Source organism: Hemibagrus wyckioides, linkage group LG13 (genome assembly GCF_019097595.1).
Source record: "Hemibagrus wyckioides isolate EC202008001 linkage group LG13, SWU_Hwy_1.0, whole genome shotgun sequence".
Lineage (NCBI taxonomy): Eukaryota > Metazoa > Chordata > Actinopteri > Siluriformes > Bagridae > Hemibagrus > Hemibagrus wyckioides.
The window spans coordinates 13,571,586-13,695,919 of NC_080722.1; the positions used below are offsets into that span (position 1 = coordinate 13,571,586).

Here is a 124,334-nt window from a genome sequence, read left to right on the forward strand (position 1 = left end):
GGATCTAAGAATACAATTAAGCTAATCTCCTGTTCGAGAGAAGCTAGTATGGGAGTTAGTACAGCTTTTTTTTTTAATGAAGAGGTAGATCTTTAGTCTTCTTTTGAAGGCAGCTAGTGACTCAGCTGTTCATTACACCACCTGAGTGCCAGTACATGAAAAAGGCTTGATACATGTCTAACTTGGGTCTTGTGTGGGACGGCTTGTGGCCTGAGTGGAACATCCTTCAGGGAGAATTTGACAGGTGTTTTGTACAGTAAAGTGTGATTTTGTATTTCTTTAACACACTTGAGCATGTGCACTAGGAGGCAGTGTTGCACATGCCAAACCAGAATGTACAGAAAACCAACAAACAAACAAAAAAATTCAGAAGGAGGCCTGACATTGCACTGTAGCAGAAAAGCTCAGTTCTGTGTAAAATAAAAAATGTTTAGATTTTGAGAATGATTGGCATGGCATAGTCAACATTTCAGAGATGCATACCAGTTCCTCTACAAGCTTCAACACCTACCCATAAGCCACTTCCCTGCATCTTGATAGGTAATACACAATCATTTTTAAGCAGTTGTTGCCATTCATATTCCATCTATCGAACAATTCATTTCCTTTGCATGTATAGCCTAATCTGCTCCTGCAAGATCATAACATTTAACCTTAACATTTAACAGTTAAAATAGCTGTGAAAATAGTGGATATCAGAACTCACTAGACATTTTGTAGCATCAATTTTTAGTGATATGTTAAGGTATAAAGAGAATTTAGCCAAGCTGATTTAAAAATCACTTACTGCAGCTTTAATGTGTTGAATACATATTCCCAGAGTACTGTTTATGCAGCATTTGTAGGGTAATATATGAGACCTTCATGGCAGCCCCTCTAACTCCTCATTAGCATTCAAAATCATTCTCTCATGGCTGTAACAGGGCATTAGCACAATCTGCTGTGAAACAGTTCAGCACTCTGTGTATGCCCCCTAGCATCATGATAATGCCCCCTCACTCAACTCTGCCTCTGACCCACAATGCTCAGCTCTGTGGGGACTGTTCACACATGGGTTGAGCAGGGTAAAGCATGCCTCTGGTTCGTAGGTCATGTTCAGGAGGAGAGTGAGGATCTCATCACATTGATGAATAAAGGAAAAAAAAAAGAGATGAATATGGAAACCAAATGTCATGTGTTTTACTGAGGATCAAATTAGAGTATTTAAACAGCTGCATCAGCATATAAATACAGAAGTGCTTTCATTATTTCATTCTAATTTTACTTTTCATAGAGCCATGCAGACATCACTATTTCTAAGATAGTCCTAAGATACTTGATGAACTGAGACACATTTCAGCTCAATCATTAGCTTTCATTTGCATTTGTGGTTCTTGTTGTGTCTTTGAATGTATGGCATCTCCCAGTCTTCATAGACACCTACTCCTTAGAGTCCCCACTGTCAAATTCTCCCCAGACCAGGCCATATTGATCGGCTTGTTATTGACATGACACCAACCAAGCAGGGCTTTAGCTATTGATAACCAATGCTATTTCTGCCCCAGATCAAACCTCAACTGCCAGCTTTTATGTTTGTAAACACTATTGATTTGCATAATGACCTCAGAAATGAGTAACTGGGATTAGGCAAGGACAACTGTGTTCCAGCATTAATTATAACGCATATAGCACTGGGGTGGGGGTGGGGGTGGGGTCAAATGAAGAGGGAACAGACCTGATGATCGGTCTGACATCCCTTAGCATCTCTGTCAACACCTATTGGAAAATTAGTGATAATGGAAGCCGTTGCATTAAATAATAAACTCACCCCATCCTGATCTCAGTAGACAAAGTGCTGATGCATCATCTTTTTACAAAGATGCAAATTTTGAAGTGTCACAATCATTTATTCATGAGCAGGTTTGTGTGCCTGCTTGTTCACCTGTTCTTGGCACTCACTTCTCCTCATCAGGCAGAGCAGCACACTGAAAGAGACGTCAGGATAAGGAAGTGAAGAGGAGACTGTAACTTTTTCGCTGCCATACAGGCACAAGCAGTACTGCAGGGTTTCTTAAACCTCTTCTGCTGAATTGAAATTAATTCCATGGACCCCCTCAGTACAAACTTATTTCATTAACATTATTTTAAATGCAGACTTTTCATCATGTTCTCTTGATGAAATTATTTTTTGACATTATTTACAGTCTACTTTCATTTGCATTAATGAGGCTTGGACTAAACCCATTCAAATCAAAGATCCTGTAAAATAGTGTAATAACTATAAGAACTCAATAATAAAAATAATAGCTTGGATAACAGATGTTTGTGTTTTCCACAACTGTAACTTATTCTGTTATTCATTTCATATACACCCCAGCAGCAAACTGCACAATTTCTTCATTGTTGTAACTGCCTCAAGTTTAATTTAGTTTCAAATGCATTTAATGACAAAGAATAAAAGCAATGAAATTATCGAGGCAGCCATTTTCTGAATTAGCTTACTAGCTTCATCTGTTTTTAAGTAGTAGGATGTCCTGTCTAAGCTTGCTTTCAGTCAACAACAGCTAGTTAACTTATCTTGCTACTAGCTAGCTGTAGCTTCTCTTGTGCCTGTGTTTTACATTACTGTTACTATAACTAAAAATGACCTCAGGTAAACTTTTTTTGGAGTAAAACTAAAGGCTAAAACATGCACGAGGGTCACTGGATTATTTACTGGATTTGCTGAATTTTTCAAACAGATTTCTGATGAGAGCAGGCTCTTTTGGTTTTTGATTGATGACACTATATATAGATTATATATAGACTATATAAGATTTGACTGTCTCATTACAAATATGACTGGCAGATACTGCCTGCTGTACTTCTTATTATTTTATCTTAAATATGAATCCCTCAACTGGAAGCAGAATTGAACAGGATGTTATTCAGCATTAAGTACAACTGCTATGTAAAGATCTTGAGCCTTGGGTCTGTTGTGCTGTGGTTGAACATATTTGGATTTTATTATTTGAATTACTGACATCAAGTTAAAAAAAATTGAAACAGACTAAGCTTTTTATTCTGAATGTGTGCCATGAAAATAACTAGCAGAGAACAAATGCAGAGAATATGTTCTATATTAGGTGACGGGTAATATTTCAATTATATTTTGCAAATTGAATTTTCTCTTTGGAACAATAAATCTCTAAACAGAAAGTGACTGTCTATAAAGCTTCGTCTGTGCCACCTGACACCAGTGACATCTAGCCTTCAGAATTCTGTGTGTTTATTTCCTGATGCAAGCTTGACAGCCGTCACCCAGACGGCTCAGAGGCAAGTTTGGCTTCTTCACACGAGGTGAAATAGTGTCTGGCAACAGACCCGTGACACAAGATGTTGAAACGGAGGTATGCTGTGACTGTCTGATATGCGGCTAAAACCAGAAAGAAGCAGACTGGAGCGAGTGGGTGAAAGGAGAAGCAGAGGAATGGCATGAGCGGTTGTGTTGTGTTGCTTTTTAAAGCAGTGCAGATAAGAGCAGCAGGAGTGAGATGGCTCTCACAGACTTGGCTTGAAAAATAAAATAATTCCACATGTGCATGGCTGAAAACCACTCCCCATACACTCGCCGTTATTTACGAAGTGCTGACACCAAGGTCTGAAAGAATTAGTATTCTGTTAGGTAAATGTTTTCCTCTGAGGTCCTCCTCAGCAACAGCTTGCAGATGTTTGCACGAAGCAGCCAAAGAGCACACATTCTCACTGCAGACTGAATGAAAAAGTATGTTAAAAAAGTTCACCTTGGACAAGCTCTCACAATGATCTATGATCTTCTCAGTGCTTTCTCACTTACTGCACCATCCCAAAATTCATTACCACATTTGGGCTGCAAGATATTTATCAGCGACTTGGTAAACCTGAACTAGCTCCGTCAGCACAGGCATTTTTCAGGTAGTATGCCGATCTGGCTGAAGTCCAGTAGCAGATGTTGTGGTGGAGCTTTAGCTTCATCACATCACACTGAGGTCTGAAGCACAATAACTAATGTCTGGCCCACACTCAATGATAATCAGACCAATTTTGAGGCTGCATTGCCTCTTTCCATTACCATAAATGGTGTCTAGATTTTTGGCTGGTCTAACCATATTATACTATGGTATGTGGTGTTTAAAATGTCAACTTTTCCTATGCTTTGATTGACTCACAGTGCCATTGTGGCCTTCCATATGAAAAATTTTTTAAACATGTTCAGTAATCAGGACTCAACATTCTATAGTGTGAGTCTTGACTATTTTATGTGCAAATGCAATCTAGACATCATGCCTGCAAGGCCAATAATCTAAACTGCCAGCTGCCATGTTTGTTTTTATCTAATCAGATTTGTTCAGACAACAATTCTGTGACGTTGCAGTTTTTACAAGTCAGAATCATAGCTTTGGACACTAATCTGAAAGTGTGTCATGCATTATTCTGCTAAATCGTGTAGAAAGAAAAATTACCCAGAACAAAAAATGTCAAAAATGTTCTCTAATGTTTTCAATACTGGCTAGAAATGTACATATAAATGTTGTAGTGTGGCAGCTTCTAGGCAAAGACAGAAAGCTATGTTTCAACCCGCATCAGACTATATAATCCTATAAAATTTCCCACTTGAGAATATAGAAGAGGAATATCTAATAGATTTATGACTTTAAAATGGGTTAACATCTAACATACTGCTGTTTACAGGGCACTTGCTATCTTATTGCCTCTATTGGTAGAAACTGCCGCCAATCCAGGTCTAATCCATTTAAACTTGATTAAATGTTGTGCGTGCGCACACACACACACACACACATCAGTGTAGAGATGCAGGTGGCAAATGTCATTCCCATATAGGTAGCATGTGGCACAGAAAACATTGTTATCAGCAGACTGGACAAAGCACTGCCTGCCTCTGGGCAAATAGAGATCTTATCCAAGTCAGAGAGAGCAGGTGTCTAGAGGGACCACAATCTTGAAAGCTTTGCTATGGTGGGCCTAGTTAAGGCTGCAGATGACACCACTGGTTCAAAGTTTGACCTCTGAGCACCAACATTATCGCTGTAGCTGCAAAGTGAAATGTTTTAAGAAGATGTTTGGATGATGTGATGTGGCCAAGGAATGCACGTTGTTTCATAGAATAAGTCTGTTCGACTTTGTCCTTGCATTTAAACCAGAAAATTCAGATCAATATCACAAGACGGATCTGAATAAAGTTCTATAGGCTGAGTATTCAGAGAGTTGCTGTTAGTTTTCAGTTGTGTGGCTTATTAGGTTTTCTATTAATACTTTATGGGAGCACAGTTAGGAACAATAGTTTTTTCAGACATGAGGGTTTTTTTTTCATATTAACGACATAAATTTTCAACTTATTATTTATCTATGGATGCTTGAAATGAATCATAAGGATATAGTAAGGGCTTTACTTAGAGCTGTCTTTGATGGAGAAACACTTTGCTTATGTTAGACAAATGTAATATTCTTTATAAATTCTGTGTGTAGGTTGTGTGAAGAGAGTGAGTCATGTAAGTCTGGTCTGCCAGTCCAGATAGTTTTAGGTGTTCAATTTATTCTTTATACAATTAAAAATGATTGTAGTTAGCTGAATTTATGTGCCCTGTCATAAATGCGTTGTTTAATCTTCTATTACATGTAAAAGCACTTTGAGATTTTGGACATAAGTTGAAAAGTGCCATTTAAAAATATTGAAATAAAATTCAATAATTCAAATAGATTCAGGGAAAAATAAACCCATCACCACCATCACCTCTACTACTACTACTACTACAACTTTAGCACAGTTCATAGTCTCTCTTTAATACTTTATTTGGTTTATGTTCGTTGTATATTTTTGTTGTGTTTTGTTTAGGATTTATTGGGATTTATTTTTTAGTGCACAGTAGCTGTGGCTGAAAGACAGATGGGTTGCCTGTAATTGGTTTCAACTTATTCATCTATGCCATGTCTGAGAGTCAGAATTGGAAGTAGCAAGCTTAGTGTATTCGGTCTCGGAAGTTCAGTGCATCACGAGAGGATTCACTTCAACACATTTTTGTCTCTTCTACACTTCTTTCTATTCCTGATTCTTTTTCTCTGTCTCTCTGCTCGTATTTTCATCTACTGTTCCCAGAGTTGCTGTAAGTGTGCGAGTGCCAGAGGCACGGAAAGACGAGGCTTTTTTAATCCTATCCTCAGTGTGTGTGTGTGTGTGTGTGAGAGAGAGAGAGAGAGAGAGAGAGAGACAGAGAGAGAGAGAGAGAGAAAGGGACAATCACAGCAGTAGTTCAGTGAGGGACAGTCCATCTCTGCTTGTCCTGAGTCAGGGCAGAAAGCTGAGTGCGCTCTTATCTCAGGGATTCATTATTTTAGCGCGAGGCGGCTGCAGTCCTGCCAGACAGCGCGTGGCTGCACATCACTACTACAGGCGAGAGGGGATGGTGCACCTGTCAGGAGTAATCAACACACGCCATAATAATGCACTGCAAATGAGATGTGTGCACACAAAGATGGGAAACAAACACAAACTGGAGAGCTGAGCACTGGCAGTGACAGATGTTGGCAAAGGAATGGGCAGGAAAAGAACGCTTTCATTTTATCTTTGCTTCATTTGGCTTTCATGGCGAAAAAAAAAACAGAGCAAGCTGTGGTCTGTCTATCTCACTACATTGTGGTCCAGTCTCAGACTCTGGTTGCTGCTTGTAGCTTTTTTCCCCCTCAGATTTAAATGCCCAGCAATAATAGAGCTGGAAAAACACAGGAACATCGTTGTGATGTCTCAGTAATCAGCTGTGGACATGTGTGTTTGTTTGTGCTTTTCTTTGCATGGATGTGTGCATTTCTTTCTGTGTAAAGAAATATTGGACTAGACTGGTATGTCCAGTACATATATATAAACATATATATATATATATATATATATATATATATATATATATATAAAACTTTGAACAAAAGAGAAACTCACACTTCTGTATCAGCTGCATTATTGCATATGGTTCATAATTACTTTGATTGACGTGACTTTTATAATCACAGCACATACAATTCCTAATAGGTCTTGGAATAATGAATGTTCATGATTTGTATGATCACGGTTTCTCCTCAAGAAGTAGTTCTGGATATTGGCCACCAGGTGGCGGTAGAGACACAGTTAAAACACGCCAGGCGCTTTCATCGAACAGATCGATAAGGACGATGAAACATATGGAAGACAAGGAGGCCTTTTAAGCGATCAAGGCCTAAAAATCTAAACAATATATCTACAGCAAATGCTCTCAAAATATATCTCCAACTCTTACTATGCCGCCAGATGTGTTTGTGTACGTCTCTGGCCTTTATGGAGCATATTGGATAAATCGGTAAGCAAGAATCTCAGAGGAGTATTTTTATATGAGGTTATAGGCTATAGCAATGATCCCCAACCCGGTTTAATATTTTCAGGAAGAAGGGAAAAATAAAATATGTAATATGTGATACACCACGATTACTGGTCTGGAGAATGAAACGTTATTTCTAAAATTACCTCAAATGAATCCGCGTTGAAATCTCCAGAAAACAGCGAATCAAAACAGATTTAATACAGAAAATAAAACGAGCAATTGCTCACCTTTATAACACAATTAATTCATCGCTTTCTTACTATTCAGTTTTATTTAGATTTTTACAAATAAACAGCACTAATGTGACCCTAATATTTTATATTAAGAGAATATTTGTAATGATTTCATTTATTATAAGAATTTAGTACATTTTATAAATAATACATAAGACGATATTATTATTATTATTATTATTATTATTATTATTATTATTATTATTATTATTTAGCGATTTAGACTAGATTTCTCAGTTTACTGTTGGTTTACGTTTTATAACCTGGCTGCGCAATTTCATAATAATAATAATAATAACAATAATAATAATAATAATAATAATAATAGCGCAGTAATTTTATTGTCTATTCAACTACTAATATATCCGCGTGTAAACTACTAATTTATCCGCGTTTATTTTGTTTATTAATGTACACGTCGTTTGAGTCGTTTTCTTAGAAATATAGATGTTGAACTGGTTTTTATGGAAAACACTGGTCCTTTTATTTCATCATCTTGTTTTATTTAGATTTTTCTTTTATGTGCTGAACACATGGTATTTTATTTCGAAGTGCAGATTCTACAACAAATTTTCATTATGTTGGCATTTCACATATTAAAGCAATTTTTCGTTTATATTTTATAAATCCGACAGATTTTTATAGTTACAGTTATCCATTGTCACGTGCCCGTTTATATACATTACGTTACGCTACCAGTACACACCTTTACAATGGCATCCTTCTGTGTAGCTGAAAAAGCGCATCATTACGCAGAGACAGTAGTGTGGAGACAGAATACAGAAGATGATGGTCTCTCAGATGATGCCGTCTACACTTAGCACTGATGTGATCCAATTTAAGACGTGCATTTGCTGCCTCAGTTAAAACGAAAGCTCCAGTTTATTGTGGATCTAAATGCATTGTGTGTTTAAATTCATTCACATAAACATTTCAGTCTAATTTGGAAATATTAGACCAGACTGAAAGACTACTGTGACCAAGGTACATTTGCTTTCAGCCAAATGAGGTTAAATGTCCTTTCTTGTAAATGAATGTCCTGTTTAACTGCATTTTCATTTAAATGATATAATTATGTCCAAAGAGCTCCCCCCCCCCTTTTTTTACAGATGGAATTAATGCTCACTAGTCTCAATGAGATAACATGCTTTTGCTTTCCACACTTTTAATTAGTTTATCCATCAGTTTGGTGTTGAATGAAATGAGCTAGCAGTTTTCCCCGTATATAGTTAGTGTTAAATGGGATTATGGGATATAGTTAATCATTTCATCAGTCGATCATCTCATCTCTTCACACACTAAACATCTCCAGAGTGCCTAGCAGACCTCTGTCACCATGGAGACATGGCTGTTCTTGAGCTCATATGAGGAGATTAAAAGTGGTCTGCTCATTACTGATACAAACCCAGATTCGAATGCACAGCTGTTGAAAAAGCAGTGATTGGCTTCTTTACTTTCCTGGTGCGGTAATACACTCTGTGTCCGTGTGCGTGGACAGGAGTTCTCATAAACGCGTGTGATGTGACAGGGGCGAGCTCATCTCCATTCAGCCTGACGCGGTGCACTCAGCAGGGGATGGAGCTCTCACACTCCGCATCTCTACTCCTGTCTCTACAGAGCTGTCGTGCTAATCATTTAAACAGTGCAATCAAAGCAAATAATATGTTCCACCGGCAGAGAAGAAAGCAGGCAGGGTGATTATTAGTGTTTGTGAGGAACAGGCAGTGTGATGGAGCTGAAGGGGACTTTGATTTTTGTATTTTCTCCTGTATGCTGTTACTCCAGGTTCGGCATGTATTTCTTCTGAAATTGTGCATGTCATCACGTAAATTTAAAGTTTTTTTATCCAGTCTAGACAGAGAGAGAAGAAAAACAGGGAAAAATCAGCAGAGATCCAAAGGAGACATCTAGTGCTTTGATATTTTATTATTTCATGTTAAAAAGAAATGCATTGTCTTAATCCTGTGTATTTTCTGTAAGAGTCGAAAGGGGGAAGAGGGGCCATATTTAAACACAGATTCGTCTAAAAGTGGGGGAAAAGTCCCTCTGATAAGAGTAGCATTTAAAGAGCAGAGGGTTGCGCTATAAATAGCAGTCATCATTTTCTTGCACATCTGGCTTCAGCCTGTGTTTATTAATTCTGTTGGGTAAATGTGAGATATATAAGAAGATAGAGTGAAGATGAATCAGCTGTGTGTATCCCTCTCTGTGCTTGTGTAAGTTAATAGACACATTTGATGTCATGCTGCATCAAATATCTTAAAAGGGACTTGTGTTCCTTACTTAAAATAACAAACAGCCAATCCACCCTAGAACAGCAACAGCTAAGCTACTGCTTTTATATCAAACACCCATAATAGTTTTATTTAACGCACCAACTTTTTAATATGTACTCTAATGGCATTAAAAGCACAAGTCAATAGAGAACTCAGTGGAAAACACTTCTTATCTTTTCTAAGGGAATGATATTACGAACATATGGGTCAGTGAAACACTGAAATGGCAGAAAGAGCTATTACTGAAAAGCAGCAGCTTTGTTCCTTAAATCAATGCATTTGCTCTCACAATACTGCCTGTGCGTTTATTTCTGCCAGGCACCCACTGCAATAAAAGATAAAATGTCCTTGATGTAACTAACTTGTCCTGCATGTGATTTGCTAAAGAGGATGTGTTCGGTTTCTTCAGTAGCGTAGTTGTGCAGGGCCGCAGATGTGTTGGAGTTCAGGTCACACAACTCCTACATTAGATTTCACCCTTCTCCTCCTCTCTCTGTTCTAAATCGAGCATGCAGAAAACTGAAATGCTCCCAGTTTAGTGCCAAGCTGTATCTTCAGGAAGGCTACTGGCTCTCCCACTTGATGTTCTATAGTGCTGGAGAGAAAAAAAAAACATGGGAAATTGATGGTTTGTTTGACGGATATAGTCACTCCAAATATTCAACATTATACGTAAAATCTATTTGGTTAAATGTTAAATGTTGCTGGAGTCCTGTGTGTGTATATATATATATATATTTGTACATCATCTATATAAGGATCTGGCTTACTGTGTATGACTATAGATGACAGTTCAAGTACAGTATGTCTAGGTTAGTTATTGTTATGTCTATACAAAAGTACAGCCCTGCTTGTGTATTTGTGTATGTTTTTTTTCCCTTGTATCGTCTGTGGTATGTTCTTCAAATGGTAGGAATCACAAGAATCTAAAATAGTTATTTCCAGCCCTGTTTATTTATCTAACTCTAATGGGTCATTACGGCACTGACAGATTGTAGTCTTTTAACCTATTTTTGGCATCAGTGCTCACACAGACATTTTTAAACACTAGTTATGATGAGATGGAACCATGATTACTCCATCGTTCATCACTGTAATATACATGTGGTAGCATGGCACAACGGAGCAGCTGGCAGAACAGATGTTCATCAATGTGGCCATCAGCAGGCTGATTTTCAATGTGGGTTTTCAGTGTGCATACCTTTACCCTAACAACTCAATATGTTGTGTTTATGACTAGATTCGATTGAGAGGCAGTAGAAAGGAACATGGAGGTTTGAATAATAATTTGCATGCTTAGCTTCACTTGACTGAACTTGACGGAAAGCAGAGATGTGCATTCTTTTGGATGTCTGTGCATTAATTAGGATTTTTGATTTAGGATTCAGAAGTCTTTAGCAGAATCTAACTCCAGAGAAGTGCAGTCTTCTATCTCCTAGACTTCTGATGACCTCATCAGAAAGGAAGCCATCCTTGGTGTGGTTTGTCTTCAAACGCTGTCTGAGTCACTGAGGCAGAGAAAAGCACAGCCACAGATCTCCAAAACGAACGCAACTCCTAGTGAGAACCCAGCACATTCCCATACTTTCTTCCTCCTGCCTCCCCACCACCCGCTCACACTCACACTCTTTCTCTTTCTGGCTCCTCTTTCTGGCTGGTTGAAAGTTGTCCTGCCTTTTATTTTCAGCAGTATTAATTTGGTGAAGTTTGCCAGCTCGGCAGTGGTGCACTCCTTTCTCTTGACGTTTTGCTGAAGTTTGTATGCCACTCGAGCCTGCCGTCTCCCTCACTAATGATAGCGGTGTTGAGTCTCTGGGGAGCGAGGGGCCGCCTCGCTGCTGCCACGCTCCCGCGCCTCCCGCGCTCGATATTTTGGGAGGCAGGAGGGGCCCTGTGAGGCACATCAGTCCCCGCTCATATCCCATCCCTTCCTCTCGCTCTCTCTGTCTCTCTCTCTCTCTCTCTCTCTCTCTTTCCTTCTCTCTGTTTTTCCTTCCTTCTTTTTTGTTGTTGTTATACTTCTGATCACACATATATTCTGAGACTTGATTTTTCTCAGTCTCCTTTTCTTCCCATTTTTTCTGCTTCTGATTTTAGAGTGAAGGATGAGAGTTGAAAAATATGTGCATGGGGGGGATCCTTTTTATTAACTTATTCATTGTATATTAAATCAAGAGGTTTTTTTCCTTCTTCTCTTGGTTAAGCCAAATGAATGTTTAAAGAGGTAATTTACTGGGTCCTAGCAGGATTCATATTGTGTATTGCACAAACACAGCAACAAAAGGAAATTCAAATCCAGACAGTAACATGGCTGCATTGAGGAATCTCAGCAGGGGGTCCAGATGAATTATACAACAATCTGTGTTCTTCCTCGTTTAATTTAAAGCTTACTTTTGAGAGCTATTGCTGGGTTCAACATCACAGGAAAGGGTCTGCCCGTAGAGGTCAAGCTCATATTGACAAATATCAAGAGGGGAAAAAGAAGTGCTTCTAAAATGAAGAAATGAATACGTAAATGAATGACTAAGCAAATACAGAGCAACAATACAATTGAGGAAACAATACATGTTGCACTGTGTTGCACTTAGGTATGGAAGCACCGAAAACACTGGATTTTATTTTCTATAGCACACCTAGTGACTTCTCTCCATCTGCTTCTAATTTCCGAGCCACAGCACTGAGATGAAAGGTGGTATATTAATCAGCTTCTCAGTACACATTCTTTATTGCATTCTATATTTCACCAAACCTAAGCATATGGCATTCTGATGCTACCAAAAAAAAGTTCAGATAGATATTTTGGTGAAATGATGTAAAAGACTTTATATTGGGCTCTGTAACTTCAGTCTGCATTACATCCAGGCTGCTCCTGATTCCACGCTGTGACATTTCTTCTCTCTCTCTCTCTTTCTGTCACTTTTAAGGCTTCACTCTGTCACACGCATGTCAGTATGGCAGCTGATGACAGACTGAATCTTCCACATTGAATCTGCTCACCCTGAACACCTCACCTCTGATTTCTTTCACCTCGTATAGTTCTTCATCCCACACTCCCACAGCTTCTTCATGCTCCTAACCTACATCTCCTACCAATCACCCGAGCTCATCATGCCACACCCAGCTGGCAGGTTGCGATCTCTAACCTCACCCTCTGCTTTGCGTCGCTTGTCTTGGTAAAGACATGTTGACCTTCTGATCTCCTGAAGAAGGAAAGATAATAGCTCTGGTGTGGTAGTGGGAGAAGAGTGATAGTGGCTCAGAGACACTGACTAAGGAAATAGGATGTCCTCCCAGTTACTGTGTCAATCATTGTGTCACAGGATCAGGGTTGTTTTATTCTAAATGTATTCCTTTTGGTCCATGTTGATGAATCTATAATGTGTTTTGCCACAATGCAGTCAGCTGTTTGGGTTAAAAGAAGAACATGCAGCACAGCAGGATTACAGCACAGTAATCCTGCTGTATCTCCACAGCAATTTGGTTTCATTTGTGTGCACGTAAATCAATACAGGAAACAAGCAAAACGTTTTCGTGACACAGTTGTGCTGGTGATTTAGTCCACAGATGCTGCCAAAATTCACTTGGAATCATATGCCTATACTGGATATTGGAGTTTCTTAATTAATACAGAAAAAAGACATGCTTTCCCTTATGTAACTTTTGACAAAAATTCTATAGCTATAAATTCCGTCTGGATATATTGATCTTAATAAAAAAAAATTGACCAATATGAGCACATAACAAAAATTGTACAAATTTAAAAGAGCTGGCATTTGTTTTCATATGAATTAGCCCTAATCCTAAGCCTTATACCCTTTTTATATAACTTGAGACTTGAGATATGTGAGAAAAGAGGAAAAAAATCTTTGTTAGAAATTTAAGAAATTGGATATTTCTTCCTCATTTCAAAGACTTTACATGAACTCAGTCCTGTCATCAACCAAAACTACAGAGAAAAGTTTGTGTGTGTGTGTGTGTGTGGTGTGTGCCTTGGAGCAGAATTATTAGTGAGGAGATGGATTGGAAACGTTGGGGAAAACCCTTCTGATCATAACGCTGTACTGAGACATCGTGACCTCTGTGTGGGAGTACACACACCTGTTCCTTTAGGCAGCTGAAGAAACTGTGTGTTGGGGGGGGGCGGTTGGGGGGGGGCGGTTCTCTGATTCTACCAATCTATTTCTTCCTCTTTTCCATCTTTGGCTCATACATGAATAAAAAGCATTTGCTGATATTGACTGATCACGTGTAGTCTTTCTGTTTTTTTGTACCATCTCTACTGCACACCTTTTATATTCAGAATGAGCCACTGAAAAGGCCTGAGTTGCATGTTCTAGTGTTGTGCTGATTGCATTGGTATACATATACATGGTTATAGCAGCCCGAGCAGTGCTCACATTAAGATTAATGTAGTTGTGACAATGGATTCGTCTCTGCTCAGGCATGGCTTATGCAGTCATTACAGCATGATTGACAGGTCATTGTCTTGTGTGCGTATGCTCAGCAGGGCATCCATAGGGAAGATAAGTAAGCTGTTTGTTCAAGCATACAACCCTGAAATCTTCGGCAAATCCAAGGGCTGTACGTTGTGACACATGCTAATTATCACTCAATCATCTGAGCGAGGATATATGCAGGCGATAGCATGTAGCTCACAGAAATCACAGGTCAGAAAATACATGCACAAGTTATGGTAGAACTGTCAATAAATATTTTCAAACATATTTTTTATAATATATGAAGCCCTAAAATATTGTTGGACTGTTCTACCTTATTTAGTGTCTTAGTAATATATAGACTGGTCCACTGGTAAATTAAATACAGATTATTTAATTAATTTATAACAAGAATCATATAAGTACACTGTCTAATATTTTCTTAAACCTTTCTGTTTTTCTACAGATATCTTTGCATGAAAATTAAATAGAAATTATCACAAGATAAAAAGTGCTTAATCGTTAGAGAAAAGATCATAATAGTTACATAAATGATGCACTAAAACTGTGTGCATGTGATGTGTGATTATAATGAGGGGCTGGATCTTATTCATCTCTTGCCTGATTGATTTAAATACATCTTGAGAGCTGTGATTAATAAAGCTTTGCAAAGTGATTATGTAATATGGAAACATGAAATGAAATAATTTGATCTGCATTTCTAACCGATACTAAACTTTGTGTGCATGTACTACACTGCCATATCTTTCAATCTCTCCTGTAAAACATCCAGCAAGCACAAATGCACCCACAGAGACACTGATTCACACATATCCAGTTTGATTGATGAGGAAATGGAGGGCAAATTGCATTGTCCGTTCTGATGGATGGCGTCATTTGGCTGTTGTGCTGATCATGTGTACCTAAGAGTTGACCCTACTTGCTTTCCTTACCATTGATTTGCTTGAGCCTGTTCTGTTGTCATTCTTTGAATCTAAAGCTTGTCAGGGCTTGTATCTCTACCCATCAGCTTCTGCTCCTACAATTCATCTCTATCTGAGGGGCACTGGGCGTGACTATACACTGGGATCTGCACTCATTCCCCCAGACACACTGCTCATTTCTGTTAAATACGCTTCATTTCTCACCTATGATCCCCACTGTACCGTGTGTGTGTGTGTTTATGTGTGTGTGTTGCAGACAGTGATATGAATATTCATTGTTCCAAGGGATAAAGTGTGTTCAGTGTATGATCCCAATACCAAAGTGTTTTGATTAGGTGATTTGATATATTTTAGGATTTCTGAATAATTCATCGCAGTACGATTGAAACAGAAATAATACTTATTTATTTATCGCTGCTGCTGGTGTGTAGTGACAGATGATGCTGAGCTGAGCTGATAGATAGAGCGCAGCGTGCAGGGACGTCCTGCTTTATGAGCCACACCGCATCTGAATATTGAGAGCAGCTGTAGTGTCATACCTGCATATTTTGACAATACATTATAGCCAAAATCGGCTTGTGTAAAATTATGAAGTTCTATTTCCACTCTATTCCAGGGCTTTTGAATGCCTTATTTAGAAAAAAAAAAAAATCTATAAATTGTTCTTGACAAATGGAGACAATTATTAAATTATTAAATACATGTTTAATTTTAGAATTTTTTAAACAATACAGCCTGTTTAAAGTGTATTTAAAGTGTTTTGTATGCCTACATGTAGGAATTAGATTGAGAAATAATAGAAATTTAATTACTTAATGAATCTTCAAATATTTGCTTCTAAAAGATTATCAGTTATAATGAACTGTATGTGGTAAGTATTTAGTTAATCCAAAAAATATTATAAAGCATGTACTGTGTTTAAGGGGTTGGGGGAAAGTTTTAGAGCTGAGCTATGGGGATTGGTGGCTCAGTGGTAGGTTTCTCACCTACCATGCGGAAGGCCCGGGTCCGATTCCCAGCCAGTGCCCAAACCCCAGCCACTGGATGCAGTGCCGGTCCCAAGCCCGGATAAAATGGGAGGGTTGCGTCAGGAAGGGCATCCGGCATAAAACCGTTGTTGTGCCGGACCACTTGGTCTGCTGTGGTGACCCCTTATGCACAAGGGAGCAGCCGAAAGATCAACAACAACTTACAATGTTATTTGTAAATGTAATAAAATTTCTCTGCAATTGATATTCTTTGGCTAAAATGTACCTCAATCCAGCAGATGTCAAATATGTCTTTATGCAACAAGCAACAAATAATCAATCCACATAAATCAGTTTGCTACTAATCAGTTCAAGATAGAATAATCCTATACTTTATCCTTTTAAATGGTTGACACATCAACAATCAACATTAATCTGGAGGAGGTCTGATTATGATATATAATAATGCTGGGTGAATAAGTTAGGGTATTTAATAATTGCTTTTTTATTCATTTTTTTTTTTTTACAAGCAGTGAAATACATTATGTCTCTGCAATAGGTCATTGGAATGACTTTATAAATACTTCATAAACAAACTGATATTACATATAAATTTCTATTTAAATAATATACAAATATTAAAGCTCTAATGTGTACTCAATTCAAGAAAGTCTTTTCTGTCATTTAACTCTCTCTCTCTCTCTCTCTGTCTCTCTCTCTCTCTCTCTCTCATTATTAGACACATCCTTGGCATGAGCATGAGTATGAGAGATAGAGGGAGAGGAAAATGGGTTTGGCCTGGGGGGCCCATTAAGCCCTATAAGTGGTCAATAATGCCCGCCCACTTCAGCCTCTTCACATGACTGACAGATGTAAAATAAAGCTACATGACTCCAGGGAATAAGTTATTGACTCATGCTCAAGGGAAAGAAGCTGTTGAACAGCCAAATTAATTTTCCACAAGCCCTTCAGTTCAATGGTGAATCTACATTATCATCACAGAGGATATGTTCTGCTTAACCTTGGCCTCTCAATGTGTACTCCTGAAGAGCTACTCCTCAAACTCTCATTCTTGTCAATATACTGATAAAGAAATTTGATGTGTTGCTGTTGATAGCATGAGGCTAAAACTATCTGAAATGTGCAAATTGCACAACAGATCTTGTATTGCGCAGTTTGATGCAGTTATTTAATCATTGAGGTAGTCAATATAATGTTTAAAGAAACACTGCTCAAAAGATGCAAATAAACCCATATTTAGCAATGCTTAATATAAAGTTAACATGATTCCTTTTAATATTTTGTGTAGTGCAAGAGAAAAATCTTCACCTTGAACTAACTTCCTGACATTCTTTAGCTCAGCCTCAAATATATAAAAGGCATATTTTGAAAAGGCAATTTTAGATGAAGGTTTCACCTTAAAGCACTGAATTTTATGTTAAACTGTTGAAAAGTGAACAGTGTAGCTAGAAAAAAACCCCAAACATTTTAAATACTGTTTATACCAAAAAGACTCCTCTACTAATCACAAAATAAAAGTAGATCATGTACATTTCCAGTATAAAGAAACACAGTTAATTATGTGTTATCTGAAATGAAAGGATCCTGTGAGATTAATTGGTTTAACCTCTTAATATTCACCACCAGCTTTTTATATAACTGTGTATCTGGAGAAATACAGCTCACATGTAGACACCTGAGGCTTAGAATATGTCATTTTTTTTATTATTATATCATGGCTTTTATTTTTAACATTATATCTTTAGTATATTGTACACATTTCATTACATTTATTTGAAATAACTCTTAATATTGATTTGATTGAACAAACAATTGACTTCAAATATTCAAGATGTTCATGTTCTAAACTACAATTATGTTCAACCAAAATAAATTACAGTGTGAAATTACAACATATTTAAATTAAATGAAAAACATTTTGGGGAAATTAGGAAATATAAAAGTTACATGGTAAATCAATAAAATAAACTGGTTGCATATGTGTGCAAACCTGATTATAATTGGAAATGTCTCCCATTATGCATCCTACCAATACATGATGAGATCATCCTCAGTAATGTCCTGTGGATGTTTCTGGTCTTTCAACATCAGACATCTTGCTTGACCTGACTGGGTGTCAGGCCGCAGCCTCGTTTCAGCAGCAGTAAACCACAGGCCTGCTTCCTTAATCCAGTGCTACTTCTCTCTGCGGCATCAGTAATGGATTTCATGGCCCTCTGTTTTTCCAACCCCATTATGCCTAGCTGGGTCAGGACTTTATAGACTGAGTGGCTTGTGAAGCCCTGGCAGCTGACCTCTGTTGGTTCACAGCAATTTTTCCAACCTTGGTTCTTGTGAGGAAGACTTTTCTCCTGCTTTGACAAAAGCGATGTTGCTTACTGACCAGTGTTGTTCATAGCTAGTGTTGATGGCTGAGGCTACTATCTTAGCAACTGCTTTGAGCACCTGGTCGTGCCGCCAGCAATAGCGGCCTTTGCCAAGGGCCTTTGGGCAGCTGCTTAGGATGTGCTCTAGTTATCCCCTTCCAGAACAAAGAGGGCAGGCTGGTGTTTCGCTCTTTCCCCAGATGTGGAGGTCAGCAGGACTTGGCAAGCCATCATAAACAGCCTGTATAAGGAACCAGACACAGTACTAGTCTGCCTGCAGGTTGTTGGCCCAGGTAACTCGATGCTATGCTGCAGATTCCCACCTCGTCCATGCTTCTTGCCGCCTAAGCTCTTGCTTCCACCGCACCTGCTCGAACCTCACTTTGGATCAGGTGGTGTTTCTCCTTGCCACAGGCCTTTTCTATCGGAGTCCTTGGGAAGTAGCCTAGCCCAGCCCGGCCCGTAGCTACAATCCCCACTAGAGCTTTGAGTTTTAGGCTGAACTCTGCAACCTCCAGTGACTTCAGTGTTCTCCACTTTCTGCTGGTTCTGCCCTCAATGCCAACTGATGACACTTTGGGGATTGCACACAATGGACCAATCACCTTCAATCTCATGCTCAAAAGTCATCAGTTAGATGATTCTGATTAAACCCAAATAAAGATCCACTGTTTTCGCAGTGAAGACAGTCCACCTTACAAAGCAGCACTAACAAAAGAGAAAGGAGCACAACAGTGACATCACCAAGAACAGGACATCTCTCAAAAATGTATAAAATGACAAGACAAAAACTTACCAGAGAGGCTGCCAGGAGATCTATGGCTCAGGAACATCTGACAAGTACTGATTACTCTCTGCATGTGGCATCACTTTATTACATTCTTCACATGTCTGGGCTATTGGTTAGGCTGACTGCACAGAAGCCCTTTCAAACGCACACACAAAAAAAAAAACACATCCATGATCACCCCAAAACTATGTGATATGGTCTTAGCAAAGCAATTCCAAAAGATATAATATTTCCATGTTTGCAAAACGTATGTTTAGCATATCACCACAAATGAACATCATACCCCCAGTGCAGCATGGTGGTGGCAGCATCATGCTTTAGGGTTGCTTGTCTTCAGTCAGAACTGGGGCTTTTATCAAGGTGGAAGGCACCATGAATAACTACAAATACCAATCAATTTTTGTGCAAAAAGTGTTTTTGTCCGTATTCTGATGATAAAAAGGAATTCCAGAATGGCAAGGAACCAAAGCATATATCCAAATAAACAAAGAAATTGCTACACCAAAAGAAGATAAGTGCTTTTGAATGAGCTAGCTATAGCTAAGACCTGAATCTAACAAAAAATCTGTGGGGTGACCTGAAGCAGGCTGTGCACAGGGGAGCCCTTCCAATCTGATGGCTCTAGATTGTTTTTGCAAGAAAGAGAGGGAAAATATTGCGAAGTCAATTCTGAGTGGTATAATAAAATCAAAACCCTTATGCAACTAGGATATTGTTAGTTTTTTTCCTTTTTTACCCAAAATGTTAGCAATGTGACAGGCCTCTTGCTACATTTTTTTTTTCTAGAAGTGTTCTCACTTCTTACTGAAACATGATCCTTCGGTCTGAATTTATCATTACTTATCCATGATTGGTGAACACTGTGATACCTAGTGAGTAAATAGTCCTTGTGTGCTGTCCTGCCACCTGTTGGCAACACAATTTGAATCGAAGTAATTGCTTTTTGCAGGCATTTATATATTTTGTTATCAAGCTGAAAAACTTGCACCTTACATTTGCTCATTAGTTGCAGTTTGATGTAGTTGGAGTGACTCTTCGTCTAGCCATCCTCTCCCATGTTCCATTCCCTCCTTTTGATTTATCCTGGTGACAAAAGTCCTCCTACACATGCTGTATAACAAGCTGTGATCACTTTCACAAAGCTACGCAGGAGCCGTCAGCACTAATCTCTTTACACTGCTGTTCTAACATTCTAATTGTTGGGATACTGTAGTTGTGCCTGTTTCCAGCTTGTTATTGTACTTTTGGCCATTGAACTTGCACAGCAGAAACTGTTAAACGAGCTAATGATATAAAACTTAGGATAGCAAGATGAATATCTGGAGGAAAAGGATTTTTTCATTGTCTTCAGGCTGAGAGCTGTAAACTTACCTTTGGGGCCAAGATTTTGAAAGGCATTTTCCAACAGCAGAAATCTGGTCTATCCTCGAAATTATAAAGATTTATTGATCTTACTAGCTGCCTGAAAAAAAACCCACACCTCTTCGTTTCACTCAGATGAGAATGACTACCATATAAAATTGCAGACATATCTTCAGCTTGACAACAGGCTACTAGGTGCAGCTTTACCAGCCATATCACTTTCAAACCCCTGAGACCTTTGGCTGGTCCCCAAACTGGTGTCTCATAGATCTAGTCAAATGTATAAGGGAGGGAAGTCTGTATCTTCAGCTAACTAAGCTATAGTTTCAGATAAAGGCCTGCCAGGGACTGGGCAGTCTGTATCACCCTCCAAAGTCATATATACTCAATTACACACAACTGACTTTTTTTTTTAGCTGCTCTGTCTCTGAGGGAACAAGCAAAAGGGACATTGTTAAAAGCTAAAATGTATCCCACATCATTTTTTCTTCTCCAATACCAGGATCATTTGAAGAAACTTGGATCATGGCATATTTAACAAAGTGATTGCAACCACAGCAGTTAGAGAAGCAAACACAAATGAAACTACAATCTGAACAACTCTAATGATATCCACAAAAGCTATCACTTTTTTAAAAAACTGTCTTCTATTTTTCTCTCTATGCTCTCAGAAAGTCAGACTAGCTCATCTTGCCCGCAGGACAGAAAGCACCAAGCCCTGTGCCTGGTGGGGTTGCTGTGAGTTGAGAAGGTTTGAAGTATGTGATTGGCACTCTCCTAACTGTTACCAGTCCGCTGTTTCACTCTTTGTTGACACTCACATGAATAAGCAACACATCAGAGACGTCCTCCGTGCAGACCTGGAACGGCGCTCTCGTTCACTTCAAACTTTCTTTAATTTTACAGATAAAATCAAAGAGGTTCATTTTCGCCTTTCTATCTGAAGCAGGGAGCTGGAGCGGGTGGTAAAAGGAAAATCAATCTGGTCTAAGTGAGAGATCAAACTCAGTATGTCTGATCAAATTACAGTCACAGCATCTTCATTAAGGCAAACGAATCCCTTCCCCCACCTGGCAAGATGGGTCATACAATCTTTGTATTAGCTATTAGCTTCCTGTTTGTGTGAACTAAAGCACTAATCAAAAAATTTTAGTACTATAGAATAATTATATTTAAGCTAAATTTAGCTTCTTAAACACACTAGGACTATTAGCCGGGATTCAGATTTCTCACTACAATAACTATAATAACTCATTCCTTTAATGATAGTTTCACTAGTACTGAATAATATGTATTAAAATCAATAACTGATCAATAAAATGACATTGTAAAGGAACTAATAATAAAAATCAGATGACTGATGGATTTGGGGTAGGGTTAAATCAAATAAGGCTCAAATATAACAAATGTAACTTCTAGTTGTTTTCAGTGGTCAAAAGTGACATAAGTCATTTTTTTCATTAGTGATGCTATAGTTATATTGTGACAAAATCTACCACACTGAGTCACAAATGTATGTGATGTCATAAATATTCTCTCATACAGGAACTTTGATTTTATGAGGCATCGCTTCTCACATCCATAATTCCACTTTACTTAAATCTAAATCTGTTGACTGAATCAGAATTACCACAGGACAATATCAGTGGTCACAACAGAATGCGTTAAATGTGGACCGAGGTCTTATTTCACCAACAACAGTCATATCAAATATTCATTACTGCATAGAAGATAAAGGTGTTCTTTATTTTCTGTCAGCCCCTTTAAAGCCTGATGAAGTAGTTTCAAAAATGTCGCTGAGCTCCAGTACCTGTCTAAGGAGGCTTCATTGCAAGCTACAAGCTCAATACAATATGAATTATTACTCTTTTTGGTGTGTGTGTGTGTGTCTTTGGAAAGGTTGAGTAAATTGGGATGAAGGAAGGCCTTGACGGAGAGATGTGGCATTAGCCTGAGGGCTCACAGCACAGTGAGGATAGTTAGCTCACAACATACCAGCATCATTAGCGCCGTGGCTGGGCCACTGCAGTCACACACACTCACAGCAAACTCAAAAACCTGCACTAACCCAAGCACTCCTTCCCCCATTCTGTTCACCCTTTCATTCATCGCTGTATTCCTTTTACCATCTCTATTTCTTTCTATTCTTCAGTCTGTACATAAATATACTGGATTAATAAAACTGGGTTGCCATTCATTGCTGATTCTAAACATTTAAGTCAATAAAATGTAGTTTATTGTTAAATATTTGCTTTACTCCTACAAATCCACAGGTATTGTGCTCACCGATAGAAAGGGGAATTATTTGAAAACGTTTCCCATATGTAAGCAAACAATGCTATTATACACATCACTGTGGTTTTCAAGGTTACATGACACATGGTGGACCCACTGTTGGAGACTGAATAGCTTTTGTTGTATATTTTTTAACCACGTGAGAAATGAACGAAGCAATGAGCTTCTTTTATTTATTTATTTTAAATGCATGATTATTTTTTATATTTTTATGACACATGAGTGTGTCATAATGAAAATATACAGATGTGTGTGTATATTGTTCACTTATTAATCTAATAATATTATTATAATAGAGTAAGCGCTTGTATCTGTAGTATAAATTTATTATAAGTCATCAGCTTGGAATTACAATTCTGCTGTCAAACTGTTTCTCTTTTTTTTTTTCCTCCACTCAAAGTCGTCCTGTCATCCACAAGGTTTGGGCCAGCGGTGACAATATCACTCATCTCATTACCAAAGTACACAGAGTCTCGGTGGGATTCCTGCCCTGTCTCTGCCTCGGCTTTCAAATACACATGTAGACTCTCTAAACTTTTTTGAGCTTAAAAAGTGTTGAGTCTCCCAGGAAGTACTGACAGCTTGAGGCGATAACTGGATGAAGTGACAGTAGGAAGCCACTCATTATGATCACCTCCGCTTCGTTCTCTCCTTCTCTTTTTTTCCCCCCATTTTTTCTCTTCTTTCTCACTCCCTCTTCTGCTTGATCTACTTCCCCCTTGACCAGGTCATGATTTATTAACCACCACACTAGTGTCATACCTGCCACAGTTGATAGCCACAGACCACAGCACATTTTCAGTCCTGTTTTTTGATGCCACAGTAAAATCGCTCTGCTCAGACTGAAAGTTATGTAAATTGCAGACATAGTCTAGTTCAGTTTCGAAAATTGAGACAGAAAAAGGTTGGAGTGGTATAACTGCATTTACTTTTTCAAACGTCAACATTTGCTTTGAAAGCCACATATAATTATTTCCCTTGTACAACTAGTGTACACTAGATGCAATAGAGATGAGAATTTTTTTTTACAACATTTGAGCAATACTCTGTTGATCACTCCATTTTTTGAATCTATTATTATTAACTGCATTAATGTTCATATAGAGTCAGATTTGCTCAAAGCTGCTTAGAAGTAGGATCAGGCTCATTGGGGGAGGACACCAGCCCAATCCCGGATAGGAAAACAACCAGAGGAGTCCCATACCAAGGTTTGTTCAGGGCCCAGAAGAGTCTAGTGGTTCACTGACATGTGGAACAAAGCAAATGGATTCACAATACCTTGATGTTGAGTATTTATTAAGGGAAGGTCTGAATGTCACACAATTTCATTTGGATTAACATAAGGATATCTTTTTTTTTTTAAGGGGAGAAATAAACCAAATGTCTTCTCCAGTCTTCGACAGATATCAGCATGTTTTTGTTTAGGATTTGTCTCTAATATGCTCCAGGTTTTTGCAGTGATATATCAGTCACGGCTTGTTCTTTGCAGCCTGGGATTACTTTCTTCATTAAATTCAGGCATTAACATTAACTGATATCACATTTGTCTTTAGAGGTCTGTCTCTGAAGTTGTCTAATATGGTTCAAAACCTTAACAATGATCTTGTAGCCTATAATACCTTTCTATAATGATATAATCAAATAAATATTTGAATTCAAATAAAACAAAAACAAATAATGTGTTATAGGTAGTTACAAAAACAGATTTTTTATTTTACATTTAAATAATTTATTTTATAATAAAGCTTGGCATAATGGTTCACAGTGCATCTGGTTCATGATCCTGCAGAATGTAACAGATCAAGCTAGAGGTTTTACTGCCATGTGGGCAATTCATTACATTTATTATAAAGCTGAAATAAAGACCACATTCATTAATATAAACATATGCAGGTCTTAGAAACTGTCTGGTTAAGAGTTCTGATGTTCTAAATTAGACTACTATTTTATATATATATATATATATATATCTTGGGAAAAAAAGAAGTTACTAAATTTGTTGGAAAATATCACTGGAAGGTACAAACATGAGTGGGATATAGAAACAAACAACAACAAAAAAAACCATGCATAGCTCTAGCTGAGGCTGGAAAACTGTCAGAGCTAGAATCCACAGCCCATGCTACATGCTGACAGTGCTGACATCCATGCCTGCAAGTGAGTTTAGGCCATACCCATTTTACATTTAAATCTGGATTCAGATATGAATATTTGGAGCACTACACAGATACAGATTGCTGTATACACATATCTGTGTACAGTGCATGTCATTGCAATACAACCCTGCATATAATATTATTTATTTTATTTTTTTTTTTTGTTAAAAAGAAAGGCAAAATATTTTTTGCACTATTTTTTCTCTACACACACACACACACACACACACACACACTGTGTGGCCAGTTTGAGCTTTAAAGTACAAAGGCGTAGGAGAACTGTTTAAATGTGCGCCCTCATGTGTATTTTTAACCTTGATTCTGTGTGCAATAAAATGTTCCTTGTGTTCACGGTTTCCTTTTTTTTTACTGATCCACCCTTCCTCTTTATTCCTTTATCATGCCACATCACATCTACTTGTCAGAAACAGCCTAAGACTGATATGTGGACCTCTAGGATTTTGTGATGCCTGTGTTTGTGAGCGAAAGCTTTGCAGAGGCAATAAACAGTGCTGTTCTGAATCAATTTCTACTTCTTGATGTTTGTTTACTTCTGTGTCTCCTCTTTTCAGAAGAAAGACAGGCACAGAGCTTGCAGACATCTTTGTCCTTATTGATTTGTTCCTGTGAGGCCGACATTCAGCATTCAGGAGAAAATCTGAACGAGCTTATACACAGGTCAGTTTGTAGCTGTACATCAACAATGAAACAGTTCTGTTTGGATAAACAAGGTATTAAATCAGGTGATGATTAAAACCTAAACTATTAGTAATGTTTAATAAAGACAGAATTTGAACCAAATGGCATTGAGGAGGAACAGTTGCAAAGGCAAAGTAAAAGGTTGAGCCTTTTTTTTTTTGGTCTGACTTCAGGGGACACAAGATGGATAAATAAAATGGATGGATTTTGAGAATCTCATGTATTTGCATATCTGATGAGAACATCAAAAATATTTTTTTAAATGAAAATATAAAAAAACTATACTACATTTAAGGCTGTGTTGGACAATTAAGGGTTCTTTGTTTCCTTAAAGAGTTCTACTTGGAATTTTCCTGAAGGGAAAACTTGGTACTTGGGTTCTACATATAAACTTTAAGGGTTCAAAAATGTGTGTGGAAAATTACATTTTAAAATAATATGTTTAAAATGTATTTAAATTATTAATACATTTTTTAATAATATAAAAATGCTCATTTACAAAAGTGTGCATTTCTACAAATGTTTTAATACTTAACTAATGCTTTCCTCATGATACACTAATACTGACACTGTGACACATGAATAGCATTTAATAATTTAATAATAATAGACTGTATTATTTAATATTAATATTAAATTGTTAACTTGTTCTGTTAACCTTGTGAACTGCAGTATTTAAAAATTATATAGATGTAGAATGTACTGAAGATTATTTGTCTGAAGAATGTGTTTGGAAATAATGTGTAATTTAAGCAAATTAAAGCCTTTAGTGTTTGATGAAATATACATATTACTAAAATGTTCACCACTGATATCATACATACACTCACTGAGCACTTTATTAGGAACACCTGCACTCCTAAACATTCATGCAATTATCTAATCAGCCGATTGTCTGTAAGCAGTGCAATGCATAAAATCACACAGATACGTGTCAGCAGCTTCAGGTAATGTTCATATCAACAATCAGAATGAGGGAAAAAATGTGATCTTAGTGATTCTGATCAGGACATGAATGTTGGTGCCAGATGGACAGGTTTGATGAGAGATGGCCAAACTGGTTTGAGCTGACAGAAAGGCTACAGTCACCAGGATCAGAAAGCTGAAGCTGCAGTGGGAACAGAGTCACCAAAACTGGACACTGGAAATATTTAGCTGGTGAAGGTGGTATAATAATGTGGGGAAAGTTTTCTTGGCTCACTTAATGGCCTGTTAATACCAGCCAATCATTGCATAAGTACCACAATCTATTTGAGTTCTGTTACTTAGCATGTGCATCCCTTCTTCCCTTCATGGGCAACTTGTAATGGCTGAGAATACACCATGTCACAAAGCAAAAATGGTCTCCAACTGGTTTTATGATCATGACAATGAGTTCAGCGTTCTTCCCAGTCTTCCCAGTCACCAGATGTAAATCCAGTAGAACAGCTTTCAGCCTCAATGCTTTTTATTTAATATTAAAACAATTTTCTTGCATTTGCTATTTGCTGAATAATTAAAATCCTACATAATGGCAGAAATAATCCTAATATACCGTAAATGAGTAACGGACTGTGTGCTTAACACACTGTAAGTAAATAAGAAGTTGAACACTAAGTTTAAGCTTGAAAGTCAGTGTGGTATTGTGTGCCTGTATATTTTAAGCAGATTTTTTTTAACACATGAAGGCTGCTGGCAGCAGACAGAAAAAAAATTGGCACAAGGAATCTAAAATGGGTTATTATTTCTCCTGTGGTATGATGGAGAGTTTTTTCAGTTTCCCTAAACAGGATCTTGGGGATTTCAGAAGGCATGAGTGTGTTGTGGTAAAATATTGGATTATTTTTTTTATTTTTTTAATGTTTGATTAAAATGCCAAGATTCATCCTGTACACTGCAACAGTTTATTTGGTATGGTATGTAATGATATGTTCGTACATTATATTATATTTTAGTATGTTTTAATATTAGTATTTTAACGTGGATTATATCACAAATTGCATACTATTATAATATGTACCAGTATATGATTTGGGATTAAGTGATCTAGCTTATCAATGGAAAAATGCTACATTGATCTATTATTTTGAATTATTTATGCTTTTATTTAGGTTTTTAAAAAAAGATAAGCTGAGTATCGAGTAATACGTTGTATAGAATGTAATATAGCTGATGCGTGCAACAGACTTCAGACGTGAAGGTTTAGAAGCACTGCTCTGCCTTATGTCTGATATACACATCCAGCACAAACACTTGTCCTCTGCTTCAATATCCTCTTACAGCTCATAGATCCACAAGCCTGCTTTTAATCCAGAATAAAAGACACCGTAAATAGACACTATAAATAAGATTGTGAGGTATTAAATGTACAGAATAGATAGATGTGCAGTAAAAGGGGACTTCTTTGTTGAGGAGACGGGGAAGTTGACAGCCTTTACTCACTGTACCACGCTCAGCTGAATGAATCTAATCTCACTTATTTATCTGCACCTGAATTTATCCGAAGAAAAATCAGCATGAAGCCTGTACAGTCAAAGTGTGTGTGTGTTTGTGTGTGTGTGCGCACAATGATTTATAATTGAAATTTAAGGGCACTTGTTCTGATCATTTATGTAAAATACGGTATAATTTTTTGTAAAATACATTCATTAATTCATCAATCAAACATTTGTCTTGTTTAATGTGTCATTTGTACAGTGGCTGCTTTTTCACAGGGACAGGGAGGAATTTGATTTTGTGTTACTCACATGTTAGTCTAATCACGTTTTACAGTACTAGTGTTTAGATAAAATTTGTTTGATAAAACAAGATAAGAACTGCTTTGCCTCATCCTATATCCTATTTCTGTATATTCTAAAAAATCCATTAACAGAATTTAGTAACAACCTTTAAGTTTTCATTATGGGCGTTTTGAGTTTACACGCCGTTCAGTACAAAATGATTATTACACCTATGGATTAGATATAGATTAGCTGTTCCTGATATACCAATCAGGCATAACATTATGAGCAGTGACAGGTAAAGTGAATAACACTGATTATCTCCTCATCATGGCACCATGGGTGGGATATATTAGGCAGCAAGTGAACATATTAGCCTCAAAGTTGATGTTAGAATCAGGACAAATGGGCAAGCGTAAGGATTTGAGCGAGTTTCACAAGGGCCAAATTGCGATGGCTAAACGACTGGATCAGAGCATCTCCAAAACTGCAGCTCTTGTGGGGTGTTCCCGGTCTGCAGTGGTCAGTATCTATCAAAAGTGGTCCAAGGAAGGAACAGTGGTGAACCGGTGACAGGGTCATGGGCGGCCAAGGCTCATTGATGCACGTGGGGCGCGAAGGCTGATCCGTGTGATCCGATCCAACAGACAAGCTACTGTTGCTGAAATTGCTGAAGAAGTTAATGCTGGTTCTGATAGAAAGGTGTCAGAATACATAGTGCATGATGGGTCAGGGCTGTTTAGGCAGCAACACAATATTAGGCAGGTGGTCATAATGTTATGCCTGATTTGTGTATATTGTAATATACTGTATGTTTTGATCGCTGATATTACAGTGATTCTTTAAAATGGAAAAAAAAGAGAAAATTCTAGTATCTGGAATCTGTTTGTACACATTTTGCTGTACAATGTTTGTACACTTCATGTTCCTACACATGTGATGGACGATGTAGGAGTTAATCTTCGGCTCTGTTTTCCATTTGTGTCAAGACTGATTACACACGTTAGACTTACAAATGTGCACTGACCACAGATTACATCTGATCCCTGCACAATTCCCACGAGAACAAAAACTAACTTGAATGAAGTTGTTAGCAGGATGCAATCAGTTTGGGTCAATAAAGAAATAATGAAATGACGTACGGATTGTGTGTATGATTTTTGTAACTAAAAAACGCTAGACTTTGAGTTGTTTAACAAGACCTCAGAATCATGAGGTTCTATATGACAATACTGAGATATTGAGCCATAAAATATTGATCCTCAAATCAAAGTATATACAACGTTTCAACGTAGATTTTTAACAAACATTTTTGCGCAAATCCTATATTCATATATTCATTCATCTTCAGCCTTATCCTAGAGTTGTGGTGGATCTTTAAAATAGCTTGGGCGTGCTTTTAGAAATTTGGAGGAAACCAGAGGAGCTAAAAAAGCCCCATGCAGACACTGGAAGAACATAAAGTAACCCCATGTGCTTGGGTTCAAACCCTGGATCACATATTTAGTGGAATGTGAATAGAGCTTTAACTCAAATCAGATATAACTTTAGAATTGTCATGTATTCGAGCATCTGTGAAGAACTGAAAAAGAAAAAAAAACATTTCTTGTGTTGTTTTTGTCAGGGATGTTGTGTGTGGAGGATGACGTCTCTTGGTAAACGACTCTTGTTCCATATCTACTGCTTTTACTCTTTCATTTTATCCATGAGTGATCAGGATGCTGCAGATGTAATGGTCTTAAAAACGAAAGACGTTTTTTTGGCGTCACTGCCACTGGCACACTGTTATTCCCAGTCCACCAGAGGTCCGGGTTGAAAGAACCTGGATGTAACACTGTCATGTTAACTAATCGGCTTCATCTGTAGCTCATCTGCTCTTTGTCTGTTGAAAGCTCTTTCTGAAGTCTTGCCTATCACTTAGTAAATCTGGACTGTGTTTCAAAGTAGTTTATATGTATCTGCTGTGTTTAGAATCTGGGTTGTTTTTCTGTGATTTGTCTTTAAATTACTCCTGATCTTTGTTTGCCTGAAGTATTTGGGATTGACTGCAGAACATTTAATTGGACATTTAATTGTTTTGTATGTTGATTGTTAGCATCTGTCTTTGTTTTCTTCCTGAACACAATAAAACCGCATGAATCCTCACAAACCTGATTAACCTTTTTATATATTTACATGTATTTGTCTTGTATGTTCTCTCTTAGAAAATGTCTTAAATTTCTTAAGTTTCTTTTCTCCAGTATAAAGGTCTTTTATAGACTCTTACAACAGCTTTCCTGTTCAAAAACAAGTTTGAGGTGAAGATCCATTAGAAAGCTGGAACTGCTAATATCTGATTGAAAATAAATATATTTTTAAAGAATGTAAATATATTTTTGGCAGTTTGGAGGAAACCTGGGAGAACAGAATAAGCTCTGTATATACAGTAACAGTTAAGATTAAGCAATAAAGCTGCAATAATTAGTGTACAGGCAGTTACTAACTACTTCAGTTGCAGATGTATTTATCATTATTTACTGGCTTCTAGCTTAAATTATTTTTAAGATTTACTATTCACCAGTACAGATCATTACATATTGTAGATCTTCTTTAACCCTGTCCTGTTGGGGTGAATTTTACAGCTAAGGAAATAGTTCCGTTTTTTAATCACAATTCTGAGGCATCAGTTTTGAGGACTTCACGTTGTTGGTAGCCTTCATTTAGGTTTTCTTTTTAAAAAAACTATAGTTTCATTCTCAGTTTCTAGATACAGAGTGATTTCACAGAAGCCCAAACACTCAGTCATGTCTTCTGTCAGTCAGTGGCTGGGTTTGTTGGACATGGAATCTTGGATCTTCAGAACCCAGTGCAGATCTTCTTAAATATCTTAATTTCACCTAAGTTCAGGTTTGCCTTTAGCAGCTACTCGGTCAGCATGATGGCAGATGATGTATAAAACTTCTTCATATATAAGGGGGTGTTTTAGCAGACAAATGATGTAGGCAGTGATATAATCAGAAGAAAAACAGTAAGATGCCCAACATATAAATGGTTAAAAATGTTTGGATATGCCCATAAAATGTTTTATGGAAAATAAAATCAAATGAGAAAACGATAGTCCTCTCAAGGTCAAGTGAGAATCTCAATAAGCTGTGCAGTTCAGTGAAAAGCCGGCCATTCTCAAAGAGAAAAAATGGACAAAATCTACAAACTTGAGCCCCAGCATCACACATTCCTGAACCCTTCTTTATCAGCCTTGAAGAGTGCTTATTCACATAGAGATGTATGAAGTGTGAATGATGGGTCTTTCATATCCCAAAAAATGGAGCACACTTCACACAGCGTGAATAATAGCAGGAGAGGGAAAATGTAAAGATGAACAATAAGAGCAGTGAGGTTTGGGGGGATGAAGAATGCTGAATCGATCACTGGAACCTTGAATGTTTTTGACTAATTTCTACCAGTGAAATGACCAAATGAAACCTCCTTTCGTGAACATTCTCTTTCTAATGGTCTGAAGAGAACGCACAGAACAAATCCTTTCTCCTACAGTCTCCACTTTAATTTATTTAATGTATTGCAAGCCTTTGAGGGTTTAAGCTGCAGACAAAAAGCTTTGTTGCCGTTCTGAAAGAGACTAAGTGGAACACTTTATGTAGGACTGAGTAAAGCCCTTGACCTTCCACAGAAAGGGAGATGTGATATTGACAGTTTGGCTGTTGTGAATGCAGCGAGTCTTCCTTATTTGTGTCTACAGTTGACATCTTTGAATACAACAAAATGTTTTAGCTTTGCATTACTCATAAGCACACCATCTTTTTTTTTTTTTCGTCAGTGTGACATGTTGCATCTGCCTGCCTGATTGATATGTGGACCTCTAACATTTTTCTGATGCCTGTGTTTGTGAGCGAAAGCTTTGCAGAGGCAATAAACAGTGCTGTTCTGAATCAATTGCTACTTCATGATGTTTGTTTACTTCTGTGTCTCCTCTTTTCAGAAGAAAGACAGGCTTGCAGACATCTTTGTCCTTATTGATTTGTTCCTGTGAGACTGACATTCAGCATTCTGGAGAAAATCTGAACGAGCTTATACACAGGTCAGTTTGTAGCTGTACATCAACAATGAAACAGTTCTGTTTGGATAAATGGGAAATTAAACTAAATGCGATTTTTGAGAACGGTTTGCTGTTAAACTATCTTTCCTGACCATCTTACAAAAGGAAGTTATTTTTGTTTGACTTTTTTTTCCCCCCCACAAAGTGCATTAAAGAAAAGAGGTGAGACGAGCAAAGATAAGATAAAAGAAGACATGATTTAACAGACAAAGAAATAAATAAAACCCCAAACACACCGACCATGATCAGATGAGATTCAGCATGTTATAACAACGTAACCTAAGCAACTGCAGGGCACAAATTAAAAGCATTGTTTTTACATGAATGAAAATTATTTACCCTAAGCAGGATAGGAAATATCAGAAGAAGAAGAAAGTTAAACAGCTCTTTAGAGAGAAATTAAGATAGAACACAAAATAAACTGGCTGAGGCGTACAATAAATTCAGAACAACTGAATAACTGATTTCTTCCCCATAGCTTCTGCCAGAAAAATGAAATATCTACGGAATCCCACTCAAAATGAAACCAGATGCAGACAGTAGTGTGTCATGACAAAAGATTTATGTGACCCCCCCCACCCCCGAGAGGCCTAACTGTTTTCAGGTGGATTTGACTCAGCTTGGATATCATTCATCATTCTTTACCTGGCAACATTTATCATACGTGGCCTGCTTATAATTTAGCAGCTTATTTGCCACAAACTTAGGTTTGGGATGCCGCATTTGTCCGAGCCTATACGGGGAAAATGAAGACCATGAAGTGGCAGAGGGATGAGAGAAAGCAAGGCAACAAGCTAATCTGCACATACTAAGTCGCTTTTATTAATACAGAACTGCATGCTACAGAGACTGTACAGCATAAACATTTATTCATTACAAAAACATGGTCTGGGAACCATTTCAAAGAACTAAAAAAAAAAAAGAAAAAGAAAAAGAAAAAAGAAAAAAAAAGAAAATAAAGCAAACAAAAATAAAAGCTAAGAGCATAAAATAGAACAGGAACATCACAGCCGTTAAGGAAACATTCAAACTATTCATCATTAGCATCGTAATAAACCAGAGAAGAGATTGACGGCTTACAGTCGCATCATGTCAACTACAATGGCACCGAATGGATGATTCTCTTGTAGCTTTTTTACAGCTTCTTGCAACATCAACATGCCTATTTTTTCTATCTACCTATATGTAGTAGTGTACTTAAAAGTGGCAGTTTGTGTATTTTTTGTGTTATTTAATAGTTTTTTTATGAACCTCCTAATATACATCATTTGGCCCTTGAGGGTTTATACAGTATGATGATGTCCGTCTTTTATTAAGTTTAAATTTTAATATTTGACAATCTGCTACCAAACACATTTGTTATAGCAACATTTATACTACATACATAGCAATCTATGTAACGTCACAGCAAAGTATGGTTGAGGAAAAAAAAAAGAAAAGAAAAACAAAACCAAACAAAAAAACAAAACAAAACCGAACAAAAAAAAAAAAAAAACCTGACAAACCTACAGCATTGTAAGAGGGGGAGTGAAAATTAGCACAATTTTGGCACAGAAAATCTGTACACAATTCTACAGTCCAGTGGAGATGAACTTGCAATTAAAAAAAGGATGGGCATTAGATGATGAAAACCAATTACTAAAGACACAGTATTCACTATCCCCGTTTCAAGTTTTTCTTTTCTCCTATTGAAAAATGGCTTATAGATATGGTTTGTTTTTTTTTTGTGGTTTTTTTTTTTAGAAATTAAGTTGTGCATACATCTGTTTTGGAGAATCTACATTGTGTTGGTGAAACTCTGGTCTTCAGCAAAAGAAACAAATGTTAAAACAAAACAATTTAACTTCAAAACCTCCTTGTAAAAATGGATCATTTATATATATATATAAGTTGCTTACATTTAAAAAAAAAAGAATATTTGTACAATGTATTAAGAAAAAGAAAATATTCTGAAAAGGGACAACATACAGGATACAACAAGCAATCTCTAAAGCAATAAATACTACTGGTCCTAGCGTTGTGACATTTTGTATTGTATACCACAATCCCCCACCCACCCACCCTCCCTCCCTCCCTCCCTCCCTCCCTCCCACCCACCCATAAAACAGTCCCCTAAACATTCCTCCAACTGAGTCTACCCACCCCAACCCACCTCCACCGCCCTCCCACGGTAAACAATGACAAAAAAAAATAAAATAGACAACGCAATGGAACAATGCATATTAACACAGTAACCCCCCAAATATTTCTGTACATTTAAACAAGAACAAGTAACATCACAATTAAAGTTGTTCCTCAGCTGGAGAAGTGTGTCTCCACGGTCCTCGTGCCCTCCATGTTCTGAACAGGTGTAAAATGATTGGTTCGCAAGCTCGTATTTAATACAAATAATGAAGAAGAACCAACTTTTAAAAAGGGCTCACTGAATCCTCACCTAGACTACTTTAATATCTGTCATTTAACATGTCTAGGTCAATTTACATAACAGGTATTCTTTTTTCTGTTGTACAGTAAAAAAAAAAAAAGGAAAAAAGGAAAAAAGTCTTACATTTTGGCAGACTCGTATAGCTATACTCTACAACTCATTTTACTTTATCATCAATATCATTATTAATATTATAATAGTTTCATTTATTTTCGATAATGACAGGTCAAATATTGACCAATGAACTTTGATAAAAGAATTAACTAATTTCCAAAGCCATATGTGACAGAAAAAAAAAAAAAAAAAGAGGAAAAAACATAAGTGTCAGCAGACAGAAGGGAGGAGTTGAAAGCTGGTAAATCGGAGCCAGTTTAGCCTAGTCTATTGACTTGGTTACGAGCGAAAGCGGTTGCGTTGGGGCGGAGCTGGGCAACAGAGAATGGGAATGACACGCCAATGCAGGCTGGGAGGAGGCGGAGCCTGAAGGGCGAGACGTTGACACTTCTGAAGGGTCCAAGGAGCCATTGTGGGCGGGGCCGGGGGTTTTGCCTGCCCCTGAGTTGTCCAGCAGAGCTAAGGGCGGAGGCGGGGCCATGGACAGGTGGTGGTGTTGGTGATGTGAGGATGAGACCAGGGGGCCCGGTTTCATAGTCAGTGAAAGAGGTTGCATTTGTTCAGTCTGTGGTTTGGACTCTTTCGAGGGCGGAGAATTGGGGACCATGGAGGGGGAGGATGGGGGCGACTCTAGTAAGCTTCCATCCGAAGAGGGAGGACTGACACAGCTGCCTTCACCTTGAATGTAGCGAATGCACTTCTTTTTTCTCCTGCAAACAGAGAGCAGGCTTGTTTAACTCCTACGTAATCGCAGCAGTGCTTTCCAACTTGTCAGTAGGCTTGTAAGAAAGACTTAGCATCCACTTAAATGCACATCCTACATCACACAGTTCTGCTCACATATATGAAGACTGGTGATATTCAGTCAGTCTGCCCGTTTCAGCACGACTGAACTGAGCTCAATCGGTTTCAGATATAGATTGGACATCTAATTGGATGCTATTGCTTTCTGAGAATGCCAATACAAACAGATGAGCAGCTGAGCACTGGCTCTCTGCCATTGACTTCCTCTCACCTTCCATCCAATATCACACATGCAAAGAAGACAGACATGGTGGAGAAGAGGCTACAGAAATACAGATGCCAGATGAGCAGACAGTGAGACAGATGGGAAAATGAGGACAAGAAGCACTAGGATGAGGAATTTGGAAGAATAACTATCTCCGATGTTCAGAGGGACACAGCCAAAGAGGTGAACACTACATCTCTCTTTGTTTTCTCTTACTAGGATAACAGAACGAGCTTGAAACAAAGAACTCCACCCCAGTGCGGCAAACCGCACGGGACTCCATCCGGTTTACACATCAGCTTGAATTATTACACTCCTCTTTTTCCCTTCCTTTTTTCATGTCTCTTTACTGCTTTTTTCTGCATGTTCCTTGGGGGGAGTTCAGATGGAGAGGTAAGAGGTTAGAGGAGATGCGCTACTCTCAGCCTGCCCCTAAGACATGTGTGTGAGTGTTGTGCACAGAGGTCGCGCCGCCATGTTTGCATTTCTGCTCGGGTCAGGACCCTCCCTCGTCTGCTACGCCTACGGCCAGCCATTCCAGCCAGCCACACGGGCAAACACAGCAGCACCAAGCCAGTACGCCGAGAGGGGTGCGAGAGGAAAAGAGAGCAAGAGATATTGAGTGAGAGTGTGAGCGACTGATAAACAGAGAGAAAAGGATAGAGAGAGAGAGAGAGAGAGAGAGATTTCCAAAGTCTCCTAGGTGCTTGGATGCATACCCTGTTTTGAATCAGGAGGAAAGAAAGAGACAGGAACCAGAGAGAGATGGAAAGAGAGCTAAAACCCTCAGTGTACCTTGCCCTAGCGTGACCTGACCCCATACCCCTGCCAAAAAGGGAAAAAAAGCAAAAAAAAAAAAATCTAAAATCTAATGCCTCAAGGCCACTTTAAGCTATTCAGCTTCCTACAGGTTTGTAAGACAGGGACAGAAAAACAAACAGTGAACATGAGAACAAAAAGATAGGGGGAGCTATGGAGTAAGGAAAAGATGTGAATTTAGTTGTAACTTTTTCCTTTTTTTATATCGTCAGTGTAAGTCCTGTTGAAATCCAGGTGAGGATTGTTTCTTAAGTTATACCCCTGCCCGGTCTTATGCAGGTATAGGTTTGAGACAAAAGTAAGAGAAAGAGAGCCAGAGGGACAAGGACAAGGATACAGACTGTCTGGGAGACGCATTTAAGATGAGAAGAAGGGGATGAGACAAGATAGAAATGGATAGAGTTGAAGGAAAAGGCAGACGTTTGATCCAGACGCATACCCTGTATGGCTAAAGGACATGCACAACATGCATTTGTTTGTAGAGAGCTGTGAGGAAACACATTCAAAAGTGTGTCACTATTAAGAGAGAAATGATGAACAATGAAGCACAGTAAAGAGTACTTAAGAGCGTGTGTCTTCAGGGGCAGAGATGGGTGAATGAACGAATGAAATGAAAGGATAGACTCAATTAAGGTTTATATCATTTTGTGAAATTTTGATGGTAGCAGTAGAGTTTCCTGTGAACAGAAACACTTTGCTGTTCTCTGGACACACTCCAGAGTGCAGCGCTGTGCTAACTGCCTGTCAAACGGCTGCAAATAAGCTAATATCCATTTTTAAGAGCCCTATTGATTCTAAGTATCTCCCCTTGTTCCTTATTGATTTCTGCATCTCAGGGGGAATTAGTGCAGATGCATCTTTCAGGAAACCGAGCCTAGTGGGGTCTTTTAACCTCCCAGCTCCCTGAATAAAGGGCACAATTACCAGCGCTTCTCCCAAAGCAGCCAAACACCCAGGCACCTAGGACGGTTTTTGTAAGGACACTAGTCCTTTCTCTCTATCAAGGCTGCTTAACCCGAGTGTGAATGAGTTCATCGAATGAATGAGTTATAAGTAAGGATTAAATGTGAACTGAGTTTAACAGGATGAATCTTTGCTACAATCAGCACAGGGAAGTGTAACACGACAGAACAGGACAAATATCTGGCATTCGCAGTGAAGGCAAGAGATGGAGGAAACACAAGTGAGACACAGAGAAGGGTATTACTTAGCAGAAACAAATACCTACCATCAACATATTTCCAATTCAAAGACTGCTTGTGTTAGAACAGAAAGACAAGAGGTTGGGACTGAGTAAAGGGTTATCAGAGAGGTGGGGGAGGGGGAGGAGGAGGGGGGAAGGAAGGTAGGGGTGGGGTTGAGTAGGGAAGACAAGAGCCTACATCACAACAAAGTTTATACAGAAGGTTGATAAAGACTGTTCTGATGGCAGAGATATACCATAGGGCAGAAAATGGACAAAATGGTAAATAGTGGGTTTACAATGATCTGTTACAAGGACGTGATGTCAAATATAGACTATAGATGATGCGTGATTATAATCACAGACAGACATATAGCTCTAGAAACTTCCACTTTCTGCCCCAGGAGTTCAGCTGCTCTGTTACAGCACAGTAACAGAGTGACAGACACCCAAACCAATTTGCCAAACATATAAAAGACTGAAGAGACTAGAAGAAGGAAAACAAACAGTAAAAGTGGTGAGAAGAAGAAATCAATCTTCATCTTTTCACAGTCATCATTATGATCTACATCCTTCCCAAAAGTGCCTTTCGGAGTATACCTGCAGGGTTTGCACCATAAACTGAGTTGGTCAAGCCCGAACAAGGCACGGCACTTCTTAGGGGTATTTGCATCTGTTAGCCAAAAAGGTAGACACAAAAACACACAAGGAAAACAAAAAAATGGACATGTCATTTGGACAAACAAGACATGTAGCTAGAGCATAGGTTTCAGCAGGGGACACTGGCACTGCACTTCCCCAACACTTACCAGCCGTTTCCAATCCTAACCCTTCTCAGCCACGTCCCCTTTTCAGTCATATCGTTCAATATATTTCACAATTTATCTACTCGGATCATACGGTTTAGCTTTCATAAGTATCCACATTCACTCTGGCAATCTGTGACAAAAAAAAAAAAGTGCTGCTTGCATTTTAAAAGCACTCACTCATTCAAGTGCACCCCCACACAAAAAAGCAGTCATACACCATTACGTCTACTGGCATGACCCAGCTTAACGGTGGCAAAAGCAGCTGATTGGTAGCGTAAGGGGTGGCGTGGAGAGAGAGAGAAAAAGAAAGAGAGAGAGATAGAGAGAGAGAGGTAGAGGGTTGCGAGAGGCAGACACGGAGGAGTTGCCAGTGTAAGAGTTTCCCAGCTGTCACCTGCTCTAGCGTACCTGCCAGCACACCAGATACACACCTGCACGGGCCACACCAGTTATTCTGCTGATCGAGACCAAAGCGTGCGCGACACTTCTTAGGGGCACTCAGGTCTGAGCCGATGAAGGGAGGAGAAGCCAGCAGAGGGAAGGGGAAATGACCACAAAGTGAAAAGAGGGAGGGAAATAAAAGGGAAACTGATGAATCTAAATCACTCCAAGTCACAGCATTATATTACTGTTTATTCCCAAAAGATATTCCCAGATTCAACTTATTGCTTTAAACTGTGCAGTATTGTTTTTTTTTTGCATATTCATGTTAGTTTTCAGACATTAGTTAAAAAAAAAATCAAAGCTAGAAATCAATGTAAAGGTAAAAAAGTAAGAAATGAGAGCCAAAGAATATGTAGACAGAAATAAGAATAAAAGCAAAGCAACAGAAAGTTGTAAGTAAGAAATGCTCGTGTGTTAATAGCGTGTGATGCAGCAAATATGATTACATGTCTGCTGCAGGTCTGCTCTCTGTTTTACAGTGAAGGACATGAGGGCACAGAGTGGCAAAATGTTGATTAGTTGCAGCCAGTGAAACATTACACAGCCAGAGAGCGCAGGTTGCTGGAAGCCTGGGCCTGTGTTCATCAGCCTCTCACAGCCAGTGTGTGGAGATGTGAAGATGAAGATGAAGGCAGGCCCAAGACATCATGCTGAGGAGCAGGCAGCCGCACGGGCAAACTACTGAAGCCAGCAGATTAAGGAGGTTTACCCTGATAACGTCTCTGGTTATTCTCCGTATTTGAGTTTCTTTGCAAAAAAAAAAATCTCTCATATATATTTATATATAAATATATACTGCAACTTGTGTTTGTCAAATGAAAACGTTTTAACATTACTGGATTCTTAACACTGAAGCATCTTCACAAGATTTTCTTTTATTACAAGCAAAGGGAAGTATGAAAAATTGAATAAACATAAGAGCAAAATTAAAGTGAGCGAAAGAGCAAAACAAAAGCGATTCGTTCTTGAAAGAGGATTGGAGGATAAATGAATACACAGCAGTAAGAATATGGAAAGATGTAGCTAGCAATATTCATGAATAAATACAATATACTGCACACAGATAGATAACTAAATATAAAATAATCTAGAAGAGGGGGAAGAAAAGAAAGTTAGTAATTTAAGACTCAAAATGACATTAGCACCTGTAATCGGAGGGAGTGAAAGGCAAGGATTTGGAAAATATTCTCTGTGTTCTGGAAGAAAAAGAACAGATAGAGAGGTCTTCAAAAAGGGCTCCATGTTGGAAAAAAGACCGCAAATATATATCATTACTCGCATTTCTCCGTCACATCTCACAATATAGATCAAGAGTCAGAATCATAAGAGCATTGTAAAGAAGAATGTCAAATGAAGAAAATCAAAGAACTAGCAAACCTCCTTAATTTAAAGAGATGGGTGATTTTTCATTCATCCTTATTTATTTAATGATGTTATATCAGTTTCATGCAGCAGGCACAGCTCAAAGTTAAACACACACAAGACAAACATAAAGCACAGGCCAGTGGCATCTCACACACACACACACACACACACACACACACACGCAGCAGCATCAGCAGCATGGTCAGGTTGGCACAGGTGCAACACTCATTGAGCAGCATGATTAACACACACACACACACACACACACACAGCTCACACTATGCTAAATGCTGGAGAGGGGGCTGTGCTAGGAGGAACAACGTGCTGGGGTGTAGGATTCATGCATATTCAATGTTATTAGTGCTCGACATGGGGCTGGGGTGGGGGATAACAAGCAGTCTAACATGTAAATATTGCATTGGGTAGCATAACTATATACAAGATGAGGCAGGCAAAAAAAAGGGATGAAGAGAAAAAAAGCTGGACTTTTATCTTTGAGATGTCACCCTTGTGACAGATGATGGATCTGCTCTAATATGAGACATAATTGCATCTCACTTACCATTGCCATCTGCCTGCTGCTTTTCCCTTTTTCTCTTCTTCTTTTTCCCCTGTTGGTTAGCAGCCAAAAAAAAGAAATAGACAGGAACCTTAGTTATTATATTGCAAGAAAAGGCCAAGACACAAACTGAACAAGAGAGCCGTGCTTTTACTCATTCATTTATTCATGCACGAGCCTGAAGGAGTGGAATGCCACTGTGGGCCGTAGCACAACTTTCCCTTTCTCTCTCTCGTACTTCTCACTTTTCTGTGTTTATTCCTTTGTTTTTGAGCTTTGTTTTCGTTTTCCATGTGCTGTAAAATCATTTGGGGCTCTTGAGATTTCTTTGAAAGAGTCAGATTACTTGGGGGAGAAAGAGGATGAGAGCGCTCGTCTAACTCCTGCTCATGTGTTGATTCAACCCTATGGCTGATCATGCAGCTGTCCACTCACTAGGTCATGGTTGAACTGTTGGGCCTGAGCATGTATTTAATAATTATCCTGTTCAGAGGCTGAAGTTTATTAAACTAAAGCGACTCTTGTTTAGTTCTTTTCCTTCGCTCTGGCTGTGAGGTGTCAGACAGCAGTGGGAGTGACAGATTGGGCGGAGGGCGATTTGTCGGGCATGTGGGAGCAGCGCTGCACTCTGCCTGGGCTTTAAAACAGTGTGGTCATCCCCCATTGCTGCTGTCTCAGCTGTGGAGAGACATTCCCTTTCATCAGATCTGTGAGGCATTTAGACCCTGCGGTTATTTAATTACTCTGATCTGAGCTCGTCTTTCTTTTTTTAGGTGAACCACTGGAATACTAATGAGAGCAGCTGAGAGTGAGAACGAGGCTGAGTACATGTGCAGCATAGGAGAAGCTTTGCTGTGGAGTGGACACTCAGGGATGCATCATAGGCCTGACCTCAATCCACTCAGAGCCAACTGAACTGACATGGCCTGAGCTACTAATGCTACATAGAAGTAATCTACTAGCTCCCTTTGTTTTGGATGTATACAAATAAATGCGCTCCGACCTAAATGTGTGAGAAGAAGCCTGAAAACCTAAAAACATACATAGTTGTCTCGTGCTGACCAGCCGGGGTAGAGCTGCATGTGAAGCTGTCGTTCTTTCCTGGCCAGCTCGTAGTATTTGGCCTGCTCCTCTCGAGAAAGGGCATGCCACTGAGAAAATACAGAAGAAAGAGATGAATGTTAAAACATTAGAGTTCATTTTTTCATTCTTAAAGTGAAGACTCATTTTCATTCTTAAAGTGAAGACTCACACTGAACATTCATTCAGTGAAGACTCATGGGTGTGTGTGTGTGTGTATGTGTGTGTGTGTGTATGTGTGTGTGTGTGTGTGTGTAGGGGTGTCCTGGTGCCCTCACCCTTCGGCCTAGGATTTGATTGATAGCTGCGCTCTCTTTCAGCGTGCATTCTGCCACTACTTTGGCCCTCATCTCCTTCATGTACAACATGAATGCATTCAGAGGCTTCTTTATGTGCGGCTTCTTCTTTTCATCCTCCTTTTTCTGGTCCTGATGTTTCCTGTTGGATTGAAACAGATGTTTTTGAGAAAGGGGACATGTGTTGGCATTGATGGCAGTTTGAATTGAAAATGGGTCTGATATTAAAAAAGCTGTGTGTATGTTTGTGTGTGTTGCTTTTGAACTCACGAGCTGTTGAGCGTGCTGATGTCACTGTGAGAGGACTCCTGTTTGACGTTGGGCGTGACTATGGCAGGGTGTGGGATGCCCGTGGTGTGCAAACTGTGGTGAGGGGGCACCATGTGGGGAGGGAATCTGGAGGAGAGAAGACTGTGTAAATCGTCAGAATGGACACGGGTGAAATGGGGGCAGATACACACACATGTACAGTACATTTATGCTCAAATATTATTTAGTAGACTATGAATTCAGGGACAACTGCAGATGACAAATGATCTCACTGGTTATTTTAAGGTTTTATGCCTTATTTAGCTTTTCTGTGCATTAACACACTGAACACTTGATTGGCTGATTCAGAATTTTTTTTGGTTGATTTTTTGGTTAAAGCCACTGTGGTCTCCTTCTCTTTCCTCCTTCCAGTTCTCCATAAGATTAATAAAACTGGTTTCCCATGACTGTAGGGATTGAAGAGATTATCTTTAATAGGTTCATAAAGATACATCACATCATCCTCTCTAAACACAAAGTAATTAGCCTGGAGAAAGCCTAAATTAAACCGCTGTGTAGAAAGCAAGTGAATATTTGTGTATGTATGTGTGTGAGCTGTGCAAATCCTTACACATATCTAAGAATAAGAGTGGAAGATGATGAAAAAAAGGAGCAGGAATATTTAAAAAAAAAAAAAAAAAAAAAAAAAAAACAGCTCATTATCCGGCTGAGTCTGGCTTCATAGCTTGGAGCCAGAATATAATGATGAGCATAAACTCACAAGGAACAACTAGTTTCTGTTAGAGGCGCTCTCTGGGGACGGTGTTTACCCAAGTCTCTCCTCCTCTCCTCCCGTCATTGCTGACACGTCTGCGTTTGCGCCGTGTCACATGCCTGCCTCTGCTGAAGGCGACCTGTACTATAGCGATGGCTCCGCCATCATTAGAACCCCCTACTTCACCCATTCTCCTGCATACTTGTTAAAATTTCCTCTGTTCCACCACCCAATCCCCCCTTTCTCTGCTTCGTAGTGTCCCATCAGTCCCTGAATGCCCCCTCCCACCAGTGCCGTTTCTGCTGCGAGGCCCAGGTTATGGTTTAAACATGACGGCCATGTCTTTGATGCGGAGGGCATCATCCAGCTCATCAACACAGAGCTGAGACTGCCACCAATTTAACCCTACTACTGAGAATGAGAGTGAGAGAGAGAGAGAGAAACAGAAAGAGGGAGAGAAAGAGAAAAGAAAAAGGGAGAGAAAGAGAGAGAGAAAGGAAGAGAAAGAACGAAAGGGAGAGAGAGAAAGAAAGAGAGAGAGGGCCCCTGCAGGCTCCAACGTCTCAATCTTCTCCCTCACCAGCCGCATGTCAGCGAGAGCCATTTAATTGCTGATCGGAGCTGCGGCCCCCGTGTCTGTTTAATGTATAATGACCCCGCCGGTGTACTCTTTCTCTCCCTCTAGAAAAAGAACGGATGGGAGCGTAGGTGCAGATGGAGGAACATATCAAAGGGCAGGCACAGACAGGGGGCCTTACACTTCCTCCTCCTGCCACTCGGGATGGGTGATGGACCCGCACAGCCTTCACCCCATTATCAAAATAATGTAGCTCATTTGCCAGATCCAAGTCCACTCTGCTCAAATGTATTTTTCAGGAGGTCGCTGTGGTACCTGGCTGCAGCGAGGACTGTACTGTGAGTGCTGTATGCTAAAATACAGACTAAACGGTGCTAATGCCATGTCCTGTAGGGGGAAATCCTCACAAAGCCTTGCAACATCTCTCTGTCCCTCTCTCTCTCCATCTCTCTCTCTCTCTATTTTTGAGACAGGTTAAATGATTATTCCTGGCTCTCATTATTTTTTTTTCTAGGAGGTGGGGAGAACATGGTGTAGAGTTTGGCTGTGCTGCTGCAGTTTTTGACACAAACATGCTAAAGCACTTTTGCTGCACACAGACACGAGACTACCACCTATTAATCTATGCTAATTCAATTATAGATTATCAAAACACATTAGCTCTTCCCAAGCCCAGCTCCAATCCCCCTAGCCCCCATTCACCAGATTCAATTAGGCAGCACTGGAAATAGGATGATCACGATATAAAGGGCTCATTAGAGGGGAATTAGCTGTCACTTAAGACCAGGTCCACTAGAGGCTGGGGAGCGTGCGTGGTGCGTACACACACACACACACACACACACCTGAGTATAGAGCTTTAGCAGAGCTCAGCCAGCCATAGCAGTGTTCAAACTGCAGCCCTCCAGAGCCAAAACTGCTACACACACACACACACACACAGAGCCATATGGGACTTCACTAATAACTGGACCTACAGCAGGGTTCTTGCCCTTTCTTGTGAAAACATTCCATACGTTCTCAAACATAATCTTTTTTTAAACCTTGTTAAACTGGATCATGAAAATAGAAAACTTTGATATGCATTAAAAGCTTAAGACAATCAACTGATGGCTTAAAACTTAATAAATCCCAACAAAACCAGAATATCCAAATATCCTATTGTCAAATAGTTTTCTGAATTTCGATATAAAGTGTCATTAAACTCCATCCAGACCTTCGCAGGAAGATCATGAGACACACTGAGAACCTCGGGATGGGCATGACAGCAAAAAAATATTTATTACATATTTAAATATTTATTAAATATTTATTGCAAAGCAAATCAACTTTAAATTTACTCAATAATTACTGAGTAAGAATCGATCTGAATATGCAGTTAGCAGCTGCTGAGAGTAACAGTGAATGTTGTGGAAGTGACTGAAAATCACATCATAACAATTTATTATGGTATTAATGTCAAAATATCGAGTCATCCAACATAACTTCCATTTGAGGACATTTTAAAATAAGGGTAGTGTTGGAATGTTGATAATCTGTATATAATACTGAATATAATTCTAAATTACACCTATGATTAAAAAAATAATTGAATTGAATGCAGGTAAATGTTCTGAAAAATGTTATAATAGTGATATTAATGAGCTCTCCATCACTGTTAGGCACACAGCTGTTTAGTGTGAATGTTGGGTTTTTCTACACACACTAACCTCAGGTCAGGCTTCACAGGAGTTTCACTCACACCAGTTCTCTCTCTCTCTCTCCCTCTCTCTCTCTTATCCATCAATGTCCTATGGCTCAGCAGGACCAGCCCTGTCAAGCTGTTTTTCCAATCGCACTGCAATTAAATGGGAGTTTGTCGTTGTCTGGAGACAGACTGGGTTTCTCAAAACTATAAACCAGACCTGCCTCAGTACCTTTCAGAGCTCTTTTATCATCATCACCACCATCATCATCACCATCATCGGTGAGCTGTGGGTGACGTGCAGCAGGACGAGGGAGGAGAGATTTGGGAGGAGTGGGAAGAGGGAGCCATCATAGGCAAGAGATTTTCTTTTGCACCTTTTTCAGTTTTGAACACAAGACATAAGAGCAGCAACACAATAAGGTGATTTGTCATCTGCAGTTAACTCCTCCTTCTGCTAAGCACATGAGAATCCCTGTGGAATGATTGCAGTGACATGCACACAGCACTAGAAATTCTCCCCTGGGTGTGTTTATGTACTCTTAATGATGGCCACAAATCTCCAAAGCAAAAACAGTGTGAAAGGCAGCAATCCCCAGCCTCTACTTCTCCGCACTGGCTTATTTATTTTTCTATGCTGCAGCACTGAAACAGCACAGAAGACATTCACAGTCTATCGCATTCTGTAATGTGCATCAGAGATAAACGCTCGTCAGGGATCTCATTATAAAATAATAACAATAATTAATATTTGAATAGAGAGCAGTGTGCTGGGGACTGCCTTTCTGAGTGCTGAGGCGTGAGCAGCCTCTTCTTAAGGGAAAGCATACAGCATGTTTGACGTGTGATATATCTAAGTCTAGCTAGTATTCACTCCATGTGCACTGTCCCAGGGTGCAACTCACCTTGACATGGATGCGTTGACAGTGAGGGCAGTTGGGTAGGGGTGTCTAAAACCTCCCGTTGTGATTGGGTAAACCGGTTGACCTTGCCTGGGAAAAGAAGAAAGGGATGAAGGTAAAGCAGGGGATAAAAAAAGGGGTGAAAAAAGCTTCCCTCTCCATGCAGACTGCTTTATTCTCATTTGATCGTGACAAAAATCTAGGGGATTGCAGAGCGCCGATCAAAGGAAAGCAAACTCTGAACAATTTGAATTCCACAAATCTGATAGGAATAGCTAATTAAATTTCATAACCCTGTGCTTGGTGTCGACGGAGGCCCCTCTTCCCTGAGCTGGAACTAGGTGTTTTGTTGTGATAATTAAAGACGAAGCACCAGGCCCTTTAATGGAGCCATCACGCTAATTGAGGTCTACACATCCAAAGACAAACAATAATGAATGTAAATTTATACCAAAATAAAGTGCAGCAAATCAAAGGACCGTGGCTGTGCTTGGGGCCTCTCTCGGTATTTAGATTGCGGTGAGAAAACATTAAATTAACAGAGCTTAATTTGTAGCCTTTTGTCATATTAACAAGTGTTGACAAGAGTTACCAGGGGAGAGCCCCCATGTGGAATTGTGGGTAAAATACGGGCAATCACAGTTCATTACTCTAATCGGACAATACAGAGACATGCAAAATAGCGTTTGCCACAAAGAAACAACTTAAGGATCATGGGAGAAAGAAAGCCACAGTGCATTGATGTGGATCTCAGAGGTGTTTTACTTTAATGTATAAACTGTACAAAAGAAGAGAGCTTTAATCTGACCATGCACAAGTTAAACTGCTTTATCATCAGGGTGCAAGTTACAACAGTGGCATTATTATCCACGTCAGAGGAAGACACAGAGATGATGAAAATGACTTTTTAAGCTGTCGATTTCGACTTCATTACTGAGACTGAATAAAGCTGATATGAAAATTCAGAACACACAAAGAAAATGAGGACACACAGACATAAAGAAGAGGAATAAAATGGTGCACTTACTGTGGTACTAACCATCCTAATGGATGGGGGATCTGGCCTACAGTGCCAGGAGACAGAGGGTAGTACGGAGATATATCCGGAGGATGTGGAGGCCTCGGGATTCCTACAAGAACATTACAAAGAAACAAATAATGCACACTGTCAAGATATTCATCTGCTTCGTCTGTACTTAAATGAGAGGAAGTAAAACCATTGTTTGAGCATAGTGATAAATAAAGAGAGAGCTAAAAGGTGAGCAGAGAGAGAGAGAGAGAGAGAGAGAGAGAGAGAGAAAGGGAGGAGAAGAATAAATGATTGTGCACACACACCGCCTGCAATAGCACAGGTTTTGATCAAAGCTTGTGCAGGCAGTTGCAAAGTGCTGTGCCGAGAAATACAAGAATAAAAAACAGCAGTAACCTGTCACGTGTGTCTGTTGAGTCAGAGGGTTAATAAAGGGTGATAATTATGTTTTGGGAAATGCTCTGTGTGCTCGCAAATTAGCATGAGAATTCAGGTCAAACCTCAGCTTTTCAGCCACTAGGTGGACCCTGAATATCTGCTTCAGCGCGATCTCGCTGTAAAGGAATTGATCCTCAAATACTTCAACATCAAGAACCTCTTAACACTCTGATTCCAACTCAGAGGACTGAAGGATTTCAGCTTTAGGGCCTAGATGAGCACATGATCTTGCAAAAAGAAGTGATCTTGTTTACTTAATTACGTGAACAACTGTGTCCAAGGATTACATCCAAACACTGGGCAAGTGTTAGAATGTCACTCATCACAGTAACTAATGGCTTACTAATGAGGAGCTTCATGGCTCCTAAATCTTTAGAGCATCTAGCAGTGAATGATGCTGATTTGTCAGAAACCATTAAATATGTAAATAACGGTCATTTCAAAATGTGTTTGAGATGGAGAAGGTTAAGAAGCAGGAGAGCTGGTAGATGTAGTATTCTTGCACACGTGCAAATTCAGGCAAGGGTCTTAATACAGCTTGTTAATTAATAACAACCTAAACTCAATTAAGCAGCTCTATTAACTGTTACACGGTAAATTAAACAGCCTCTCAATCCTTATTGGCTCTGTGATGAGGATCATCATGAGAGTGAACGGTTTCCCGAAACACAGAGTAACATTGCATGCATGTGTGCACTTTTAAAAAGGCGGTGCTGCTATTGAAGAGAACATTCATTTTTGTGAATATTCATATATGGCAGAAAATATTTTAATATTTTAGAATCAAATTGTGGACAACTGTTTGTTCAAAAAAAAAGAGAAGAAAAGAAAAAAGAACGAACTGTGCCTTCAAAGTTTAAGAATATGCGAGTGTAGGAGCAGTAATATAAGCCTAGCCCTCTCTCTGTCCCCTGATGTTGGAGAAGTAGCTCAGATCTTTCTGTACGCTTATATATTCTTCTCAATATGTTCAGTAAACAGGTCTTTGATTACTAGGCCTGTTGCTTTGAGGCTGATGTTAACATGCATTTGAGATGTTTGTGATGTATTTGTGTGTTTTCCTACCTGTTTTGGGGTCCACGTCTGTCTGTAGGTGTGGAGGAGGGTTCCCTGGCGTGAAGTGTTCATTGCTGTAGGTGATCAGAGGCGTAAGCGGGTGCACATGGTGAGGGTGCTGTACCACCGGGACCTTATTAGACTACAGAGACAGAAAGAAGAAAGAGAAGAGAACAAGGTGTTAAAGGTGTTTTTTAATGTTTTTATTAATTATAATTGCGCTACTATTCTGTCAAGAAGCAACTAAACCCTAGGCTTTCAAATCAAGCATGCTGACTCCACTCCAGCCACAGGCCTGTGTTCGGCATAGTGTGGACTGAAATGAAAAACACTTGTGCAGAGGTGCCGGACCACAGGATATTGAAACAGACATTTGACACCGAAAAAGTCCCCATGGCTGTGGGTTACACTATATACCCCTCTCACCCACGGCTTTGCCCAAAGCTATCATTACAACATTACAAGCACAATCAGGGAAACCACCTAATAAACAAAATGGCAGGCAATCCAAACACACTCCAGCAGCAACCCACAAGTCTCTCGCTCTCAGCTCCCCTTTTCCTGTGGCTCCAACTCAGAACATCCCTGTCCCCCTCCTCCTCCCCTCCTGTTCCTCCAGGCTCTGGTTTTTGGGGAGGGCTTGCTTTATAAAATACTGGGAGGGGAGGTCGAGAAAATCCATTTCTGCGTTGTGGCCAAATTGGTTTTAGCTATGTAATCTGCTCTTTGTGCTCCTAAGTGGCACAGGCCCCATTTTCAATTACCCAAGATTACAGTTGAGCAGAGGGGTGCTGAAGCATAGCCTGGCATTAGCGGATTCCCAGCACACTCTACCTAACCAGATTATGGCTCCGCTGTAGATTAGACAGGCCCCACCGCAGCCTGCACGCGAATTACAGTCTGCCTGCAATTCACCAACAATCCTTTTATTCATCTTCAGGACCCAGCGTGGTGAATCTAAGCTCTGATGAGGAGCAAGAGGTGATCCAGTAACTATGAAGTCTGTTCTTTTTGCCCTAGTTAGGCACGGAAGGGCATGTAATAACTTGTCATTTTCTCCTCTTATGACACGACAAGTCAAATCTGGCCCCCAGTGAGATGCTTTGAGGGATGGCTGATGTGGCTTTTCACAAAGTAGTTAAAACGCACATGAAACAATGACTGTGACCATTTGTACAGGCTTTTTGAAAGCAGACACAAGCCATCCTTTTGTTCGGACTAATCTCTTGGAGTCACTCCCCCCGCATTTAGCCAAGGAGAGACCTTGCATGTCGAAGGTTGACTACAGCTTGGGTCTGAGTGGTTAAAGTATTCAGCTAGGGCCCCCTCAGCTAGGGAAAGAGCGCGCAAGCGAGCGAGAAAGAGAGAGGGGCCACATTGAGAACTGGGGGGTGTTCCACTCCACCATATTCCCAATGAAAGATTAATGAACTGAGCAGAGCTGCTGGGAGAAAGAAAAGGGCTCTGGGGACTCATTCAGGGTCCTGAGCACAGCCACGGCTGGGGAGAGAGTTAGCGAAGGAAAGTCCAGAGAAAGAAGAAAAGAAAAAGAAAAAACACATGAGTAGTAGGAATGGAGAGGCAACTTGTTAAATCTGGGAACAGAAGGTCTGGGAGTGTTTTATTTATTATGATTAAATCCCATAATCAGAAAAAGAGATGTGGTGATGACAGCTGCCAAACACAGCTGATGAGTTTGCCATTGAGGCAGCAATGCCCTGGTCCACCCATCTCCCCCATAACCTCCCCCTCCATAATGATGTGAAAGAATGTTGTCAATTCTCCCTGTGCTGAAAGGCTTTAGTAGCCATTTAAATGAGTTCTTTTGTCCAAGGCTCTCCATTGAGAGACAGTTCCAAATGGCTATCCACTGTGGCCACATTCACCCAGAGACAAGCCAAATGATTTACATCACAGTCAGTGCGGGCCTAACAGGCGCCCTTTCAAACGCCCCACGTTTAATAGGGAGACATTCCGTTTATCTGGAGCGCTGGCTACAGTTATACTCTCGCCACACAATAACGTGGCCATGAAAACACTACCGGGACTGAGGAGAGCTGAGAACTGGAAGTACACCTCTAAAAAATACAAATAGAAAAGCCCAAATAGCTCCTGCGTGACTTTAAGTAGGGCAAGATTTAAGATTCGTGGACTTGTGTCAGGATACAGCTCCAATATCCTAACTGAACTTTCGTGCAATTTATGCATAACTAAGACATGCGTATTAATTCATTCTGAAAAGATTTCTTTAATGAAATATAACACTTTATATTTTTACTCAATAACATCTGTTACTAATATCACTGCTTTTGATATCTCTCTCTCTCTCTCTCTCTCTCTCACACACACACACACACAAATAACAAGGCAGGTGGATAAATCAATTGTCTCATATTATACAATCAGATCCTGCAAACATTCTCTTCTCAGAGGACTATTCAACTCCATTAAATCCTCAGTCTTTAGAAAAGCCCTACTTTAAACTTGGCATATTGACCCCTTCTGCTATTATACGACGGCTTCACACTGTTCCTCCAGACATGGCTAATTGTCTCTAGCAGTTGTAGAGAGTGAAGAAGACCACCTACACACACAGCACACAAACACCACAACAGCTTTCTCACAACCTACTTCAGGATCGAGACGCATACTAATGTTTGTGTGTGAAAGCAAAGAAATATGGAGGCGTCTTATTCATATCATCTGTAAAGTAAAGTGTTGTGTTCAAGCGTTTGTCAGCACCCCCCCCCCCATCTAGCATCAGTGACAGGGAAAAGAACGATCATTGAAAGGTTAACTGGAAATGAAATCAAATGAAATAAATTGCTTTTAGTACAGATATTTGTCACACATTGTTTTTGACACCTGTCTAAGAAAGTGTGAGAGTGTTTGGAGTCGTGCTGCTCATTCTTGCCAAAGTAATGTGAATGACAGTTCATGCTTGGGGTCGTGACCCCTAGCGGTGGTCCTACAAAGGCCTGGTTGTTTGAATAGAAAGTGTGGAGAGGCCTGTTTGTCACACTCGTTTCACTGGTGCGTCTGTCAAGTCCCGTCGTTAAGACGCACATAAAATTCTGACCCAACAAGCTCAAGGATGCATAACATCTCTGATATTAGATACTATTCTACTCAGATAACACTGTTGAAATTTGTTAAATATCAGCAAGATATTTTGCAGAGCAGTGGATCAGACATGGTGCAGATGTCAAAAGCAGAGGGATGAGGGACAGAGATGTGGACAAAGCAAGACAAGCAGTTTGCGCTGCATTTCCACTCAGTGGCACCTTACACAGCAATTTAAAGACTAAATGTGAAGGTGGTGACCCTGTGGTCCCCCGGGGGCCCAGGAGCTTCTCCCTGTTTTATGTCATGATCTGATGAGATGTCAGTAGGGCCTGCGGGCCCTAATGAGCTGTGGTGAGGTTGTGGTTTGGGAGGCAGTTGGGGTAGGGGTGGGGGGGATGACAGCACTGTGATGGATAGGGAACTCTCAGGCCTGCAAATTCCAGAGCTAGCAGGAAACGCTGCCAGAGACTTGAACTGAAGGAGTGAATGTGCCAGTGGCTCGAATCCAAGCACACAGAGGGACACGATGCAGAAAACACACTCACATACATGCCGAGTATGCACATGAGAGTCACATGTACTCTCAACTACAACTGAGTGGGAGTACAGAAATGTGTTAAGAACAGGATATGAAATCAGTTTGCAAGCAAGTCACATGGCTGTGTTTTTGGGATCAAATAGAATACAAAAGATTTCTATAATTTCTATGTGTGTGCAAAAAAAGAAATAAATAGTTATTAAAGTGTGCGCTTTACTAATATGTCTGTTAAGATGACTTAGGATTAGTTTCTTCCCATTTCTCATTTAATCAAGAAAAAAAAAATTATAACTAATATCATGGTACATGCACACAAATTTTATTTTCTTTGAAATATGGGGAAAAAAACTGCACTCTCAGATAAATTCAAATTATGATCAAATGACGATATTGAGGATTATGCAATGGACATTTGACAGCTGCACAGAAACTGATAATAATCAATGCATTTAATGTATTTGTCTCATGAGCGCCACATTTTGCACATTTACATCACACGACTCCAACAAGCCCAATGGTACATTTACCCTAGGATTAAAAACAAAACATTCAGTTCGTCCCCTGTCTCTCTCTCTCTCTCTCTCTCTCTCTCTCACACACACACACACACACACACACACACGCGCGCGCACACACACACACACACACAGAGGCATCCCTCAAAGAAATGGTGTAAATGACTGTAAAGTAAGTACTAAAGCTCCAGAATGATGAGTACTCACCCAGGCAGTGAGCGTGAGCGGCCAGCAGCGGGCCTGTTGGAGCAGAGAGAGGCTGGAGGGCAGCGCTGCTCTCTTCCCAGCCCCTTCATCCAGCCCCAACGCCAGGCCTTCCCTCAGGTTCATAACCACGGCCCCCTCCCCTCTACAACTCCGCTCCGTTGCTACAGCCAGCAACAAACTGCACGCCTCCTTTTCTTCCTCCCTTTTCTTCCCCTTTTTTCTTTTTCAGCCCTGTTTTCTGCCCCAGAACTCCTTTTGTGTTTAAGCGGACGCATGTGTGTCCCTCACCAAAAAGGCAACTTCACCAACGCTCTATATTTGTCAGGAACGATATTCAGTGTTGAGTAAGGCAGGAAGCGGGTCTCAGGATGCCCGGTCAGGCCCGTACTCCTCAGCCTCATCACACATCTCGATCCAACTCAGCCCATTCCTCTTTAACGGCCAGCCCGCTCGTTCCTCAAGCAAACTTTCAAATGGTTAGCCAAAAAAAAAAAAAAAAAAACCCAAAACAAAACAAAACTAAAAAGAAAAAATATATGAAAGCATGTGAGTAAAAAAAAAGAAAAAGGCTGTGTGAGTTTAAGCCACTGCAGAGAAATCTTCCCACAAGCAAAAAACTTCTAAAAAAAAAAACCCTAAAAATTGTAAAAAAGAAAAAAAAAAAGGAAGAAAGAAAAGAAAAAAAGAAAGAAAGAAGAAAAATAAATAAAAATTTAACTTCTTACTTTGTGTAAACGGTGTGTTTGTGTGTGGGCTCTAAACTGCCTCCAGGATGCCCAAAAACCAGCAGCTTGAAAAGCCTCGGCTACAACAAGGCAAAGTGAGCAAGGCAAGCGAAGGAGACAAAGAAAGAGTGAGAGAGAGGAGAAAAAAAAGCAGGAGAAAAGAAGACAACAACATCCACAAGGAGAGGGCAAGATCAGCAAAGTGTGGCATCTAGTCACTTAATGCTGTAATTCTGACACTTGTGTGTGTGTGTGTGCAGATAGAGGGAAGGGGGGCAGAGCAAAGAAAGGTATTTGTCTCCACTTTGACACAGACGTGGGTTTTTGCTTCTCCTTCCTTTATATATGGGAAGAAGAGAATAAAGAAGATCCTGTGCTTAATTCCTGCTGACCTCTCCAGGCCTAAAAGCTGAATACACAAGGCCGTGGCCTCAAGTGCACAGACCACATTTCCTCCTTTATCCTCCACACACACACACACACACACACTCGTTTCAAACTTCATTGTGCTGTTATAATTCCTGTAAATCTGCAGCGTCTGCAGCATGCACTTTCCTCCACGCAGGACCGGGACAGTGTCTTCACACTGCAGCACACACATCCTCACACCACATCACACATTACTCCCTTTATACACCGCTTTGTAATCAAAAATAAAATATCTGCAGGCACAATTATTCAAGAAATAAATGTGAACAAAATGATTAAACTAGTAAATTATTTATATATAAAATACTTAAAAACGTCTAAGTCAAATCGATCATTTTAATATTTGTTCATAAGTCTCTGAACAAAAAATATTGGATTAAGATATAAAAAGGAGAGCATGTACGTCAAATTAAAGACGGAACTAATATATTAAAAGCGCTACTAAACTTTGCTCTTTTGTCTCACTTGCTGTCCAGCTCTTGGCTGGCGTTTGGCGGCCGTCCTGAGGCCTTTAATGCCCGAGCTGAGTCCTGCGAAAGTCTCAGAGGCGCTGCACACAAAAGCAGCAGGCTGCAGTGTGACAAGTGAAAGAACGGCAGCAGCGTGGCAGCTAATTGCCTTCAATCCTTTTCTCCATTCAACTGCCTGACACTCGCACACACACCTTCATCATCCTCGCCGTCTCTACAGCAAACTGGCAGTCTGACCGCGTCGGACCATCAGCCCATAGACCAGCACTTCTACACACTCTTCATGATTACCAAAAATATAATTTATATAAATAATATAACTGTTATAATAATTTAAAAATAATAAAACGAATTGTAATGAATTAAATACATAAAATCTCAGGATTTACAGCATGCCATTTAGGTCAGAATGCAGAAATGTACAATTTATAACATCAACAACAACAATAATAATAATTCTTATTATAATAATAATAAGAATAACAATAATAACATTTATTATTATTATTATTATTATTATTACAAATGAGGAATCGTACTGTACTATTATTACTATTACTATTATTATTCTATACTAATAAAAGTAATAATTCTACACTACTGTTCATAATAATAATAATATATTTTTTAACATTTATTTTCATAAACCCTATTTTCCAAACATCAGTATAGAATTTAAATACATTTAATGTAACATCAACATATTTTCACATTATTAAATATTTTTAGAAATATAATAATTGAATGTTCTGTAACATTTATAATCATTCCTGGTAATCCGATAAGAAATGTTATTATGTAATTAAACACAACATAAAACTGAGCATTGTCTCATAAGTAATATATCATATAGTATTTCATTTATAATAACATTTTATTATTTCCACTACAGCTCTTAAAAAATATTACATCTATTACAATATGAATGGAATAAAGCTGTCAACAATATAATCTGTGAATAATAACTGAAATATAAGAGATAATAAATGTAATAAATCATATTTGGAAAAAAAAGTTGTTTTTTGTTCTCTCTTTCTGAAAATATTTTATATTGTCTAATATTTTCGCAGCGTTGTGGTCTTTATAAAAAGCTGGATGAATGTGCGGCTGACAGGACAATCAAACAGCGCAGCCGTTCATTATAGAATATTGTCAAGCTGTCACTATCAACTTAAGTGATATAAATGGCTAAATACCAATGACAACGAAAACGAGAAAAATAACTGCCAGGCAAAAAAATGGGAAAATTCATCAAATAAAAGGTATCATTTAGAATCAGGAGAAAAAGATAAATTAAAATAAAGTCTTACCATTTAAAAAAGCTCTATATGGGATGGGGTCCTGATGCTGCTTGGTTCCTGGTTGAAACAAGCATGCTGACACTCGCCCGAGCGCTTTGACTACAACATGCACCTCACCATGTCATCTGCTAATCCACTGGAGGGCAGCACCTCATCTGCAGCAGCCCGGCAGCCCTGATCCCCTCCGTCCGATAACACAACACACTCCGATATACAGCATTCCCACTCGGCCGGCCGCGTCCCGAAGCCGTTACAGCGCGGGAACCTGCACCTTCAGCCCCGGAGCTCCACTCAGCTGCCGGCACACGCTACTTAACCTGTTCCCTCGCTCTCTCTCTCGCTCTCTGGGACAGGAGAAGATCCCTCTCTCTCTCTTCCCCTCGCTCATCTTCATATCTCCTTTAATAAGCCCTTTTGTGTCCATCTCTCTTTTTTTGCTATGTTGAAAGAACAACAACAACAACAAAAAAAAAAAAGACAAAAAGACAGAGGAGAAGAGAGAGGGGCTCTCCTGGTTTCCGCAGCTCGCCGAGTAGAACGCTACTCGAGCCTCTTCTATAGGAGTTGCCCTAACTTGGCTAAACTCAAGCAGCAGGGTGTCCCTCGTCATGTCATTAATCCCTAACGCCACGCTCCATTCTCAGCGGCAAGAAAAATAAAACACAAAAGCAGGGGGAAAAAAGGAGTGCAGGAAAAGTCAGAGCGAGTAATCCGATGTGACTCGGAGCAGCTGGATGCGGACACTTCGCCACATCGCCCCGCGCTCCCGCTCGCCTCGCCACGCACAAAGTTTGATGTGGGGACACAAGCCATCAGAAACGGATAAAAAAGACAAACTGACATTTATCAACAAAAGAGTTCTGCACATGGAAGCTAAGCTTTTCAACTTGCAAGCGAGTCCCAGTAATCTTTAAAGACAACACGGCAAAAAAAAAAGCAGCAAACCATAAAGCCAAAGCGCCAAAACAGCCCAAAATCAACAGCAATAAATGTTAAAAACTGACAACTAAAACCCGCCGCGCTGATTTCTGGAAGATGAGCAATAGGAAAATTAAGCGCGGCCAACTGATGGCTGGAAGTGAGGAAGCCCACTCTTAAAGCCGTGATCCGACCAAACGCCGTGCCACCGCTGTGAGCCTTTTAACCATAGCAGAAAAAAATCACCATTGATCTTCAAATGGCGATAATTGAAAAGATCAAAAAGATTAAACAAAAACTGAGAATGTGCTGACTTACCATCTTACGTTCCTTTTTTTGTTGAAACTTTTCGTTTAAAAAAAGAAAAATATTTGCTCAAAGATGCAGCATCGGAGGTGTCAAATTTTTCGCAGTGGTCTCTTGATCGTATTACTTCCGCAGCCCTGCCTTCCAATGCGTCTGAACTTTTTCCCTTTCTCTTTTATTTCGTTTGTGCTACCTAGCCTTTTTTTGTTTAAGACTTTAAAAGCTTTCAGCTCAGTAAACCAGCACAAATTATCTTGCCGCCTTGCACAGCTCTGATGCTTTGGCCGCTAACTTTGGAAGGCCCTTTACTACTGCATCAAAATTAGCATTGTCAAAGCAGTTAATGAATATTAATATTGTATTTGTCATTGGAGCTGGCCCGTTGCTGAACTCCAAGTCATCCATCAGGGACAAGATTAAGCACACAATTATTTCTGACTGACAGGGACTAAATCTGCCTGATTTTTTTCTTCTTTCAACAATTTCAAGTAAAAGACTCTATCATTTTTAGGCACCACTCAGAAGATAATAAAACTGTTTAATGGACTTCTATCGAGTCAACATTTTATTTAGTGTGTGAAGGAGAATATAGGCAGGAAAAGAAGAAAAAAAAAATACAAAATACTGTTCTATCGTTCTGGGTATTTTTTGATAAGCACATAACGTTAAAAAAAATCCCAGTTTGAACACATTCCTAACACATCTAAAATTAGATTCTGTGTCACCCTAAAGGGCTGCAAATTAATTTCCCAGACAATATTTTTGAAACATTTCATGAATGACTCCATTCAGGAGAAATCAGCGAGCGAATCACACTATGAACATGAAAGAATCGGATGAATCGCTTGATAAACGCTTATGAAATAATTATGAAAAAAAGATGGAGATTAATCTCAAACGGCAGGCCTGATTTTACTCTTCTGGAGGGTTTCATTGTGAATCGCCGTGGACCACACAGACTACGCTAAACCAAACCCCACAGACACACACACACACACACTCCTCACCTTGACCAAATTCACACACTCTACACACACTCTTGCACATGCAACTGCTGACACAAATTTTTTCCATTCATAAATAAATAAAAAAATCCACAAAGCTTAATTTTTTTATTTAAAAAAAAAAAAGGAAAGAAAAATTTTAAAGGCAAATTTTGCAAACATTCTCCAATAAATGACTTCATCCAGAGCATCTTACCTTGGACAGCGCCTTAGATAAATTAGCCAAGTAATGTGCCATTTAATCCAGCTCAATTTCTGCTGTACGCTCCATCAGTAAGAGCAAATGCACGCAGCCGAAACACACGCAGCATCACACAAATATTACAGCTGTGCTTTTGACATTACAACAAGACCAAGATTAAGCAAGTTTAAGATCAGCGAATGAAATCTAGGCTCCCGTCCTTTTTAGACTTCGGCACGAGAAATCTGGCGGCTTTCGCCCACATCATCAGAAGCTCCATCAAAAACAATCCTCTTTCTAAAAATCGGAATATTCTTTTTTTTCCCTCTTTACTCTGAAAAACAGGCGAATAAACAGTGGAATGAAAAGGCGCAGACGGGGGGCTGAGAAATGACAGATGCGACGGCCCTAATGCTATCGGAGCGGTGAATCGGTATGGGCGCGGGTCAAGCTGTGGCTTCACCTTAGAGCTCGGTGCTCCTGCTGACCACCCCGTCGCTCCCCTAATACCATTAGCACCCTCAGATGAACACACTAAATTGGGCTTTTGTTCTGGTGGAGCTGCTATGAGGCCGTCGGCTCAGGTTTACCAATACAACCGGCGAAAAAACGAGAAAAGCCGCTTAGGAGCTGCATTCAGGTCTTCTGTGGTGTTTTCTTTAACATTCGAGCAGTGTCGATCGCCAGAGCTGCGCATTCGGGATCTTTCTTTCTTTTCTTTCTTTTTTTTTGTCCGGTTTTAAATTGAAATAATCTAAACACAATTTGTAATTTTAAATGTGATAAAAGCGCAATATGTGGCTTATTTAATATTAAAAATAACAAATGTTAAACATAATATTTAAGGAATTTTGCAGAAATTCTTTTAAATTGTGTCAGATTCTGCAGATACACAGAAATGCAGATTGCTGAGAAGAGCAAATATTATTAATAAATTATAGTAACTAATACCAATAATAATTTTTCATAATTATCTATCTATCTATCTATCTATCTATCTATCTATCTATCTATCTATCTATCTATCTAGGGTTTGTTTTTTTATTTGTATAAATAAAATGTTTTTCATCTCAAAATCTATACTATAATTTTAATTAAAATTTTTATTTTTAATTAATTTTATTTATAAATTATAAAATTTTAAATTATATATAAATTATAAAATCATTAAAGTTAATGTTTATAAAATATAAAACAGTGATATATTTGTGTGTTTGTGCAAGCAGCAATTGGTTATAATTTTCACATACAATGATTTACTCTAACACAATTAATTTGATCTTAATTGCATATTATTACTTTGCATAGCAACTGCTGAAAAATATACATCTTACAAATTAATACAAGCAGGAAGCCCAGAGAAACCAAAAATAGAGAAAATTCAGAAATACAAGGCAGCACTCTATTTAAAAAAAAAAACTGTGTTGAATCAGTGTCAAGTAAAGTAAAGTGCGAGCTGAGATGAAAAGACGCCGCCTGTTAATGTGCACTGAGCGCGGCAGAAATAGATGCGATGTGTATGTGTGTGTGTGTGTGTGTGTGTGTGTGTGTATGTGCGTGTGTGTGTGAAGAGGATGGAGGAGAGGCAGAGAGGTGCGAGTGAGTGGCTGCCGGCGCAGCATGATCACATCAGCACTAGTATCAAATTAACTCTCCAACTTTGAAACTTATTGATCTGCTATTAAGACACTAGTGAACTTGATGAAGTGAGTGCTGTAGGTGACTCGGGGACTTCAAAGTCTTGCACAAGCCACATAAAACAAGCTGCTTTGATTCCTTTCTCACTTCAGAGCTGGAGAGGGAGCATTAAAAGAAGCCCCGATTCCTCTCCTCGGCCTTCCATTCAACCGGTCCCTGAGCCGAGCCCCGGCTTCAGCCTCGCCGCCTTTTCTCCTCAGACTCCCAATTTACACCTACTGTGCATTAAGCCAAGCTCAGAAACAGCAAGCACAACTCAAACATCCCTCCAACGCACAGCTCTACACCAGCAGAAATAAAACACACACACACACACACACACACGGCTAGGAGCAACGGCGCCGGGATAAAAATGTCAGCATTCAAATATAAGAAGAGTAAAAATTCAGTTCTCTCTGTGGGTGGGTGTGTGTGTGTGTGTGTGTGTGTTGCTCTAAAGCAAGGAGAAGAGGAAGAGTGAATCAGAAGGACACACTTTTGATGATAAATATCGTCATTATGGCTTCTCCTGTGCCACAGGGTGGAGACACAAGAAAAGAAAACGAAATCATTTCACCCCATCATCACCATCCCATAACTACAAAATGATATTCATTATACAAAATAATAATAATAATAATAATAATAATGATAATACACAGCAACGTTCTATGTGCATTTTTAATCTCTATATAAAAGATCATTTTGCTTCAAACTGCAACCTGCCTTTCACGTCCCTCCTCTAAGAAACGGCTGCTAAATGGATTTCAACAAGCGCTTTTGTAAACAGCGGAGGTAAAAGAGCTCAAGTTTACACACAAGGCCTCATCTAGCCTACAGGGGTTTGCTAAAATAAATATTAAATATTAACAACGAAATTAATCATTGAGAGGACACTGCCTGTGCTCGGGCTTCAAATCTCAAGAGGAGTGTGCCATGGCGCCGAGTGTTAGTGCTGTGTGTGTGTGTGTGTGTGTGTGTAATTAAGAACCCTAAACAGATGACAAATAGGAGACAGTTAAACATTTACTGTGTGTTTCTCTTTCCCCCTTCACACTAATTTATTTAGTTATGAAAGGAATCAAAGAGGGGGTGTTAAGCACTTAACAGGAGACAGGAGATGACAGTGTGTTTAAACACCACGCTGGAACATGACAGTCTGCATGGAACAGAATGAAAAATTGTCTTGACGTGTATCCCACTCGTTTTGTTTTTAAATATAGATACAGAACATGTTAATTAAATTTTTTTTCTGCAAGTTCATTTAGAATAAAATAAACTACTACTTGTGTAACATTTACGCAAAATAACGCACATTTACGCACGTGTGTTGCATTATTTTCTGTGCTCTGCTGCAGAGAATCAGTGTCAGTCCTCAGCACTACAGGAATAGTACAGCGAAAGAGAAAGAGAAAGAGAAAGAGAAAGAACAATGCCTCTAGCGCACACGTCATATTTAACCCACTTGCAATATCGAACTAAAAGTTATCACTTCCATCGTGGAGGGAAAAACATATAGTGCAGTGAGGGGAGAGGCAGGAGCTGAGGAAGAAGGAGAAGCCGACGAGGTGAAAAAGAGCCCAGTGCCACAAGCACATAGAACAACTTTCACCAATTAGTGAGGAGGGAGAGAGGGAGAGAGAGAGAGAGAGAGAGAGAGAGAGAGAGAGAGCTGCCGCGGCAATGCCGCTCAAAGAGCCTGGGCCTCACGGCAAACCTGTCATGCGGCTGGATTGATCAACAGGCCCGCCATTTCTAATGGCATGCTGTCATGAAGCCGCAGCTATTGGGAGCCACCTGCCTTTCCGCCTGTAGACAGCATTGTGTGTGTGTATCAGGGTCTATACATTGCTGGCTTCTCTATAGGGCAGCTGGGTCGTGTAATTCTGCTCTGGCTTTAACCGGCAGTGATGATGAGCTGATGTTTTTTCTGAACTTCCTGCTTTATCAGACCTCAGGTGCTCATGTGTGACACCTTCAACAACACAGCTGATACACAACACACACAACACAACACACCCGCTACAACAAGACGCACAAACACTGTTGAGATATTCAGATGAAGGACAGACAGAGGGCTGTGAGCTTTACATGTGCGCATTATAAACAAATGAATGAAAAAATTCACAACATAAAAACTGTTAAAAAAGGTATTCATATTAATGAATAATATTACAAATAATATTATTATTATTTTACAACTTTTCCTGTGCTTATTTTAATATTAAAATCCATTTAGCTAATGCAAGAAACTTACTAAATACTTCCTAATACTTACTAAAAACTAAATACTTCATCTTATTATTATTTAAATTAGAAATATATAAATATATGCAAAACAAAATGCTAATTTGGCTTTAAATAGTTCTTTAAACAAAACCATAATAATAATAATAATAATAATAATAATAATAATATCTTCATTAAATAAATTCAATATTACTAGATTTAATGCAAGTAATAAAAGTAATTTTAGCTCATCAACTTTTTAAATAAATTAATAAATAAAAATAGTAAAAAAACAAAAGCACAAACATTTGGCCTTGTGGGATGTGTATGCACATGTATAATGGTAAGTAGAATTTGCGATAAAACCAATGCATCGTCCAATAAAACAATGGCTTATATGTCCTTCATTCTCCCTGTGAAGGCCACCGGAGCGCTGCCGTGCTAACGATTAAAAGTCAACTGAAAGTTACAGAACTTTCGAGTTCAAGGTGGTGCTACTCATTTGGAGTGTATGTCACGTACAGGTAACCTTTTTATCGCGTCTGCCTCTGGTCTCATCAGTCGATGAAATTCTCTGCCCGCGGCGGTGGCTTAGCCGAGGGACACCAACCAATAGAAAAATATTTCATTGTGTTAGCATTTCAAATGGCGGGCGGAGGGCGGGCGGTGTGTTTGGGAGAAGAAGAAGCGCTAACCGATAGCTGCTAGTGGAATTAATTGGCTATTCCGAGAATAATGTCCCTTACTCTGGATCCTCGGAGGGCCGAGCGCTGGTGGAGTCCACTTTTTTCGGTGTCTTCAAAAAGAAGACCGCTTGGGGGTACTGGCTGTATTAGGGTTTTAGCTCATTCCCCTAAAGGCCGGCAAAAAATAATCAGAAGCACTGAACCAAACTCGGCTAATCCACAGCCTAATTAAAAACACAGAACCCCATTACACTCAGCCATATTGCCAATCAACAAATACATATTTGCGAGAAAAATCCTTTCAGTTTTAAAACCACATGATTACGCTGAAATGCTTTAATTGTTCCACTGAAAAAAAGAGTTAATCAAAAACTTAAAACTGTGTAACGCGTGATATCTGAGAGCGGCGGCTTTATCTTGGATTTCAGCCAGTGTTCGATAAATGGCTAAAGATGGCGCTACCATGGAGGTGCTTCAATCCTTTTATTCAAGGGGATTTGAGTCTGAGCTCTGTTCCACATCACCCAAACACATGCAATGACCCTAACTGATATTGGTGCATCTCTTAGTCATATCTTAATCTAACCTTTTGAAAGCTCTACGGCTTTTCAAACTCAAAACAGCATTAAGAATGAGCATTGTTTGAAGAGGGAGAGTAGCCCTGGGAGATGAGTCCTTCGAATTGTCTGGCCTGGTGCAGGGCAGGAGCCCTCTAGACACACAGCTGCTTACAGACATCTAGCAGAAGCTCCGAAAAGAAAGAAGAAACAAACCAAACCGCATAAAAATAACCGAAAGTGAGGGTGAATTTGAACAAGAAGTTTTTCCAGATTTATTTTGCATTGAGTTTGTAGGACTAAGCGCATGGTGGGTGTCAATTTCATCCCGTGGAAAGATGGACGGGCGCATTCGTTCTGCGCCTTTCGGTTGCTCATTGTACATTCCGTCAACGCAGTCAATCTTATTAACTTCCGCGCTGGTTCACACATGACATTTTCTTCAATTTTCTCGCCGACATCAAAAACATCAATTAGCAGCTCGAAAATAGGAAGGAGCGAATGACAGAGTCCGATAACGCTGACTTATTTGAAGCCGAGGGTAAATCTATTCTCCAGTTTCTGAATGTGTTCATTACAATTTGTGGTTTCAAAGAAGACCTCCAAATAGCAAAGAAATTAAATTTATCTTGCAGAAATGTCCGGAAACTGCTTTTTTTTTTTTTTTAAATACTATGTCTGTGTCTTGGCCTCAATGGGAAACACAAAGGCGGACAGACGCTGCATTTATTATAGCAGATCTTTAACTCTGGAAGCCATAGACCACAACACTAAGACCACTAACAAAGGAATACAATAGATTTGGATTTTTCATTGTGAAATATACGAGTCTTATATGGATTTAAACTAAGATTTGGTATAATTTACCACATGTCTATTGCGTGTTATAATAATAATGATAGCGTGTATTATTTATTTGGAAACAAGGTCAATGTGACTGAGGTCATAGAACGATTTAATCAGCCCGACAGTTTAAGCATCCATAAATCACAGATAAATAATACCGTAGGCCTACAGATTTAAAATCCAGGACTTTCAATATAAATAAAGAATGATCTGTAAGCACGAACCCTGCTGATTTTTGGTTGCTCTTTTCCATAAAATCACAAACTGCACATAAATAGAGACGTGTGATGAACGCATCGCTCTGGTCTGTGTATGTAACTCAATAAAGCTCTGACTGCAACCTTAAAGTAAAAGGCTATTTTTTGCTGATAGTCTAACACTGTAACTCAGCTTCCGAGTGCTTAAGTTACATCTCTATGGGAGTGAACAAAAGCAACTTCAGTGGCCATGGAGAGACACTGTGGTGGAATAAATGTGAGAGGAATGAGAGGATCACGTTCCCCTGGCCCATTGATTTCTGATCTTTTGACATTATTTAGTTGCTTTTTATTTTCTCGGCTGTCCGTTGTTCTGCTCGTCACCAGCGACAGCGATGTCCAAACAAGCCACGGTTGGGATATCTACTATCTGTCAGAGGAGCGGGGCTCTTCCCGGCACTGAACTAGCGGAGAGCACTGACACAGTGCCGAGAACTGGCGGGATGAAAATATCACTTGTTATAATGGGGGCTAATCAGATTTCGGATGCCATTTACTTTCTGGTGGAGGGTGTCACGGAGCAGGAGCGGTGTAACCAATCCACTGCCCATGATCATCCACGTCCACCGTCTGCCTGCCTCGCTCGGCTCGCAGGTGAAGAGCTGCTGCTGGAGGTGTGGAGCGTCTCCTGATTGCTGAGCCAGTAGAGGTAAAATAGAACAAAACATGAAGAGATGCATTTCTAATGCCGGAGGCAGACAAAACCTCAACACTGATCTTTTTCCATTACTGTGAGATTTGATCTTCCTCAGCATTCACTCTACGAGTCCTTTAGATTAGATCACCGTGAACACTGGCTCTATTTTTCTCAGTGTAATTATTTTGATGCGGTTGGCACACACTGTCTATTTCTCAGATGAAAAACACAGAAGTATGCCTGCACCCACACACACACACACATTCATGTACACACACACTACGCTACACACACCAATTATTTTTTTAAATCTCTGAATGCCATTAACCCATTAAATGATTTTATTAAAAAACCGTGATGAGTGTTGGGGGGTAAAACATCAGGCTGTTTTAGGTCAAACCCCAGCTATTATTATCCTATCTCTAAATAAACAAATGGTGACAGTAATCTCCTCTGGCCTGACACTAATGGACTTTCAATAAGGTAGGAAAACTAGGAGGGGTGCAGGGTGACCGGGGAATGTTTTTCATGTCCTGTGTCCGCTTTCAGTCGCTCGCTGTAGCAGACGCAGCACAGGCTCTCTCAGGGTGATGACCCGTAAACACCACTTCCTGCTCATGCCAACAGATCCTTTTATTTCAATTACTTTTTTTTTTGCCATCTATGAATACAACACTAACACAAATAATGATGTCCATTTAGCCGTAGCATAAATCACAACACACACAGGAAGTCATTTAAATTAAACGTCTACTTACAGAAGCGGTGCGTATCTTATTAACCGATTAAAAGCATTTTATTACATTGTGTCTAATTCCTCTCCAAATGCACAACCATCTTATTCTCAATCCGGCTTCGGTTAGGCCGTGTCATTTTATCACTCCCCTCCACATCTACCTTTGCAATTACTTTCAGAGTTTGGGATTTACAAATTTGCTCTTTCATGTCCTCTGTTGGCAGATAAGTCTCTGCTCCTGGCCATGAAAGCAGCTTTTTAATGAGCTAAGCTGAGGTTAATTGCTTCGCCAAGATCCCAAAGTCATGTGTCTCAATATGAAATTAAGCCATTTCCCGGAGTTTCCCTGACTCATTTAATTAAAAACACTTCAGTCCAATTTTCATTTCCCACAGAGCAGTAAACTAAGACTGGGATCTCGTTTGTTTGTTTTTTTTGTTTTTTTTAGTCAACATAAATATTTTGTTTACAGCAATTAAGCGTAAAACGCCTCACATTTTCTAGCCTCAGTGATGATGTGTACAGCTGCAGACATTAGTGACGGAAACAGTTACACCAAACAACACGACTACTGTGAAAGCTCGTCTCAACTGGATATTAGGCCTACGGTTTTTCCCTAATTTTTCTGTCATTGAGGAAATTATTATTATTGATTTGGTTGCTCATAATAATAATAATAATAATAATAATAATAATAATAATAATAATATTCAGAATATTCCAAAAAAATTATATTTTTATTTATAATAATAAAAATAAATAAATAAAAATAACAACAACAACAACAACAATAATAATAATTATTATTATTATTATTATTATTTTTAATTTTAATATAATTAATATTACTGCGTAATATTCGGAGTAAATGTCCTCCCCCAGCAGCACACTAACTGCCCGAACATTCACTTGTGATTAGGGATTACATGAGGTGCATCTGCCCATATGAGGGACCTTGTAATTAACAGTAGTGTGAATGTGTTAAGGTTAGTCTCTCGTTGAGACGGTTCACTTCCACTGACAGCGTAATTACGGGTTTGCTCAGTTGGCCAAGCGTTTCACTAAAAACTAATTCAATCCATCTTCATTTGGCCGGCGCCGCCCCCTCTGATTGATGGATAGTTATCATTAGCCAGTGACAAAGTCGGGCATGCAGGGGGAAATGTGATAATTCCCAAAGCTAATGCTGGGCCACTGGTGGATGCCACCTCTCGCTCTATTACACACACACACACACACACACACACATACACACACAATGCTGTGTTCCCTTTGCCCTGCACATATATATTATCGTAAGAGCTGGGCTGAGAAACAGAACTGAGTTATGGGTTACTGACTAAAGGTGCTGGCTGGGGGAGAGGGCCTGCTGATAAACACACACACACGCAGACACACACACACACACACACACACACAGCCACACACACACACACACACACAAACACACTTAGACGCACACACACTCAGACACAGCCACACACACACACACACACACACACACACACACTGAGCAGTCTCATGTATGATGCTGTCCAAAACTAACCACAGGCTGCTGATTAACGGAGACTCGTCTGCTTCTCTATATTTTAAGTCTATGGCTATATAAGGAGGCAGCCATATATCTTAATTATGTGTTCTGTTTTTCGCTCCAGAGGGAGGCTGCACTAGGCCTTGCTAAATGACAGCCTTGCAGCCTCGCAGGTCTGTGTTTGCAGACGGCACTGGAGATTACACACCTCGCTCAGCGCCTGCAGAAATACGCTTTAAGGCCAAACTCCTCCAAAACCCAGTGGCCGATGCTGACCGCTAACGGCGGCAGCTAGCTCCTCCCCGCCACGGCTACAAAAGCAGAGCCGGAAGACACTGCACCGGCGTCCATGACACCTCATTATCTCACACTCAGGGGTTAGCACGCACTTAGAGCAGGCAGCTGGACTCTTTGTGTGCACATAAAGCCGCTAAAGCTTCGACCCGGGCCCGTCGTAGAGAGGCGCTCTAGCCGTGATTATCCGCCATCCCTCTCCTCTCTTCTCCTCTCCTCTCCCCCGGCTCCAGGTTTCAGGGTCAGTGGCACTACAGGAGCGCGCCTGGGCCTGCCATTTCACTGATTGAATTTTGTCTGGATCCTTCAATCGATTGTGTGCGATGACCCCTGGGAGAACCTTGCGAGAAGACGCACACATCCTCTCAGCATTAAGGAGAGCATCTTCACACACCGTGCTCACACACCAGGGGACATGCCAGGGGGCCGGCTGCACCTCACACACATGCCATAATAATAATAACAACAACAGTTGCTCCTAAAACAGTATACAAACCTCTCTACAGAAATAAATGCTATAAATAGATATGATGGCGCTGAGTGACACAACCGTGCTGACTGTTTAGATAAAAACGTAAATCACAAAGCATTTTTACATTTTTCAAGTAAGAGATATTACAAGTGTATATATAACTGTATAACATTTTATAATAATGGTAGAATCCACTGTTACAACAACAAACAATTCATTTAAGCTTAAATAGATTTTAATAGATCTTAAATAGTTTAAGTGTTATTAAAGTTATTCCTGAACATTTTTTCAAATACAGCTGCAACATTTCTCTGTTAACTCTGTGTGTGTGTGTGTGTGTGTGTGTGTGTGTGTATTTACTAGGAGTTTTTTGAGGGTAGAAAACGTTGGAACCTGTGCTCTCTTGTTCTGATCCACTGTAAGTGAGGAATGTGAGCCATCTGCAAGTCTTAACTAATAAAGCTCAGATTCTGTGCTCAGAGAGAGGAGTCGCAGGAAAATGTAGGAAATGTATACGTGTACACACACATAAACACACACACGCAGACACAAATGCACACACATGCAGACACAAACACACAGACACACACATGGACACACATGCAGACACAAATGCACATACACACACACATGCAGACACAAACACACAGACACACACATGGACACACACACAGACACACATGCATGCGCACGCGCGCACACACACACACACACACACTAAGATGGCCAAACGCAGTGGCAGACACAGCTTGCTAGGCTCCAGACCCTGCAGTTTGTTTAGAAACACTTGAGTTGACGACGCCCGAAGGGTGCAATTAAGGCCAATTACAGGCTGTGGTTTTTATTAAGAGCTACAAGCTGGCCAGGCCGGGACACAGTGTGTGCAGAGGAAGCATTCAAATCTCTCTCACTCTCTCTCTCTCTCTCTCTCTCTCTCTCACACACACACACACACCCCAAATATCAAAAACCCAGCATGTGTGTAACAAAATATAATACTATACTGAAAAAGCCAAACTAAAAATCCTTTCACATTTTCAAACTCGGGTCAATAGATTGGTGACCCCACATGCTCCCATGATGTTATAATCAGCATGAGAGATGAGACACACACACACACACAGAAAGAGAGAGAGAGAAAGGGGTCGCAAGCTGTTGAAATCTTCCACCGCGAGATACTTGTACAATAGAGTGCAGTGGAAATAGACTATACAATTTGAAGCCATTAAAACAAAAAAAAAAAAATTCACATATTCAGTGATTATCTCACATTCAAAAGCAATTCATCATTATTCAGTGCAAAAGAGAAGAAAACACCAGAAAATATCAAAAGCCTGGCCCAGGCTTTTGATGAAAATAGCAGGGGCAGATGTCACAAAGCATTTTGGGGCTTCGGTCATGTGACCCCATGCTGGGCTTACTCGGGATCATGAAAAGTGAGCTACAGCTGTGACGGAACAAAACACAAGCACATCCTACTGCATTCATCAAGGCATCACAAAAATCAGCTCTGAATCAATCAGCCGTTCACACGGCGAGGGAAGTGCTTTCCTCTTTGTGTTCCTGTTATTGGGCTGTTTACTGATCGTTATCATCCCCCTCTCCTCGACGTCGTGCTTGGACACGTTTCAAAAAGCCATGCATCTCTTTTTTTTTCTATTTCTGTAAGGAACCCCACTCCTTAATGGCTTTCAAAACAGGAAGCACAACAATAAAACTGAAAAGTGAGAATGCTCACTGTAGACATGTTCTCATTTTGGAGCTCGCGTCTCTCTCTCTCTCTCTCTCTCTCTCCCTCTCTCCCTTATACATACACAGATGCTCATACACATGCACACAGATAGATTGACCTTCGTACACTTTACACTCTGTCTGGAGTGGCTCCTTTATGGGATACAGATACATTAGAGAGAAACTAAACCCCTGTCCTTGCCAGTCGATGGCTATGTGTCCAACATCTTTAATGACTTCAGTCAAGTCGAGTGGTGTATTTAAAAGTTTTCAGAATTTTATACAGATGTAAACACTACTGCTCAAACCAGACAGTTACAGAGGTGACAATTTCACAATTTTATATATATATATACACGCACACACACACAGACACACACACAAACACAAATTGCTATATCATATCAAGACTAGGATTGTACATGCCAATCCGTCCATAAGAAAAAAATGCTTGTTGTAAAATAGGTGGTCTAGACACAACACCTTCCACAGAGCCTCTACTCATGAATATCCTGACAAATTTGGTACTATGAAGTTCATAAATGTTCTACCTGAAAGTTAAGCATTTCCTTAGCTGAATATATAAAACTTATCTCTTATTTGTAATGCATGTCTATTTGCATTTAAGTCACCGACTGTGTGCAAAATACATAAGAACTAATAAAGGAATTCGGGTGTAAGTCTCCACAGAGATGTAAGATTCACTGCCATCAAAGCCAGTGTACATCCACGCAGCAGCGCTCAAGGCGTGTATGCATCAGAAAGTCAGATGAACTTTGTCCACATTCCTCTGATGCGTCATTACAGAACCACTCTGAGCTCAAACCTGTACACATCTCGGCAAAGCCAAACCCCATCCAGGAGTCTCAACACGACAGGAAAAGTGCTTTTTTGCTTCCTGACTCAAAGAGCTCGGAGAGACAGGTACACAACCTTCTGCACAGTTGGATAAAACAAATCCTAACAGCACAGCTACACCTGACCAAAGAACTCCTTTTCTTCTAAGAATCCTCAAATGGACTGCGTTGTCTCTTGGCACCCTGAACCTATCCATCAATTCAGTCTAAAAACGGTACATGCCCCTTCCTCCGCAAGTGTGAGCACGCCCTCCCCCACTGATTCCTCCCAGTCGAGGCCTTTTCCCTGTGCGGTGCATTTCCACAGCAGTGTCATCTTTTCCACTGGTCCTCTTTTAACCGACTTTTACTCCAGTGGCGGAATGTACAAACGGCGAAGGCGGACGGGAAGAAAGAGAGAAAAACTGATACATGCGCTACAAAGTTTTGTCTATTGATTTCTTTTTGATGCACGGCCCAAAAAAACGAGCGGGAGTTCAAAGCCAAGAAGGTCTTTTTTGATCACGGCTACAGTAGTGGTGGTGGTAGTAGTTCAGGAAGCAGTGCTGTTAGACGGAGAGCGTTTGTGTGGATTTCTTTGTTCTGGTCGTGATGTGGTTGTGAACCAATTTGGTTCACCACAACGTTTACACACGCAATGGGCACCTGCCATGGCTACAGTGCCTACTGTACTGCAGCACGGAGAGACACAGACCGTGCTTATGGTCATGTAAATAACGGCAGAATGCCTGATAGAGGAGAGGGAAAAAACAACATGCGGATAAATTGATCAAAGTCGGCTTGCGAGTGTGGGAGGGGGGAAAAAAACAGTTCTGTAAAACGGACACAAAAAAAAAAAGGGTAAGAGTTTGGACGCAGAATAGCATCCCTCCAGAGCGTGGCCAATCCTGTGATCTGGCGTCGGCGAGCGTGTATGCCCCGTGTGAAGGTGTGATGAGCGCTCGGCCTAGGCTCTCTGTGATGTGCTGCGCTGTCCACTGGGGGCTACAATTAGACCATCAAACTCATTGCAGCCGGGAAGCGGCACACATCTCCAGAGCCTCTCGCTCCAAAGAGACGGCCAACTTGTAAGACTGGGGGAGGTAAGCTTTGATGTGCCATGCACAGCAGAAGCCTCCCTTTTTGCTCATATTAATGGCAAGGAGATATAACAATTAAAAGGGAAAAGCAGCAGGCAGGCAGGCAGACAGGCAGGCGGGCGGGTGGGCGAGCGGGCGGCCACCAGGACTACTTGTGCGCAACTAGCATTAGCATAGAGGACCTGCAGCTGACATGGAGGTCATAAATGGAGTGCTGGAAGAGCTTTGTGAGCCACTTGAGATGCATTACTACCACTCTCGAGGATACACAGAGGACAAGGGAGTTCAAAACTCAACGGTACAATAGAAAACTGAAGATGTGAGCCATCATATGATCCGTGTCAGAGATTTAACGATGTGGTTGATGGTTGAAAAATAAAAAGAGTTCTGTTGTACTATGTTCAGTGACTAAACACAGTAAAACCCCTAGTCAGGGAGCCTTCTAATAATGTTTAGTTCCTTGTCAGAGAACAAAGTCTAAGGTTTAAATATAATGTAAATTCTGCTTAATCCTATAATCCAAATACCACGCCTTTGTTAACAGTGTCATTTTTATTAACATCTACTTTCCTAGAGGGAGTGTGAGTAAACACCAGCCGCTCTGTCTTCTGATGCCATCATCAGGCCTGCCAAGCTAGACAACCACTTATAGGCCATAGAAAAGTTTTAATTAAAGACTCCATTTAAGTGTCGCATAAACACATAACAAATAAGAATCACTGGGCTATGCAACACGAGCAAAAAAAAAAAAAGGCAAATAAGAGACCCTGCTCTGTATCCAAAGGTCTGTGGCAGCATCATCTGAGCTTTCCACATACCCGTCTGGTGAGATATAAAAAGAGAATGGAAGAAAAAAAAAACAGCCTCGTGAGGAAGAAACGTCTTGTTACGGAGGAACAGAGCATGTCGCAGATGAGAGTCGGACAGTGTTCAAAGAGACGCAGGCCAGTGAAGCGCTCGCTCGCTCGCGTCTCCTCCATGCCGCTCTGTCCTTAATGAGCCTCCCTGTAAAGCCCGGGCTCTGCGGCTGTCTGTCTCGCTCCAATCACGGCCCGCCACTTTATCCACACCCGCTCGCTCAGCTCTGTTTACCTCTTCCAAACGGCTGTTAACAACACAAATGAATGAATAAATGCGCAAACGAATGTGTTTAGTTAATGTTAATAATGCATGAAAACTAAGCAGAGCTTTGACAGTTTTCCAGCTGCACTAAAGCAAAGAAAAGCTCTGGTTAAAACAAGAGATGTGAGTAAAAAGGTTTTTTGGTACTGTCCATTTTGTTAGAGACACAGCTGAACTTTGAGTCCCCTTTTTACCTGCCTGTCAAATTAGAGACTCTGCAGAGTTTCTGTTTTCGTCGCTCTGCACAAGAGACACGTTCTTCTTTTCTACCGAATAAATGACCACCAAGACGTGTTTACACCTACGACAATACACATCAACGAGATCGTTTACTAAGCTGTTCAAGAAGAAAAAACCCTCACAGGAGCAACAACAAAGAGAAAGTACATAAAAAAATAAAGAGTGAGTTATGACTGGAAAGAATGAAAGAGTTCGGTGTCACTTTTGCTCTTAAGACACAAAGGAGACAGATTGTAGATAATACTAACTGCACATACTGTGGAGAAACATCAAAACCCAGATAAACAAGTAAAAAAGCCACCTAACAGTTGCACCGCAACTTCTGACAGGAATAAAACCGAATAAATTGGGCGTTAAGATCTCACAAAAGGGTGAGCTGACACACATCTGAAAATGATCTGGAGGAGGAGAATGTGAAAGGACAATGCAAAACTGCATCGAAATCAGATCCCAAGTGTTCCTAAAGTATCGCTCTCCTGCTCTCAGCGAGGCCTCGCAGAATAAACCTGATTCGGGTCGGCTTAAGAGCTCCCTGGAAGCGGTCAGCATTCCAGCAGCCAATACACACATATACACACACACATACACACACAAAAGTGTTAAAAATTTAAGTGTCACGGCGCATTCAGTTACAACAATAAATTATTCTTTGGGAATGTCAGATTGAAGCTTTACCCCTCCTCCCTAACACTCGCTCACTCATTCTGTTCTCCTCACTCGCAGTCACACACACACACACACAAATGTACACTCTTCCCGCCTCTTAAGCTCTCTTGAAATCTCCCTTGGCACATTACGTGGCCAGTCTGAGTGTCCATAAAGCATGCAGTAATTGTACCTAAAGCATAGGGGGCTTTCGTCCAACCTAAACAATGGATTAGCGAGGGAACATGCTGTGGGACACCGTGCAATTTCAATGGACCACAAACGCCTTTCCCTTCATGTCCCTAAAGGCCAGCTTCCATATGGTGGAATTTCATAACGGGAATTTTCACAGCCACAAATTTGGTGGAAAGTGCTATTCATTTTCACTGCAATTAAATTATTGCGCAAATCTATCTGGGTTTTTTGATGGAGGGTGTCGGGAGGTGGGGGGGGTTACTAAAACAAGCACAGCACCTCCAAAAACAGCTCCCCTGCTATAAGGCCACCCAGGGGAAGCAGTGCAAATCACTCATCCTTTTCCCCCAAGTTCACCTAAAACTTCCTGGAACCAGAGTGAGCACACTTAAATATAAATAAAGAGTGAAGTGGAAGAAGTAACAGTGATTATGTAAAGTGGAACAAAAATGGAGACGAGAAAAGACCACTCAGAGCTCATAAAAAACATCCAGTATATCAGTAGTCAAGATGTCCCCTGTGCATTAGGCTCGCACACTATATGACGGCTAACATGGCTAACTACTCAGTTAACACAAATCATTTTTCATGTGGCGCTGCAAAGTGATGAAACACACCAGAAGCCATTTTTGTTTCCCAATTCCTACAACAGCTGCCTCGTGCTAAACTGTGGATAAAAGGGGGCATTTTCTTCCTGTGCTTCATCCTTATCTTGTCCCTTCCTCTTCCTCCTCTTCTCTCTCTACCACTTTCCCAAGCTCCTCTATTACAGGCCTGTGAAAAGAGGTCATGTATCAGTTTACTGAAAGTCCCTCTCTGACCACACGACCCCCCCACAGCCTGCTCAGCCCCATGTCATTCCATCACTCCGTCCCTCCCTCCCTGCTTTCCTCTCTACCCATTCTATTCTTCCATAATGCTGCCCAACAGCTCCGCCCCCTCGTCTACCCACAGCCCGATACTAATTGGTAAATCTGTCCAACCATAGCAGGCCAACAATAAGACACCTGGAGTTCTGTCAAAACACGTTTCTCTGTGAAACAGCCTCAAGTGCTAATACTGTACCAGCTAACTCAGCCAACCTCTCCCTTAACACCGCAAGGTGTGTATGCATGTGTACATTTGTGTGTGTGGGTGTGGGAAACAAATCTGAATTATACTGTGGTATCGTGGAACACACTGTTGCTTGAATTGTGTTGTCCTGTAAGCATCCTGAACTATCTCAGGTTAGTGCTGTGATCATTTTTATAAAAAAATATATATATTTATTTTGTGTTCAATCTTTATTTCAGGCTCTTACCATGATAAAAATAAATCATATCTATTCCAATGATTTTTATGAAGTATTTTTTTAAACCACTTTCTGTTCAGGTTTCTCCCAGGTCTACTGGGTCACTGTGACTTTACAGGTCATTAATTGTACCATGAAAATATAAAATCTGCTGAAAATAAGAGACTCACTACATACAAATTCATAAAAGTAGTGCATGGGTTCTTAGAGGTATGAAAATAGGTGTCTAAAAATGTTTACACTTTTCAAAACTATGCAAGCACTTTAAAAATCATGATGCATTAAAGTCTTGCTAGTGTGAAAATATGAGGAAAGTCCCTCATGAGGGAACATCTGGTTGTACGTGACCCAGGGCAGGTTAGTGGCAGATTTAATCAACTTATATGTAGCTATAACCACAATCACACTCTAAAAATGCAGAGGCATAGTCACAATATGCTCGTTTTTGACCACATTACACAGTCTGAGTGATTTTGGGAGAGCAGGAGTGTGTATCCACATCCAGACTGGCTCATAAGAAGTCCTTAAAGAAGTTCCTTCATCAAAAATCTCACACATTTTTAGAACACTCTCCTATGTTCTCCTCCCACAGACAAAAAGTGAACTGTACTGTTTCAGATCCACCGCCACGCTGCAGTGTTGCAGTGAGATCACGTGCAGCCGAGCTTAAAAACCTGATCGAGCCTTAGTTAAGACATGCGGTGTATGTATTTGCTTGTCATGCTTGTCAGTGAACTCTCTCTTGCACACATGCAAAACAGGCATGGGCAGGAACACCTATGGCAAAAATATGTGGACATGTAGCTCAACATTTTGCGTTCAACAAACCTTACAGACTCCTTCCTTAGCACACATGCGCTCACACCCACAAACCCAGCAACACGCTGAGGAGCCCCACCCCAACCTTGTCAAACAAGTTCTGGCAGAAACATTTTGTAGAACCTCGGAGCAAGGTGGGGGTGGGGGAAGAGATGGAAATCTGACTATTCACCGAGCATAAGACCTCTTCAAAAGCTGAGTCCATTATTACCTACAAGCAGCGAGGCGATCAATGAGCAATTGATCAGTGGAGCAATACAAAGAGCTACTCCCTCGACGACTTGGCGACGAGCTCTTCCCACAATGCTGCGGCTCTATTCACAATGCTAAATGTAAGTAGATGAGCTGAACATTTTCAGTCCCCTGATCTCAGCGCCAACGTCGCAATTGGCAGACCAAGGCTACTCATTGTACGGCACTCTTTTGAGCCCCTCCCCAACTATTTGAGTCCACTAAGGAGGGTCGAGGCGTGAACGAGACACTCTGCAGCAGCGTATCATGCCAGTCTGTGCCTGGCAAATGCTGCCAAGCAACTCTCTTTCTCTTTCACACACACTCACTGCTTTCCTCTTAATAGATCGTTTCTCTGCCAGTGGACAAGAGGACAATTAAGGCAGATAGACTGTGGCCTTGTCTCGTGCAAACATCCTTAACCTCTACCCACATGACACGCCGCTGCACATGCGTGTGCATAAACACGACCCACTCTGCTTCCTCACTCATATGCTGGCATACGTTCAAGCCCAGATGCCAGAACTGAAAAGCAGCCTCTTCATGCCAGCTGCTTCAGGAGAAAGAAAAAGAAAGAGAAATAATCGCCACCATTCCGGAAGATGAGAGAAAAAATAATTTACATAACACAAATGCGGCTCGATAGCAAGAGCGCTTACAAAGATGACGCTCGGAAGACGGCGAGGCTGTGAGGAGAACGCCTGGAGGGACTGAACGGCTTAAAAGTCCCGCAACAGACCGAGCTGAAGTTAAGCACCAAACGTTGCACTTATGAAGACACAGCAAACTGAAAGGTGCAGCTTCACTCTGATGGACATGTCCACAACATGTATAACATGTTGCAAATGTATAGAATGAATCTGTGAGAACTGGATTGGAGTAATGTTATATTTTAGCTCTCCTGTTGTTATTAACATTTTGATTGTAAAATGCCCATTGATTTGCATATTCCTGTAGTTCCAACTATAAGATCCATTAAACTAGAAAGTTGGGAGAAGAGCAGATCGACTCGTCCAGTGACTTTCAAGAAGATGGATGTTGCAAGTCACACAATCGTTCCATAACTCACACTCTTCACTTGAGTCATATGAGTTTAAAACAAACCACTGACCACCTTTTTCACTGTCGTCCCCCATATAAAGTCTATTTCTGAGGTCTGAGGTCACGCTTAGGTTCCCATCTATTCATTTTACACAGCGGGACGCCTACACTTTACTCCACACACATACATACATGCCATACGAGCAGACAGGCATTTCCTGACTGTGAGGCTGTAAACCCGAGTGCATCCTCGCTGCGTGAATGAATGCACGGCTGTGTGAAGCATGCGGACGGTCAGCCAGTGTAAACTAGAGGGGTGTGTAACGAGAGTGCCACGGTGCTAACATGGTCGACAGGGGCTTCCTGCCAAATCATGAAAGGTTAGAAGAGGGACAGCAGGAAAAAAAGGAAGAGAAAGAGAAAGGAGGTAAATATTTTATAGACCGCCTCGTTAAAAATGTTGACGCTAAACGCAGGCCTCAGAACTCAACACAAATAGACAAGCATGCTTTCTTTATCCTGAGTTTATCCGATCATGTGACTCATGTCCAATTCAGGGCAGGATGTTGTTGAACAAACCCACACACACATACACATACACACACACACAAACTCAGGATCATCTTGTTCCTTACACAATACAATGGGTGGCCTGAGTGCTGAGAGCAGGTTAAGGAAGATGGGAAGGTTTAAAAGCACACAGGCTGATAACCTTGTCACTGTTTGCCCTCAGTAAAGAGCCAGTTTCCCATAGGTCTCTTTATCACTGCACAAACTACTGCTACATTTAGCAGGAGAAAATGAAAGTTGTGCTTGTTCCACTGATCCTGTTTCTAAGTACATGTGCTCAGGATCTGAGCTCACAATAAGCAACTCTGCATAAGAAATGCAGAGAGAAATGGAATAATGGTTATTGGTGCTGTTTAAGACATGTTATTTAATGTCTCAGCCAGAACAAATATCTTTAGCATGTCTTCTTCTTGTTCTTCAGTAAGATGTCCCATCAGTAATTTTCTTTCACCCAATAAAAGCTGGTTAACCAAACGGCAGATGAACAATTTTAAGTCGGTGTCATTGTTCACTGAAAAGATGATACAGTCACTCTTTTTTCATCACTGTGACCAATCTATTCAGCCCTCAAATCAGTGGAAAATGAACAAGCACTAAAAGTTCTGTCAGGCAGCTTATTCTTGAATGTTTGGGAGAAAAAACTAGCCATGTTGTGTCTGGGTGAGAAAGTGTATGGTGGGGGTTGGGTGACTACAGGAACAACTCTGACCATTAACATCCACGCGCAGGCTATGGCTAAAGATGGTCCTGCTCACATGCGACAGTGATAAGAACATGAAGTGACCATGAGTTTTAAACAACTCGGTGAGTTTAGGACAGGAAAGGCCTTGGAAAAGCTGCAGGCAAAATGCCAATCGGGTGCACACTATCAAAAGAGACGGAACACAGCACACAGTACAGCTCTTTGAGAAAGACAGGGAGAGAGCTAGTATGTGTGAGAGAAAGAGAGAGAGAATGCACTGGAGTTCAGTCTGAAGTCTGTGACACTGGGGTGCTCATTATCAGCGAGGGGGCTGGGATTTCCCAGCAGGCCTCTGGCCCTCCCAGCTATTGTCCAGCCGGTCCAGGTGCACCACCATTCACACACACACACACACACACAAATTACCAGGCAAAACTGTCCCTGCACCATCCTGACACAGCCTGCTCCGTCTCACACACTCAGTGGGAGTTTGAGAAGATGCAGTGCATTCAGGACATTTTTTGAAATATTCTACCCAATTTGGCTGGATTCATAGCTGGATTTAAAAAAAATATATATTCTGTGTTAAGAGTTCATCATGGTGATTGCTGATGTTAAAGTATTCAGAGGTACAGAATGCAGGGTTTCAGGTGGGAGGTCCCCCTCTGTACGAACTGCTCACATTCCATTACTTCCTCACTACTAATTACCATACACTCTGAGCTGGCACAAAACAGAACTCTTCCCCCAGCTCCCCCTGCTTCCCTCTCCCCTTTCTCTGCATCCTCACTGTTCCCGCGTTTTACACACACACACACACACACACACAGTTTATACTTTTGTGCGATATTTACACTGACATGTGTTTTTAATGTAGCTGACCTCATATTATAAAAATAAAAACTTTATTTTGGTAAATCTCTAAATTGCAATGCACTCCACATGTGGTCCTCACAAAGGGATAAAAACCTACACATACAATCAGCAGTGAAGCCCGGTGGGGAAACAGTTAACACTCCAGCCGTCCCCTGCAGCCAGTGAAAGCCCTGAACACAATAGAGACATTGTCCAGCCTCAACAAGGCCCAGAGGAAAGGGTTGTGTGTGTGTGTGTGTGTCTATTTATTTCTGCATCATTTTCCAAGCAGTTATTTAAAAAAAAATACTTTTAAAAAGTTTTAACCTTACAGAAGTACTCTTCAGAAAGTATTCGGTCTCATTCCTGCCTTACAGCTTTAAATCAACTCCAGACCCCCGTGTCAGTCTCACACTATGGCACCTGTCTGCACATTTCAATCACAGAGTGCATTTGACTGATCAGTTGATCTGATTTCAGTCATGAACCTGGCTCCTGTGGTATGAAACGCTCCATCTCAGTCACATGATGGGAACACAATGGTGGAGCAGCAGTGGACAGCTGTGCGCACGGGCAGACGGAGAGTGCAGGAAAGTGAGCCTGGAACGAATGGCCAATCTGTCACAGCTGTGGGGAAATATCCCATCTCACCCTGCCCCCCCAAAAGGTTTCCCTTACACCACACTGGACTGACGTCACGCAGTGTGTGTAGAGTGTGTATGTGTGTAGACGAGAGAGTTCGGGACTTCGGCATGTAATGCATTACTAATCACTGCATATCTGTGCTTCTGTGGATGTGCTCTGGGTGGATGTGAATTAAGGACATGCATTTAGGTCATTTCATACAATTCCATTTAGTTTATAAGTCTTTTCAGTGAGTACTCAATGCATGCTATGTATCTGTAGGTTAAATGTTTGACATACTTCAAGGGTATTTCAGGCATGGAAGTGTAGAGCATGTGTGTGTGCTTGTGCCTGTGATGCCACTGCAAGTTCTAAAGCCCACTGCAAACAAACAGATACTGTATATCTTTGTATGTTGGGTTTTATACCATTAAATGCACAGAACCATGAGTGGATTGAGAGGGCAGTGTAGCCCCAGAACACACCACATCAAACTGGACAATCCTCTCTATTGTTTCTGACATTATACTTATTACACACCTGTCCATTTTCTTCTCTCTCTCTCTCTCTCTCTCTCTCTCTCTCAAGTATATGTGCCTTTCTATCCCTCTGTCTCCCTCCAGCTGATTGGAAGATCACTTGAACTTCGGCTCCTGCTCCTTATCTCCTGCCTATCGGCATTCTCTTATCGGGCCACAGCAGACAGCCCAACCTGGCAGCCTTGGTTCAAGGATGCCAGGTGTTATTCCAATTTGACAGCAAAACTCTTTACTGTTTACACATTGCAGAAATAGACTGATAAGAGAATCACATACTGCGACAAATCAGAAAAAAATACACTACGCATACAGTGGATCGGACATTTCAGACCTGAATACATTCACCTGTCTCAGACAATAGCATGTGGTCTGACTAAAGTTTATCACTAGCATGATGCAAACGAAGGAAACGCTGGATCAAACACACCAGTATCAGAGTAAGGAGAGAGAGAGAGAGAGAGAGAGAGGAAAAAAAAGAGGGAGAAGGGAAGCAGAGAGGAAAGGAGGATATTTCAGGTAAACCACATGCCTGATCTGCTCATTTATACTCGCTAAACCAGTAAGTTCATGTTGACGGTTTCTGATTTCACCAAGCTGGGACTTGATCAAACAAAAATCAAGAGCTAATCACAACTAATAAATAAACAAATAAAAGAACATGATTAGATGGAGACGAAATTCAGAGTAAAGCTGTTCACTGGAGAGAGATTTAGTTTAAAACTCTGCTCTAATGCAATAAATAAGCATTACACTGGGTTGATAAGTATTTCCAGGCCTAGCAGACAGGCAGGGATTACAGTCGAGCACAGCATTTACCTGAAATGGGTCTTAAATGCCTCCTGCAGTTTTAATCATTTTGAGAGGAAGAAGTGCGTATTTTCTTTGCCCCTCTTTTTTAAAAAAAAAAAGCAGAAACAGCCTTGTAAACCTGCCCATATGCTCCTAAAATAACCCAGTACCTTTACAGAGTGAAGATCTCACTGGCTGTTCAGTTCATCAAAATGCTGCCATCGCCAACTCTTTGGTGCTAAACTTAACTTTTGACAGCTCTCTGTTTCAAATAAACACAGCGTGGCAGGGAGCTATTCTTAACTCGCTTCTGCCAAGATGCACTGAAGTCTAGGACGTTATGTGCACTGTGTGTTCACTTCAGGAAGGGATGGAAGCCATTTAATAATGGGACCCGAGTCACCCACAACAAACTCTGAAAGTGTCAAGAAGTTTTGCACTCACAAGCTCAAAGCTGAAAAAGTAGCAAATTATCTAACACCAATTTCAAAAATAAAAAATAAATAATTCAACAGTAAAAAATGCAAGGCCGGTTACTGTAGTTATACTACTTTGATGATTCTTAATTGACTTTTCTGACCTGTGCCTGACCCTTAAATCAGTGCCAACCATAACAAAGGGCTGTAAATTTAAATAAGGCTCCCAGCTTTGCTCTGGAGTGAACACAGCAGTTGGTCTACTGATGGACACCATGAGGTAAAGTTTCACACTTCCATTATTTCTAGACTGATATGTCTAGGCTTGGTGTTACTGATGATTGCTGAACGTGTGAAGAGTTTGGGGTTTTCTGACTGACTATAATGACTAACTGACTAACTAGAATGAAAACTTTTGCCTTTACCTCACAGGCCTGGCTGTTAATGAACCAGTTTCATATGAGAAGGATGTGTAGCATCTCAGCAGAAACACAGGCCAGCTTACAGCAATGTCACTGTTACTGTTAGTCCTTTGTTTGCATTTGTTTTGTTATGTACACTTCATCAAAGGTATACTTCAAAGACCTATTCCTTATACTGTAACTGAAATGTTTTAATGGCTATTCATATTTCACTGTACATGTCATATTTCACAGTACCTTTTTCCCTGAACATACATGCTGCAGAATATAAATATATTTTGTGGGGTAAATATAGAAGCACTCATATGTTTGCAAGAGAAACATACATTAGCTACTTGTAGGAAATCAGCAGCAAGAGAGAATACGGTGTCTAACTTGTAGTCTATCATATTCTTCCTCGACTACAACACATGAACAACACCGTTTGCCAAGGACATGCGCTGAAGAACATAACCGAGAAGCCCGTAGTTAGGCTAGCTATGATAACTGACATTAGTTAGGACCAAAAACAAGGAAATGGTATTTCTCTGTCCACAGAATAATTCCTCAGAAAACCAAAACACTGCAGCAGAATTCAGTGACCCTCGAACCTCTAACCTATCTCAAAATCAACACTAATAAATAATAGGCAGGAGAATGATAATTATGAGGATGTTATAATAATGACTTTTCCCATATTAATACATCTATACTTCATATTTCCAAGCAGCCTTAACAGACTAAAATTTTTAAAACCAGCAATCCATAGACACACAGATCTATCTTTCTGAATATTTCTAAATCTAAATAGTTGTTAGTATGTCTTTTAAAACACTTCAAATCTTCAAACGTATTTCGAGCAGGAAAAGGTCCAAAATGGCACACAGTTAAGAGTGTGTGAGGATCAACTCTACTGAATTTTGTATCCTGTTACCACCTAAAGTAAGTGGACAGCTCTATGCGTTCCTGCTTGTCACACAATAAGCTGCAGTCATTTGCACTCAATCGACATGTTTGTTTTAGGACAGCAGTGCGAGATCCCAGCGAGACGGACAATACAAGAGACAGGAAGAGGATCTTTTGTCTGCGCCGTAAAACAAAGAGCTTTGTTAATGTAATGACTAATGGGGGTTACTTACAACGATGTGTGCTGGAGAAGGGGACCTGGCATCTTTAAGTGCTTGTCTACTTTGAAGACTTCCTGCTTGAACATCTAGCAGTGGCCATTTCATCTGTAGATACTGAATGGTGGAAAGAAACAAAATGGAGAAACAAAGAAAAACATGTTAACAATGCAGAAACGCAAACAGTGGAAAAAAACAGAAGAGGAAAAAATATATCCTAAAATGACTTTATGATTCAGAAAGCAAAAAGAAAAGCAAAAGCAAACTGGACTGAAAATCATCCTAGATTGAAAAATGCATGAGGTTGGAACTGGCTGTTTTGGCCATGGAGACAGGAATCTTTTCTCTCTTCTTTTAAGTCACAGATGTCCTGAATGATTAAGAAATATCAGCGTGTTTACTGTCTATTTCGTATAAAGGCTGATTTGTGTCATATATATAATTTCAGGTGTATTATATTGCTTTTATGTGTCTATAAAAGGTCATTTCAGCAACCGTTTGAGTAAATGATTGATCCAGCCTGGCTCCTTAGGACTCATATACACACATGTATAGACACACACACACACACACACACACACTCGTGCTCTCACAATGAAGGACGAAACTGTAAGTGACAACCTGTAGCCAGAGATATTCAAAAAATATCAACTAGTTGTGCAATTAAGTTATAAACCCTTTATGTTATAAACCCTTTATTATTATCCTTTATGGTTAGGATCAGAGGGCACTCACTTAGCTGTAGAAATGGGTAAAGGTTAAAATGTACAATGTAAGACAGAGCAATGTTATAGAATATGGTCTTCTGTAAAGAGGAAGTACATAACAAGAAAGCTGTAGGTGACGTTTTTGAACTCTGTCCCATCCGCCTCACTCAGTCACAGGAAATGAGCGTCATTCCATCTGTCCTATCTTTCCTCTGACTCTGCCTTCTGAAGCTTAGTCTGCAGTGGATAGGTAGATATTAATGTATATAGATATTAATGCATAGGTTTTATTTTATTTCAATGCTTGGCCACTCCCCATGTAATCAAAGATCTTCTCACTGATCATGACCTCCCTCCCAGCCAGGCCAGAACCTCAAACACTGCAACTCTTCCTTTAAATGCCAAAAAACTGCTTTAGCAAGTACCATCGGTCCAGTATTCACAAAGCCATGAGCTCAAGCTGTGAACCTTTGACCTGCAGATGTACTGAAAAGTCAGAAAGTCTACAAAAGGTTACACATGGTCATGGTCTGGTTCCAGCGTGTCAGAGTGTCAAAGTCATGGTCATGACCATAGTCATGGTCAGCTCATCAGGAGTTGTTTGTGTTTTTTCTGCCACAAAGTGTGCCCTCTGTGTTATCTCAATTACCCAGGTCAGAGGTTAACTGCTTTTGATTGCTAATATTAGGGGAAACCTGAATAGCACCATACATAGAGGAGGAAACATGTGACCTTTCAAAATAGCTGCTTCACACACTGCCTGAGAGTAAATTCAAACGATTATTCAAACAATCCAAGTACGTAAGAAGAGGGTTCACCGGATTTGCATAAAAGCTTAGCAAATGCTTGATTATCTAATGAGGTTAGACACAACTGAGGCTTTCACAGAGAGATAAACAGGCCATGTAGGTAAATAAAGGATAAAAGCTGTAGAATAAGATACACAGTGGGAGAAGGAGAAAGAGAGTATGTACTGTATGGATAAAGGTTACTTAAGCAGGCCTTAGCCAGAAGCTGCTTCTTAACCTTGGGACCACAGGCAATGCGTTATGCCGCCTAGAGCTCAAAACATGAAAAATGGATTTAGAGTAAACTTGACATAAAAATGGATCACTTTTTGTTATTCATAATGTATGCTGTACTATACTACTCAGAATCCCCAAAGAGAACTTCTGACAAGTTGGTTGGCCTTGTAGGTTGGCCAGCGATTCAATCGGGACATCAACCACTGGGCTCGGATTCTAGCCAAAAAACTTGGCCAAGCTGCGAGTAAAAATGTTATCATTCCTTCCTCATCTCTAACTAGATCCAACCCCAGCTCTTCCCACTGGTCCATCTCTTTGTCCTCCTCTCCCCAATCAAAATGTTTCACGCCCCTCCTTAAATTGTACTGCTACACCCGTGTGCTTAATCTGGACTGTATTCTCTGTGAAGCCATTTAGAGTTTAGCAGTAAAAATTAAGGAGTAAATAAGGAGGCAGAAAGCTCAGGTTTGGAATTTGGTTTTGTCTTACATGCAGTTTTCAGTTGTTGCCTGTGGCTATCTGAATATGGTTTGTGTTTCTGCAGTACTTGTATAGTGGATACGTGTCTACTTCGTGGCTTTGTTGTATGAGAAAGTGTGTACCATGAGAGTGTGTGTGTGTGACCCTTTCATAGAGCCAGTCTGTTCAGTGGTAATTAGCGGTAGGTTCACTACAGGGTGCAGTCTTGTGGTTGATGTTAGAGGGACTTACTGACTCCCACCTTGGCCTCGGCTCCACTGCTCCCCTTTCTCTGCATTCCTACTGCCTACTCCTGTACATCTATTTGTTTACGAGTTCACGTCTGTACTGGTGGGAAAAGATGTGTCATAAAGTTCTCCTGAGCTCCTTGTATATTTTATTGGCTGCTGGTTTTAAAAATGCCAAACGGGGCGATACAATGAGAAAAATATGGAGAAGCAAATCCATATCATAGGGAATGGTGCAGTTTTGGGAAGGGTTGTTTTTTAGATGAACAAATGACCCTAGTAATAATTCATATTTATTGCAAGCACAGTTTATAAGGAAATGTAGTGGTGCATGGTGGCTGTGAGCCAGGTGACATCCTGGCTTCCAGCATAGTAGTGTTTGGATTTAGGGGAGTGAAAGGAGACACCTCAGCGAGGGCATAGTGCACATGCTCTAACAGGCGTATCCACTTCAGACCACTACTGCAAATGTTCTCTCCTTAATCCCTGCCACAGTTTTTATAAGCATGCCAAGAAAAGCAGCAGTGCCAGAGCTCTATCAACCCCCACTCCAGCTCCCTCCTGGCCCACTGACGGATGCACTTGGTTGGGCTGTGACCCCTGACCTCCGCCTGCTGCCCCTCATCCTCCACCAAATTTCCCCATAGTAGGCCCCTTGGGTAACTCGAGTGCCATTCTAATGTGTCAAATTGCTCCGGAGTTTTAGGATACATTGCCCACAACCCCCATCCCCCCACCCCACACTTTCTCCCTACCAGAGTTGCGTGAGATCTGCCCAAAGTGTGCACTTTGTTCCTACCCCAACAGCAGGGGCTCCCCCGTCACTCCCCCTAGCCTCTATCAGGCCTCCAAGCCTACCTCACCTCCTCTCTCCTGCCTACGAACTGCCACAATGGCCCTGAATGACTCAATTGTCTCTGATGAAGTGAAAGACAAGGGAGGCTTCTAAATCCTCCCAGAGGGATGAACTCTCCCTCTATTGCCCAAAGAGTTCCCAGAGAGAGAGAGAGAGAGAGAGAGAGAGAGAGAGAGAAGAGGGGCACATTGGCAACAGTAAGTTAGAAAAATAGTTGTTTTTGTCGTATTCCAAATCAGTAAAGTAACACTTCTCGGCTATGTTAAACTGAATTGCTCACATTTCAGATTTAGAACATTTTATCTGATTGTAATTCAGACATTAACTACAAAAAAGGAAGCTTTTTGTACTGTCATGTTAAAGATTTTAAAGATAGATTGTTTACATGAGTGTAAATGGGATATTTCTGGCCATCATAGTACTAACACTTAAAGTCCTGAATCAACTGGACACTTGACATGACATTACAACCACAATACTGTGAGTTAATCATTATAAAGTGTTTCTAATAAAATTATATACCTTTGCCAGAGAACTCAATGTCACTACATTATAGGACCATCCTGATATAGAGAGAAAGACAGTAAATCATATAAATTTGAAGACACTTTTTCTATAATCAGACAAATCAGATGCTTGATGTGCCAGAGAGGTCACTGGTCCAGCAAATGAAGTGATCCATCAGAAAATCCTCCAGATATGTGCACTATGCAAATGGATAGAACTGGCAAGAGAGAGAGAGAGAGAGAGAGAGAGAGAGAGAGCGCAAGAGAAAGAGGGATGCAGAGCTGGAGGCTGTAGTCAACATAAGGCTGGCCAGCCTCCCACTAGAGACACCCAGCAATGCCCTCCACATCCCAGCCCATCTGTGCCCAGGGGTCAGGCGCATACATGGCAAAACACACACGCATGCACATACACACACATACACATACACATACACACACACACATACCTACATGTGCACATGCACAGGGTTAGAGGATGCTGGGATTGCTCTAACAGCTTGCAGATTATTCAGACACAACAAATAGCCCTTCTTTTCACTGAGCCACGCATAACCCTAAAACTCCTGGTTAAACAGGGAGTGCTGAAGAAGCTGGAACGGACACTGCTGTGTCCAAATGCAGAAGTCCAGAGAAACTCAGATCTGACTTGTGACAAATACAATAGCTCCTGTTCTCATAGTCCCCACCTGCATCAGCAAAGCTCTTCGTACCTCTGAAGCCCTTCTTGTCACGGGTTTGTTTCCAGGTGCACGAGCAAAGGCCCTCAGGGATACACATACTTTACCACACTCATGAACAAACTCACTTTCACAAAACAAGCAATTTTCTGTGATTGTAGTGAGGACAAAATGCTGATCCAGACAGGCTCTTTGAAAATCACTGTAGCTATCTTCAGATGTAAGGGAAAGTGTGTATGTGTGTGGCAGACATTCAAATGCCCTTCATTTCAAGGGAACAGAAAGAAACGAAGATGGAAAGCAGAGGAAAAAGAGGATTGGTGATGGAAGAGTTGCCCTCTCACTACATGAAACTAAAAGTTAGTCTACACATGGGCTCTTCACACTTGCTTAGTTCTCCTAATACACATTTTATGAGTAAATAAAGAAAAAAAAATGAGAAAAGAACGTCCCACCAGCTCAGACAGCCTGAGGCAATTTGCAAGCAGGAAAATAAAGGCAGAATGTGGGCAGGCCTGGGGTTTGTGTGCCCCGGGGCAGGAGAGGCTCTGCAGGGCCTGCATTTACTCCAAAGCCAGAACCGCTGGGGGCTTCTCAGCCCTCTGACAGCACGGGGCCTGAGACCCCAGCTCACTCTCCTCCAACCGCTCACCTCTCACCTTCCTCTTTCTCTCCTCTCCTCCATCTAACTCCCTCTGACACCTTCTACCTCTCTTTTTCAGTTTACTCCTCTTTTCCTCTAAATAAATCCTACAGACTCTCCAAAGAGGCAGCTGCCTTTTGAAACTCACGGTGGTGTCTTTCATCCTTCATTTCTCCAAGAAAACATGTAACGGTGCGATAGGGGTAATATATATTTAGTCTTATACAATGAATCATCTTATGTCCCAAACACTAGAGTGTGAGTTATGCGTGACCTCACTCACGCTCTGTTTGTCTAACAGGTGTGGGCTCAGGCACTAGTCAAACAGCAGCTGAGTCACCTGAAACATTCAGAATGGCACTAGGCAACACCTTAGACCTGAACTATTAACAAAGTGGGAGCTGCTAGCAGCAGAGCTAAGCTAACACAGAGAGGTACTGTCATGTGACAACAATATATCACACAAATAGCTTTCTTGGAGATAATAAGGAAGGATCTGTCAAAGTCCACTGAGGCTAAACAACATATCTAAAGAGAATGTATCCAGCTAAATCCCTTCGTGAACTAAAAGAACTGAAAGCCTAGATCCTGTACGAGATATATGGTTTTTGGTATGTGGACTGGTAACACAACATGTGATACAAACTACAGAGACAAATACATCATTAAAACCATTTTAATCAAAATAAAACAGTAAAAACAAAAACATCTGGTTTTTAATTGATGAAATGAAATTTTCTCAAAATATACAGACTGGGAATTTACTAAAATAATACTAGCACAAATGTTGTTTTTATATTAATTAATTAATTTATTTATTTTTATGGCACATTAGATCAGGTGCCAGTTCACAGATTTTTACGGTTGCTAGCATTCCTCAGATTTTTGCAGACAAATTAATCTGGTTAAACCAACAGCCATTCAGACAACTGTGTCATGTTAATTCAAGCACTTGCATTGTTTAGTCTTTATGATGTAAAAGCACTGATTTTACTGCGAGCACCGTGACCATTCTAGTCATTTCTCTGGTCTCTCTATCTGTCTTTCACTGATTGATTACGGACTCCTCAACACACTCTATAAATAGACGTGTGGGTCAGAGTGTTCAGTGCCAGTGTTTGCACCAGCAGCAGGGGCACACAGGCATCTGAAGTCCACAGTATTAAGTCACACACACACACACACACACACACACACACACACACACAGTTCAAGCTTTCCACACTGAGAGGTTCTCATTCTGGCCCTGTGGAATCTCATACACACTGACCTATTTAACAGCTACGTGCGCATGAGCCTCACTTCAAACTCAGCACTAGGTGTGCCTGAGAACAGCTCAAATGGAGTCAGCGTGGGGTTCGGACTTTGGAGCGTGTACACAAACACGCACGATCATACACACACACACTGAACACTGTAATTCCATAGGGAGGTGGGTCATCCCTAGCCACCATGAGGTGGTAATTACCACACTAGAACACTCCCAAGTTCAAAATGAAGACGGCTCTCACCTCCAGCAGCAACAGCAGCCATCAAAAAGCATCAAAAACACACACACAAACACCCACACACCTTGGAGCACTTCAAACTCCATATTCATAAGGCCTGGCCCTGGAGTGCAACAGAAGCCCATTATCAGGAATCTGAGTTGAAATTCAGAATGGTTTCAGGACAAGAGGGTGGACATATCCATAAAGAACACCCTAAAGAAACATCCTTATAAAAAAAACCTAAAGACCAGATTAAACCCGTCCTCACAGAGCACGTCCGTGTATCCTGCATCATACACATTGGATCCATCCTACAGACCTCTGGAACAGTAAATAATACGGACTACGCTACGCTCAGGAGGCGTCTAATTTATATATTTATCCATTGTGGTTATACTGTGGACCCTGTAATCATGGGGTCATTCAGAAAACCTCAGTCACCACAGAGACACCATCATGTGAAATAAATCAATAAATAATGTGCTGGTGGTTAATTAAAATGGAGCAAGCATGGCTGACAGTAAAACCAAGGAAAGGTCAGGGAGTGGCCACTGTGGATAAAATAGAATAGGTGTTCTGGTGACCCCGTCCTCTTCTGCTGTGCACCCCACGAACAGCAACCCTCACCTTCACAAAAAAAAAAAAAGCAGAAATGACCTGGACCTGGCGCCCTCTCCACGGCCTCATTCAGCTCTCCTCCCACTCTCTGTTAATTACCTCCAATGTCCATCCACAAATGGCGGCAACAGACACCATCACACAAGCCAATTACTAAAGAATCTTTAATGCCTTCTTTCCCCAACACACACACACAGCCCCAGAGGTGTTCACTGCCTGAGAGACAGACACAGAAAGCTCGCTTGAAGTGATTAATGAAAAAAAAAATTCTGACAAAATACACAAACGAGATGTCCTCATTTTTTGATATTTATGTTTGAATTAAAATTTCTCATTTAGTTAAAAAACTATTAACACAAAATATGTCTTAAAATGACTATGTGTTCTTCACCTCAATAATTCAAGCACTAAATTACTCTAAAATTAAAATTGCTCAAAATGTGCATCCCTGAGGTTCTACAAATCTATTATGTTATATCCCATGTGAGCATACAAAGAGACTTGGGGATTCATTTGGGATTCAGCTTCACAGTTTGTTGCAGGCCAAAATGTTAATAATGTTTGCTCTGTCCAGCTATAAGAATCAATATGACTGCAATTCAATGCAACACTTTTTTAAAATGAAAAGAAATTGAGTGCAATTTTTGAAAGGAATATTTTGGCCCTAGGAAGCCCTACAGAGCTTATCTTTATTCTCTGTGTATTTCAGGGTGGTGTGTCTACAAGGTGTGTGTTGTGTAATTGTAGGCCTATGTCTCTCTAGCTGTGCATGAAGCCTGATACTACAGCTCAGATCAGACAGTGGGTTGGATTCTATTTTTATTTTATTATGATAAACTCCAAAATCCCATTTTCCTCGACATGCATAAACCTTGAGACAAATTAGATGGCATTATTGTCATGCTGAGGTTATGTTAAAGAGTTGCATTCCCACCATGACATAGACTCTTGTTACAGATCACAATATAGAGTGTGAGGCCTCTACACACAGCAGCTGGATGAGGAATTTTACTCCCGTAACAGATTCAGACAGCTCCGTGTCAGATCAGAAGAGAAGGAAGCTGAATGTAGCTGAACATGCATGTAGCTGCTTCCTCAGCCTGCTATCGTTTTTCATCAAACCTCCATTTAAAGGCTTGCAGCATTGATGCAATACGGTGCAATATGGCAGCTGCACGTCATCCATCGCATGATTAACAAGACTCCGGCTTATTTAGCCAACCGTTTAAAAAAAAAACCCAACAACATAAAAACAGATGGCTTCTATAAAGGTTAACATGTCCTAAAACAAGCCTTGGCTACAAACTGTGTGTTTTTGTCAGCTGAGGGAAGCCGTACCAAAAAAAATCCCTCAGCCAAGCCATCAAGTTGAACAGTGAACTTCACAGTAGTAGCTGCCTTTCTATGCCTCTCCTTTTGATGTTACCTCCAAAGCAAGGGATCAAAGGCTTGGAGTGTGGCGTGGGGAAGTCCCAGGCTCTTAGCCTGCCAGCCCGTGATATATGCAAAAGTCTATGCCAGAGAGAGAGAGAGAGAGAGAGAGAGAGAGAGAGAGAGAGAGAGAGAGAGGGAAAGCGGGAGCAAGCTTGCATGGAATGCGGCTAAATAGTGTGCTTCATCCTAATGAAGTCTAAACATGATGCAATCACTCCTTTCAACACTTTCTGTAAAAAATAAAGGCTTATACTATTGGTGTACTGGACAGAATGTATGCACACCCCCTTTACACCCCTACCTACACTCCTCTAGCCCCCTGCACCTTCCTAAATCAAGAAGAACCAAGATGAATCTTCACAGCTACTAGCATGCTTTTAATAAACAGATGACTACTGATACACGCTGAAAGAAACGGGCCTGTATAAAAACGTCTGCACTGACACATCGAAACAAACACACACACACACACACACAAAATGGACACAATGGACTCAGCTGTGCAAAATAGTCACAGAGGTGTGCACAAAATGCCAGACCTACTGGACACATACTGGAATATAGGCACACACTACTCTCTCTCTCTCTCTCTCTCTCTCTTTCTCTCTCTCTCTCTTACACACTCACACACAGACACACACCCTTTCCCCCAGGCCTATAGGATTAAGAGGTCCAGCTGCTGACAGCAAGCCCTTCCTTCCCACGTCTCCCACGATGCACGTTCCCCTCCCCAACCCGGCCCTTCGGCCCTGTTCTGCCAGGAAGGAGGACACACCTGAACTTGACATTGATCTGCTCCAGCTTCTCTCTTTCTGTTTACACACACACACAAAATCATATACTATGGTATTCATGCCTTTGAGGGGTGGAAAAGTGAAAGGCTACAAAAGAAGAGGGAAGAAAGACATGCTGAGACGAGAGAGAGGACAAAAAAAGTAAGTCACAGGGTAATGTCCTCTTTTCAATTTAACATCATTGACACTGTTTAATCATGCTGATATGAGCCATCCTCTCTGTGTAATACACATTCAACATCCAACACTCAGCCCTGCTCAATCATAACCTTAGCGAGTCAGTGCACGTGTGGCTGTGGGTCAGGCGGCGTGGCCATGCTTGTGTGTGTGTACTGCACAGCCAGATTCTTCAAGAGTCACAGCCTCAAGAGGAGGAGGAAAGACCTGACCACATATAATAGGCCTGTTGTTGGAGGGATGGACGGGAGCAAGGAGGAGAGAAAGGGAGTGGGAACGAGTAAGGAGGACTGGAAACATGGCTGGATCTGATTTCAGCCTGCCTGCCAGGTCCGGCCAGGGCCGCTGGCACAATGTCCTGCTCAGAGTGTTCCTGATCCACCAAGTTAGCTCAAGTGGAATCGCATTGAATCCTGCTCAGTTGATACAGCAATAATAAAATTAATAACTTCGTACCAGGGAGGAACACATGTAGTCTAGTAGTGTGTCTTAAGTAATAAATGTGGTAATAAATAAGTGAACCTATAACTGAAAGCAAGATTGTTATTACAAGTTGATCCATGTGCAGAATTGTGTACCTATTTGTACAATAAGAAGCAGGATGTAAGATGCTGGAGTACATGGAGAACTGGCCTGAAATAAAAATAAGCTCTGAGCTGCCAACTGGGATGTGCTACTAAATCTAGGCTTCAATTTGAGCTGTAGTGATGGATAGCTAATGAGAAAGAAAAATCCATCCAGTACAACAGCAAAATACCACAGACACCGCTGATTGCTAACTCCCCGCGTAGCTGAGATAAGACAGGAAAAAACAGAAAAAAGAAAGCGAGGAGTAGACAGCTAAAGGGAGGGAGCGAATGAGAATGAAGGAGTGAGAGCCACAGGAAAAAAAAAATCACAATGATGACAAGTAAGCACAAAGACCAACCAGGATTTACTTTCAAAAGAGTCTCCATTGATCTTTTTTGATAGACCTGCAATAAATCAAACCAGATTGACTCACATGAGAATGATGCCTAATCCTTAAGTCAGATCCAGAAGAACTCAAACCAAACCAGCTGTTAATTTAGGCTTTACAAGATAAAGCAGGAGAAATCCAACCTGATGTACCCTTGGGCAGGGGCTTACATCATGTCTGTAAAGCAAGCAACTTATTGCCAGTTTGGAGACATAACCAGAGAGAGAGAGAGAGAGAGAGAGAGAGAGAGAGAGAGGAGAGAATGGATGTAGTTGGCCAAAGGTAGTGAATGTATTTGTAAAAAAAAAAGAGGACAAAGAAGGTATCTAGAATTCTGGTCTACAGGTTAGGGCTTCAACAGAGATACGGAAAGGTGGACGCCATCAGAGAGGGTGGGAAGGAGGGAGGAAGTGGAGAGCTTAGACTAGGTTTCTTGTTTAGACAGCCTGTAATTTCCCAGGTGCTTGGCCCCAAGCCCAAAGATAGTGCCACCTCGGTCATGCCTGGGTAACCACATAGAGACCATGTCATAATCAGCCATGGTAATTAAAACCGCTATTTTTGCTTGTGTGTTTTCTTTCTAAACTCCACGCTTCCTCTTGGCGGAAGTGTCAGCTATCGCCATCCAACCCTTACTGGTTACATTTCTAATGTCTTTTTCGGCTCCACATCCTGTTTCTGTGTCTGTGAAATGACTGATGATGGAGAGAGACACAGGGTAGGAGAGAGAGAGTAAGACAGATGGGGAGGAACTGTATAATGATCACAAAGTCAAACATGCTCAAACAAACCAACAAACACATTCATTAGGTCGCATATTCCTGTCTTGAATATGGCTCTCTCCTCTAGGTGTAATAAGATCTGAAATCTGATTCCAGATGACCAGGACCTTTCACTCAAGTTCTGAAGGGCTCCTGAAAAAAAGCAGGCTTGTAGCCTCTGGAAAGTGTCCAAGGGTAGCTGTGGCTCACGAGTCAAAACAACGGTTCACGTGAAATCGAGAGATAAAGCAGGAGCCCTCACCCCCTGCCTCTCCACACCGTTCTGGATACACAGGCTGCACACAGGGATCACTTGGACTTTGGATGTCTGCTCTGTTCCAACTAAACTCATGCTAAATAAGCCGGTGGGTTTTACCATGCATACACATCCATGTACAGGAGAGTGCCAGTTTTGCTGCACTCTGTTACACATGCTATCTTTAGTTCTGCACTGAAGCACTTCCTGTCACCCCTAACCCCCTCCTCCCCCTGGTGTAATGGGATCACACTACCTAGCCCCATGCCTCATCTTCCCTCCTCCTAGCCCAAGCACAGGGTCGTACTTTTAATTACGCAGAAAAAGTAATCCCAGCAGACAGATGGCAAACAGGCCAATTCCCAGTGACTGGACGTCCAATTGATTCATTACCGATGATTTTTTGCTAAATTCCAGCCAATACAACAATGCTATAGAAGAGGATTTGCTTGACAGCCTCATGACAGCAGATGTGCCCTCTTAACCAGCATCTGTGACAGAAATCAAGAAGGCGTGAAGAAATAGAAGAACAGACTAGGCTCTGTTTCAAATGAAGAATAATATAATCAGTGAAAACAAAAGTACACCATTTTTATCCCTCCAAAAAGGCCTGAGTCTGACTGAGCCATTCGGAGCAACTCAGTGTGGTAAACCACATATCAAGTGAAAATGAGAAGTGACAATGATGTTCTTTTCTTGAAAGAGGGAAAGTGTTTAGTTTATGGGTTTTATTCGGCACTGTGGTTTTTCTTTCGGGAGCATCCCAGGAATCCGCTTTTTCCTTGAAAACCCAGCAGCTAGCTTGAGTCTTCAGCCTTTCGTTGCCAAAGTTCCAGTCATCCTCCACCACTCCCTCTGCCATTGGCTTCGGTCAACAATTAGTGGTCGTTTGTTCCAGCATCTCAGACCACAGCTCCAAGAGGGCTAAACTATGCAATGTCCCTATCGAGCCCTCAACATAAATTTACTTGGTAACACTGTCTGCACAGCAAGAACCATCAGTGCCAACATCGAAACAATACCTCTGCTGGTGACAAGAACTTTGACTCCAATGTTTAACCAAAGTGGTTATACATGTCAGTGCTTATCTGAATGCCTTCCAAAATAACGGCAATAAAAATATTTGGAGCCTGTCTTCTCTGGCAAAGATTTATGTCTGAATGGTCACCTGTCATGCTGCTTGGTGTTAATCAATCTCTGATTGGTGGATGTTCTGGCCAAGCCCCTGAGTATCAGGTTTCATGCAGGGAGGATGGACTTCATGCCACTGAGGCGAGCAACACCTCAGCCTTGCACCAGAGCAATAAATCTGTCCTAACCATCAGAGGACAAGTTACCATGCAGCACTAACCTCTATCCATTTATACAGCACAACTGGTCAATGAACACATTCTCTAGATCTGCTGTTTTCATCCTATATTATACAGAGGCAATAGGGTCAAAGGGACTATAGCTTTGCCCTTTAGTCCTGCAAGTGATATTATTTTAAGACAGCCTCATGTTTGAATCCATATAGAATGGCTGGTTAAAACATTTGTCCAGTCTTTGGCTGTAATAAGACTGCCAGCCTCCTCTTAAATGGAAACACTTGTGTGAAGAGGCATGTCGATCACTGTAAACTGATCTGAGAAGCATACAGCAAAGTCCGAGCTATGTATTTTCTGTCTGTGTTGGACAAGGAATTCCACTCAGCAGTTGTCTTGTACCAGAGCATGTGAGATAGAAATGGAAGGCGGAAATATCATTCCGACTAGAGAAACTCCACAGGAAGAAGGGTCTGGCTTCCAAAGAAAGTACAAGGTGAAGATCTGGAATAATGTCAGGCATGCCTGGTTAAGCAAGGAGTTCCTAGTATACGCAATTGGGATAAAAGGCTTCTTCCTGTGGAAAGCACAGAGCAGGATGAAAGCCGGAAATTGCACTCAAATCCATTTGGCTACTGAAGTGAAATGTTTCTGAAAATAGACAAGGATCTCGGGGAGGTCTTGTTGTTAGAGACAACTTTAAAGAATCCTAATTCTTTAAAGTCATAAGGAATGTCACAAGGCAAGTCATAAGGAATGTGTGTCTAGTGGCCATCAACAATATGTCTGTTCACACTGAAGTAGTATTAAGCTGACCACAAGGAGCAACATGAGTGCAGAGAGGTCTCCCTGTCCTTTTGGACTCAGGCCCCAGAGGTGAGCATTTGAGGCCATGAGGCCACACAGCAACTGTGAGCAGGCTGCTTGGCCAGCTGCCCAAGCCAGCTCTCATTTCTTGACTTTGCCACCAGAGAGGTATACAAAGTGACAAGATTCAAACCTGGCTTGTCCTCCAACATAGAAACCACCTAATCATGGGTCAAGGGGCACTACGCTTCAACCTCTCCAGGTTTCATACCTTCACCAGGCATGTAGTGTTTGGTGGTGGCAAAATCTACTACCCAGCCACCAATTTTGTATCTCCCATGTTTGAACAAAATTGTAGTTCAGCCTATGTCCATAATCTGTAAAGCAACAGCTCTTCCTTCTTGCTTCCCTGTGCTGTGCCCCCTGAGTTTGCATACTGCTCAACTTGTGTAACTGTCAAGTGGTTTTCCCCCACAAGTCATTACATGTTCAAAACATACTGAACACCACTGACAAAATAGGAAGACGGAGGGATGCAACAGGCCATAACAAAAGAATAAGATTCCACTGTTTATGTAAAGATAAAAAACTCAAAAATTGTTTTATTTTCTTCCAAAAAAATTAAGCCCATGTTTTTTGGGAATACCCCTGTTCCCAAACAGGAGAACAAAGAGGTAAATGAGTGCATGAAAGTGGTGCTGGCTTCCAGCAAGCTGTAACTGCACCCAGCATGAACCTTACAGTCCTGCTGTAAACAGCAGCATGCAGCAGTTGTAACTTAATCATAAGTGCAGAAAATTCACGTAAAATGTTACGAGGTTGCCTCGGCCCTGGTTCACCTAAACTCTCCCTCTTGACCTGCTTTCTGCTTTCACTTGAACCTCATCTCCAAATTACATGTGTTATTAAGGTGAGCTGAAAGTTTAGGCTGCAGAGTGCAGCTGTGTATGATATGAAGATGCAACTGTTGAGGCTGCTCAATGGGCGGCCCACAAGGCACACTTTGTCCTCCCTGCCTCATTTGCACAGAGACGCTGCTTTCCTGCACTCAGTGTATCTTTTTGTCACTTCAGCGCTCCGGATCCATTTGTATTATCCAGTGAAATGGCAGGAGAAGTAGTGATAGCAAGGCATGGGGAAGGGCAGGTCCAAAGAACCTAGGGCTCCTACAGCACAACCCCACTCCCCCTTTTAGACACATACAGACATATACAACCATCCAGGCTTTTGCACACCCCTGACTAATGTGCTCCGACACTCGTACATCACTCGCAAATTGGCCAAATGAATTAACCACGGCCCCTGCTTAGTGTTACAGGCTTTAAATAGATTTTCCCTTTCCAGGTCTACCCAATAATTGCGTTTATCCATCTTGTTGAAGCACGGTTTACACACTTGCTAACATCATGCCAATCCAGGCTACATTTTCCGCTCCACTGGCAGGAGTAGAGGCGATCCGTCATTGGATCACAACAGGTCATTCAAACAACAATTAGTTGATTCCCCCGTATGTCAATGTCTACCTCTCCAGTAGGCACGGTCTTGGTGGAGCAAAGGGGACGTCTATCTATTTCTTCCTTGCTCTGTCTTCACGCAGCCTCTGTTGCTTTGCTTAGTGAGATGAATTGAGCTTAGCTGTACTTCAATATCAATCAGCTAAACCACTAGGCAACTAGCAAACACCTTCCTGAGGAGTAAATGAAGCCTGCATCTATGGATCCTGACTATGCAACTTTCAGTACAGCCAAAAAACAAAGACAAACCTGCACAAATAAATGCAAGCCTGTGTAAATGCAATGACAAGCACACACACACGCACACACACTCAGGGCTTGTGGCTAAACTGCAGTAGGGGTCAACTCTACACTCTTGAGTGTTTGAACAGTAGTGCATTAGACACTGTGAGGCCCGCAGGACAATTGAGCTATGTAAACACTGAGAACTTCCTTCCCTGCAGCCATTCAGGCCTGTGCTGAGACAGCCCACTGTTTAAACAGCTTTGAATTCCACAGCACACTCACTACCAAACATCTGCTCTCTGTGGTACCGGGCCTGAGACTGAGCAGGAAAGTCGAATGAGGACTATCACAAAGGCTACCCAAAAGCACGTTCCTACAAGTAATCAAAAAGTAACTGTACATCATTAAATGCACAACCTTTTAGCTAGCTAGGCGCTTGAAACCAGGAACTCAGCCTCTGACCTGAAATCCAGCCACTCGACGCCACTCGTTACGACAAAGCAGGCAATTTATCTAGACTGATATTTGAAAAATGCAAAGTGTGACGGCTCATAAAGATAGAGCAGCAGTAAAGCTGCAGATAAAGAAAAGCTGCGTTCTAAAGGCCACGCTGATCAACGGAACACTGCCAAGGTCATGTGACTCCGGGTGGCGTGTCTAAATCTGTCCAGCGTCCAAAGCCAACAGCCCCAGGTCAGGATTAGGCCCTCTTTCCTTATAAATCACTCCTGTCTCATCGCTCACTCTTTTGCCTCTGTCAGATAGGCAGCGAAAACAGATTACTATTTACTATCAGTGACAGACGCTCATCATCTCTGTTAAATGCGTAGAGCCGCTGGATTACACACCTCCTCTGTCATTGTGACGAGTCTCACACCCTCGAGATGAGAGCGCATCATTACAATCTCACTCCACATCACTGAACGCCGCCTAATGTCTAGCGTATTCTCCGTACCCTCAGGCCGGGTGACCACTGATACACGTCCACTCAGTTGTCCTCCAATTGGAATGTAATTGCCAATTCAAAATAGGAGGTCAACTCTCTACACTTCTGGAATTGTGTTAATATCCCTGGAATTTTTCTTCCTTGAAGTTCTGCATTGCTTTCTGATACTGCTTGCATCAAGCTATATTCATTTAAACACTCAAATAAATAATAGAAAATGAGTAAAGGAAGCATTAAAAAAATACACTGCTAATCATATAAAACGTTATCGATATTGTACAATAGACTCAAACTACTGAATACATCAACGCTATCTACAAGACTGCAGCAGAGCTCCCATTTCATGCCTATAATTTAAGAATATCTGTATTTATAAATGCATTATCTGTGACTGCATGACGAACTGCACCAGGGAGATTAAAAAAACATATTTAACATATACAAATCATGGAAACATATTCCACTAATAAAAATAATATAATAATAATTTATTATAAAAAATATAATAAATATGTGCTTTTTTCGTATCCTTGAAGGGAAGAAGCACTTCCTTTAGCTTTTGCTCACAAAGGAATGCAGTGCCTTGTATAGGAAAAGGAAAAAGGGGGGGGGGATTGTCTATACATTCACACTCTTAGGACTTTCCTCTTAGCTTAACCGCCAGCAATTAAAAGTTTAATTAGAAGATTAAAAACACACAGCACCAGTGTTATCATCTCTTATTTAGTCAATTGTGTTTCACCAACACAGAATGCTCCCAAATATACGCAGGAATTACTGCTGATTATTGAAGCAAACAAGATTTTACCCACAATAGCAAGACTCCAGAATCAGAATTTGCGATCTGAACACTGAACTCGTCTGCTGATGCCGAATTAAGCAAAATCTCTTATCAAAGGGAAACATTATAAACAGGTCTGAATAATCAGCAGAATCATTTCATACTAACAGGCATACACACACTTCTCCTACATTCATTAAAAAAAATTCAATATTTAAAATAAATCTGAAATATAAATTAATATAAAAAATATTTTGTAAAATGTTGATTTTTTTTTTTATGAAGTAAAAATGTCAGCACAACAAAAAAATATTTAAGCTGGAAACAGTGTAGTTTAGGTTTCATGCTCATTGTTAAAGGCGTGTTCTGAACTTTGGCACTGATTGCCATTATCTTTACCATTTTGGTAATAAAAGTACAATGAGATCATCAGGACAGTTTGCACACACATATACGCAACAAACATAAACACAGAGACGCAAGTACACACTCGGTCACCCTATCGTTTGTCATAAAGAGGTCAGAGGGAGAATCCTGTCCAACAGAAATCATGTAAGTGTGTGTGCACTTTGGCCGAGCGTGTTCCAATTCAAACAAAAAGCCCAGCACTGCTACATTCCAGAGTCACTTCACTCTAAGCAGTCGTTCTGATGACGAGGCTCGGGTCAGGAGGAGCTAATAAATGCAGCGATTTACTAAAAGAGGAGAAAAGCCACACACATGGCTTGTCCATCAAACACGGCTATAAACTTGTCACCTCCCTGCCTGTCTTTTCCCGGCCCTGCTGTGTTTTTTCTGTCTTTTTTTTAACGTAGATAAATGCAAGGCCTCGGGGCTCTATTGTTTGGACATCTAACCAGGAACTGTGGCCGCTCTCATTGCCCCAGCATTAGCAGCAATTATGCACCCTATTCAGACGGCCTTTGTGCGTCTCCCTCCCCATCATCCACCCTCGGCCCCTCCACAGCGGGCACACCGGCCACTGGCTTTCCTGCTTTTCTCAGCCTCCCTGCCCCCTCCACACCAGTGCTGTATAGATTAACTACCTCAAACTAGCGCAGCCTGAGTTTACCAGATATTACAGACAGAACAGCTTTAGTCTTATGTGGCAAAGCATCATCTTGTAATTGAAAGATATCAATATATCATTTATTGCTGCTTTATCTTTATACCTTTAGCCAATGATGCATTAAGATAACAAAGTGTGCATGACTAATTGTTATTTCCTAGAATTGGTATTTCCTTTCTCAGGTAAACAAATACATCCACATTCCAATTACTACCAAATAACTTCCTTAGTAAATCTATTATATTTAAAAATCACTCTTAATATTTTCTCCATAATCAGATAACCATTCCAGAGAAAGCGTATAGACAGCACATCTGTAGTGGGAAGTTTGTTTCCCCCCACCAAAAAAAAAAAGCACAAGCACAAAACAAAAAAATGTTCTTAATATACTGTTGCTGCTGCTGCAAAGTTTTAACACAAAACAAATTTGCCCATAACGATCAGATCAGCATGAGCGCTGTGTGTGAACTGCATTATGCACATGGACATGTGAGGCACACAGAGCGAGAGAAAGTGCGAGAGAATAATATGATTTCCATGTTTTGGGAGCCCCGCGCAGTGTGGGCCAGCAGGAGGACTATATTTACCAGATGACAAAAGTTGCATTCCAGATGTACAGTGCAATCTTTGTGCTGAACTTTATGGAAATGAATGGTGTACAAGAGGGGGGTGGGTCAGCGACACACAGCTGCTAAGGCAATGCTGCTCCATGAGACTTCACATTTACAACAGCTACAGCTTCGTGTTTATCAGGCGCGAGACAGCGGCACGCTCACTGCTCCACAAACACACACTTTAGAAATAGAACAGAATTTATTTATGACTGTTTGGTTTATTTATTTTTTTTAATTTATACATCCTTATTCTTTCCTTTCTGGATAGGATAAAAATGGACAGAATTAAAAGATTCATGACATGCTGCCTAGACGATCATACTATAAACACGAACACATAAAACACATGTATCTAACAAAACTAAATACACAAAACAACTCTACTACCCCACTTTTTACCCAAAAGATGCAGCCCACCAAAATCACCATAAGATAACTAAAGCCAGCAAACACACACACACACACACACACACAACTCAATAAATATTTACAGGACTAATCTTTTCCATTCATTCACCAGGAGCTAACAAAACCTTACTGTACTCTCTCTCTCTCTCTCTCTCTCTCTCTCGCACTCTCTCCCCTACATCTGCGATTCATTGACTTTACAATTTACCACATGTCGAGATGGGAGAGGTCGAGACTCCATCTGAATCACGGCACAAATATGCGAGTGATTTATTGTTTTTAAAAAAACGTGGGCCGATTTAGTGCAACTCCACTTTTCCTGCGCATTACTCCTATTGGCAGAGCATGAACAATTACAGTTTGGACTAATTAAGGCCTGAGAATGTGCTGTGTGCCACTAATGTCTCGCAGGCCCCAATTTCAGCTTAATGCTGCCAAACTTTGCTCCCTGACTTAACTCCCTCAAATCCAAAACAGATTGCACTTTTTTTTTTTGTGGCTGTTTATCGAGCTCGAGCAAAATAGCACATCGTTTGTGTCTTGCGTGGGTCGAGAGACCGGGAGGAGGAGAAGAAAAGAGAAAAGGACAGGGGAAGACGAGAACAGAGAGACTTTGCTTCTACCATTCTTTATAAAGAAAAGTGATTTGCAAAACAAAAGGATGGCAACCTTCTAAATAAACTGCGAGTGTGTTTTGCGGAGAGCAACACAAAACCCGGCCGCGTCGCTCGCTGAACCCCCCGCGGACAGCAATTAGGAGCCATCAACATGTAAAGCCAATTTGATAAGGTAGGAGTCTATCCCCCTAAATCCGCATTAAACTATCTTTTGCCCTTCACATGACAAGCTATTCAATGTGGCAGCACAACACACATAATCCATGAGATATGGCATTATGGGCTAGGTATTAATAAAATGGTTAGAAAGATAGTGTCAGGGTTTATTAAAATTTGTTCATCCACTGTCGCACAAAGGACTCGCACGCTGGTTTTAGCATAATAAATTCCTTAAAAACTGCTCACACTGAAATTCTGCCAATTGTTTAAATAGTCAATGACAATGAATAGTTTTTATAAGTTAGAGTATGCAAAAATTGTGTTTATTGTTGCTGTTATTATTATTATTATTTTTATTATTATTATTACTATTTAAAATGCTGGATTTAAGCAATCCATTACATTAAAAAAAAAGAAACAAAAATGGAAAAAGAAAAAAAAGGACAGAAAGGACGTGAAATAAATCCACATGTCAGGCTTGCTGCGGAATTTCAGAGACCATCTTTTTCTTTACTCATAATCGGAGCACAGGACACTGGCTGTTGCAGGTTTTCCCCTTATTTTATTCCTGGCTTTTTTTTAAACTGCACATAATTATACATTGAAACCCGAAACCCTTGCCAAAGGTCTGCAGGCCTAAGGAATTATGGGGCCAGGGGTGGCGTCAAATATCTTAACATTCATAAGTCACAGAGGCAGTAAATAAACCCAGAGGATTTACAGGCATAAAGCCCCTGGTCTGCATACTGCCTCGAGTCGGCCTCTGCCTGCCTCTTCACGCAGACCCGCTGAGGTGAAATGTTCCCCTACAGCAGCCCGCATAACCAGTCGCTTTTAAAACCACAACACATACATACGCACACACACAGGCCACAGCCGTACATATGCATGCCTCTGACCTGCTGCAGCCGTGAGAACTGACTAGCTACTTGAGCAGATCAGCACTGGCAGAGACGGAGCTCTCGCACTGGCCGTATAGCGTCATGTCAAATTTCTAAACGCCACCTAATCATCGCTGAGATTTTGAGGCCGGGCTTGTTGGAAAAACAAACTTCCCGTTATTATGGCCCTCCGAGGTCAGACTAATTCAAGTCCTCCTCCCCCTTTCCGCACACACTCGAACACAAGCCCAGGAACACGCATTTCATCACTATTGCACAAGTCTGCTGAGGAAGAATCAGCTGACACAAGCAAGGAATCCGAATATTCTAAAGATTGTCACATTTCAAATATAAACCTCGATGATGCAGCCGTCGACACAGCTGACTCTCTCCAACACATTACATCATCCCTCAGAGCTGTAAATTTCCCTTAACCTAAAACAGAGGTCCAACAAATAGGCTGATTTGTACAATTGTAACCAAACAATGCTGCATTTAATTCTGTCGAACATGAGTAAAAACAGGGGGCGAACTGCAGAGATGCTCGGCACAACGAGAGCTCAGCGCCGGCCACTCAGACAAACGCTCTGTAATAAAGGTTTAACAGCATCAGAGCCAGTTAGCAGGGTTCAGCTCGGTGTGTTTGTTAAACAGAAAGACAGCTAATCGATGCTCAGGTGAATTATTTATACTAGACTTAAGTAATGCGTTTGTGAATACAACGGCTTTCAACTTCAAAGTGGCGCGGGTAGGATGCCCAGGCAACACACAGGTAAGCGGAGCTCACAGAGAGAACGAGAAAGAGGCAAACAGAGCCAGAGTGACAGATAGAGAGGGAATGGAAAACTGATGCACTAATAATTGTGGTCTGGATACAGTCACTGAGACATAACATTAAATGACACCAAACCCTAAAAGCAAAAAAAGGCACAAGACTACATAAGAACAGAGGGCAACTGGAGCACCATATATATATATATATAAATATAAATAAATATAAAATATATATATATACATATATATATATATATATATATATATATATATATATATATATATATATATACAGAAAATACAGAGAATAAAAGTATATATTATCTGAAGTCTGAAGAATATTGTGAGTAAATCATCAGAGTTAAGGATGTTACATGAACCTTTAGGACGTGATCACCTTCTTCCTCTATAGCATCCCTCTATCTGCTAACCACTGCCTTTACAAACACTCTACAAACGCCAGAAACACACAAAACACAACCCACACATACAGCACCGCCATTTCCTCATGCAATTTTATCCATTTTAACAAATAGCCATAAACATATTGTTTATTGCATGCATGAGTGTGTGTGTGTGTGTGTGTGTGTGTGTGTGTGCGTGCGTGAGTGCGTGCGTGCGTGTGTGTGTGTGTGCGTGCATGTGTGTTTCAGTATAAACGAAAGTACACGTCCCCTTTGGTTTGGTATTACACTGCTGACGAGATCTGTGAGTACAAGAATGGTGGAAAGAAGACACCGTGATATGAAAACAATATTCAACAAAGATGTAGCTTTTGTGAAGCATGGTGGCTAAGCACTGACACACACACACACACACACACACAGACTACTGAAGAAAAAAAACACACTATGCCTCATTAAAATGTTTTAACCACAACGTGTAAAATACAGTTCATACATCACAATTTTTTTATGGTCATTTTAAATTAATTAAAATTAATTTTAATCCAATTTTAAATTTTAGTTTAAACTAAACAAAAATAAAAACAAATAAAAAAAAAAAACAGAAAGCAATATTATATTGTTAGCCATTTTGATAATCCAGGTTTTTTGTAAACCTTATAATGTGAGACCGGTACATCACACAAAATCACCATTACACAAATCAAATAAATCAGCAGCTGGGTATGAACTAAACTGCTCTGTTATTAAGGCAATGTGAAAGTGTACTAGGATCATTTCCAGAAATGCACAATTGTAATCATGAGTTTTAAAATAATAATAATAATAACAATAATAATAATAATAATAATAATAATAATAATAATAATAAAGCGTAACTGCATGCACACACACTGCTTCACAAATACACTGTGTACGATTAGCTGAATATTTCTATTCGATTCTTTTATCACACAAGCTCGATCACTTCTTATAAATTGCTGTCAATACAGACATTAATGTTTTATGTGCTGTGCATATTTTATGCAAATGTTTACTCACATCAAATGTTTTCATTAAGTGCTTTTCTATTTCCCATGGCTCGTGTTTATAATGTGCATACATTATGACATCTTCCACTGATCGCCAGATGTGACAAAGGTAATAATAATAATAATAATAATAATAATAATAATAATAATAATAATAGTATTTTTAGTGATGTAATATTAAAGGTCATTTTTTTAGGAATGCGGCCTCATTCTCCACGTGGCTGGAAATTCATTTCCTAATGAAAAGCGCAGTCACACAGCAGCACTGGCTCCTTCACACCGGACACACCAATGTTTTAGTCTGTTTGAGGGATTTGTATTGTGATCTTGTATTCGGTATTTGGAGTGTGTGTGTGTGTGAGTGTGTGAGTGTGTGTAAGGAAGAGCTGTAGCGCGTTAGCTTTAGCTTTAACATTAAGAGAGCAATGCCGCTGTACAGTAGCCGGATCACATCAGGGACAAGTTGCGAAACTTTTGAGGCTAGATTACTCCCTAACAGCAGGACAGCTTTCAGTTCAGAGTCGATTTAAGTGTGTCTCACTCGTGTGTAGAGGGAAGTGGATGGGTTTTTTTAAATAAAAAAACAAACAAACAAACAAACAAACAAAAAAAGGGGGGCACTTACTGTGCGCGCCGTCGGTGAGAGGGATCCGTTGGAGAGGTAGGGGCTCGTCAGGTCGGGGATCATTATAAATGGATAGCCCGGGTACGGGGGGCTCTTGAACAGCCCTCCATCTTGCCTTTTCGCAGCTAACATGGCGGGGGGAAAAGAAGAAAACTTTCTTAGGGAGCGTCAGGAGGGGGGAAAACATTTGTTATAAGCCTGTTATAAACAAGACGGTATGCTTGTGTCGGCATTGTGTGTAGGAGAAAAAAAAAGCGAAAACACAAGCTCATTTTGGAGAAAAGAGCGACTCACCCTCCTCTAAACTTTCTCTTGTTTTGTCTCTGAAAGTTTCGGCTCTAGGCGGAGGCCGTCTTTCCGCCTTCAAATGCAGCGACACGGCGAGCGTTCAACACAGCACAATGGCAAAACGGTTAGCTTTTAGTGATCACCGCGACGGTACAGAGAAAGAACAAAAAAAGTTTCGCGCTTTACAGAAAAGTGCAAGTAAACTAATGGACAAGTGATCCGCGATGTTTTGTCACTTACCTCTGAATCCGAAGAGCTGTTTTGATTCGTTTCTGACTCGTTTACGAGCGAAGATTTGACATCTGCTAAATCCCTTTCTGCAGAGGAGTTCTCTGAAATTTTCTCCTCCTGTTCTCCTTCGTCTTTGAAGGAAATCATTTCATCGTTCGCACCCAGATCGTCCCCTCCACCGCCGTTCAGCTGCGGCATTTTCTCCCGAGCAGTGTTGGGGGGCCAAAACACAAAGTTTTAAACCCTTGATCTCTGTGATCCCGAATCCGAGTTCGAGTTTAGGGTCTGCCCTGGCGTTTCCCAAGGACTGGCGATTAGTAGAAAACTAAAAAAAAGGGGGAATCTTGGCAGAAAAAGAAGCCGTAGACGGAGCCGAGCCGCTCGGATTGAGTGAGTTGAAGTTGGTCGGAGTGGTTTTCAGTTCAAAGGCGGCGCTGATTGACAGCTAGAGAGGGATGGAAATAGAGAGAGTCTGGATTCGGGATTATTGACAGGGAGAAACACACAAGAAACTAATGAGATTCAAACAGGGAGGGACTTGAAGTGACGTTTTCATAAATAGAGAGGGGCAGGAAAGCAGGGAGGGGGGGAGAGGCTGGAGGAAAGCGGCAGCAGACGAACACAGCAGTTTGAAAAGCGAGGAAGGAAAAGCGAGCTTTGGTGGAGAAGAGCAGAGAAAAAAGAGAGAGAAAAGAGAGAGAGAGGGAGAGAGAGAGAGAGAGAGCGGCCCTGCTTTACTGCTGGAATGACGAGGAGCCGGAAGAGCCGCAGATACGCGGAAACTGTGTGTGTGTGTGTGTGTGTGTGTTAAGGGCAATACTGGTTCAAGTGCACAAAGCTCGTTTCCTCGTTTTCTCTTTTTTATTCTTGTACCTAAAAAGATATATTTGTAAAGACACCGTGATCCGAATAAATGAAAAAGAAAGAAAGAAAAAAAACGAACAATTATAAATGTTGAATAAATTATGAACAGTTACAAAAAAGGCTATTTGAATTATTTATTATTAATAATAATAATAAGAAGAAGAAGAAATAGTTTTTATTTTAATACAATGCTCTTGTAATCAGGTGAAAACACATTTAATTGTTGGCCTGAAGTGAAGTGTGATCTGTCAGAGAAGGGTTTTGCAGCTGTAGGGGACACACACACACACACACACACACACACACACACACACACACAGCTGGTTGAAGGAGGTTGACCTCAAGGAATAACAAATCGCTGTTTGTTGCCTGGTGCTCACTTGAAACAAACAAATAGATAGATAGATAGATAGATAGATAGATAGATAGATAGATAGATAGATAGATAGATCTTTAGCAGGTAAAACCAGTCAATTGTTACAACTAAACTTTTTTTTTATTTCCATTGTTTTCTATAATTTTCATAATTTAGAGGCTTAAACGTTGTATGGATTATTATAATGCCATGTTATATCAATATAATGATTCGAAATATTTAGCAATTACTATTTATGACAAATGTTTAATTCTGTTTAATTATTAATTATCCCTGAAATTAATTCACGACACATTGTGCCCTTTCTCCTAACTCACTGATTATCTTTTATGAATTTGACGCACCCAAAATAATTTATGCCAGCGCAGCATTCATGCGTTTTTCCTAGACTCAGCCAGTTCCTTTTGATTAGATGCTTTGCCCAATATGCTCAGAAACAAACATTCAAGTCAGGCACACAGAAAAGGTCAAATGGACATCAGAGGGCGTAAAAACTTGTTGAATGTCTGTGTGATTTAGAGCCACCCATCATTCCTGTTTCTGTTCTTTTTTTATATGAAGCCATAAAATCTACAGATTTTGTGAACATAACAGTTAGTCTAAAGCGGTATCTAAGCCAAATTGTGCTATAAATGTGATATAACACAGTTATATCAAAATAATTTCATATTGTAAAGCAGATTACTCTTGTAGAGGCAGTAAAACATAAGGATTAAATATAACAAGTATGCATTAATCATTTTAAATAATTAGACTCATTATACTAAATATAGTCAGATCCTGCATAGCCAATTTGTGTGTACACAGTGTGCACAGAAAAAAGCCTTTTTTTTTTTTTTTAAATATTAATGTAAAGATCTGAATCTGGAGAGAAAACTATGGCTTGTTCACAGGTTAAGTCATTATTATATTTTATATGTATTCCTCCCAGTCTCTGATCTCTCCTTAGACAGGCTCCATGGCCACTTGAAATTAAATTTATATATTTTTTTATTTTAACCTCAGACAATAAAACAGCTCATTTCAGCTTTCAGACTTGTCACTCAAGAGGGGGTGATACCTACTGAGATCCATGTTTCTGGTCTCTTGCAGAAGGGAGGCAAGAATCAGGCCTGTGTGCAAACAGTTAATTACCCACAATGCCTGCATGTTCCCATACGGCCTGAAATGGCTCTGTTCTTAATTAGCATATTATGGGCTCTGTTGGGCTCTAATGGTCTTCCTGCTTGTTTTCATGGTAACAATATGTGCATTTTAGAAGGTTGTTTAATAGTAACAACAGCTTGATTTATGCCAGATTCCCTCTAAGCTGGACAAATAAAACAGCATAAACTTTTCTGGTTTTAACAAGTGGAACTTGGCATTTAACCTTTTCGCGTGTAATCAATTGTAAATTTCCCCATTGTGAGAGAGGCTCTGGTACCCATTTTAACATTTTTTCCGAAAGAGTTCAGATAAATTATATCCGGTGAGTAATGACTTGAATGTCCACAATTATGCGGTTCTAATAGCTTGTTGCATTTTGTGCCTATAAGACAATAATAGAGGAAATAATTACAGCTTTATATACTTATGCAAAAATCTCTTTAATGATCTGTTTTTTAAAGCAAATGCAAAAAAAGGGAGCTAATTTCATTATATGAGATTGCCCTGCTTTGCGGTAAATATTGATAAAATGTAAAAGACTTAAAAAAAAAAACTCTAAAACTTAATTAGTACTGTACTATGCAGTGTATCTATACCTGAAATTTTAACAGCATCTCTATCAGAATATTGATCAGAGCAGGTGAATAGCCGCAAAATAAAGTTCACATCACATTCCACACAACACTGCATCATGTTTAAAATAAAACATGCGGTTATGTTTGAGGGTCACCTCTCCAGACATGAAGTCCAGCCAAGCCTGAGTGTCTCAGCCCTACTGTGTCTCGAATACTGCATAGTGGGAAATACGTATATGAGGCAGAGCAGGATCTGAGTGTCTTTTCCAAAACAAACAGTTTGCTTTTTCATACATGGATGTGATGGACATTAATCAGAGGGTTGACCAGCAGCAGAGTAAACACACAGCCACCTGAGTGTGTGCATCGTAACAGTGTATGTGTGTGTGTGAGAGAGTCAGTATTCATGACCCATACTGTCTATAGTTATATGTAATACAGCAGTCACACAGACTGAAAAAACTGCCACAAGTCTACATTACAAAATGGACAGAGAGTGAACTCCTGACCTCATGTAGATACATCATCAGATTGTCTCACCGTGTCAATTACATGTGCTAATATATTTCAGTTTATATATTTGGGTTTATATCTGTATACAGCCTGGTATTCATGTGAGCTGGATTTATTTTAATTGACTTATATATGAATAATTTCCCATTTGTCGTTGTGTGCTTGTATGTAGATCATTCCAGGTTCACTGGTTAATTCAATAAAGTTTTGTAGATTAATGTTTAAGTACGACAGATAGACTGAGATGTAGCACTGTGTCTTTGTGTCTTCCTTTTCCCCAGCCTTGAATAGTAAACAATGCCACGTCTAAAGCCCTGGATGGGATGCATGTGGAAAAGGCATTGCAGTTCTGACCCCACTTTGTGCTGCTGACTAAAAGAGGACCTTCTTTAATGACGGCCTTGTGTTTTGGGCGAGCCCCGCACTGTTGTAGGGCCCGCAGCCGATTGTCCCTGGAGAGGCTGAGCACCTCGTCTGTGGAGCTTCTTCCGAAGCCAGACACAAGAACAGCAGGGCCTTTTTTTCTCTGTATGAGAAAGAACAGGAAGAACAGTTCAACAACAGCCATAAAAATGTCTCCCAATCAACACAGACCAGTGTGGGTGGTGTATGAATCGGTGAGGGAGCGTGTAAAGGAGGGGAAAAGACACACAAGGTGAGAGAGGAGAAACAGACAGAGACTATTCACTGCCCTCCATAGGACGTTAATGTGTTTGCTTTTCATTTGTTACATTTCCCTCCTTTCTTCATTTCAGGTGATCTTTTCTTAACCTGATTCTGCTTTAAAAAGCATATGTTTACACCTCTCATATTCAGGGTGAGAGAAAAACACACTAAGGAAGATGTAAGGAGTATTTCCAGTATTCCAGTATTGTGTCCAGTTCAAGATGTACTAAAATAATTCATGGTGAAATTCTGAGCTGCTCTTCCAGACAGTATATCAATGAATCCCAGAGAAAAGTGGTCCCAAGACTCAAATCATATCATCATCATCATCATCAGTTCTTAGCCCTTGTTTGGGGGTAAAAACCCTGTATGGTTTTCAGACCAGGGGCTTAATTAAGAAATTAATGCAGTAAAATCAATTTGCCCCACATTTGGCTCCATTTCAGCTACGAAAGCTTCCAGCAACGCTCAATCAATGCTTATGACAATGAGGATCAATAGCTGCTCTTCTCCTTTTTTTTTTGTTGTTTTTTTCGTTTGTTTTTTAAAATTGTAGCTGCAGGTTTTTGAAACGCGTTTCAATAATTAAGCACAAGTGAATTCTCTTTCTGAACGAAGACTTTTTTATTTTACATATGTCTGTGCAACAGATATAGCGTATCACTTGAGTTGAAATTGGTGATATTCTATGCATTGCTGTAACTGACATTCTAAATAAAAAACGAATGTAAAAATACTACAGTGAGTGATTTTTCTGTCATTATTTGTTTTAGGCAAAGACCTGTTAATAGACATGACTTATGAAAGTGCTTTGTATTCTCCATTAGAAATATATCTTATATCACTATAGTAAAATAGGTCAGGGTCTATGAATATTATCAAGCTAAGACCCTGTTAGAGGGGAGTTATTACAGTCAGTTCATACAAAACGGAATCAGCTGAGGGGGTTTTTAAACTACTCATATTATATTCTCATTATAAAATATTAAAATCATGCTGCTAATAAACTGTTTTTTCTTTTTTGTAGCCTTGAGATCTATTTTAGAACTAAACAAACTGACTCTTAATATTTCCAGAAAGCACTTCATGACCCAAACTAAGGAGCACCAATGGGAACATAGTTGCCTTTTAAACCATGGCAAACAAAATAAGGCTGTATGCCATTAACACTTCTTAACCATTTAAGAAATAAACCCAGGGAAGGAAGCGAGAGGTCAGAGTGCACTTCACAGGCGCAGTAAAAGCAGAAGTTATTTTTCGGTTATATTAACAGTCAGAGTGAAATTCATTATCTAGTTGAATCATCAGCACGCTCTTCTCTCTGGGAAATGAAGCTCATGTCCTAGTTGTGTTCATTAACCATCACCAAAAAGCATCATACGCACAGAGATCAGATCACAGTATATTTTATCAATATTAATAAGGAAAGGAAAAGTCCGCTTGTAATTAAGAGAGTCCCTTGGCTTTGATTTAGACCATTACTAACGCCTCTGCATCTTTAGATTAAAAACCGACCTCTTTTATTTAATAATATTAAATCCCGACATGTATCTTCTAAAAGCTTTTAATAAGACAAAGATAAGATTTGCATCCCCATACAAGTGTCTTTTTCAATTGATTATGAAGCCGCCATTGATGTGTGAGAAATTGATGTTTTCCTCTGTTCTTAAGGGGCTCTAATAGAAGGGGCGGGATTTGAGGAGGAGACTTTGCCACTTTGATCTTCAATCAGGAAAAAAAAATTCCCACTTCTTTGTCAGACTATATTTGGTAAATAACAGTGACAATCCGTGTGCTTTAATAACATGAAATAAAGAGAGATGGAGTGAGGGGAAGCAAAGGTGTGCGTGTGTGCGAGTGAGAAACGAGAGCAGAGAGAGAGAGAGAGAGAGAGAGAGAGAGAGACAGAGAGACAGAGGGGGCGCAGAGAGAGAGAGCGAGAGAGAGAGACGGGGGCAGAGAGAGAGAGAGAGACAGAGAGAGAGGCAGAGAACAGGAGAGAGAGAGAGAGAGAGAGAGAGAACAGGAGAGAGAGGGTGGGGGAGAGGTAGATAGAGAGCAGTTGGGGGGTGGGAGAAAGAGGTTCACTGATTTGTCATTTGTTAGCTTTATATTTTAAGGTGGAGGAACCATAATTTCTGTCTAAATGAAATAATTTCTACCCTTAAGAACGTCCCATCTTACACACATAAAATCCACACACTTATAGTCATGGTGGTTCTGTATTATGAGAAACAGTGTTGCGGTTAGCATCTGTGTTTGGACTTTATTCGTCCTTGGTGACTCAGGTCTCACAGCACCATCCCAGTGCACGCATAAGGAATGTCTTGCTACAGCTACCTCACCATCAACCAGCATTATCCTGTATCCTGTCCCACTGCTCAGAGTGACTGTGAGCTCTGCCCCAGTTCATCCAGATTTAGCGATCCTTCATGTTCATCCTCTTGCTCAGACTCGTCAGCAGATTGGGTCAGCTGAAACGTCTCCATAGTGTATGTAAAAAGTGCAGAGACAGAAGGAGAGAGAGAGAGAGAGAGAGGCCACACTACTGAGTATGAAAACAAAGCCTGGTCAGGAACCTCAGGAGGATTTGACTCACAAATAAAGATGAGAGAAGACAAAGACAAAGCGGAGAGGAGGGGAAAAGTCTAATGGAACACGGCTTGATAAAATGGCCTCTGTCGTTCATGACAATAGAGGCGGACTTTACATTTAGATCAAAAGCTTGATAAGATGTAACTGAATGTTATTACAATGAGCGTACCAGGTCGACTGCATGCCCTAATCACACACAAGGTCATGCCTTATTTAAAAGTAAGTATATGAACAGAACAACTAAATGAAATAACAGTTATTTTATGAAAGATAAAATCTGGTATGTAACTAAACCAGATTTTTAAGTGGAGTCATGGATTTAGAGTTGCCATTAATCGTAGTGTTGCTGTTCACCACAAGAGTTTCCCTGTTAATGTGTTATTGCTGTTCCAAATTCTTCAGTGATGAGAACATTGTGGGATTCGCAGGCCAGCGCAGGAGATGAGCACAAACATAAAGCCAAACAAGATCACTTCAAGATGGAGAGAAAGAAATGCAGAAGTCTGCCTACTGGGGAGCCATGAACAGAGAGATGAAGTGTCAAAAGTGTGTAAAAAAAGAAAAAAAAAGAAGAGCTAGCTGGAGAGACTAGGATGAGTAAAATGACCTGAGATGGAGTGTGAGATGGGGTGATTGTTGACCAGGTAGATGGAGATCAGGAGGAGAGAGAGAGAAGGAGAGATGGAGCGCAGCGGGGAGCAGTAGGAGCTGGGGGCTGGCTCCAGGCAGTCAGAAAGCATGCAGGGATTTACTCACACGTCAACAATAGCACATTCGATAAAACCCAATGGAGCGGCCAAACGGATCCGCCTCAGCACTTGTGAGGCGAAATTTCCAAATCCTTACATTCTTTAGCAAAAAGTGAGACGTCATAAACATCCTGCTCGATATCTGCAACAAACACTGAACCCAAGCTTGAACTGCACTTTATTTCCTCATCTACTCTTTTATTTATTTTTCTTTTTTACATCGAGAGTGATATATTCTGTGCACAGAAAAGATGTCTTTTCCCTACAGGCAAAATATCATTCATGAGTTATGATTTAGACTACACAAGTATGCACAGCTGTTGCATTCATGCTATAACAGAGATGAAATATTATTGAGAAAACATTGATGTCTACCTTCTCATGTACCATTTACATTCTATATTTTTACATACTGCCCCATACTTGAGTGAGTTATACCTGAGTGAGTTAAAAAAAAAATAAAAAATAAAAGTAGTGAAAAGTAGTGAGTTTCAGTTTCTGCTCTTCAAGCTTACTGTAGCTCATGTGTGAGCAGGAGACAGACAGCTTTCAGAAAGCTCTGGTAAGGCCAGAAGGCTCGTGTACTCACTCCCAGCTCAGTGAACCCAGTCCAGTATCCCCCTCTCCAAACTAACTCAAGCTAAAAGCGAACATAAGACAGCCTGTTCCTAGTCTCAGCTCCTAACCACATCTCTAAAAAAGCCCAGTTTCAGCTAGACTACTCTAAACACCATAGACCCCCAAAGACGGCGAAAGCTGGCAATCTCTCTTCCTGTCCACCTGAATGCAGAGTCATCCAGTGCACATGTTGCCGGTTTTCTCTTTAAACACCTCAGATCGGGAGGCTCAGTCAGCCTGTCACACACCAAGTCTTATATTTCTCTCTCCCCAAAAAAAGAACAGTTCCACAGCATGTCCTCAGGTGAGTGCAGATCCACTGACAAACCAGTTTTAGTAGGAAATGGATCAACCTTAAGATATCGACTCAACAGAGAGAAAAACCTATTGTAGGAAATCTACTTTAATAGATAGGAAAGGAAACGCTGAAGTGAGGTAAAGCATTGGGAGTTTCAGCAGGGTTTGAGCTGGTTGCGTTTATTACGAGTCTGGGACAAACACTGCTGACACGCTGTGAAGCCTGTGTCAAAAAGTCTGTTTTCCGAACGGACCTCATTTGCATGTTTTAATAATGCATGCTGCTTATAAGAATATTAAATAGAATAGATCTTCACGAGATCAGACCTTCCACGTTAATTATAAAGATGTCAAATGGCAGTTAGTGAACTGTCACCCCCCGAGGTTGCCCCCTTTAGTTCGGTGATTATATTCACAAACTGTAGATAAAGTGTCATCATACAGACTATTAGTGCTCACTAAGCTGAAGAAAGACTGCTCTCGCCGTCATTCATATTCAGAGCTGGAGTAACCTGAAAACACTTCGAGCTCTCACTTTCGCACAATGAAGTTATTACTAAAGCAACAAACTACTCATGTGATACTCATATGTTTTTTTTCCAGAGCTATATTGTGAAAGCAGAATATATAGATAATAATAAAAAAATAAATGAGAATAATGAAGCCTATAAAACCGTGTTAGGGTTCCACCTGTTGGTCCATCTATCCAGCTGTGTAAGCCTGTGGACTTAAAGCTGGACTGTTTAGGTCATTACTGTACCATTAAGACTCTATAAAAGTCAGGGAGTCGGCAACTGGAAAAAAAAGAGAGAGAGAGAAAGGAAAGGAAGTGCATCTGAGAGCCGCCAATCAAAGAGGTGAGCTCTCTCTGTGTTTCTGTCAGTCCTGTCTCTCTGAAGTTCATTTAAACTGAGGTGGGACGCCTCACTAGCTCTTAACAGGTAAAAGGAGCCATATTATCAGTCCTCAGAGGGGGCAGCACAAGCTGATGTGCTCTTTCAGCTGTACTAAACTGAGTCCAGCTCACAGAAGTGTAGCGTGAACACCAGCCTGATTAAGAGAGAGAGAGAGAGAGAGAGAGAGAGATGGGGTGGAGGGAACAGGTTAAGTGAGCACGGCAGAGGGTTCAGCAGTGTGCTGAGCTTGTTGAGAGGAGTGTATCACTCTATCATGAGGCTAAGCAGATATCTGGGCTGAGAAGAGCACTGCTGCCTCCATCTGTAGCTCGGAGCACGCTCAATATTTCATCCCCTCCTGCAGATCACAACTGCTGAAGGCCGGCTCAGCCTGGCTCCCAACGCCCAGGCTTTCATACGCTCATCTGAGCCTCTCACTGCTGCCCTGTGCTACACACACACACACACACACACACACACAGGCACTACAGCCCTCTCTCACTACTGTCTAAGAAATTAAATGCTTGTATGGTTGTCCACTAAAGCAATAATAGAGCAGTGTACATCTGATATCTTCATTACAGTTCCACATTTCTATTATTTATTTCACCTCATTTTCTTTAGACCTGATGCCTCATTAAATACTTTTTCTAGTCTACAGGAGAAAGGATTTCCATTTGGGAGGATTGCACAAAAGAAGCCCCCCTGAACTGGCTGAAATCTCATTAGAACTACAAATGTGTGTTGTTTTGGAATTAATGGCCAGAATATGGCCGGATTAATGGCCAAATTTGGAGCAAAAAATTTAGAGAAAAAATCGGAGCTTTTGGGGCATGTTCATTGACAAAAGGAGGTGCATACAAGGAAGAACTTCTATAATGATGGATCAATGCCACTTTGGGGCAGCTAGTTGTCCATATTCTATCCCAGCATCTGAATGCCTCTACCAGGAGGTTTCAGATTGTTCTTAGTTGGATCTTTCAGGAAAAAAATAATACCAGCCTAAAAACATGCATCTGATTCATCTCAAAAATAGCTGTGAAAATACGAAAATATGTGTGTTTTGTAACGACAATCTCTGTCTCCAGAATTACAGCCTGTGAAAATCCTGTGGTCTGAATTAAAAAGGGTTCTGCATGTACAAACCCATGACTGTGTTCTGCATGGAAAAGTGTCTCCATTAAAGTCAGACATTACAGGAAGAGACTCAGAGCTGTTATCCTCTCCAGAGAAGGCTTCACCAGATATTAAATGTACTGACAATACATTAGAAAAAAAAAAGGTTTAAAGCGTGAATTTTAATGAAGGGTGCCAATAATTCTGGAGTGTACTGTACCTAGGCGTTTCCGATGTGTTTTGTGCGTGTGTGTGCACTCGTATGTGTGTAAGCGGGAGTTGGCGAACGTGTGCAGGCTTTGTTTTTCTTTTTGAAAATTCCTTTGATGTGTGTGTTTATTTATTTATTTGTGTAGAGAGCAGGCCTTTTCGGGCAGTTAGACTTCAGTAGATGTGCTGTGTGTCCATCACTAGTGAGCCTCTTTGACGGCTGAACCCCTAACCTTCCTACCCAGCATCCTTACCACTACAGGAGCAGTTTCTAGAATTAGCAACGAGACAGATTTCATCAGGGTCTGTTTGTACGTTTCCTACACAGCTTGTTTATGGAAACTGATACTTTAATGGCTTTAATAAACAACAGCTGGAAAATCAAACCACAACAAAAGAATATCAGACTGTTCATCATTTCAAGCGCAGATGTAAGGCACACGTGGTTGGCTTGCAGCTGTATATATTGTAATTTGTATTCTAAAATCAAAGCAGGACTACAATACAAACTGTGCTAGGTAGAAATACACGCTCAACTGTGCATCCCAAATATAAACGTCTGCTAAAGGTTAAAACACAGAGACATGCTTTGATAGAGAGACAGGGGAAGTCATATATCCTGTAGTAGGATGAGTGAGAGTGAAAATCTATAGATACACTGAGACTGTTTATCATCAGGTTAGCTTCAAGTAGTTAGTAATCTGTTCAGCATCGTTTGGACTTTCTTTTAACCGTTTAAACATTTAGTTTGTGTTACAGAAAAATGTTTTCCCTATTGTCTGGTCATTTTGAACTGAGAAATTGAGAAACCTATAACTGCCATTTAGTCACTTGTCATTTAAACACTGGCTTGTCTAATGCTGCCACACACACCCAGTGTCCCGGGTCCAATCCCGAGTCAGTTTAAGTGAGTTCTCTGGTTTCTTCCCACTGTCCACAAAACATGGTGCACTAGTTACTCTAAATTGCCCCTAGCTATGAATGCTGGCTGCCAGATATACTAGATATGGATGCTGGGTTCCCTGTGACTAACTAGAACAACACCCATGTCTCCTGAACTTCCTCTGCAAAGATAAAGTGTTTACTCAGGATGAATGAATGAATATGTGTTTACACTACATGCCTCTACACACTCCACCCTGTATACTTCATTGATATGACTTGTGTGATTCACTGAATACTAAACTGAATTATTTATAGCCCTAGGAAAATGTTTAGAAGGATGAATTCCAACAAGTCTAGACACATAAAGGTGCATCAGCTAGCTTAATCCAGACATTGTATTGTTAAGTTAAAGCCAGGATTCAGCAACATGAGCAAAATGAATTCAGCCAAGAACCTGTTTGGTGTCCAGTTGTGGTTTTTGATGCAGAATGACACACACGTATTCACCTAATTGAAAACACTAGTTTGAAAGTGAAAATCCATCCGTCCACCAACCCATCCACCCACCCATCCCCCCAGCCCCACCCATCCCCCCACCCATCCCTCCATCCATCCATCCATCCATCCATCCATAAATCCATCCATCTATCCACCCATCCCTCCATAAATACATCCATCCATCCATCAATCCACCCATCCATCCCTCCACCCATCCATCCATCCATCCATTCATCTACCCATCCATCAATCCACCCATAAATCCATCCATAAATCCATCCATCCATCAAGAATGATACACATGTATTCACATAATTGAAAACACTAATTTGGAGGTGAAAATCCATCCATCCATCCATCCATCCAAGTTCTGCTGTTTGTTCAAAAAATGAATTCATTTAAAAATTAAAAATGAATTTTATTTTTTTAAACTTTGAAAAAAACTTTCTTGATCTGTATTGTGAAAAAGAAACATCACTGTTTTTTTTCTCTCTTCCATCCATCTCCTGTTTATTCCCTTTCTTAATTTGGAGTTCTTCCTTGTGCCAGTCTGAAGTGTGAATCTGTGGTAATTGGGGTTGGGAGGAAATCTTCATAAGAGCCAAGTTCTTTCACCTTTTCAGCGCTCGTATTTGCCCCGGTGCATAAGAGGTGTTGTTTCCTGCCAGTGTTCCATCACTGCAGCTTGGCCACGGGGGGGGCCAGAAACCCCTCCATCCTAACACCCCCCCCCCAACTTATTTGTTGGAAATAAGCAAGAATAAATCATTCAAGACTTTTACACACATCATTATTCTCACACATCATAAGAAAATACATCCTTATGCCCAAATGTACATTTGTTTAATAAATGCAAAACAAAATGTATAAAACATACCATCATTCACTAATGACAATAATGAAAGAATAATGACAGAAAAATAGAAAATTAAGTGTATTGGTAAAAATAGTTACCTGGAAGAGCTGGTTTCCTGTTTGGCATGTGATTGCTGCCAGCATATTCTTGTTTAGGCAAGTGAGAGTGCAAATATAAAGGTAACGTAGCGTAACATAACGTGTTACCCAGACCCGCTTACGTAATAGTGTAGAATTCTCAGCTTTCATATTGGTATTATGTAAAGAATGTGTTGCTTTTTTGTTTCTATAAACAAGTCAGCGTTTGATATACGATGGATCTAAATGCTGTGAATGTGGCTATAATAAAAAAAAAAGGAAGATTTGTAACACAGCTTTGAAAGGCTGAGAGGTTGTGTTAGCTTTGTCTGAAAGTTTAATTGCCCTGAGTTATTTTAGTTTCCACTGTGTTTTCTTCAAGTTTACATTTTAGAAGGCCACCATTATCAAATCTATATTTTTAATGCTATTGTCTTAACAACTATTAATTCTCTTCCTTTGAGTGCGGTGTATTTAGTGAGACATTAGTGTATCAGTGAGTGAATGCTTCCCCTCCAGCACTGAGCTGTATGTTCAGTACAGGTATTCCAGATGATTCATCTTCTCACAATGCAGTGCAACTGGTCTGTCTTTTTCTCCCATGTCCCTTCTCTTCTTCTTCTTCTTCTTCTTCTTCACGCCTCTCATTAGAGTTTCTTCCAAGGCCTTTGCGACTTCAGCGATTTGAACATATTTTATTTAAGCAGTTTTGTAAAAGCTATTATTCAGCAGCTGTGATCTATAGCAGCATTACAATTTTCAGGGTCAAGGAGGGATTCGGATATGGGACGAAAATGGGTACAAATGCTGTTAAGGAAAAAAAGAAAAGTAGGTACCCAGAAGAGAAGAAAGGGAGGGAAAAAGCCTCATGAAAGATGGTCTTTAAAAATAAATGAGAAAATCGGTAATCCCTGAGTCACTGCATGGATAAAAGAAAATCAATAACTCCTCTCAATTCAGCTGGGCCTTCAGAAATCCTTGAAATGAACAAAAGTTGTGAATTTTGTTACCACTAGCATACATGTCTTTTAGAGTGGCCTGGTGCTGCTATCATTAAACTATAAACTCACTGGCAAGCTTTAATGAGTAAGATGTGTTTTGCAGATGAAAACAAAACCAAGGATCCAGTTAAGCTGCTCAATTTTTATTCTCTAAAATAAAGCCTGCTCCTTTTTAAATCATTGGCCAGCTTGTCCTTTCTGTGGCAGGCACGGCGGAGAAGGGGAGAGGAGGGGGACATCATACAGATTTTGTAACCTTTGAACCATCCATTCAATTGACCCTGTATGCCAACCTGCAGGGACCCCCCTCGCATGAATCCACCTCCATTTCCTGCCCGGGGAGAAAGAACGCCAGACCAGTGCTGCAATTGGCCACGTGATGATGAATATTTAATCAATTCCCTCATCTAAGAAGGAGGTATCGCAGAGGGTGACTGGAAGACAGAAGTGGGGGAATTGAGGGGGGGGGCAATAACGAAGCGCCCTTTTCCAGGCGTTGTGCGAGACAATGAAACACACACAGACTCACACACCACGTGTTAAAGGCTTACTGAGCTTGTTTATGGAAAACCATCATGCATATACAATACTTACACAATTCCGAGCACCCCCAACTCTGTGTGTTAAGTGAAGCCCCCCTACCTTCATTAACGCACTCTTCAGTAGCCTGTCATGGAGGATGTGCTCCATCAAAGCTGATTGACTCCCATTTTCCACAGAGATGTCGTGGCTTATCATTGTATGCTCAGATCTCCTGCTACAGGGAACATGAATGGCAGGCTGCATTTTGAACACACTGATTTTTCCACTGATGTCTCCCAGTTGGAAATTTAGGTCTGGTAAGTAAGCATATGCAAAATAAATAATACCAATTCTCACTATTCAGGTCAGGTCACCTGTCTGCCTCTACAACTAGCTCTCAGCCTTACTCATTAGTGGCCACGTCAAAAACGATGCCATTTATTTTAAGTATCCCAAAACTTAAAAAGATGCTTTTTATATTGTAACAAAGAGCAAAAATGTTTTTCTTTGATGCTATCAAGATGGTAATAATATCTCTTGAGGAAAAAAGATCTAGCAAGCACATCTTTGGGCCAATCACTAGGGCTGGGAGATGATATATATGATGATATATAATATCAATATTAAGATTAAGATACCACATTAAAATTACAAACTGACTGGAAGAGCCATATTGTACTTTAAAATTTGAGATTCTACAAAATGGAAAAAATCTTTTACAAATAAATCCAATATTGTTGTTTATTTATCATAAAAATGTATTCTTTCTATTTCTTTCTTTCTTTCTTTCTTTCTTTTTTTTACAGCCCTAATATATTTCTACCACCTCTACCAGTCACCAATCAGATCTGTGGACAATACAATGTCTAAAAACTTTTACTCATGCTTAATAACCTAGCGTGAACTGAAGAATAATGATATGAAAGTCTTGAACAGCTCTGCTGAATGGTCTTGGTCAAAAGGTGTTGATTAATTTTCTATAACTGCATGTTTCTAACAACAGGGCAGGGCAATCTTAGGGTTTATATTAATGTTATTGTCATACTACACCACACTATCTTCAACACACTATTGTTTCTATAGTGACCAGTCGCTCAGAAGGACATGTACGGAGAGGAGACTCTACACAGTCTAAACCGAATAATAAATGAATGAGAAGCATATGATAGCTGAAGCTTTCTGTAAAGAAATGTACATTTTATACTTATTATATTTATTGCTATTTAAGTCAGAAGGAG

At 40.5% G+C, this 124,334-nt stretch overlaps 1 protein-coding gene across 28 annotated transcripts; it reads right to left on the reverse strand.

Annotated features, from left to right (window-relative positions):
* Window positions 1-34,837: 34,837 nt before the first annotated feature.
* tcf7l2 (transcription factor 7 like 2) lies at window positions 34,838-109,366 on the reverse strand. Of its 28 annotated transcripts, none has more exons than XM_058406697.1 (15): window positions 108,646-109,366; window positions 108,412-108,478; window positions 108,118-108,242; window positions 84,362-84,463; window positions 49,523-49,655; window positions 48,017-48,119; window positions 46,993-47,079; window positions 43,073-43,213; window positions 42,785-42,944; window positions 42,469-42,577; window positions 41,430-41,492; window positions 40,648-40,698; window positions 39,490-39,562; window positions 38,295-38,355; window positions 35,809-35,948 (listed from the first exon to the last, which is right to left on the reverse strand). In XM_058406697.1, exons 1-14 carry the CDS (start codon window positions 108,832-108,834, stop codon window positions 38,313-38,315), a joined length of 1,446 nt encoding a protein of 481 aa, XP_058262680.1. In that variant the 5' UTR covers window positions 108,835-109,366; the 3' UTR covers window positions 35,809-35,948; window positions 38,295-38,312. The 28 variants fall into 28 exon arrangements, 25 of the variants coding, with proteins under 25 accessions (XP_058262678.1, XP_058262670.1, XP_058262667.1 ...); XM_058406701.1 differs by having other exon boundaries at window positions 38,295-38,319; window positions 108,646-109,365; XM_058406700.1 differs by having other exon boundaries at window positions 38,295-38,322; window positions 108,646-109,365.
* Window positions 109,367-124,334: the final 14,968 nt, after the last annotated feature.

Coding starts and splice junctions, on each gene's coding strand:
- tcf7l2 (XM_058406684.1), bottom strand. CDS start 108,834: ATGCCGCAGCTGAACGGCGGTGGAGGGGACGATCTGGGTGCGAACGAT. Junction 40,699..41,429: donor GCAGCAGGCAGATGGCAATG/GTAAGTGAGATG, acceptor TTTTTCTTCCAG/AACACAGAGAATATTTTCCA. Junction 38,923..40,647: donor TTCACTCCCTCCGATTACAG/GTGCTAATGTCA, acceptor TTTGGCTAACAG/ATGCAAATACCCCTAAGAAG.